This window comes from Molossus molossus, unplaced genomic scaffold (genome assembly GCF_014108415.1).
Source record: "Molossus molossus isolate mMolMol1 unplaced genomic scaffold, mMolMol1.p scaffold_m16_p_22, whole genome shotgun sequence".
Classification (NCBI taxonomy): Eukaryota; Metazoa; Chordata; class Mammalia; order Chiroptera; family Molossidae; genus Molossus; species Molossus molossus.
In genome coordinates, this window is record NW_023425358.1 from 15,684,781 (window position 1) to 15,825,889 (window position 141,109).

General features: G+C 48.5%; 6 protein-coding genes across 10 annotated transcripts; 3 read left to right on the plus strand and 3 right to left on the minus strand.

Moving 5' to 3' along the window:
• The first annotated feature begins 2,119 nt into the window (after positions 1–2,119).
• On the plus strand, positions 2,120–3,372 carry GSC2 (goosecoid homeobox 2). Its single transcript, XM_036277269.1, has 3 exons — positions 2,120–2,360; positions 2,463–2,716; positions 3,268–3,372. The coding sequence occupies exons 1-3, from the start codon at positions 2,120–2,122 to the stop codon at positions 3,370–3,372; spliced, it is 600 nt and encodes a 199-aa protein (XP_036133162.1).
• Positions 3,373–6,756: 3,384 nt separating this feature from the next.
• On the plus strand, positions 6,757–17,657 carry ESS2 (ess-2 splicing factor homolog). Its single transcript, XM_036276562.1, has 10 exons — positions 6,757–6,925; positions 9,418–9,586; positions 9,679–9,780; positions 12,353–12,522; positions 12,633–12,750; positions 13,059–13,192; positions 14,492–14,594; positions 15,810–15,919; positions 16,508–16,623; positions 17,117–17,657. The coding sequence occupies exons 1-10, from the start codon at positions 6,791–6,793 to the stop codon at positions 17,394–17,396; spliced, it is 1,437 nt and encodes a 478-aa protein (XP_036132455.1). The 5' UTR covers positions 6,757–6,790; the 3' UTR covers positions 17,397–17,657.
• Positions 17,658–19,411: 1,754 nt separating this feature from the next.
• Positions 19,412–20,711, minus strand: TSSK2 (testis specific serine kinase 2). Its single transcript, XM_036277027.1, has one exon. The coding sequence runs from the start codon at positions 20,606–20,608 to the stop codon at positions 19,532–19,534; it is 1,077 nt and encodes a 358-aa protein (XP_036132920.1). The 5' UTR covers positions 20,609–20,711; the 3' UTR covers positions 19,412–19,531.
• Positions 20,712–25,666: 4,955 nt separating this feature from the next.
• On the minus strand, positions 25,667–26,785 carry LOC118640205 (testis-specific serine/threonine-protein kinase 1-like). The gene has a single exon (XM_036277089.1). It carries the CDS (start codon positions 26,783–26,785, stop codon positions 25,667–25,669), a length of 1,119 nt encoding a protein of 372 aa, XP_036132982.1.
• Positions 26,786–30,375: 3,590 nt separating this feature from the next.
• DGCR2 (DiGeorge syndrome critical region gene 2) lies at positions 30,376–120,930 on the plus strand. Of its 5 annotated transcripts, none has more exons than XM_036276323.1 (10): positions 30,378–30,647; positions 65,471–65,593; positions 87,270–87,395; positions 90,409–90,619; positions 92,518–92,594; positions 96,079–96,255; positions 106,625–106,828; positions 115,354–115,506; positions 116,428–116,664; positions 118,109–120,929. In XM_036276323.1, the coding sequence occupies exons 1-10, from the start codon at positions 30,569–30,571 to the stop codon at positions 118,363–118,365; spliced, it is 1,644 nt and encodes a 547-aa protein (XP_036132216.1). In that variant the 5' UTR covers positions 30,378–30,568; the 3' UTR covers positions 118,366–120,929. The 5 variants fall into 5 exon arrangements, with proteins under 5 accessions (XP_036132219.1, XP_036132216.1, XP_036132218.1 ...); XM_036276322.1 differs by having other exon boundaries at positions 30,383–30,647; positions 90,400–90,619; positions 118,109–120,927; XM_036276326.1 differs by lacking the exon at positions 96,079–96,255 and having other exon boundaries at positions 30,376–30,647; positions 90,400–90,619; positions 118,109–120,930.
• A 5,388-nt stretch (positions 120,931–126,318) lies between these two features.
• On the minus strand, positions 126,319–127,023 carry LOC118640345 (protein FAM246A-like). The gene has a single exon (XM_036277270.1). It carries the CDS (start codon positions 127,021–127,023, stop codon positions 126,319–126,321), a length of 705 nt encoding a protein of 234 aa, XP_036133163.1.
• Positions 127,024–141,109: the final 14,086 nt, after the last annotated feature.

Consider the following 141,109-nt stretch of genomic DNA (forward strand, 5'->3'; position numbering starts at 1 on the left):
GTCTGGACCTGGGGTGGAGGTGGCGAGCCCTACTCCCCAGTATCCCCAGGGACCCAGCTGGGGAATCTGAGTTGACATCCTCACGTCTTTAGGTTCTAGGTCTTGGAGGGGCTGCTCTCACCAGGAACACAGTAAGAGTGGCACAGAACAGGAACTATGATAGCTGCAGGGTCATTTGGCTCCTCATGACAGCAAGCAAAGGGGTTCCCACACAGCAGGGGTACTGAGCTCAGATCCTGGGAGCAGGATGTTAAATCTTCCTGTCCACTGGCTGACCTCAAGCACCCACCACTCCTGGTAGAGGGGGAGCCTGGTACAGCCTCACGACCAACTCAAGCATCAGAAGCCGAAGCCTGTCCCACCACCCTTCCTCTCTTCCATCTGCCCAGAATCCTGGGGAGCCTGAATGCCCTGAAATTAACTTGAGAAGCAGCAGGGGGCTGAGCACAGGAGGGCTAGGTAAGTGCCCCACCCAGAGCCCCTCCCCACCAAGATGTGAGCTGGTGACTCACAACTGACTGCTTCTCTGAAGTGTCAGCCAGATGGGAGCCACCTTGGTGGGGGAGGCTGTGCACCCCAACCTCACTCAAGGTGACCCAGACACCCCAAGCTATAGTGGAGTCAGCCTCCGTCTAAGCATCTTCCTCTCTCCTCTCCCATCTCCCTTGGGTGCTCCCTCACCCCAAAAAACTCACTTCTAGTCCCCCTCTACCCCAACCAATGATGTGTTCCCTGTTACTTTAAAGTTGCCTTTTCCAAAGTGTCACATAAATGGAATCACAAGGTATGTAGCCTTTTGAGACTGGCTTCTTTCACTCAGCACAAAGTTTCTAGATCTATTGTGTCACTGTGTGTGTCACTGTCACTCTAGGTTCATCCCTGGCGTGGTGGGCCATGGTGTGACTATCCACGCACCATCTAATGGGCTTCTGGATTGTTCCTAAGCTTTGACAATGATGAATAAAGCTGCTCTAAACACTCATGGGCAGCATTTTGTATGAACAGAAGTTTTCACTTCTCTAGGGTGAATCCCCAGGAACAGAACTGCTGGTTCACGCATTGGTGTGTATTTCTCAGCAGGCTGGCTTCTTTATCCTGAACATTTTCCTCTACAGCTCAGTTCTCTCCTCTTCTCCATTCATCACAGGTAGCTAGAAGAAGCCAGGCAGCTCTTTCAACATCCCCTCTGGGTATCTCCTTAGCTAGATCATCTCATTCATTAGGTACACTTCCAATTTTCTCTTTCCTGCTCTACTGCAGGTGACAATGTTGCCAAATTCTTGCTGCTCTATAACAAGGATCTCCTTCCCCCCATGTTCCAATAGCATTTTCCTCACCGTCGTGTATGACCCACTGTCCAGTCCCAAAGCCAATGCCACGTGATTTTAGGGCTTGTATAGGCTCCCCTGACCCAGGAGAGAAGGCAGATAATTGGAATGGGGCCCTGGATTTCCGGTTTGGTGATGAGCAGACGTAGCTCCTGCCCTCGCCCTATTTCCTCCAGGAGGCTGAGACCCGGCTCTGAAGTGGGTGGGAGGTTTGGGGCCCAAGAGTTTGGTGGGATCATGGGGTTACTGATAGTGCCAGGCCCCATTTGAGGTTCAGGCCCAGCTGTTTGGGGGCTAGGGCACGGTGCAGTTTGGGTGAGTTTCTCCAGACTTGTTCATCCGCCTCGCCCCGAAGGGGACGAGGAGCAGCCCCGGCCGCCGTAGCTACAGGAGGAAGGGACTTGGCGTCTGGCTAGGAGGCGCGGCCACGTTCTGGGGGCTGCCAGGGTCAGGGAGTCCTCGGGGCCTCTTCCCTAGCAGCAGAGCGAGGATGACCAGGCCCCGCGGGAGGTGGGTGGCGCGCTCCGGGTCCTCCTTCCGGCGTCTACCTGGCCGGACAGAAGGACGCACCTGGGCTCCAGCGCTTCCTGCGGGCCCCATCCCCAGGCTCGGCCGGCCCCCGCGCGCCGTTTCAGTGCAAGATTTCCCGCCGCGGCGGACGGGGATTAGCGCGCTCCTGGCCACGCGGCGGGATAAGCCGCGTGGACCAGGCGCCCGGCCCGGGGATTACGGCGCGCTCCCCCCGACGTATATATTCCTGCGGCGGCGGCGGCGGCGTCGGCCTGGCCGGCATGGCGGCGGCGGGGGGCGCGACGAGCCGCAGGGGCTCCGGGCGGCCCTGCCCCTTCTCTATCGAGCACATCCTTTCCAGTTTGCCCGAGCGAAGTCCCCCGGCCCGGGCCGCCCGCCCGCCGCAGCCAGCGGGCCGCCAAACCCCTGCGGCGCCCGGGGAGCCTGGGGAGCCCGAGGCCGCGCCCTGCGCCTGCTGCTGCTGCTGTCCCCGCAGGTCCCCGGAGCCGGCCTCTGGGCTGGGTGAGTGGGCGCCCGGCGGGGGCGTGGGAGGCCCGGGGTCGCGGCGAGGTGGGTGAGGAGTGCGACCCTCGCCCCGCGCTTCACCACGCCCTCGTCCCGCAGGCGCGCGGCTGCCGTGGCCGCTGAGGTTGGGGCCCTCGGCGCCCCTGCCCTTGGCCGTGCCGCCCGGAAACTCCGGGGCGTTGCCCGGCACGGGAGGCCCCGGCCCGCAGCGGCGCACGCGGCGCCACCGCACCATCTTCAGCGAGGAGCAGTTGCAGGCGCTGGAGGCGCTCTTCGTGCAGAACCAGTACCCCGACGTGGGCACGCGCGAGCGCCTGGCCGGCCGCATCCGCCTGCGCGAGGAGCGCGTGGAGGTGGGGGCCAGCCCGCTGGACTGCCAGAGCGCCCCAAAGGGTCCGGGCCAGCTGTCTTCCTTCCTCCGTTAGAAAAGATGGCCCTGGCGCAGGGGGCGGGGCGGGGGCGGCAGCGGGAGGAGGTGCGGGAGACCCCGGACGGCGATGGGGCGAGGGCCGCGCGGGGACAGGCACGTGTGGGAAAATACCGCTGGAACTGAAAGGGAGGTAAGGCTAGTTTTCCCTTCCTTTGTTTTAAACTTTATTTTCTCCTGATTGTAAATGAGGCGCGCGTTCCAGTTCCAGAATTTGGGAAGCTCGAAAGAGCGCAGAACAGCAGGAGGGGCGCCCTGGGCGCCGCGGGGCGGAGGTGAGGTTGGGAAGAGGTTGGGAGGGGATGGCTGTTCTGAGTGGGAAAGGGGTTCCCGTCCCGAGATCGAGATCGTGGCGAGCAGCCGCTACCCGGTGCCGGCTCCGTAGCTCTCGTCCACCCACACGCCCGTGGGGACCTCCACCTATGGGGTCCCGGCGGGACGCGGGTCCTGCCTGAGCAGTTCCCTCCTTCTCTTCAGGTCTGGTTCAAGAACCGCCGGGCCAAATGGCGACACCAGAAGCGAGTGTCCGCGGCCGCGAGGCTCCTGCCCGGAGCCAAGAAGCCCTCCAAGGAGAACTGCTGATCCTCTGTGAGCTACTTCTGTGCTTGGCCGCGCCCGGGCCAGCTCGGAGAATCGGCTGTCCTGCCCAAAAAGGAGTTGAGGGGGGACTCCTGCCTCCTCCCGTCTGCACAGCTTCCTGGGTCTTGGAGCTAGTGCTGGACGCATGAGCCCCTCTGCAGGATCATAAGTCTGTCCCTGCGCCACCTGCCCATGAAAGGAGAGAACACCGAGTACCAAGGTGCGCTCTCCTCCCCAAAGGCAAGCGGGACAGAGGACGGAGAGATTCCCTGGGAGGTAGGGGCGTGGGGCACAGAACAGGTCAGCTTCCTCACCCCTCTCCCAGGCACTAACCTGCCCCAGAAGGGGAACCACCCGTTGTCCCTAAGGGACCTAGAATCCTCCTGGGCATGCTGGCCTCCCTCCTGCCTTCAGCCTGGACGTACCCCCCTGACCTGGCCTACAACCCTCCCCAGGCAGGGTGGGTGGTGTCTGTGCATCCCGGAATTTCTGCCAGCTCGAAGGTACTGCGCTGGGTTCTGTGTTCAGACCTTTAGAATAAGAAAGTTGGCTGAGGTCTCTCCAGGACAGTCTCCCTCCCCAATCCTGAGAGCCTGTGGCAATAATGAAAAATAAACAAGCAGCTAAAATCACCACAAAAGCAGTCTGCCCTGGCTCCACTCCCACACCCAGCTGGAACCTGCCTTTCCTCTCCTTCCAAGGGAGTGGGGTTGGGGGTTGGCAGCTTATCTTGGGGAGCACAGCCCAGTGAGTACTCAGTCTCTGCACCAGGGTGCCCCCAGCAGAGCAGACTGCTCCACCAATAGTGGCCTGGCACCCTGGGGGCCTTCACTGGCCTCTAGGTGCTGCTTCATGGGAGGAAGTCCTTGCTTCCTCCCTGGGGGGGCAGGGATTTTCATGATGTGGTGTCTGCATCCCTCACAGTCCATCTCTGCCACCCTGTAGGACAAGAAGAGGCTCAGTTGGGGAGACCTACCCACACACACTGCCTTGGAAAATGTCTGCTCTCCCCTCCATCATCCTGCCCCCAGGATGAAGGATAGTGTGGAAATACAACTTCAGTTTCCCAAGTAGACCCGAACAGTGGGCCCAAGGAACCTAACATCCCCCTCATCTGGCTTGAGGACCTTGTTCTGCCCCCTCACAGGTCCTGGAGGGAGTTTAGGAGGAGTATCTGGTAGGAGACACAGTTTATCCATAAAAGTCGCAGAAGTCAAGGATGCAGTTCTTGGAACTGTCCAAGGCTGGCCAGCTCAGATAACACCCAGCACATGGTGTTCCCAGGCAGGGCTGCCCTAAAACTGCTAGGTGCCTCCAAGACAGCAGCTGTTGCCTCACCTCCCAGGATGCACACTTCTGGCTGTCACCAAACTCTTTTCTCTGAATCCTGGCCTTGGCTACTACGCAATCTGTCTGTGAAGCTCCCCTGCAGGCTGGGACACTCTCATCTTGCTGGGTTCCAGGACCCTTGCCCTCTTTGGCTTAGTGGTTATTTGTCATTGTGGGCAGCCAGGATCAGAGTTCCACCTTCAAGGGACCAGCGCCTATGTTGTTCTCTTGATTTTTCTCCTTTCTTTCTAGCTGCTCTTGGGCAGGCTCACCTCCACAGCTGGTCATTAATATAGGTGTCCTGGAGGCTGTGTCAGGCACTCCCCTCTCATCTTCATTCTCACCCTGGTTTATCTCTTCCATTCTCAGCTGCCACATTTACCTCTCCAGCTCAGACCTCTCCCCTGAACTAGATATTTGGTCCCTTTGACTACTTTACCTAGAAGCCCACAGCTCCTCTAAGTCACCTTGTCCTGGGAAGATGAGATCTTCCCCTGTGCCTACCAGGTGCATGAACCAGAAGGCACGCACTCATCCTGCCCCTCCTCTCCTTCATCCACCAGACACAGGCCAACAGGAAGTTGATCTCACTTCCAAAAACAATCCAAGAATCTACCTTCTCCCCAGCTTCAATTGCACCAACTTGATGAAAACCTCCACCATCTCTCACCTTGACCTGTGAGGCTCCCCTGCCACCTCTATCCACTCTGGTTCCTCTTTAATTCATTCTCCATAAAATCTACAAGTCTGAACCTGCCTACAGCACTCTAAGGGCTTCCCATTGCTCCTACAGAAAAGACAAAACTCTCCATGACCCACAGGTTTTACATCCCTTGCAGCCTGGTCTGCCTTTCTGGCATTATGTCACACCTCACTGCTCCTTGTACTCTCCATATCCAAAGGTCTTCTTCCTTGTGCTGCTCTTTGCCCATGCTTTTTCCTCTCCATCTGATCAATGCCTGTTCATCTTTTGGATCTGCAATCACATCCTGCCCAGGAAAACTTCCCTTGACTGCCCCTAGGCAAGATTCCTCAAGCTGGTGGGAGGACCTAATCGGAGTCTGTCTTCTTCATTGGACTGTCAGCTCTCTGAGGGCAGGAACCATCACCATGGAGTCCCCAGTGAATAAAGGGATGACTGCTTATTGTACTAAATCACGTTGGGGCAAAACTTACTTGTTTGATGTAATTCACAACCTCTTTTTGGAAAGAAATGATCAGTCCTGAAAAATGCTTAGGCAAGTTTTTGGTCCACTTCAATGAGAATTAACCCTCTTCTGGGAAGGCCACTCTGGCATTTGGGACCTGATAATTTTTTTTTTTTTATCCTCACCCGAGGACACTTTTTTTGCATTTATCTTCATATAGAGTGGGAAGGAGAGAAGGAGAAAGTGAGAGAGAAACATCAATGTGAGAGAGACACATTGAGTGGTTGCCACCCACAGGACCCCATCAGGGGCTGGGGACAAACTGCAACTGAGGTACATGCCCTTAGCCGGAACTAAACCCCTGGACTCTCCGGTCCGCGGACCAAAGCTCTAACCGCTAAGTCAAACCGGCCAGGGCGGGACCTGATCATTTTTTAACCAGATATTTCTTTATCGAACCATTGTAGTTTTCTTTCTTTTTTTTCTTCTGTTATATAACTATCAAGAAAGAATTGTCTTAGGGTTCTTTTCTTGCATAAAGTTTGAATAAAAGCTTTGAAGCGCGTATATAACCAAATTTTATGAAGAGTGTGTTTTTGTTAATAATATAGAAGCATACGCATGATTATTGGTGGTAAATAAGAATTCAAAGGCTTTACAGACTCTGCAAGAACTTTTCATGACTAGCTTGAATTACATGATCCTTAATCCCACTACCACAGCGCCGCCTAGTGCCCACAATCTAGATATACATGAACAACGCGGGGAGGGAAGAAGACTACAATTCCCATCAGGTTGAGGGCTTGTGACGTTATTGCGGAGCGCGGGTTGGCCTTCGAAACGCGCAGTTCTCCCATTGGTCAACTGTTGGAAGTGCCTGTGCATCCAACACAATCCCGCCCCTCTGACGCAGTGACGTAGCTCTGAGTAGCCCTGGGATAGCGATGGAGACCCCCGGTGCTTCTCCCCGGGCGCTGTTGCTCTCCACCGTGTCCAGGCCCGGGAGAAAGCGGGCGGCAGGAGAGGCCGGGGCTGCGACGATGAAGCAACGGGTCTTGGACGAAGAAGAGTACATAGAGGTAAGACCTCGGTGCGGAAGTCAGCGGACTTCGGGGTCCTACCCCCGCCTCGCGCTCCTCTGGGCTACCTACTCACAAGTAGTGGCACTCTCGTCCCCTGGAGGAGGTGATGGAGCCCGAGTGCCTGCCCTTGGGGTTTGGACAGTACGAAAGTCAAATAAGCACAATGCAGAAGGGATGTCTTGATGGAGGTAGCAGTGTTGTCAGAGGAGAGGAGAGACAGTTCTGCTTGTATGATGTGGGGATAGGGAAACAAGGCTTTCTTTTTTTTTTTTTTTTTAAGTATTTTTTTCTTTATTAATTTTAGAAGGGTGAGGGAAACAGAAACATCAATGAGAGAGAACATCGACTGGCCACCTCCTGCATGTCCCCCACTGGGGATCAGGTCCACAACCTGGGCATGTGCTCTGACCGGGAATCGAACCGGTGACCTCTTGGTGCATGGGTCCATGCTCAACCACTGAGCCATACCACCAGGCAAGGTTTCCTATTAGATAGTAAGAGTTGGGAAGGCTAGTGTCAAAGGAAACTTTCTAGAGAGTGGTCATAGCAAGTGCAAAGACTGGGGGTCCTGGAAAGAGGCCGCGATTGTGGCAGCATCTTGAAATAGGTCCTATGCTAGCAAACAGGCAGGAGGAGGAGCTGGTATGGAGATTGGAGGAAGTCAGTTTGGTTATCGTTGGGAAGTGTCTAGGCTATACAAACAGGTGGCATTAGTGGACAGCTGACTGCACAGACGTGCAGCTGAGGAGCAAGGTCTGGCTGGAGGTGCAGAGTTGGGGATCTCAACCGGTGCTGGTGGTGGGGGTGACTGAAGTCATCCAGGCAAAGGGTTTATATTGGAAATAAAAGCTCACTGTGGGAATGAAGGTGGCAACTCTCACATTGGTATAACTGGGATGGAAGTGGGGCCAGCAAATGAGAATGAGAATGACCAATTAGTGAGGGGAGGGAGAAGGGCTTCATGAAAATCAAAGGAGCATTTAGTTATATTAGATATTGCAGCAGGGCTGCGTAGGATGTTTGTTTGGTGTTTGTTTGTTTTTTTCATGTTTTTAAACTTTTTAATTAATTTATTAAAAATAAATTTTATTTTTATTTTTATTTTTTGCCCTGGCCGGTTTGGTTCAGCGGTTAGAGTGTCAGCCTGAAGTCCAGAGAGACCGGGTTTGGTTCCCACTAAGGGCACATACTTCGGTTACAGTTTGTCCCCAGCCCTGGTTGGGTCGTGTGGGATGCAGCCACTCAATGTGTCCCTTTCATGTCGATGTTTCTCTCTCTCTCTCTCTTCCTCTCTCTCCCTCCCACTCTATCTGAACAAAAACTGAAAAAATGTCCTCGGATGAGGATTAAAAAAAATTTTTTTTTTCTTTTATATTGATTTTAGAGAGTGAGGAAGGGAGAGGGAGAGAGATAGAAACATTGATGAGAGAGAGCATCGATTAGCTGCCTCCTGCATGCCTTGCACTGGGATTCGGGCCTGGGCATGTGTCCTGACCGGGAATTGAACCAGCGACCTCTTGGTGTGTGGGTTGACGCTCAACCACTGAGCCACACCAACCGGACATAAACGTTTTTATTTATTGATTTGACAGAGAGAAACATCAACTTGTTCCATCCATTTACACATTCATTGGTTGAAGCCTACATTTACCCTGACTGAGGATCAAACCCACAACCCTGGCATATTGGTTTTTTTTTTTTTTTTTTTTTATCCTCACCCGAGGACATTTTTCCATTTTTTGTTCAGGTAGAGTGGGAGGGAGAGAGAGGAACAGAGAGAGAGGGAAACATCGATGCGAAAGGAACACATCGAGTGGCTGCCACCCGCACGACCAACCAGGGCCGGGGACAAACTGCAACCGAGGTACGTGCCCTTAGCGGGAACCGAACCCGGGTCTCTCCAGACCGCAGGCCGACGCTCTAACCGCTGAGCCAAACCGGCCAGGGCTTTATATATTTTTTTTTTTTTTTTTTTTTTCAACCCTGGCATATTGGGATGACACTCCATCCAACTGAGCTAGCAAGCCAGGGCGGGGATGTTATTCTCATTAAAAATTGACTCTAGCCCTGACCAGTTTTGCTCAGCGGTTAGAGCATTGGCCTGAGGTCCAGAAGGACCCAGGTTCAGTACCCGTTAGGGGCGCATACCTCAGTTGCAGTTTGTCCCTGGCCCTGGTTGGTTGTGTGGTTGGCAGCCACTTGATGTGTCCCTTTCACATTGATGTTTCTCTTTCTCTCTCTCTCTCTCTCTCTCTCTCTCTCTCTCTCTCTCTCGTCCTCTTTCTCCTTCCCACTCTATCTGAACAAAAAATGGAAAAATGTCCTCGGGTGAGAATAAAACAAAAAATTGACTCTGAGCTCTGGGGATCATTGGGCTAGACAGAGGTTGGAGGCAGGGGGTTAGCAGTGGCCTTAGCATGTACATCAGTTGACAGAGGCAGGAGAACCCAGATGGAAGCTCTGACTCTTGTTCTGATATCTCTTGACAGGGCCTCCAGACAGTCATCCAGAGGGACTTCTTTCCTGATGTGGAAAAGCTTCAAGCACAGAAGGAATATCTGGAGGCTGAGGAGAATGGAGACCTGGAACGGATGCGCCAGATTGCCATCAAGTTTGGCTCTGCTCTGGGCAAGATGTCCAGAGAGCCCCCGCCGCCCTGTAAGAGGATTCCTGTGGATAGCACAGACGGGAACACCCGCTAAACTGTTGCTTCAGGCTCACTCTAACCCCTGTTTCCTCCCTTCCCCCAGATGTGACTCCAGCCACATTTGAAACCCCTGAGGTACACACAGGCACTGGAGTGGTGGGCCACAAGCCCCGGGGCCGGGGCCGGGGCCTGGAGGATGGCGATGGTGAGTGAGTACCCTCTTTCTGTCACATGGTCAAGATTGCCAGGGAATCTCATCCTGTGAGAATGGTTCAGAGGCAAGTCACATCTTGTACCTGAGATGTCTCCTTGCCTAAATGGCAGCCCATCAGATCAAAGCGCACTGGTCTGGGAGGCAGAATATCTAGGTCCAGCTCCCAAATGTGGGGCAGCCCTCTGAAGCCTCTGGTCCTCCTCTGTGGGATGGGGATCTTGCTTCCTTTCTCACCAGCCTGCTCACTGTGTAGCAGCTCCTGCCTGGTGAGCAGCATGGGCCTTGGAGGGCTCCTGACCTTGCTGTCTCCTTAAGATGCCTCAGGGCCTCGGCACTTATTTCTTCCAAGTTGGCCACTTCCCTTGGATACCTGCACGGCTCACTCCTCTTCCTCCAGGTCTCTGCTCAGATGTTGCCCATTCAAGAACCCTTTCCTGATTTCTCATTGTAAAGTCACGTCACCCCTGATGCTCTGTGCTTTCCTGGCTTTGTTTTCTTTTCTTTTTTTTTAATAAAGACTTGAATGAGCCCTGGCCGGTTTGGCTCAGTGGTTAGAACATCGGCCCACAGACCAATGAGTCACAGGTTTGATTCCAGTCAAGGGCACGTACCTTGGTTGTGATTTGTCCCCAGCCCTGGTCAGGTTATGTGGGAGGCAACCAGTTGATGTGGCTCTATCACATCGATGTTTTTCTCTGTCTCTCTCTCCCTCCCTCCCTCCCTCCCACTCTATTTGATGATAAATAGAAAGAAATCCTTGGGTGAGGAATAAAAGAAAATTTAAATAAATAAATAAAGACTTGAGTGATTTATTTTTTCTTTATTGATTTTAGAGAGAGGAAGGGAGAGGGAGGGAGAGATAGAAACATTGATGAGAGAGAACATCGATCGACTGCCTCCTGCATGCCCCCCACTGGGGATCAGGCCCACAACCTGGGCATGTGCCCTCACCGGGAATCAAAACGGCGACCTTTTGGTGCATGGGTTGATGCTAAACCACTGAGCCACACTAGCTGGGCTGTTTTCTCATTGCAGGAAATGACACTTAAATAGGCATTTATGTTTATTGTCTGTCCCCTCTGTGAAAGCAGGTTCTTGGTCTTAATTATGTCTGTGTACTCTGCACTAGAACAGTGCATGCTGTGTGTGGGCCTTCTACAAATATAGTAGGATAAATGAATACATTTCTTCTTCAACACATTTACTGAGGTGTGTACGATACGTGTCAGCTTTTTGAATGCGTCTTTCTAGGACAGAGCATTCTGAGCACTTGAACGGAAGTGTACCACATGCTGCAGGACTTCCTCAAGGGTTGTTTAGTGTTTTCGTCGGTAGTAGAATGTCAGTGCCTATAGGGACAGACAACGTACTCTTCTCTATTTGGTTCTGGTCTACAGTACGACGTGCTAACATAGATGCCCTGTGTGCTTACACAAACATCATGTTTTCTGCTTTAAAACCCAGCTCCTGCCCGTCTAGTGTGGCTCAGTGGTTGAGCAACGACCCATGCACCAAGAGGTCACCGGTTCAATTCCCAGTCAGGGCACATGCCCAGGTTGTGGGCCAGATCCCCAGTGGTGGGCATGCAGGAGGCGGCCAATCGATATTCTCTCTCAATAAAGAACAAAAAATTTTTAAAAAACCAGCTCTTTCTGCCATTAACACAGTCCATTGTGTTGTGTTCTTGGAGAGTGATTCTCCATTGCAGTATGGCACACGAATTACAGGCAATTTGCAGGTTCTTTTTCTTTAAATACCTCTTACTGGTCAGTAAATACAGGAATCCTTTCAGTAACCTAAGTAGTACCATTATCATTCATAGTCATGGGGAGGACACTGAGACTCAGGACAGTAACTTCTGCAGGTCTCAGAGCTGGATGTGGTGGAATGGGATTTGGGTCCTCATCTTTCTCACCCCACTGTGCTTTGCATAGTCTAGTGGGTAGTAGGTGGTCAAGACTGTCACTAGAGTGGAAGAAAATGTTCTGACGGCCTTGCTGAAGTCTGCACCGCCAAGCACAGTGCAATGGCACCACCTCAGTGGTGGCTGGGGTTGTGGCCCTGTGCCTGTGAGGCCTCATTCAGAGATCAGATGGGGTCCCTGCCATCAGGCTCACTAGAAGGTCAGGACATTTAGGTGATAGTCACTCACCTGTACCATGGGTACCAGGAAGGGAGGAGAGCAGTTGGGATAAGGAATTCCCAGGGATGGAGGGGGAGCCTGGGCTTTGGAGGCAGGCCCTACAGGACTGGCACAGTTATGGTGGGGGAAGACCTGCAGTGATCACCTCTTTTTCTAACCCCTGGATGCTCCCCTTCCAGGCTGAGTCAGATTGCACACTTCACTGGTATCTAGCAGATGAGAACCCGGCGGCTTCCTGGGCAATTGGGGTGGTTGATTCTGCCCCAGGTGGGGAGTTGTCTGGCAGTGTGGGCTCTCACAACCAGACCCAGGTCCAGGTGTGAGGGTATTAGCCCTGCTTGTAGGGCAGTGCGGTTCCCAGGACGGACAGACTGCATAGTGGTATTTATGCCATTTATGGTTCTCTGTACCCCTGAGCAGGAGAGGCTGGAGAAGAGGAGGAGAAGGAACCCCTGCCCAGCCTAGATGTCTTCCTGAGCCAGTACACAAGTGAGGACAATGCCTCCTTCCAGGAGATCATGGAGGTGGCCAAGGAGAAGAGCCGGGCACGCCATGCCTGGCTCTACCAGGCCGAGGAGGAGTTTGAGAAGGTATTCTGGTTGTAGGGGCAGAAGCACCCTCTGTTGGGGTGGGGAAGTCTCAGAGCCCAGGCACAGTGGCTGGGGGCTCTGTGACCCTCACTTTTTCTTCTGTGATGCAGAGGCAGAAAGATAATCTTGCGCTCCCATCAGCAGAGCACCAAGCCATCGAGAGCAGCCAGGCTGGTGTAGAGACCTGGAAATACAAGGCCAAGAACTCCCTCATGTACTACCCAGAGGGTGAGCAGGTGGTGTGGGCGGGGCTGTGTGTTTGGATCTGGCCTTCAGGGCATGTGTCTGTGTTCCCTTGAATTCTGGGCCTTGGAGGGGTCCTGGTCTGTCTTGGGCAGTGGGTCTGTGTGTGAAGTCAGTGAGGGAGTGAAGCCCTCCCTGGCTTTGTTCAGGTTCTGTGATGTGGAGGCTGAAGTAGGCTCCATGCTTCTGTTCAGAGGGGAGTGACTTGGCCTCTCCCAGGCCCTGAACTTGGGGCAGAAGTGGGGCCTGCCCATCCCTCTGACACCTGCTGCCATCTCTCCTTGGTCTGCCAGGTGTCCCTGACGAGGAGCAGCTGTTTAAGAAACCCCGGCAGGTGGTGCATAAGAATACTCGCTTCCTTAGGGACCCCTTCAGCCAGGCCCTGAGCAGGTCTCAGCTACAGCAGGCCGCTGCCCTCAATGCCCAGGTGAGTGGTGGGAGCCAGCGGCGGGCTGATTGTGGACAGAAATGACCTCTTTTATCTTGACCATTCCTCTTTTTAAAAAAAATACATTTTTATTGGTTTTTAGAGGTAGAAACTTTGATGTGAGAGAGAAACATTGATCGGCTGCCTCCTGCATGTTCCCTACTGGGTATCAAGACCCCAGCCCTGGCCGGTTTGGCTCAGCGGTTAGAGCGTCGGCCTGCGGTCCTGAGAGACCCGGGTTTGGTTCCCGCTAAGGGCACGTACCTCGGCTGCAGTTTGTCCCCGGCCCTGGTTGGTTGTGCAGGTGGCAGCCACTCGATGTGTTCCTTTCACATCGATGTTTCTCTCTCTCTCTCTCTGTTCCTCTCTCTCCCTCCCACTCTACCTGACCAAAAAATGGAAAAATGTCCTCGGGTGAGGATAAAAAAAAAAGACCCCAACCCGGGCATTTGCCCTGACCAGGAATCGAACCAGGACCTCTCAGTCCATGGGATGACACTCGATCTACTCGGCTGGGCTTGCCTATCCCTCTTAAATGAGGACTGTTCTTGGGCTGGCGGAGCTCAGTAGTGCAGAAGTATTTGGGGCCCCTGTGTGGCAGGATCCCAAGTCTTCTTGACCCGTGTGGTCTTCCACTGGGGCTCTGTTTTGTCAGACACGTTCTATGGGTCCAGATCTGTGCCAACTCCCTTAGTGGGCAAGGGCATGAGAAAAAGTCAGCTGCTAAGAGCCAGGCCAGTCTAACCAGACCTGCACCCCTGCACCAGGCAGGGCTGAGGAATGGAAGGGGTGAGTAGGGGGTGGGTGGGCGGGGGTGGAGGGCTTGGTGTGGTAGACAGCAGAGATTTCCAAGCTTGGGAGTTCCCATGCGACAGTGGCTCTGGTGGTCATGGGGTTGAAGGATGGGAGACGAGGTGGGGAGATTGCTCTGGAGGCTATTAACGGGGCCTTATGGGAAGAGATCAGAGCATAGGTGCCATAGTTAGTGTAGTCCCTGCAAGGGCTTGAAGTCAGTAGCCTCTGAAAGTACCCCATGTAGGGTGTGGCTGAGCCCCATGTTGCGTGGGGCAGACCAAGGGGAGTTTCTCTCTTTGAATGGCTGCTCTGACAGGTCCTCAAGATCTCTGCAGGGGCCAGGGTCTTCCCTATCTTTCGCCAATGGTGCTACCAACCACGGAGCCCCAGCTCTGTCCTGACGGGGGAGGAAGTGTTTCCACTATGTTCCTGTGCACCTGCCCAACCGCCAGTGGGGGACAGTGGTCTTGGGCCCCCTGACACTAGTTTTTCTGCTTGTTCCAGCACAAACAGGGCAAAGTGGGCCCCGATGGCAAGGAGCTGATCCCCCAGGAATCCCCTCGAGTGGGCGGATTTGGATTTGTTGCCACCCCTTCTCCTGCCCCTGGTGAGAAATGTGTCCATTGGCTAGCTGGCCACCTATGGGATGGTCTGGGGGAGGTGGACTGCTCGGTTGGCCCTGGCCATTCTTGGCACTCCCCTAGGGTCTGTCCCTCACCTTGTGTGATTCAGGGACTCAGTGTCCCATCCACAAGGATAGGGCTGGATTCCCAGGCAGAGCCAAACTGAGATGTATGGGGCCTGGTCTGTTTAGCTGGGTGATCTCTGTTCCTTGCCCTGAGCTGGGCAGGACAGACTGAGTTTGTCAGATCCAGGGGTGTTGAGGCTCTGCTGGACAGACTGGTGTGGTGAGCATGCTGAGGGGTGCAGAGGGAGGGCTGGGGCCTGATTTGCAGTGAGCGCAGTCTGGTCCAGCAGGCTGCCAGACAGCCATCTTCCTATGTAGATGTATGTGGAAGGCAGGCTGTCTGCAGGAGTCTGGGTGTACCTGGGACCTCAAGGGGCCATGCCCGGCCTGTGCGGGGTGGGCAAGATAGGCCTTGGGGGAGCTGCAAGGTCATGTGTCCCTCTCTCAGGCCGTCGATATCCTGCTACTGGTCTGGGTTGGATGTCCCCTCAGTCCTGGTCTAATGTTTCCTAGTTTTGGGTCTCATGTTAGCAGGTGCACCATGCTTACAAACCTACATCCAGAGAGCACTGTAAGGAGGGGTCTCTGGGCCCCAGGCCTGCATCTCCTCACAGAGAAGGTGTATGAGCCGAGGGGGTGGTCTCTCAGCACACACGCTGTCCCTCTGCCCTCCTATGCACTGGCCCTTGTGCTCTGGGAGCTAGATGCCATGACACAGGCTAGGACATGTGGAGGTGCCACAGATTTGCCCAGGGTCCTGGGAGATATGGGAGCTCTGGAAACGCCTGAGGGCCTCTTCCCTGGGGTGGGAAGCTCCCCTGGCCCTGTGCTAGGAAGGGGCCTTGCTGACCCAGTCTAGCTTCTCTAGGGAGCTCCCTCCTCCAGGCTAAGCCCCTTGGCTGTAGGCTCTGGGCCTGCTTGGGCCCATAGTGGCCTTTGTGTTTCACTCTCAGAGGTCAGAGATACCAGGGTTCCAGAGCACTGGGTAAGGAGAGAGGGCCAGCAGCCAGCCTGGTGTTTGTTAGCTGGAATAGGCTTGGGGGTGGGGTGATGGCTGTGGTGGGAGGGAGGGCCCGGGCTGCGCCCCCACCTGGGTTCCCTAGCCTGAGGTGGCTGTGGGCTTTCCATCTGCAGGTGTGAACGAGTCTCCACTGATGACCTGGGGGGAGGTTGAGAACACACCTGTGAGAGTGGAAGGATCGGAAACCCCCTATGTGGACAGGACACCAGGGCCAGCCTTCAAGGTGAGTCATGGTGAGGGGAGCATAGATGGGACCTCAGGTGGACATATGGTTTTCTGAGTACCTGTAGATCAGTGCACAGAGCCATGAGCCAGGCCGTGCACCTGCTCAGGCACTGTACCTCTGCATGGGGCCAGGGCAGTGGGGACAGATGTGGGTGAATGGATGGTGTTGCCAAGAAAGGACTGGCAGGATGGGGCCAAGGCACCAAGGCAGGGATGGCTGCGGCTCCTCTGAGCCTGCAGGCCAGAGCACAGGGCTGCTCAAAGGTAACAGGTGGTTTCAGAGGGAGACCTGTAGCTCCGACTGTGCTGCAGGCCTGAGGGCTAGGAAGGGTCCCAGAACCCCAGTGTTCATGGGGTGTGGTGGATGTCCTCAAAAGGGCTGTGTGCTTGCACAGAGAGGCCTCTTGCAGAGATGGAGGTGGCCCAGGATGGTGTGGGAAAGTGGGCAGGCAGGTAGGTCCTGGGAGAGGTATTGGGAAGATGAGGTGCTCTAGTCTACTTGCAGTTTGTTGGGATTGTGGGGGCCATGGGAAGAGGCAGCCCCTCCAGCAAGCTGGCCCAGGCCACCCACACCCCTATTTTGTAGATCTTGGAGCCGGGCCGCAGGGAGCGGCTGGGGCTGAAGATGGCCAATGAGGCTGCTGCCAAGAACCGGGCCAAGAAGCAAGAGGCCTTGCGGAGAGTGACGGAGAACCTGGCCAGGTAAGGCTTGTCTAACCCTCATGGGGTTTCTCTCTGTTCCCACTTGGCCTCATCCCCCACAGTGTGGACTTTGTTCTGAAGGGCATTCCCAAGGGTCCTTGGTGGGTCCAGGGGCAGCTCCTCTGTTCAGAGCGAGGTCCTATGTGAACCAAGATCGGGGACCCCTCCATCTTTTCTTCCACCTCCTCTTAGGCACATCCCTAAAAGGCACCTTTAGGCCTGTTCTCCTACTGTGAGCTCTTGTCAGCCCTCTGAAGATGGGTGTCATTTCCCTTAGAGAAACTTGGGGTGCACCCCAGCCCCACGGCCAAGGGTAGCACTAGCACTCCACCTCCAGTTTGGCCACACTGCTGTTCGCCAGGCTACTGGTGTCCTCAACCCAGAATGACCACCAGTCTCCCATGTGTCTTCCTGGGGAGCTGTGGCAGGTCCTGTTGCTGACGGTGCCCCATCCAGCCTAATTCTACCTCTCTTGCTCTCCCCTTCACCCCAGCCTCACCCCCAAAGGCCTGAGTCCAGCCATGTCCCCAGCCCTGCAGCGCCTTGTGAGCAGGACAGCCAGCAAGTACACAGACCGGGCCCTACGGGCCAGCTACACACCGTCCCCAGCACGCTCAACCCACCTCAAGACCCCAGCCGGCGGGCCCCAGACCCCGACGAGCACACCAGTTCCTGGCTCTGCCACACGCACCCCCCTCAGCCAGGACCCGGCCTCCATCACGGACAACCTGCTGCAGCTCCCAGCCCGGCGCAAAGCCTCAGACTTCTTCTAGGGCCGGGCCAGGCTGGGCTCATGGGATATTTATGGAGCCTGCAGGGCAGCTGCCACCCAGCAGAGGACTCTGGCCTTCTGGGGACCCAGGCCCGGGCCAAAAGCAGTGGCTGTCCCAGGAGCCACAGAAGATAGGTGCCATGTCAGCCACTCTGGCACAGGACCCATCCTATGGCCCTTGGGTGTATCCAAGGGCTTTGCTGGTACTTTTTTCTATGGAACCCCTGCCCATTTCTATTTAACTGGAATTAAAGAACACCTAGCACGGTCTGCAAGGCCGTCCCTTCGTCCTGCTGTGTGCATTGAGGTCTCAGGACCATGGGAGGAAGGTGCTGTATGGGGTGACCCTCAGAGGGCCAGGGCGTCTCCTCTTTCCTGCCACCACCCGCATTGCTTTCTGTGGCACTACTGGGCTTCAAACCCTCTGAGCTGAGCTCACAACATATTGGTCCCTACACCCTCTCTCCCCTGCCCCAAGTTCTGTTCCTCTGAGGGAAGGATGGAGCCCTTGGGAGTTCAGCCTCTAAGGTTCACCTGAGGCTCTGAGCCCAGGTCTGCAGCCTCCCCAGCCAGGCCTCGTCTGCATGGTTTGCTAGTGACGGCTTCATGGGTCCTACATAGGTGTTAGGCCACAGTCCCGCATGGGGTACCTTCCCAGTGGCCTCACCATGACCTCCAAGCACCTGGTTTCTAGCTCAAGTGGGGCAGGGCTGTCTCCATCTTCCTGCCCTTCTCCCCAGTGCACCTGGCACTGCCAGTTTTCGGCTGCTGAGTCACCAATCTCACCTCGTCACTCACACCAGTAGTGGCCCAGGTAACAGTAACCTGGGCCACAATGTCAAGCAATGGGACCTGGCTCCGTGCAGACCTGACAGCACCATTTGCACCATCAGCCAGCACTTGCTCAGCAGCCTGAGTGTATTAGTGCTCGATCCCCAGGGGACCCAGGGCCAGCTGCTTCACATGGAGGTCGGGGGCCCAAGACCATGGCTGCTTGCCAGATGGGTCTCTTCTGGCCTCAAGTGGGGTCAGATTGTGCCTTTGGAGGCTCACTGCTCGGGGAGGCAACCTGGAATCCCTCAGACTGGAACCCTGCTTCAAGCACACCCAGAGCGCACTAGGCCATCTTCCTGGGTACTCCTGCATCGGTCCTCTTCAGCCCTCCACGAGTGCCAGTATCTTCAGGAGGCTGGTGCACGGCCTGCTGCCTGCCTGGGCACCACTAACTTGTGCTCTTGGATAGTTTCTACAAGCTCCCAGGGGTTGAGTCCTGACTGTACCCTGTGACTTACCAGGGGGGCTAGGGGTAGGCATAGCAGGTGAGCTCGGGCCAAGAGCTGGGACTGGAAAATTGGGTTTTGGTGCTTTTCCCCCATAGGGAAGGGTGGCCTTGGACCTGAGGGTGCCCCCAGGAAGTGGGGAGGCAGATGTCTGAGTGGGCATGAGTGAGATACAGAGAGACGCTGTCCAGTCAAGGCCACCTAAGGCCAGGTGCTGACCACTTCCAGACAAAATAGGGCTGCTGTGTGGGGTGATCAGGATGCAATGGAGAGGGTGTAGGTCAGAGGTCTCGGCTAGGGTTGCCTGCCCAGGGGATGTTCCAGGGGAGAGGGGACTGGAGGGGAGGGAGGGAGAGAAGAACTTTGAGGAATAGCTGTCTGAGGGAGTGGGGTGGGGGTCAGAGCGGGCTGTGTTGCACCTGAGGTGGGAGATATGCACCTGGCCAGGCCTGGAGGCTCTGGGCATAGGCAAATTAGAGAGAGACCAGTGGGAGCCAGGCAGATGGTCCGTGACTGCCATCTTCTTGCCCACAAGGCCTCTCCATGAGTACCTGTACCGAGCACTGGTCCGTGAACCCCTATGCTGGAGATACCCGTGCTTGAGGGAGGGTGGTTGGCTGTGTCCTAGGGAAAAAGACTCCTCAGGGGCCATTCTTGATGCTTGTTTACACTTTGTGTTTATTTGGTGGTTAGTAATTAATGCCTTTGCTACTAAGTGGAAGAAAGCTAATAGAACGTAATCAAAATAGTGGTTTAATTGACAGATTTTACTTGTTCCTTGCACCTGTGCCTTCTTCAGCTCCTACCTGCCTACTTAGTTTACGTGGGCGCCACCATGCACCACGACCTCTGCACCCTAGGTACCTGCCTTCCCCACCTCGGCTCCAGAGACGTGATGGTCCTTTGCCTTGGAGGTCTCGGCCAGCCTGTCCTCCATTTTGTCCTCATTCTCGGGCACCACATGCAGCCGGTGCTGGGTTTTGGCCCCCAGCTTGTGATCCAGCCGGTGCTCAGGGCATGAGCCTGGACGGGTGTCCAGTTTGCACTCGGCCCTATACTTGCCCTCACCCTCCCTCTTGAAGGAGGCAGAAGACATGGCTTTGGGCTTGGGGGCCTGCAGCCATGAGTGGCTGAGGATCTCATCGATGTGCAGCCGCCGGTTGACGTCCGGCTGCAGGATACGGTAGATGAGGTCCTTGCACTCACCCGTCAGGTTCTTGGAGCGCGGGAATTCCACGCGGTGCTCCTTCTGAATGCGCAGCATCTTCTTGATGTCAGAGTCATCGTAGGGCATGGAGCCACAGACCATGATGTAGAGGATCACACCCAGGCTCCAGATGTCATAGACCTTGGGCTGGTAGGGGATGCCCTGCAGGACCTCGGGGGCTGCATACGCTGCCGACCCACAGAAGGTCTTGCTGAGGATGATGCGCCCACTGCAGTCCCGCAGGCAGCGCTTGGAGAAGCCGAAGTCAGACAGCTTGATGTTGAAGTCCTTGTCAAGGAGAAGGTTCTCGCACTTGAGATCTCGGTGGACAACATCCAGGTCATGGCAGTACTTGACGGCTGAGGAAAGCTGGCGGAACATCTTGCGAGCCACATCCTCATGCAGGGCCCCCCGGCACTTGATGAACTCAAGGAGGTCTCCCTGGACCCCAAGCTCCATGACAATGTAGATGCGCCCATCTGAGGTCTCGAAGATCTCGTAGGTCTTGATGATGGAGCGGTGATTGACAGTTGCCAGGATGTCCATCTCCCGAGGAAGGAATCTCTCCACAAAGTCGGTGGGCGTTTTCTTGCGGTCAATGATCTTGACCGCCACGTTGAACTTGAGGCGCTCCGAGTAGGCTGATTTGACTTTTGCGTAGGAGCCCTTGCCGAGATTGATACCTACGATGTAACCCTTTTTCCTTAGGACCGCGGCATCGTCCATGGTGCCAGGAGTGGCCGGTGCCACTGCCCTCTACATCCCCTCCTCACGTGTGCCAGTGAACATTGTCCTCATTTACAGTGTGGGGAGCCGTCTGGCTGGACTGGCCTGGACTTGTGGAATGCTCAGCATTATCTCCATGTGACTTCAGTTTGTGAAGTCATAAAGCCAGGCAGCCGGGAGTGTACTGGGCCTGGGGGAATCAGGGCCCCTGGAACCCTGGAAGCCAGGTTGGCCTAGAAGGAGTGCCCACTGGAAAGAAGGCAGTACCCAGGACTGTGGTAACTCTTCCTGCTCCTCCTCACTGTGGCTTCGCTGTCATGAGTCAGGCCCAAGGTGAGGGCTGCCCAGGTCCATCTGAAGTGCCAGTCCCGGTCTAGTTTTTCTGTCCCTGCTGTGGGGACTGACCCTGCATTGGTTCCTGACTCATTCAGGTTAGTTTCCTGCATCTTCTTTGGGGTGTGAAGAAAACTCCATCTAGGGCTTGTGTACTCAGAAGTGGTGGTGTCTGGGAGGGACTGCTCTGGTCTGGCCAGGCTGGCAGTGGTCCCAAGCTTAGTGGACAAGGGCAGCTTCTCTTTGGGGTTAGATGAGTGGATGAGTGCCGCTGCCGCTGCTGCAGTGAGCAGGGCGTGTGGGTGGAGGGCAGGCAGGGCTCTGGGGTGTTGCAAGGCCCCAGGCTGGCAAATGTGTTCTGAGGACTGGGGCAGGCCTGAGGGATAAGTCAAGATTCAGCCAGTAGAGGAGGTGATGAGGCATCTGGGTAGGGAAGAGCCTGGGAGAGGAGAGGGCTTGTTCTAAGAATAGTTGAATCCCACAGACAGGAGAGAGGTGGGGGAAAAGGTAAGTGGGGCTTTTTCCTGAGGGTTGGGCAGCTATTGCAGGGCACAGGGCAAGAAGAGCTGTGACCCAACTCACATTTTAAGATAGCAGCATAGCCCGGCCAGTGTGGCTCAGTGGATTGAGCATCATCCCATGGACTGCGAGGTCCCAGTCGATTCCAAGTCAGGGCACATGCCCAAGTTGTGGGCTTGATTCCCCAGTAGGGGGCATGCAGGAGGCAGCTGATAGATGTATCTCTCACATTGATGTGTCTATCTCTCGCTTCTTCTCTCTCTTAAAAAAAAAATATCAAAGATGTCAACATAGAGAATGGGCTTTGGGGTGAGTGGAGGACAGTGCCTTTGACCAGTCAGTAGGAGGCGGGCCTCGGGGTTCTGGGCGACAGACGGAGACAACAGAGTATAGTATGCTGATCAGTGATCCAGCAGGGCCCTGGGTGGATCTGGTGCTGGGGGTTCTGGGGGTGCTGAGGGCCTGCAGCACCCAGATCATCAACTGTTAAGAGCAAGCACCTGGGTGCTTATATCAGTTTGGGCATTTGTGAGGAGTGGCATGTTGTAGCTGTTAGAACCCTGGGAGAGCACATAGTTTGTGCTGGAAACAATGTAACTGTATTTTGCACCTGGAAACAATGTGAAAACCCCTTTTCAGGGCACATGTATGGAGTTCTGCTTTGGAAAATATGGCCTCCTGTATACATCTCCTTAGGTACTTCGGAAGCCCTGCTGTTCATTTGTTTTCTGTCACAGGCATGCTGTGCCCACACGTAGCAAATTGTCAGGACAGGTGTGCCATGGACTCCGTGTTTGGGACAGGAAGGAAGGCCACTTCTGTGTGGGTGTGAGGGGCTGACAGAGGAGCTGGCGTGCAGTACATCAGTAGGGCTCCACCAGGTTGACAAGGGCAAGACACGGCAGGCAGATGTAGCATGTTGACTGGAGCATGGCTGTGCTTGGAGCACGTGGGGAGGTCCCTGTGTCTGGAGGTCCATGTGGAAGTTAGCAGTGGCAGGGCAGCCAGAATCCAGGTGCCAGGCAGGAGAGACTGGTCCCAGCAGGGAGTGCCCACAGCCAAGCAACTACCCTCCAGCAGCCAGGCCTCCCTGAGGCCCGCCTTCTCCCCAAGGCCTGCTCTCTCCCCAAGGCCTGCTTTCTGCCCAAGGCCTGCCTTCTTCCTGAGGCCACTTTCTCCTGGGGGCTCTTATTGGCCTAAATGACAAGAACTTCACTCCTTTGTGTCCCAGAAGGGGCTGGCTGTGAGGATTTTCAGGCCAGAACCAAGCTCTGTCCTCATAACTAGGTGAGGATGACTCTACCCCCACTTTCTCTTGCACCCCAAATGTTCTATCTGGGCTGCTCCTGCATGTCTTCCTTCTTGACCGACTCTACTGACCCACTTTGCCCAGGATGTGCATGCAGAAGCAGGAACTCTTGGTGTGTTGGAGGCAGGAATGTTAGATTGGACCAGGGGACCTCCAGCAGAAGTCCTAACTGGCAGTCCTGTGGGTCAGAGACCTGCAGACTCTGGGAAGGCCACTCCTGAGCTTTGGTTTTCTCCATAAATTGGGCACCGATTTGTCCATTCATCCCATAGGCATTTGAGGGTCAGTTCCAGGTGCTGGACTTACACTGATGAACTAGAAAGAACCCATGCCTTCTTGGAGCCCAGAGACCGGGGAGGTTCAGTGTCACACCAATGAGTGTGAATGCCCAATAGTGACAGCGAAAACATGGAGCTGTGAGGACAGAACTGGGGGCTGGACTTGGGAAGGCTGGGAAGGTTGGGAAGGCTGAGGTCTTAGGAGTTAGCCACATGGAGGAGGACGAGGACTGCTCGTGCACATCATGGCCTGAATGATAATGTGTCAACAGTGTGCAGGGGCGGGAGAGAACACTGTGGGCCACAGCGTCGATGTTGAGGGTCTTGATCCTAAAGCCTTTATGGGGTCACTGAAGAAGTCTAAGCCAGGGCCGAACCCGGTGGGCTGAGCTGCTCACAGGAGTGGCCAGGATATGAGGCCACGTGGGAAGGTGTGGCTTCAGTCACCCAGGCTTCCACTCCATGCTGTGTGATTCAGGAAGTCTTCTGTCCTCTCTGAGCTGTCTCCCAGCCTGGAAAGCACACAGTAAATGCTCCTTCCCCCGCCCCCCCCCCCCCCCCCCCCCCCCGCCCAGGCTCTCACCTCCTAGCTGAGCTGCAGTGAGAGTCCCAGGCCCTCTTGTCGCTCACTGCCCACTGCCCTGAGGACTGCCGCAGGCTGCAGACATGACCGAGAGGAGGTGACTCATGAGCCTCTCCTCAGGGTGTCCTCATCTCAATCCCACTCCACCAGCAGACAAGCTGCATGACTGGGCTCCTGGAACCTTCAGTCTTCACTACAAAATTAGGTGGGTGCTCCAGTATTATTCAGGGTCCATTCTGTGCCTGGACCCTGGGTACGCACTGGCCTGCTCTGGCACTCAGTGACCGACTGCTGAGTGCTGTTGGGGCTCCAGAAGGCCTTGTGGAGGCCATGGCCCCTCAGCTGAGCCTGGAGAGATAGGCAAGGTTTGCAGGGATGATTATAACATGTATGGGTGAGGTGTGGGGACGACAGAGGAGGCTGGAAGGCCAGGAAGAGACCAGACCTGGGAAGACCTCCATGGCTGGGCACTGGGATCCTTCCCTCAGCAGAGGGAGCCAGACTGGGTTCTGTGGGAGGCAATGGCAGGGGAGGGACAAAGGCCTCGGTGGTGGCTGGGCCATGACACAGGAACACAGAGGTGTGAGAACACAGTCCATGTGAATGTGGCTGTGGGAATGGAGGAGCCAAGCAGAGCACTGGACTAACTTTGGGGTGGGTTGCAGAGGGCAGGTCTGGGGCACTCACTGAATCTCACTTCTCCCAGAGGGCTGGGGTTGAGATCTTCCCAGATCAGAGATGTAGGAGAAGGGTGAGTCTGAAGGCTCTTACCCTCTTGGTGTGTTAACCCTGCAAGTCCACATGAGGTTGTCAGAGTGAGTGCAGGGCAGGAAGAGAAAGGGCCATCACAGCAGAGGTGAGGGCTGCATAAGGGCGGGCAGGTGGACAGGGCCCTGCGGAACGTGGGGATTAGTGATGCTATGTGCAAGCCTGCTCCCTCTGTGGGACACAGATAGCCGCGGTGGTCAGACATGCGTTGTGAGGATACCTGTCTTGTCTCCTACTCACCAGTATCAGTTTACCTACTCTGGCAGAGTGTCACCCTGGGGACAGACTGGGATTAGAGGGGAACAGGGTGTGGTCAGGGCCACACAGTTGTGGGACATGCAGACTGGAGTGTGGCTGGGCTGTCCAGCAGTGTCCCCTGCTTCCCCTGGGCCAGGGGAAAGACCACAAGGTAGGATGACTCAGGGCACCATTGAGAACTGGGAGCCAACTGTACACGAAGGAACCCCTGGTGGACAGAGCAGGAAAACTAAGTTGCGCATCAGGGTGAGGAGCTCAAGAGAGTCTGAGAAGCTGGCTCACCTACCCTCTGCAGGTCCTTCTCCATCAGCAGCCTGATGGGTCCTCCTCCCACCCCTCCACTTTAGGCAGCCACTTTGCCCTCCTTGGTCCTGTCCTCTCCACGTCCCCTCCCCCACCAGCACCACACTCATAGCCTCTCTCTTGAAGCAGCATCTTTCTCATTCAGCATCTTCCTCACCCAGCTCTCTGTACCGCAGGCCGACGCTCCAACCGCTGAGCCAAACCGGCCAGGGCATTTTTTTTTTTTTTTCCATTTTTTGTTCAGGTAGAGTGGGAGGGAGAGAGAGGAACAGAGAGAGAGAGAGAAACATCGATGTGAAAGGAACACACCAAGTGGCTGCCACCCGCACGACCAACCAGGGCCGGGGACTCACCCAGCTCTCTGATCTGGTCCAGGTACTGAGGTCATGGTCAGGACTGGGCACACTGGGATATATTTTCCAAACTTGGGGGGTAGGGGTATGATGGGATGGATCTTCCCTTGGATGACCGCAGTCAGCTGGGGCAAAGACATTCACCTTAGAGTCTGCACTAATATAGTGATTTATTGCTTCTTTACCATGTGGGTTACCAAGTTCAAAGGGAGGGGGAAAAAACTGACGAAAATAATGGCTCATCCGGGACTGTCTTCCTTCAATGGCTCATCCCTTGGCAGTTTTGGATTTCAGGCTCGAGGCTGTGAGCTCTGCCTCATTCCTTGCCAGCTCCTGGGCCGTGTGAGTGGCTCACTAGGTGTGTATCTCTGGAGGCTTCGGAGAGCCCCCTTCCACTGTCTCCCTGTCCGGCTGCTCCTCTGTGAGGGCAGGACTCGTGGTCATGGTCTCCAACTGATCTGACACCTGCTCTTGTGGAATCTCCTCTTTAGGTTTTGACTCTGGCGTCACCTCAGGCTGGGCTTCCTCCTGAGTCTCCAGCTTGGTGACAGACTTCTTGTCAGAACCAGGCTCAGGGGTGAATGAGGGCTCAGTGCCCCGGGAACTCTCCCCCTCATTGCTGATGACTGCAGAGAACAGGCCCCGGGGCCTGGGCTGCACCCAGCAGTGGCTGAGGATCTCATCGATGTGCAGCCGCCGGTTGACATCTGGCTGTAGCATGCGGTAGATGAGGTCCTTGCACTCACTCGATAGGTTCTTGAAGCGAGGGAAGTTGACACGGTGCTCTTTCTGGATGCGCAGCATCTTCTTGATATTGGAGTCATCGTAGGGCATGGAGCCACAGACCATGATGTAGAGGATCACACCCAGGCTCCAGATGTCATAGATCTTGGGTTGGTAGGGGATGCCCTGCAGGACCTCAGGGGCTGCGTAAGCTGCCGACCCACAGAAGGTCCTGCTCAGTGTCAGTCGGCCACTGTCATCCCGCAGGCAGCGCTTGGAGAAGCCGAAGTCAGACAGTTTGATGTTGAAGTCCTTGTCAAGGAGAAGGTTCTCGCACTTGAGGTCTCGGTGCACAATGTCCAGGTCGTGGCAGTACTTGATGGCCGAGGAGAGCTGGTGGAACTTCTTGCGAGCATCGTCTTCATGCAGGGCTCCCCGGGTTTTGATGAACTCAAGGAGGTCACCCTGGACCCCAAGCTCCATGATAATATAGACCTTGCCGTCTGATGTCTCAAAGATCTCATAGGTCTTGACAATGGAGCGGTGATTTAGCATGGTCAGGACCTCAATTTCCCGGGGAAGGAATTTCTCCAAGAAGTCCACAGGGGCTTTCTTGCGGTCGATGATCTTGACCGCCACGTTGAACTTTAGGCGCTCAGAGTAAGCAGATTTGACTTTTGCGTATGAGCCCTCTCCCAAATTTATCCCCATGATATAGCCTCGTCGCTTGAGGATGGCAGCATCATCCATGGTGCCAGGAGCACCGAGTGCCTCTGAGGCTGCCCTCTACATCCCTGCAAGACATGGGCCAGCAGTGTCCTCATTTACACTGTGGACGGAGAGTCCTCTAGGCTGGCCTGGCCTACTGTCCCTGCCTCCTAGAGGCCCAGCCTCTGGGGTGGAACGTTCAGCATTGTCTCCCAGGTGACTTCAGTGGGTGAAGTCACAAAGGAGTACCCTGGGGGAATGAGGCTCTGGCTTGAGCCACTTGGACTTGGAATTTTGGAAGGCTGGCCAGTGGGCTAGAGCAGACCAAAGGCCCACAGAGAGTGGCCTCGTGCTTAGCTGGGACCCAAGGTAGCAGGGGACAGTGGGGACATGTTGGTCTGCCCATGCCTCCAAACCCAGAGCAAGGACTTGCTTGACGAATGGTGGGGCTGATTACAGCAATCCAGGATATCCAGGGCAGGTGATTGTATTAGTCCTATCAGTCCAGGTCCCAGCAGGAAACAAGACATGCTCCAGTTAGGGCAGTCTGAGGGTTTAATAAGGGCATAATTTACAAAGGTGGGAAAAGAGTGTAGGAAACTCCAACAGTAATCACACACTGCTGGAAGAAGGGAGGGATGATTCCTGGAACCTTGGAAGATTAGTGTAGAGAAGGCGACGTTAAGAGAGGCAGTAACCTTAGGTGGAGGCCACAGTGACTCTACAAGCAAGGAGCTGGGAGAAACGTCCCTGATTTTTTTTCTCCTTCAGTCCTGGAAGCCCTTGCCTGTGTCCACACAGGTGGCCTGGGGGCCATGCAGCAGGATAAAGAATGGAGGTGGATCAGGAAGGGCAGACTCCAGGTCTGGACTCACTGCCTTTAAGAAGCCAGGGCTTTGCTCTCTCTTGCATGGTTTGGTTGGAATTTTCAACTCCCTGTACTTTTCTTTCCTCATCCAAACCTTTGCCAGTCTGCTTCTCTAACAGTGGCTGTGGCAGGGGACAACTGGCAGGGATTTCTGCTCTTGGCTGTGTGTTCCTTCTTGGGGGTCTGCCCAGACCATAGCCTTGGCTGGGCTCCCAGGGCAGATCTGGGGCTGGGGCAGAAGCTGGACCTGGATCCTGCTTTGAGTGTCATCAGCTGCTCCTGGAATGCTCCCTGAGGACCATGCAAGTAGAGAGGTCAGCATTGGGCAGGGACCAGTTTCTGCCAGCAGTGCAGCCCTACTGCTGTGACAGCCCCTTTGTGTAGCACATGCTTGGGGCCAAGACCTGAGGAGCAGGAACAGGCAGGTCTGGCCTAGTCTTGGGTTTAACCTTGGCCATATCCACTCTGAGGGACTGGGTGCCTCTCTCTCAGATGACCCTGAGTGTCCCAGGACTAAGGGACACTTAGAACCATGCCTTGAGGTAACTTGAGAGGACTGCTCCTGGGGAGTGAGTCAGTGGGGCTGGAGGTGGGTCAGTTACCGATGGGTCCTCCCTAGCTTTTGGCCCTTGCCCATTTCTCTGCTCCCATCTTCACCCTTTTTTTAAAAAAAATGTGTTTTTACTGATTTTTTTTTAGAGAGAAAGGAAAAGGGAGAGAGATACATGATGTGAGACAGAAACATCCATCATTTGCCTCCTACACGTATCCCAAATGGGGATTGAACCTACAACTGGGCATGTACCCTGACTGGGAATTGAGCCAGTGACCTTTCAGTGCATGGGATGATGCTCAACCAACTGAGCCACACTGGTCAGGGCTTCATCCTCTTTTCCAGCCCTGACACCCTGTTCAGGCCTTGTGTGCATGGTTGGTGGTCCGTCCTACCTTTGGACAGCTTGCTTCTCTCTCCTGCTGAGAACACCCTGTCAACTATGTCCCCATCCATGATCTCCTTGTTCCCAATAACAGGTTTGAAGTCAGTACTTAGAGCATTGTCCCCAGTGGCTTTCCTCTATGCAAATGTGGCCTGATGTGGCAGCAGCTGTGCTTAGTCAGTATACCTTCCCCTACTCCCCTATTTTATAAGCAGGGCCCTTCCTCCAAAGGCCAGCTTTACTACACAGTCTCTATAGAATCAGGGTTTCCCTGTCAGCTCTCCTTGTATAACATGCCTTTAGGCTACTTCCTCCTTTTCAGTTGTGTGTACCAGTGAAGGCACATCTGTCTGTGCCTGACAGCATCCATCCTCCTTTCTCATCTCCTGGAAAGTCTGGGTCCTTCCAGTTTTTCTCATCCCTTCTTTTTTTTAATCCTCACCTGAGGACATTTTCCCATTTTTGTTCAGATAGAATGGGAGGGAGAGAGAAGAAGAGAGGGAAAGAGAGAAACATCGACGTGAAAGGGACACATCGAGTGGCTGCCTCCGACCCCAACTGGGGCCAGGGACAAACTGCAACCGAGGTACGTGCCCTTAGTGGCAACCGAACCCGGGTCTCTCTGGACCATGGGCTGACGCTCTAACCGCTGAACCAAACCGGCCAGGGCTCATCCCTTCTTTTAAAAAAAAATTTGTAATTTTTATTTTTTTAATCTTCACCCAAGGACATTTTTCCATTTTTTTGTTCAGATAGAGTGGGAGGGAGTGAAAGAGAGAGACATCGACGTGAAAGGGACACATCTGGTGGCTGCCACCTGCACGACCCAACCAGGGCTGGGGGTGGGGGGGTAGGGGGGGGACTGGAACCGAGGTACATGCCCTTAGTGGGAACTGAACCTGGGTCTCTTGGGACAGCTGGCTGACTCTCTTACCACTGAGCCAACGCGGCCAGGGCTATAATTTTTATTTTTTTTATCCTCACCCAAAGATATGTTTATTGATTTTTTGTTCTTTATTGATTTTAGAGAGAGGGAATGAGAGGGGGAGAGAGGCCATGTTTATTGATTTTAGAGAGAGAGGAAGGGAGAGAGAGAAACATCGATGTGAGAAACATCCATTAGTTGCCTCCCATATATGCCCCAATAGGGATGGAACCTGCAACCAAGGTATGTGCCCTGATTGGAATGGAACCCACAACCACAAGCTACTCCCGTGCACCAACCAACTAAGCCACCAGGCCAGGGCGCAGCCCTTCTTAAAAAGACCACTTTAGTGTGCACTCTTAGGCCGCGGACAGGACCTTGGCCTGCAGGTGTGCAAAGTGTGAGACCCTTTGTGTCTCCATCCCCCTAAGCTCCCTCTGCATTCCGCCCCTCTTCTTTCTCACTGGGCATCCTGGGCCAATCGCGACGCCTCCGCTCCACACCTTTGGCCCCCACTGGGCCCCGCCCTTTCCTGTGTCCCTCAACTTGGTCCCTTTGCCCTTCCCACCCCGCCCCCGCCCTGAGCCCTAGAATCCTAAGCCCTTCGTTGGCCCTACTGCTCAGGTTCCATTCCTGAGCCCCACCTCTCTGTTTAGCCAATGGCAAACTTAACTCCCTAAGTCCCTCCCTCCCGTCGGGCCCGCCCCTCACTGTCCCAACCTTAGGCCTCGCCCCTTTCGCTCACTACAGCCCAGGCTCCGCCCCAGCTCGGCCAATGGTCTGCACGCACCGGGAATGCACAGGCCCCGCCCCTCTCTCGGTGCTCATTGGTTGGCGCCGGCGTCGAGGGCGGGAGGCAGGGCGTCGCGGAGCCGAACAGGACGGCCGCCATCTTGCGCGGAGCCGAAGTCGGAACCCGAGGCTTCAGGCGAGAGTGCGCGAGACCGTGGCCCAGTGCAGCTGGGGCCCAGCCGGAGCCCTTTCCCGCCGCCTCTTCTCACCCCGTCCCGGCCCAGCCCCCGCCCCCAGCCAGGCCTGGTTCGGCCTCCCCGCGGAGTCTCGCGGCCGCCCCGGGGACGATGAACGGAGGATAAATGGTGCCCAAGGCAGACAGCGGTGCCTTCCTGCTGCTCTTCCTGCTCGTGCTTACAGTCACCGAGCCGCTCCGACCAGGTGCGCGGCGCTGCGGGCGCAGTGGGTGGGGGGGCGTGGGCGTGGCGGGAGTCCGGGGGCGGAGCGGGCGGGGCCAGGGTCGTCCGGGACCTCCCTCCACCTGGCGGGGCAGCGCCCTGGGAGGACGCCGGTCGTGTAGTCCCCGCGGGCCGCCGCATCCCCCTCCCGGGACCGTGCCCCGCAGGGACCGTGCCGTGAGTTTACTTGGGCTCGAGCGCCTCATACACCATGGAACTTAGTTCTGGAGGGATGTTGCCTTTCGGTCCACGTCCGTGGAGCGCTACATGCTTTGAGGTTGATGGAAGCGAGAGTGATGGAGTTCTTCTGCGAGGAACTGCGCCCTCTTTGCTTGTCCAGAGGCTGAGATTAGGCTGGGGTTAGGTCGAGAAAGCAGCTCATGGAGGCACCTGGTTTCCCTTGCTTCCGCCCAGCAGTGGGTTGATGCCAGCGTCTCTGCCCTGGAAACCCCTCTACTGGAAAGCAGTAGCCGGGTCGCTTATTGTCACCCAGTGAGGTGTTACACTTGAGAAGCACTCAGCCCAGAGACCGGACCTGAGAAGGTGCTAGGAGGCTGCCCAGCATGCGCTGGCCTGTCCTTGGGGCAGAGACTGACGCGCTGTTCCGCAGGTGTGTCGCAGTCGTGGGAGCCTGGATAGTGCCAGGTACTTAGAACTGCTCCTTGTGTGTGATGATTAAATGCCTTCAGGACTTTCCTTGGAACTTGTGTTTCCATAAAAAAGCCTGTGGTGGAGTTTCAGAATCATTCATGGCAGCCAGAAGGTCCCAGGCAATTTTTTAATCTCTTCCTGTTTCTCGTGTACTCTGAACTGCAGCAAGAAAATTAAATCCCCCAATGCAGGATGATTTCTCTAACAAGCACAGGAGATGCAATGCTGGGGGTCCACAATACTTTTAGGGGCCTGTGAAAATGTTTGATTTCTTTTAAAATCATCAGGTTAAAAAAGCAAACTTTTAGGTCAAAGAGAATATAATGTACACATATAGGCATTCATTTTTATAACAATGCAGTTGCAAAATGGGATTCTTTTTTAATTTCAAAATAAAAAAATAATTTATGTATAATTCTCATCCGAGGATATGTTTTTATTGATTTTATTTTTATTTTTTGTTAATCCTCACCTGATGATATTTTTCCATTGATTTTTATTTATTTATTTAAGAAATGAAGGCTTTATTTATTCATTTTTTAAAGTATGTTTTTGTTGCCCTGACTGGTTTGGCTCAGTGGGAGAGCTTGGGCCAGTGGACCAATGACTTGCGGGTTTGATTGGCCAAGGGCACTTACCTCTGTGGCTGTGATTTGGTCCTGGGTCCTGGTCCAGGTCGTGCGGGAGGCAACCAGTTGATGTGTACCTTTCATGTCGATGTTTCTCTTTCTTTCCCTTTCCCTCTCTCTTTCTCCTTCTCACTCTCTCTGAAGATAAATAGAAAAATATTCTCAGGTGAGGAATAAAATATATACACACACACATACGTGTATATATGTTTTTGTTGATTTTTTTTTTTGGAGCGAGGAAGGGAGAAAGAGAAACATCAGTGTGAGAGAGGAACATCCATCTGCTGCCTCCTGCATGCTCCCTACTGGGGATGGAGCCCAAAACCAGGCACGTGCCCTGACCAGGAATCAAACGGGGACCTCTCATTCCATGAGATGACACTCTATCCACTCAGCCACACCAGCCAGGCCCCATTGATTTTTAGAAGGGAGGGAGGGAGGGGGAAAGAGAGCGAGAGCAAAAGAGACAGAGTGAGAGCGAGAGAGAAAGAAAGAGAAAGAAAGAAAAAAAAAAAGAAACCATTAGTTGGTTGCTTCCTGCATGACCCGAGGGGTTCAGGATTGAACCTGCAACCCAGGTACGTGCCCTTGACTGGGAATCGAACCCGAGACTCTTTGATTCGCAGGCCAATGCTCTAACTGCTGAGCCACACCAGCCAGGGTGATTTTTTTAAATTGATTTTAGAGAGAGAGGAAGGGAGGGTAAAGAAAGAGAGACATCGACGTGAAAGAAACATTAATTGGTTGCCCTCTGTACACACCCTGGGGATAGGGATTGTACCTGAAACCTAGGTATTCCACCTGACAGAGAATCAAACCCTCAACCTTTTGGTTTACTGGACGATGCTCCAACCAATTGAGCCACCCAGCCAGGGTGAAAAGTATGATTCTTTATTTTTGTTTTGTTTTTTAATGCAGAAAGGTGTCTTTATTTATTTATTTTTCTTTATTAATTGTAGAGAGAGAGGAAGGGAGAAGGAGAGAGAGAAACATCAATAAGCGAGAACATCGACTGACCACCTCCTATGCCCTCCCACTGGCGATTTGGCCCACAGCCTGGGCATGGCCCTGACTGGGAATTGAGCCAGCAACCTCTTGGTGCATGGGTTGACGCTCAACTGCTGAGCCACACCAGCTGAGGAGGAAGGCGTCTTTAAAGGTGGAAGTGCCCAGGGCCATCTTCTGTGAGCTCTGTCAGACCTCAGTGGGTAAAGGCAGGCTGGGAAGCACAGTGGTGTGTGGCCCTCCACTGTGCCCTAGCCAGGCTCCCACCTTGAGAAACACCAAACCTCTTGACTCCCTAGTGTCTACCTAGTGGCCAAGGCCCTAGACCCACACTCAATCTGGAGTATCTCCAGTAATACTTCTCTGAGCTCCCTGAGTAGAGCTGGTTACCCACTGCTTTTTATGTTCTCCGGGTAGCAGGCTGACTGGTTCTGGGATAACCTTGTTAGGAATGGAAGCCAAGAAAAAGGGCCATCTGTCTAGGAGGGTACAGTATTGGCTCTTGGGGACCAGAGCCAATGGATTGTGGGTTGTTGTGATTAAGTTTTTTAGAAAACATGTCTACACCTGTAGAGAGGTGAGACATCATCCTATTCTGGCTCCAGGGTACCAGTTTTGCACATCAGGCCACTGGACTCTGAGGGTGAAGCCATATACTATGCACTCCTGTCTTCCTTGGCGTGCCTCTGGTTCCAGGTCCAGCGTCTCCTGCCTGGATGATAGAGGTGACCAATGTCCCCAACTCTTTTTCTGTCTGTCCACATCAATTCAAGAAGTGTTTGAGAGCTCGGTGCCTGCCCATCACTAGGGGTGCTCAAATGGAGAGAATAAACCCCTCCCTCTGGGAGTACTCTTTAGGTGTGGAAGGAGAGATGAGGTGTAAATCAATCCACTGAGTGTGGGGGCCCAGGCAGGTGGCAGAAGTGCCCAACCATTTGTAGTTGTGAAGCAGGGGAGGGCTTCACAGAAGACGTCATGCTTAGGTCTGATTTGAGGCAGGGAGGCAGCTCTGGCAGAGGGAGCAAAGTTACTCTTCTCATGCCATGGCTCTCCAGATGAGGACCTTGCAGAGGTCCCAGTGGTATCTTGACTTGCCCTGCAAAATTGGGGGACTCCAACTGGCTCCCTGACTTTGGGCAGCAAGGGCACATCTCACTCTGGGTCAGATATTCTCCTTGTGTGCTATTTGTGTCCTTCCAGGCAGGGGTCTGCTGGCTGGCATTTTTTGAGGTAGGGGGTGCTTCTCTGGTCCTAGTCTGCATTCTTTCTCTTGGAATCCTGACTTAGACCCATACTTGGGTGTGAGGAGGGCACTAGTCAGAACCTTTTTCCCAGGTGGGAGGCAGGTAGGCAGACAGGTGGGTTCGGAGGGTGTCCTTAATTTCTGCTAGGTGGAACCCTTGAGGACAGGGACCAAGCCACTTTTGGCTCCTCTCTGATGCAAGCCAGGAAATGAGGCCTTACACAGAGTGGGGCAAAGGACAATGTGAGAATGCTGAATTTGACCTTTTCTTTTTTTTTTTTTATCCTCACCCGAGGACATTTTTTGTTCAGATAGAGTGGGAGGGGGAGAGAGAGAGAAACATTGACATGAAAGGGACACATCGAGTGGTTGCCACCCATAAGACCCAATCAGGGCCGGGGACAAACTGCAACCGAGGTACGTGCCCTTAGCGGGAACCGAACCCGGGTCTCTCAGGACCGCAGACTGACGCTCTAACCACCGAGCTAAACCGGCCAGGGCTGAATTACCTTTTGACAGAGTTTCTTTTTTTTTTTTTTTCTTATTTTTACTTTTTTATCCTCACCCGAGGACATTTTTTAGTATTTTGTTCAGATAGAGTGGGAGGGGGAGAGAGAGAGAGAGAAACATGGACGTGAAAGGGACACATCGAGTGGTTGTCACCCATACGACCCAACCAGGGCTGGGGACAAACTGCAACCAAGGTACGTGCCCTTAGCGGGAACCGAACCCGGGTTTCTCCGGACCGCAGGCCGATGCTCTAACCGCTGAGCCAAACAGGCCAGGGCCAGAGTTTCTTTTAAATGCATGTCTGATATGGTTTGATTGAGGATGTGTTATGTGCCAGGCACTGTTGTAGTACCAACACATGCTGATTAAGTTAATTCTTAGGTAGTCCCTATGAGGTACTGTTATTAGTCCCATTTACAGATGGGGCAATTGGACTATGCAGAGCTCATCAAGCTAAGTGGCTGAGGTGAGATTAATCCTAGAAATCTGGCCTGACCCCATTTATACATCTTTCCCAGGGGCTTGTGTATGTCCGGCTGTCCTTAACCCCTGCTATAGAGCTGCAGGCTGCTTCTTTTCTCTTATGGACCCAGGGGTTCACTAGGTGGGGATGCCTTATCCCCCCATGTGTCTGTCTTCATGCATAGAAATGTATCCACGCATAATTTTTTTCTGAACCATTTAACAGTAAGTTTCATATGTCATGGCCCTCTCCCCCTTAACACTTTGATCACTTCAGAGAGCAGGAGGAGGCTCCTGGTACTTGGTGCCCCTGAGAGATGGAAGGTGATGCTCCCCACCCCATTACTTTCATTCACCCTGTAACAAGTCCTCGCTACCACTTCCTGTGTGCCAGGCTCTGTGTCACCACAGATGGTGGTGCGGGCACAGGTTGTGCTATGTTTAAAGCTCTAGTTGGCCCAGGTGGCAGCTAGTCAGAGTTAGTATTTCAGTTAGTGGCTCTAGTGTTAGGAATGAAGAATGTGCTGTTGTTGCACACTTTGGCCAATGTGTCTGTACCTTCTTGCTCCTGTTAGGTTGTCATTCCTGTTCCTCTTCCTGTCAAGATCATTCTTGCCTGCAGCTTTCTTGTCCTGCTTCCCAGGCCTAGTTCCTTGGCACTATCTCCCCTCTGCCCTCCCCTAGCAGTTCTGCAGCACTTAATGAATGCATACATTTTGGGAGGTGATCTAGTTGTGGGCCCTCCCTGCACCCATGATATCTTACCTCTGTTCCTCTCCCTCTCCTTGGCATAATAGAAATACCTAGTAGATTCTTGGCTGTAAGTGGAATGTGTTAGTGACAACATTTAGGACCTAGCAGATAGCAAGAGACTGATTAGATGTCTTTTCCTTGGTGTGCTGCTAGATTGTTCCCTTGTCACATGTGCTTTTGTGTTTGGGTTGCTGAAGAGTTGGTGACCAGTTCCTTCTTTTTCCTGTCTGTAGAACCCAATTTTGGGTCAACAGTTTGCCAGAGGGAAGGGTGGGATCACAGTATGTTTTTTATGTAACACCAATATATTCGTTTCTGTGTGATTTACTAATTGACTTGGGATGTGCAGTAAAAGACAGTCCTGCCACTCCAAGATGGGCCACAGTCTGTGCTGGAGGGCAAGTCCAAGGGAGGGTGAATGATATGTGGGCAATGATCAGAGTGTAGCTCGCTGGGGACCTGGGGCTTATGGGCATCAACCTGGGAGGAAGGAAAGGCCAGGTCTGGTGTTACTTTATTTTTATTATTATTATTTATTTTTAATGCTCACCTGAGGATATGTTTATTGATTTTAGAGAGAGGGGAAGAGTGAGAGAGAGAGAGAGAGAGAGAGAGAAACATCAATGTGAGAGAGAAACAATGATTGACTGTCTCCCATATGCATCCCTGCTGAGAATTGAACCCACAACCTAAGTATATGTCCTGACTGGGAATTGAACCTGCAACGTATATGGAACGATGCTTCAATCAACTGAGCCACCTGGCCAGGGCTCTGGTGTTACTTTATTTTATTTATTTTATTCTTACCTGAGGACATTTTTTCATTTTTTGTTCAGACACAGCGGGAGGGAGAGAGAGGAAGAGAGAGAGAGAGAAACATTGATGTGAAAGGGACACATCGAGTGACTGCCACCCACACGACCTAACCAGGGCGGGGGACAAACTGCAACCGAAGTACATGCCCTTAGCGGGAACCGAACCTGGGTCTCTCTGGATTGCAGGCTGACGCTCTAACCACTGAGCCAAACTGGCTAGGGCTCTGGTGTTACTTTAAATGAGCTGTCTGTAGAGGAGGAGCTGCGGTTAGATCAAGGCTAGTCCAGTGTTGTGGTTTAAGAACTGGGACCCTAGAGCCACACTGCTTAGTATCTTCTCGCTCTGCTAACCATTCTGTGACTTTTCTATGCCGCATTTTCCTTATCTGTATCATGGATATAGCAACAGAACTTAATAGAGATGTGAGAATTAAAATGGGTTTGGTTTAAAGTTCTAGGAAGTGCCTGATACAAAGCAAGTGCTTCATAATGGCCAACTGTAAATGTTATCCACGAATGGACATCAGGGAGTGTAGGGACACCCCCTTAAACTGTAAGCAGGACTACACACACACACACACACACACACACACACACACACATGTCATATTTATCAGGAGAGGGTCTGGTTTGTCGTCCCCCCGCCCCCGGCAGTAGAGCACAGAGCACAGTGGCTTTCAGCAGTGTCTGATACACAGTGCTGAGTGAGTCTAGCCATTTTTGATAGTCTGTGGTGTGTGTGGGGGGTATAGCTTGTGTAAAGCCCACCAAACAGCCGTAGCACTTTGGAAAGGACTAGGATTGTTCATATTGACATGTTTTGCTCTTTGTCATGTTCATGCTATGCCTCCTGGGTCTGGCACAGAGTGGGCACTCAGAAATCAGTTATTGAATAAATGCACAAATGGCTATTTATATTTTGACATAAAGAGTAACAGCTCCCTTAGACAACGGGCTTTGCAGCTGTTCCTGGTTGCGGGGGCGGGGGCGGTTGGTGAGGACAAGGACCTTGTGGCCGACTGCGAGAATGCCTATGGAGGACTTGGGGGTTTGCTGCAGAGCCAGCTGGCTTGGGCCTCACGCTGGGGGATGTTTGCTTCTGCAGCTATTGGCAGAGCTGAGTGGTGAGGGCTTCTCACAAACATGGATTCTCACCTGAAGTTCACCAGCCTGGGGTTTGAAGGAGCTGGAGCTCTTGAAGTTTGGAGCCCCAGGGCCTGTCTGCCTCTCTGATGGACTTGCCTGGCACTGAGGCTTTAGAAGCAGACTGCCTCCTGCATGAGGAAGTGACCTGCCCTTCCACAGGTCATTGCACAGAAAGGTGGTGGTGCGGGCACTGCACACACTTGCCTCTTGGCCTTCTTCCTCTCCTCTCTACCTGGTGTAGCTGTTGCTTCAGTGAACCTGGACTGGTCATTGTCCTTAGTGAATGCCCCTGCTCCCTTCTAGTCCCTCTCTGTAGGCTGACATCTGGATCCCTGGCAGCCAACCATCAGTTTGATCAACTTCTTGTCTGTCTGGCCTCAGCTGTTGACTACTCTGTGTTAGGACAGAGCTGAGACCAGAGCCCCTTTGGGTGTTGGACCAAGATGGCCTCCAGGTCCCACCTTGTCTAAGAAGGCTTGTTCCCTGGGGGACTTTTCTTTGGTGTTCATCACTGTGGAGAAAATTGCTTGGGGCGATCCAGAGCATTGGGCAAGGATCAAGCAAAGGGCATCCCAGGGGGCTAGCAAGGAGACGTGAGCTTCTAGGACCCCATACACATAGATTGACATCATATCTCCTGATGCAGGTCCCTGAGTCAATTAGAGCTCCTACAAAGCTTTGTGGTCTTAGAAGGTGGAACAAGAAGACTAGAAGTACCTGAAAGGGATAAGGCTCTCTTGGGGCCCAGGCAGGCTTTTGCTGCAGTCCTTGGTGGTTTGTTGGCCACCCCTGGGAGGAGAGACTGTCTTCAGATTCCCCTCTACCCTACTGGAGTGAAGGATGCGTGTATAGCCACAGTGAAAGCCCAGGACACTTTGGAAACCATTCATACACAGAATATTTTATATAAATGTAATTAATACTTTTTATACAATTTTTTAAAATTTCTTTTTTTATATTGATTTTTATAGAGCGAGAAGCGGGGAGAGAGAGAGAGAAATATCAATGAAAGAGATCATCGACTGCCCGCCTCTTGCGTGCCCCTCACTGGGGATTTGGTTCACAACCCAGGCATGTGCCCTTACTGGGCATTGAACTGGCAACCTTTTTTTTTTTTTAATTCCTCACCCGAGGATACTTTTCTTTTTATCATCAGATAGAGTGGGAGGGAGAGAGAGAGAGAGACAGAGAGAAACATTGATGTGATAGTGTCACATCGACTGATTGCCTCCCAAACAGCCCAGGACGAACTGCAACCTAGGTACGTGCCCTTGACCAGAATCAAACTCCTCACTCATTGGTCTGAGGGCTGACGCTCTACCTGCTTAAGAAAACCGTCCAGGGCTGAACCAGTGACCTCTTGATGCATGGGTCAACACTCAACCACTGAGCCATACCAGCCAGGCTATACAGTTTTTTGATGTTTTCATTTGACAGCGTTTGGGATCTATGTAAGTTGACTCATTCTTTTGCTTTTTTTTAATTAAGACTGAGAACTTTTCTTAGTCTTATTTTGTTTTCTCTCTGGGGTATGACTCTGGGTGAGATCTCTTATGAAAAGTTTTTTTTTAATCCTTACCCGTGGACATTTTTTCCGATATTTTGTTCAGACAGAGTGGGAGGGAGAAAGAGAGAGAGAAAAACATCGACGTGAAAGGGACACATCGAGTGGTTGCCACCCACACGACCCAACCAGGGCCGGTACAAACTGCAACCGAGGTACGTGCCTTTAGTGGGAACCGAACCCGGCCGGGTCTCTCTGGACCGCAGGCCGACGCCCTAACCGCTGAGCCAAACCGGCCAGGGCTCTAATGAAAACTTTTTATCACCCTGGCTAGGTGGCTCAGTTGGTTTGGAGAGTTGTCCCATACACCAAAAGGTTGCAGGTTTGATTCCCAGTCAGGGCACATACTACGTAAGTTGCAAGTTTGATTCCCTGGTTGGAGCGTGTATGGGAGGCAGCTGATCAATGTTTCTCTCTCCCATAAATGTTTCTCTCTCCCTCTTCCTTACTCTCTCTCTGAAAATGTATCCTTGGATGACATTTAAAAAAAACAAAAACTTCAACGTAAAATTTACATTTAGGGGTGGTATGTCCAGTAGGCTGGGAGACCCAACTCATGAAGTACACAAAAGTACTTTCAACTGACTGTTCCCCAACTCATGGATTTGTCTCATTTGAAAACTATATCTGCAATAACTCCAGTTTGGACTCCTGTTTTTTTTAAATCCTCACCTGAGGATATTTTCCCATTTCTGTTCAGATAGAGTGGGAGGGAGGGAGAGAGAGAGAGAGATTGATGCAAGAGAGACACATCAATTGATTGCCTCCCGCATGACCCCAACCAGGGCCAGGGATGGAACCGAAACCGAAGTACGTGTCCTTGACTGGAATGAAACCTGCAACTCTTTGGTCCGATGTTCTAACCACTTAGCAAACAGGCCAGGGCTGGACTCCTAATTTTACATGTCTTTGTGCTATAACTCAAATTTGTGTGCTTATTAATGTAAATGGCATAATTTCACCAAGGATAATTTAGAGTTAGAGTGTGCGTTTAGGGGAACTTTGACATGAACAAAATTATTTTTGCCTTAAGGATAAAAATAAAATCAAATTCTAAAGATCCAATTGTCTGCAGTAGGTATGAGGAGACCTACTATAAAAAAAAGCTTTCTCCCTGGCTGTTGGGGCTCAGTTGGTTGGAGCATTGTCCTGTACACCAAAAAGTTGTGGGTTCGATCCCTGGTTGGGGTGTGTACAGGAGGCAACTGATAAATGTTTCTGTCTCCCTTCCTCTCTCTTAAAAAAAAAAAATCAATAAAAGACATATCCTTGGGTGAGGATTTATAAAAACAAAGGCACACTGGTGTGCCATGAAAAAACACACACACACAAAAACTTTCTTTTGTTTTTTTGTATCAGTGTGGATTCATGGGTTGTTAAAATAAATTATTGATTTAAGAGAAATATCAATTTGTTGTTCGACTCATTCATGCATTCATTGGTTGTTTCTTCTATGTGCCCTGATTGGGGATTGAACCCTCAACCTTGGTATATTAGTACGACATTTTAACCAACTGATTTTTCTTTTTTCTTAAATTTTTTTTTTTTTTTTTGCCCTGGCCGGTTTGGTTCAGTGGTTATAGCGTCGGCCTGCGGTCCAGAGAGACCCGGGTTTGGTTTCCACTGAGGGCACGTACTTCGGTTGCAGTTTGTCCCCGGCCCTGGTTGGTCGTGCGGGTGGCAGCCACTTGATGTGTCCCTTTCACGTCGATGTTTCTCTCTCTCTCTCTCTTTCTTCCTCTTTTTCCCTCCCACTCTATCTGTACAAAAAATGGAAAATGTCCTCGGGTGAGGATAAAAAAAAAAAAAGACCTGGGTTTGGTTCCCGCTAAGGACACGTACTTCGGTTGTGGTTTGTTGCCAGCCCTGGTTGGGTCGTGTGGGTGGCAGCCACTCGATGTGTATCTTTCACATCGATGTTTCTCTCTCTCTTTCTCTCCAACCCCCCACTCTGTCTGAACCAAAAATGGGAAAATGTACTTGGATGAGGATATAAAAAATATTTTTTTCTTGCATTTATCTTCAAGCATTAAGGGAGAGAGGGAGGAAGAGAAAGAGAGAAGCATTGATATGAAAGAGACACATTGAGTGTCCACCACCCACACGACCCCAACCCGGGGCCGGGGACAAACTGCAACTGAAGCCCTACAGGAACCGAACCCAGGACTGTCTGGTCCGCGGGCTGACGCTCTTACTGCTGAGCCAAACTGGCCAGGGCTTCCTTTTTTTTTTTTTTTAATTTTTTTTCCTTTATTGATTTTAGAGAGAGAGGAAGGGAGAGGGCGAGAGAGAGAATCATCGAAGAGAGAGAGCATTGATTGGCCACCTCCGGCATGCCCACCAACTGGGGATCAGGCCCACAACCTGGGCATGTGCCCTGACCAGGAATCGAACTGGTGACCTTTGGTGCATGGGTCAACGCTCAACCATTAAGCCACACCGGCTGGGCAGTTATTGTTATTCATTTTGATGATTACATTATAATTGATTTGGATAATGGAAACTCCTTTATCTTGGCTTCTGTGTCCTTCTCACATGTTCCATTTATCCTGAACATTTCTTATTACCAGGCTTATCTTGTATCTTTCCAATCCCATCTTTCCAGAAGCACTGGTTCCTTTTAGTGGGAGGTGATGTTTAGAAACCAAGATTTTGGCAAGGTGTGTTTATCACTCTTAGGATATTGTTGCTACTAGAGCTTTCAGTACAGCTGAGGTGTGTGCACGCACACCTGTCTCTGTGAACATGTGTGTCTGTGTGTCTCTTTTTGTGTAGCTTCATACTGTTTTAGTTCTAGTTCAGCATTACCGGATCTTGTTTGCTTTTTCCCCGAGGTACTTGCCCTTGACTAGAATTGAACCTGCAACTCTTTGGTCCATGGGCCAACGCTCTAACCGCTGAGCCAAACCTGCCAGGGTGTATCTTCACTTTTTTACAGTGAGAAAACGGGCTTCCAACAACATCAGATTTACTCGTGTACTTACTCCTATAGTGCATACAGAATAGTTTAAGAAGTGTAACACTCATTACCAATTATCAACAGCGAACTGACTGAGTAGAACTTTTCAGCTCTTTCTGTATTTGACTGATGGTATATACTCAAAGTATTGGGTTAAAAAACTGCTTGGATTAATTCTTTCTGTTTGATATACAGTTAGGTTCAAAACCATATTGAGCCCTGGCCAGTTTGGCTCAGTGGTTAGAGCGTCAGCCCACGGGCCATAGATTCCTGGGTTCGGTTTCTGCTAAGGGCACGTACCTTGGTTGGGGTTCGTCCCCGGCCCCAGTTGGGGTTGAATGGGTGGCAGCCAGTCGATGTGTCTCTCTCACATCGATGTTTTTTTCTCTCTCTTCTTCCCTCTCTTCCTCCCACTGAGAAAAAAACAAACAAAAAACCCCATATTGATTTGAAACCATCTTTATTAGATAAATAGTATTTAAAGAGGTATTTACTGTAGACTTATTTTTATAACAAGTTTCTATTTCTTCTCATTGGTAAGGAAACATCTCATTTTGCATAGGTTGAAGTACTTTCTGGGTGAATTAAAAAAACACCCGGCCAGTGTGGCTTAGTGGTTGAGTGTTGACCCACGCACCAAGAGTCGCTGGTTCGATTATTGGTCAGGGCACATGCCCAGGTTATGGGCCCCATCCCTGGTGGGGAACATGCAGGAGGCGGCCAGTCGATGTTCTCTGTCATTGATGTTTCTGTCTCTCTCTCCCTCTTCCTTCCTCTCTCTTTAAAATCAATAAAGGAAAATAAATAAATAAATAAATAAATAAATAAATAAAACATTTTTTGGAGTAGATATTTATAGTTTTTTTTTTTTTTTTTTTTATCCTCACCCGAGGATATTTTTCCATTTTTTGTACAGATAGAGTGGGAGGGAGAGAGAGGAAGGGAGAGAGAGAGAGAAACATCGACGTGAAGGGACACATCGAGTGGCTGCCACCCGCGCGACCAACCAGGGCCGGGGACAAACTGCAACCGAAGTACGTGCCCTTAGCGGGAACCGAACCCGGGTCTCTCCGGACCGCAGGCCGACGCTCTAACCGCTGAGCCAAACTGGCCAGGGCGATATTTATAGTTTTAACATGTCAACTCTCATTGGTGTATATTGCTATGTGCTTAAAATATTTTTTCCAATTTTGCTTTTGAGGTATGAAGAGAATTATATATCAGTAAAAAGAAAGTCCAAGTAAAATTTGTAACAAACAAGTGCATACTTTAGATTTTGGCATTAATAAATGCTGTTAATTGTTTTATTTCGTTAACAGTGTCTTCTGATGGACTGCATTAGAAATTACTTTGTAATACAAATTGCAGTGTGGTGTCCTGGATTTAATCCGGGAACAGGAAAAATACATTAAGGGAATGAGTAGTAGAATTCAAATAGTCTGGAATTCAGTTTATAAAAATGTACCAATATTGGTTTCCTAGTTGTGACAAATGTGCCATATTTTGTGTAAGATATTAACGGGGGAAACGGCTAAGGGGCATATTGGAACTTTTCTGTAAACTTTAACCCAGAATCAAAAGTTTGTTTGTTTGTTTATTTATTTTTTATCCTCACCCGAGGATATTTTTCCATTTTTTGTACAGATAGAGTGGGAGGGAGGGAAGGAGGGAGGGAGGGAGAGAGAGAGAGAGAGAGAGAGAGAGAGAGAGAGAGAAAAACATCGATGTGAAAGGGACACATCGAGTGGCTGCCACCCGCACGACCAACCAGGGCCGGGGACAAACTGCAACCGAAGTACATGCCCTTAGCGGGAACCGAACCTGGGTCTCTCCGGACCACAGGCCGACGCTCTAACCGCTGAGTCAAACCGGCCAGGGCCAAAAGTTTATTTAAAAAGTTATTTTGTGCCCTGGCCGGTTTGGCTCAGCAGTTGGAGCATTGGCCTGCGGACCAGAGAGTCCCGGGTTTGGTTCCTGCTAGGGGCACATACAAAAAAAAAAAAAAAAAAAAGTAAATGATCAGAAAAGATATTTTAAAAGAAATGATTTCATATAACTATATGTAAAAAATTTTTATATTTGCAAAAAATAGGTTACCCTACAAATGAATAGGATAGATGATAAAACCATGTTATAAAATTCTATCTAGATGTTTAAAGCGGGTACTTATATCAACCTTATTTTTATTTATTTGTTTTTTTTATACTCACCTGAGAACATTTTTGCATTTATCTTCAGATAGAGCAGGAGGGAGAGAGGGAGGAAGAGAGAGAGAGAAACATCCATGCAAGAGAGACACATCGACTGGTTGCCACCCACACGACCCCAACTGGGGCTGGGGACAAACTGCAGCCGAGGTACATGCTCTTAGCGGGAACCAAACCCGGGTCTCTCTGGTCCGTGGGCTGATTCTCTAACCGCTGAGCCAAACTGGCCAGGCTCAAGCGTATTTAAAAAAAAGTTTTTTTTTTCTTTATTGATGTTTTAGAGAGAGGAAGGGAGAGGGAGAGACAGAAACATTAATGAAAGAGAACATTGATGGGCCGCCTCCTGCATGCCCCACAATGGGGATTGGGCCCACAACCTGGGCATGTGCCCTGACCGGGAATCGAACCGGTGACCTCTTGGTGCATGGGTTGACGCTCAACCACTGAGCCACACTAGCCAGGCATATCAACCTTATTTTATAGACAAAGAAACAGAGGTTGAAAGAATAAGTGACTTGCCCAAAGTCACACAGCTTGTCAGTGTTTGAAACCTGGGCAACCTAGTGCTTGTGCTCTGATATTGCACAGCTTCAATAGGTACTTTATTATCCTCAGCTCTTTTTCCTTCTGCTGCTTCTTGTCTTCGTCTTTTCAAATTGGAGGTCCTTGGAGCATTTGAGATCTTGCTTCCTGGCATATTTTGTCAGTTTCACATAAATAAATAAAAACAAAAAAACAATAACCGCCGGGCTGGTGTGGCTCAGTGGTTGAGCATCGACCCATGCACCAAGAGGTTGCCAGTTCGTTTCCCCATCAGGGCACATGCCCAGGCTGTGGGCCAAATCCCCAGTGAGGGGCATGCAAGAGGCAGATAGTCGATGTTCTTTCTCCCTCTCCTTTCCTCTCTCTCTAAAATCAATAAAGGAAAAAAAATTGGGGGGAAAAATCCAACCAAATAAACCCCAAATTGAACCTCCTTACACTTGTTTTTCTGTCTTCCTTCTTGGCCACAAATGCTACAGTGCTAACTCCCCATCTCAACTGCCCCCTGCCCTCAGCTGTGTCCTCCGACATGCCCTTCATAGTGACTCACAGTTGGCCTGTCAGGAGATGAAAGCATCCCCTGATGGCCTGGTCCTGTGATCTTGGCCTTTGTTCGTAGTTGCTGCCGTGGTTGTCATCATCATTACCACCACCACCACCACCATCACCACTGCCCCTGCCACCCTACCCCTCCCTTCTGAGCATCACCCACTCTGCTAAGCACTTGTGCAATAGCTTAGTTAACCCTAACTATAATCCTCCTTTTTAGATAGTTTTTGGTGTGTGTTGGATTTATTTTTCATTTTGGTTCTGAATTAAGTGTATGAAATGAAATTTTCAGGCTGTAAATTTTATCTTAGAACATTTTTTAAAGAAGTCCAGTAATGATAAGGTTTGTGCTTCAGTGAGTGTAACTCTTCTGAGGGTTCAAGCAGCTGCTGAGCTAGCCTGAGAGGAGGAGTCAGGGGAAAATCTTACTGCTGATGGCTGGGCCTTAGTGTCAGTCTCCTTTTAGGATGCCTTAGATTTACAGTCCTGCTTTCCTGCAGGAGTTTCTTTATTACTCATGTGACTTTAAAAACCCTCATTTTACACATGGGAAACTAGCCTGGAGAGGGACATGAAGAGACCTCATCTTGTTATCCCAAAATGGAGATAGTAATAAAACTGACCTCAGCCCGACCAGAGTGGTTCAGCTAGTTGAGCGTCATCCTGTGTATCAAATGGTTGCCAGTTCTATTCTCCCAGTCAGGGCACATACCTGGGTTGTCCGTTCAATCCCTGGTCGGGGCACATAGGAAGGTAACCGATCGATGTTTCTCTCTCACATTGATGTTTCTCTCTCTCTCTCCCTCCTTCCCTCTCCCTCCTTTCCTCCTTCTCCCTTCTTTTATCTAAGCATGTGCCTCAGGTGAGGATTAAAAAAAAATACACACAAAAAAACTGACCTCACAAGATTGTGGGCTGAATCCAGGGAAACAAGGTTTAGTGTTGTTTTTTGTTTGTTTTTATTAATTGTGTAAAAAATTATTTTTATTAATTTATTTTTTGTTACAGATGCTTCTCCTTTTCCCCCATTGATACCCTCCTCTCCATACCCCCTGCCCCGTCCCCAGCTTTGTTGTCTGTGTCCATTGGTGATGCATATATGCATATAAGTTCTGTGGTTTATCTCCTCTGCCACCACCACCTCCTCTTCTGAGGTTTGTCAGGCTGTACCCTACTTCTATGTTTCTGGGTCTATTTTGTTCATCAGTTTGTTTAGTTCATTATAACCCCCAAATAAGTGAGATCATGTGACATTTGTCTATCTCTGCTTGGCTTGTTTTGCTTAGCATAATACTCTCCAGGTCCCTCCATGTCGTCTCAAAGGATAAGAGCTCTTTCTTTCTTACGGCTGCATAGTATTCCATCGTGTATATGTACCACAGCCTTCTTATCTACTCATCTACTGATGGACACTTGGGCTGTTTCCAGGTCTTAGCTATTATAAATAGTGCTGCTATGAACATAGGGGTACATATATTCTTTCTGATTGGTGTTTCATGACTTTTAGGGTATATTCCTAGAAGTGGGGTTACTGGGTCAAATGACAGTTCAATTTTTAATTTTTTGAAGTAACACCATATTGTTTTCCATGGTGGCTGTACCAGTCTGCATTCCCACCAACAGTGTACTAGAGTCCCCTTTTCTCCACACCCTCACCAGCACTTGTTGTTTGATGATCTGTTGATGGCAGCCATTCTGACAGGTGTGAGGTGATACCTCATTGTTGTTTTATGTTTTTATTAATTTTTAAAATTATGGTAAAAAACACATAAAATATATACCATATTAATGATTTCTTTCTCATCCTCACCAAGGACATGCTTATTAATTTTTTAGGGAAAGGGGAAGGGGGTGGGAAGAGAGCTACAAAAATCAGTTACCTTCCCATATGGTGCCATGACCAGGAATCGAATCAGCAACCTTTGGGTGTACAGGTCGATGCTCCAACCAACTGAGCCACACTAGTCAGAGTCCATCTTAACCATTTTTATTTATTTAAATTTTTTTTTCTTTATTGATTTTAGAGAGAGAGGCAGGGAGAGGGAGAGAGAAGAAGAAACATCGATAAGAGAGAACATCTATTGACCGCCTCCTGCGTTCCCCCCAATGAGGATCCAACCTACAACCTGGGCATGTGCCCTGACCAGGAATCGAACCGGCGACCTCTTGGTGCATGGGTCGACGCTTAACCACTGAGCCACACTGGCCGGCCTTAACCATTTTTAAATGTACAGTACTGTAGTATTAACTAAATACACTTTGTTGTGCAACAGATCTTTAGAACTTCTTCTCTTATAAAACTGAAACTCAGTACTCATTGGACAACTCCCCTCTCCCCCTTCCCCGCCCCTGAAACACTATTCTATTTTCTATTTCTAAGAGTTTGACTATTTTTTATATATTTATTTATTTTAATCCTTACCTGAGGACACTTTTCCATTGATTTTTAGATAAAGTGGGAGGGATCTAGGGAGGGGGAGGCGGGAGGGAAGACACATCGATTGGTTGCCTCCCGCAGGACCCCAACCGGGGTCAGGGATCGAAACTGCAACCTGCCTGTGTGTGCTCTTGACTGGGAATCAAACCCAGGACCCTTTGGTCTTGAGGGCTGATGCTCTAAACTGCTGAGCCAACCGGCCAGGGCAAGTTTGACTATTTTAGATCCTCATATAAGTGGAATCATATAGTATTTGTCTGTTTGTGATTGGCTTTTTCCCCTTAGCATAACGCCCTTATATTAGGTTGCTGTTCCTTTCTTGAAGTGTCATTCATTTCATAGAATTTTGGTGAACCTGCCTCTTATCTCTAGTCACATCCTTTTCTTTAGGGCCTCTCTCTCTCCTCTTCTGGGATAACTTACTTAAGTGGGGCCTTCTTCCCCAAGCATCTACCTAGGGAGCAATTGGAGGGCAGGTCAGGGCAGACGAGCCAGTATGCAGGTTAGGCAGTGTCTGAGGATAGAAGGTATCAGATGATGGTGGTTTTATCTCTTGGATGTAGAAAATACTTGTTATTTATGAGAAATAAATACTGAAGTTTGGCCTTGTCACAAAGAGTCAGTCTTGTGACTCTTTGGCTGATAGGAGAAAGTGACTAACACTCCTGTGCTCTGAACTTGTCACCTACCTGTTCTTACACACAAGTGGTCAGATGAGCCTCCCCTCCCAGGTGGAGAGCTGACTGAGGATGATTTTTCTTGTATCCCAGGGGCTGTTTGAAAATGGGTTTGGTTGTCACAGTGACTGGGGAGCTACTGTCATTTAGGGAGGCACATCAAAGAATTTGTGGATATATTGCAAAATCACAATAGGAGTGCTTTCGTGTTCTCAGTGTATTTGGTACATCCCTGGCTCTGCAGGTCCCCATTGGCAAAAAGGCACTCCTGGTTCCCTGGGACTTTGTGTGGCTGTCCTCTACAGAGGCACAGCGTTTCATAAGTACCGTCTTCTATCTTAACAAAGAGGAAATCAGAAAATTTGGACCCAGCCCTTTGAAGGAGGATGGGTTGGCCATGCCCCAAATTAGAATGAAGGGCATCCTGGCAGGGGTAGCTTTGATTCCAGTCCAACTCCTGACCTGATTCCTGCTTAGCTGAGCTGGCTTTGGGGACTGGGATCTGAGTGAAAGAACCCAGAGGACATGGAGCAGGCAGGTTGGCCCTTCTGTGAATTAAGCTGGCTGGATGAGAGGGGTATTTCAATAAATATAGCAGTCTCTAGCCTTCCTTTAAATTTTACTCAGTCCTTTAGTTTTCTCTGAGCCACATGCGTCTTACTCTCTCCTGAGCTCTGGGTCTTCGTTCGAGAATCACGGGGCTAGCTGGTCTCTGAGCTCCTTTCAACTTTGAAGTTCAGATGCTGATTGTCCTTCCTACTGTAACCCTGGTGCCTGCCAGAGCTGAGGGATATTCAAGCTTACCCTTAACAGCAGCCTTGACTGGGCTTCACTGCTGAGACCCAGTGGCTGGCCATGCTATGCAAAGCCCCTAGTCCCTGGTTCTTGTTTCTGTCTTCTTTTTCCCACTGTGGGTCCCTTTGAGAGCATTTGCCTTTTCAGAGGCCCTCAAGAATCATTCCAAGGGATGGAATATATGAAACAGTTCAGCAGCCAAGCACTGTTTTAGTGAATTTCTCCTTTGTGCCTTATGACCCTTTCTGCTATCCCCACCCTTGACCCTGAAAATGAGGAGAGCAGGACGAAGATGATCACCCCATATTTCACAAATGAAGGAATGAAGCCCAGTGAGGCTGAGTAGATGTCATGACTGATATGGGGCTTCACTGTGGTCTGGGAGCTGGGACCTCTGTAGTTTTTCTTGGGATAGGTCATTGGGGCCTCTTTCAAATCTGATAACATTGTGCCAAGAAGCTACAAGGCAGGGAGGTTACAGGCAGGTCGGCTGGAGCCGTGAAGTGACAGTCACCAGGAAAGGGCCAGAGGAACTATAGGGGGAGCTTTAGGGACTGCTGAGCCAGAGATTCCAAGAACCTGAGTGAGGGCGTTTTGGAAGAAGTCTGGAGGAAGGGCAAATGGCATTTAGAACACTGTAGAGAAGTTTGTAAGATGATCACAGTTTATTCTAGAATGAGCTCTTATGGACTGTTGTGAATACCTGGTAACACTTTCCCTCACCTAGTTCTTTCCACCCTCCTAAGTTCATTCTCTGTTCTGCTGCTGATTGGTGTTCTGATGAAGCTTTCCTCCACTGCCAGCGGCATCTGCTGAGCCATAGCGCATCAGTGAAGCCATCTGGTCCTGCAGCACCTTTTTTTTTTAAATCATCACCTAAGGATACTTTTACATTTATCTTCAGATTGAGTGGGAGAGGGAGGGAGAGAGAGAGTGAGAGAGAAACATCTATGTGAGAGAGACACATTGACTGGCTGCGTCCTGCATGACCCCCACCAAGACCGGGGACCGAACTATAACCAAGGTATGTGCCTTTGACTGGAATTTAACCCATGACTCCTTGGTCTGCAGGCTGATGCTCTAACTGCTTAGCCAAACCAGCTGGGGCAGTACCTTTTTTTAAAAAAATTTTTTTTTTTAATTTATATTGGGTTGGGGGGGAACATTGATGAGAGAAAACATTGATTGACCACCTCCCGCAAGCCCCTCACTGGGGATCAGGCCTACAACCTGGGCTTGTGCCCTGACTGGGAATTGAACTGGTGACGTCTTGGTGCATTGGTTGATGCTCAACCACTGAGCCATACTGACTGGGCTACAGTACCTTTTTTTTCCCCTTTATTGATTTTAGAGGGAGAGGAAGAGAGAAAAATAGAAACATCGATGAGAGAGAACATTGATTGGCAGCCCCCTACATGCTCCCCACTGGGGATTGGCCCCACAACTGGGACATGTGTTCCAACCAGGAATCGAACTGGTGACCTCTCTGTGCATGGGTCAACGCTCAACCACTGAGCCACACCGGCTGGACTACAGTACCTTTTTTTTTTTTGGTACGTGCCCCTAGTGGGAACTGAACCCGGGACTCTCAGGTCTGCAGGCCAATGCTCCAACCGCTGAGCCAAACCAGCCAGGGCTACAGTACCTTTTTAAAAAAATATGTTTGTATTGATTTTTTAGGGAGAGAGAGATACAAACATCGATGTGAGAAAGAAACATCTGTTGACTGCTTCCTACAGGCCCTCCACTGGGGATCAAGCTCACAACCTGGGCATATGCCCCAACCAGGAATTGAACTAGGACCTCTCAGTCCATGGGACAACGTTCAGTCCACTGAGCCACAATGGCAGGGCCTGCAGTACCTTTTTTTAAAAAATCCTCACCTGAGGATATTTTTCCATTTATCTGCAGATAGAGTAGGAAGGAGGGAGGGAGGGAGAGAGAAAGAAAGAAACACCAATGAGAGAGAGATACATTGATTGGTTGCCTCCCACACAACTTTGCTCAGGTCTAGGGACTAAACTGCAACCAAAGTATGTGCCCTTGGCTGTCAAACCCCCGACTCTTTGGTCCGCAGGCCAGTGCTCTAATTGCTGAGCCAAACCAGTCAGGGCATGTACCTTTTGAGCCAAACCAGTCAGGGCATGTACCTTTTCATCTTAAATCCCACTGGGCTCCAGCTGAGCAAAGTGCTCCTTTTCTGCTCGGTGGCACTTGTCCAGGCTGGGCCCTTGGCCAGTAGGCCTTTCCCATATTTGCTTGTGGTTCAGATGCTGGCCATCCTGAGGCCTAGTTCAAGCCCCTGTTCTCACCTTTGTACCTCAGGACACAGGTAACTCTTCTCTTGAAGACCTGTTTAGCAGGGATGCCCTTTGTTGTGTATTTTTTGCGTTTCTGTTCCTCTTGAAGGTGTCCAGAGAAAAGACAGCTGACCCAAGTTCTGTGGTGCTAGATAGGACCCAACATCCCATGGGAGCTGTTCTCCTGGAGTTGTCATGTCACTTGTACAGCAAGGCCCCAACCATCCTTATTTTCGGATCCTCTCCCTTCTGGTTCTAAGTGTTGTGCTGGATAAATATTTTTGCCCCAGTACTGCCCTGTGTAGGGGACAGAATGAGAACCTGTGGGAACATCCTGCCCTGCTAGGAAGCAGCTCTTAGCTCTTTCCAAGGAAGAATGTTGTAACAATCTGATGGAGGCTAACACTGCCCACTGGGGAGCTAGGACCTCCTGGTAATTGGGTGGGTGCTCCAGTGTGGTGCAGGGGCTGTGTATGAGGATCTCTGTCCACTGGTAGAGGCCATGGAGTGGGCTGTGGGTAGTGGGAAGAGGTGGGGTAGAATTCTCTCCTGTATTTGTTGGCAGGAAATTTTTTTTATTTCCTGAGCAGTGTGACTGGACTTGTGTGCTTCTGCTCTACTTTGTCTTCCTTTATTTCTTTGTGGGCAAATGTTGAGAAATAAATTCCAAACAATTCAGACAGTGTATTAAATTTCACACAGTAATTTGAGACAGCTCAGTTTACATAATTCAAAAGGAGGCCAAGGTTTGCTGACAAAGAATAAATGGAACCTAGAGAAAGACTTTATTGCAGAGACATATAAATTTCTACAGGTCATGAATCCTTTAAGTTCCAGGCAATGCATAGTTTAAAGCAGTTCTTCAAGTGTGGCCAGAAGTCTGGGGGAAGGGGCTCAGCAAGTTCAGAACTATTTTCATAATAATACTGAGGTATCATCTGTCCCTCTCTTGTTCTCTCACAAGTGCACAGTGGTATTTCCAGAAGCTGCTTGACATGTATTGACAGCTAATGGGATATGTGTTGGGGATTCCTTCTCTTTTTTTAAAGAGGATTTTTAAAAATTGTGGTAAAATACACATAACATGAAATTTACCACTTTAACCATGGTTTAGTGCACATTTAAGTGGCATTAAGTACATTGACAGTATTGTGCAACTATCACCTGGTATTTATTTCCAGAACTTTTTCATTTTCCCAAACTGAAACTGTACCTCTAAAAGGGAACACCCCATAACCTTTCCCTCAGCCCCAGGCAATTTATGTTCTAGTTTCTGTCTCTGAATTTGACTACTCTAGGGACCTCATATACGTGGAATCATATAGTATTTGTCCTTCTCTGTGTAACTTATTTCACCCAGCATAATGTCCTTTAGGTGCATCCATTTTGTAGCATGTGTCAGTTTCCTTCTTTTTTACAACCCAGTAATATTTCATAGTATGGCTGTACCACATTTTGTTTATCCATTTATCTGTTAATAAACACTTGGATTGTTTTTACCTCTTGGCTATTATGAGTAATAGCTGTTGTGAACATCAGTGTATGGCTATGTGTTTGAGTCCCTGCTTTCAATTCTTTTGGATATATACCTAGGAGTGGAATTGCTGCCACATATAGAGTAACTCTTTGTTTAACCTTTCGAGCATGTGCTGGGGAATCTTGTGTTTAAAACATTTCTCAGTTTTTATTTCTAACACAGTAAATGTCAATAGGTATAACCCATGTAAACAAAAGATCTTTGGTGTCCTCAGAAATTTTAAGGGTGTGAAGGGGACTTGGGAGCAAAAAAATCTAAGAACATTCAATGTGATAAAAGCTCTTGTTTTGGTATTGTGGCCTTGCACTTACATGGTGGGGGCATGGATTATTTCAAAAAGTGTCAACAATCCATGAGCTAGAAAGATCCTGCTTAGCTCCCCCATTTTACAACTAGGGGACAGTCATTACCACAGAAGGCCTGGGACAGGGCCTTGGCAAAGGCAGTAGTGGGAAGAAGGGGGTGACTATTTTTTAGCAACTTTGAGGCAGAAATTGTGCTGGATGCTTTACCATGGGCCTCAAGAGGATACTAAGGAAGAAAGAAAAAGGTGAAGGGACTAAGAAGTACAAATTCATTGCTAGGCTGACAAACCTCAAAGGGAAAGGGGGTGGCGGGTGGGAAGAAATAAACCAAAGAACTTATATGCATAACCAATGGACACAGACAATAGTGTGGGAAAAGGCAGGAGGAGGGTGGGAGTGGGGAGGAGGGGGTCAATGGGGGAAAAATGAGGAACATCTGTAATACATTCTACATTCAACAATAAAGATTAAAAAAAAAGAAAAAAGAAAAGGAATGTTGATTTACAGCTGGAGTAATGCCAAGTAGAGCTCTCAGAATCACTGGCTGATGCACTAAGCAGCTGATTATGCATCAGTTTTTCCCACACAATGCAAGTCATGGGTTTACCTGCTTTGTTTACTACTCTGGCCCAGTCACCTGGAGAGTTGCCTGGCACAAAGTAGGTGCTCAGTAAGTTTTTTTTAAATCCTCACCCAAGGATATTTTTCCATTGATTTTTAGATTGAGTGGGAGGGGTGGAGGGGGAGAAAGAGAGAGAAACGATGTGAGAGAGACATATAGATTGGTTGCCTTCCACACAACCCCAACTGTGGTCACTAATCAAATCTGCAACCCCAGGTACATGCTCTTGACTGGAAATCAAACCCGAGACTCTTCAGTCTTTGGGCCGATGCTCTAACCGCTGAGCCAAACCAGCCAGGGCTCTCAGTATTTTTTGAATGAATGATTCACATGTGTTAACCATGACTCACATTTCAGAACAGCCTCTGCACTACAGGTGAATCAGGAAGGGAGAAAACCTTCTCCAGGATATCAGAGGATTGTTGACACTTTGTTATAGACTTAAAGAATACAGGAAGATCTTTGAGCAGTTCAGTTCATGAGACATTTAGTGAGTACCTTTCTTTGCTGGATGTTGGGAATGGGGTGGGGAGTAAAGTGTTATCCCTACACTTAAACTCTAGAAGATGGGTTGGCAAACTACAGTCTGCAGCTGACCCCTTGTCTTTGTTCTGTTTGTTTTTGTTCTGTTTTGTTCACTCTATTTTTACATGTTGCTGCATGTATCAGGGGTTCATTACTTTGTATTGTTGAGCAATATTCCATTGTATGACTGTAGTGCAGTTTGTTTTATCTGTTCATTTGTGTTGGACTTTTGTGTTGTTTCCAGCTTTTTGCCATTAGAAAAAAAGTATTCTGAACAAGTCTTTCTATGGATATGTACTTTTATTTCTCTTGGGTAAATAACTAGGAGTGGAGTGACTGGGTCATATGGTAGGTATATGTTCAAGCTTTTAGAAGCTGTCACTTGTCAAAGTAGTTGTACCATTTTACATTCCTGTTAACAATATAGGAGCGTTACAGTTACTTCACATACTTGCCAACATTTGATATTACTATTTTTATTTTTTTTACCACTAATTGGTATGTAATGGTATCTAATTATGGTTTAATTTTCATTTTCTTGTGTGCTTATTTGCTATCTATATATTTCCTTAAGTGGCCATTAAAATCTTCTTCCTTTTTTAAAAACTGGGTTGGCTGTTTCCTTATTGAAATTTAAGAGTTCTTTAAAAAAATCTTTTTTCTTTATTGATTTTATTTTATTTTATTTTTTCAAATCTTTATTGTTGGATGTAAAATGTATTACATATGTTCCACATTTTCCCCCCATTGACCCCCTCCTCCCCACTCCCGCCCCCCTCCCGTCTTTTCCCACACTATTGTCTGTGTCCATTGGTTATGCATATAAGTTCTTTGGTTTATTTCTTCCCACCCCCCCCAGCCCCTTTCCCTTTGAGGTTTGTCAGTCTAGCAATGAATTTGTGCTTCTTAATCCCTTCACCTTTTTCACCCATTCCCCCAACCCCCCTCCCAACTGGCAACCAACAAAATGTTCTCTGTATCTATGAGAATGTTTCTGTTCTACCTGTTCATTTTGTTTGTAGATTCCATTGTTGATAGATATGTATTCATTGCCATTTTGTTTGTTCATACATTTTCTCTTTGTCTTCAAAAAGACCCTTCATCATTTTATATAATAACGGTTTGGTAGTGATGAACTCCTTTAACTTTTTCTTGTCTGGGAAAGTTTTTATATGTCCATCGATTCTAAATGACAGCTTTGCAGGATAGAGTAATCTTGGTTGTAGGTTCTTGGTTTTCATCACTCTGAATATTTCTTGCCACTCCCTTCTGGCCTGCAAAGTTTCTTTTGAGAAATCAGCTGACAGCCTAATGGGAACTCCCTTGTAGGTAACTAGCTGCCTTTCTCTTGCTGCTTTTAAGATTCTCTCTTTGTGTTGAACCTTTTGCATTTTGATGATGACGTGTCTTGGTGTGGGCCTCTTGGGGTTCATCTTGTTTGGGACTCTCTGTGCTTCCTGGACTTGTATGTCTGTTTCCTTCACCAAGATAGGAAAGTTTTCTGCCATTATTGTTTCAAACAGGTTTTCGATTTCTTGTTCTCTCTCTTCTCCTTCCGGCACCCCAAGATGCGAATGTTGGCACGCTTAAAGTTGTCCCAGAGGCTCCTTACACTATCCTTATTTTTTTGGATTCTTTTTTCTTTTTGCTGTTCTGATTGGGCATTTTTTGCTTCCTTATATTCCAAATCAATGATTTGCTCCTTGGATTTACATACTCTATTATTGAAGCTGTGTAAATAATTCTTTATTTCAGTTAATGCCTCCTTCAATTCTAACTGTGCATCCATGATTTCTAACTGGTCCTTTTTTATGCTCTTGAGGCCCTCCCTAAGTTCACTGAGGTTCTCACTAAGTTCATTGAGCATCCTTATAAGCAGTATTTTGAACTCAGTATCTGTTAGGTTGCTTATCTCCCTTTCGCTTAGTTCTTTTATTGGGGTTTTGTTCTGTTCTTTCATTTGGGACCTGTTTCTTTGTCTCCTCATTTTGGCTGCCTCCCTGTGTTTGTTTCAGTGTATTACTTAATGAGAGGTATGGGGCTCGCTGAGACCAGATGCTGCTCATTTGAAAGAATTTAGGAAAAACCTGAAACAGGATCCAAGACTGGCCAATCCTATGGTTAAGCAAGTGGCAACAGCTTGGGTGGGCTTGAAAGTTGTGTGGGGTGGGGCGGGGCCTCAGGGAGTCACTTGGGCGGGGCTACCAGTGTGAACCAGGTTGCTGGAGTCCCAGATATGGAGACTGTCTGCCACCAGCGGGAAGGGCTCACCAAAGGAACAAAGGCCTCTTACAGCACGTTTGTCCCCGAGAAAGCCCCCTCTCCAGCCCTTGGTCCAGTGCCAAACAGCTCAGTTCTTCCCTGTATGTCTCTGGTGCCCCTCGAGCTGCCTCCCCTCCAAGCTTAGAGGGAGAGAGTCTGATAAGTCCGTGCGCGGGCCCTTTAGGGAGCTGCCTGGGGCTCTAGCCGCTTCAGCTTCCTTGAGCCTCAGTTTCCGCTGGTTTTTCCAGCCAGAAGTGATGGGGATTCTCTTCCTGGCACTGGAACCCTGAGCGGGGCACCTGGTGTGGGACGGGGACCCCTCAGTCCTCAGGAAGGACCTTCCCAGCCGCAGGAGCCTCCTGATTTTATCCGCCACACGTGGGTGTGTGACCAGCCCGTCGCGCCACCGCCGCCACCCCCCCCCCCCTCGCGCCGCCGCCCCTCCTACCAGTCTGGATGTGGCTGCTGATTTAATTCCGTAGTTGCAGGACTTCAGGCGGTTTGGAATGATGGTTGTTCTGTAGTTTAGTTGTAACTTTGATGTGGTTGTGGGAGGACACGATACTGCGTTTACCTACGCCGCCATCTTGACCGGAAGTCTCTTTATTGATTTTAAAGAAAAATGAAGGGAGAGGGAGAGAGAGATAGAAGCATCGATGAGAGAGAACATCGATTGGCTGCCTCCTGCATGCCCCCCACTGGGGATCGGGCCCACACCTGGGCATGTGCCGTGGCTGGGAATCGAACCAGCAATCTCTTGGTGGATGAGTCGATGCTCAACCACTGAGCCACACCAGCCAGGCAGAGAGAGAGTTCTTAATATAGTCTAGATACAAGTACTTTATTGGCTATTTGATTTACAGGTTTTTTTTCCCCCAGTATGTGATTTGTCTTTTTTTTAAAATAGGTTTTTATTGATTTTTTTTTTTTCATCCTCACCCGAGAACATTTTTCCATTTTTTGTTCAGATAGAGTGGGAGGGAGAGAGAGGAAGAGATAGAGAGAGAGAAACATCGATGTGAAAGGGACACATCGAATGGCTGCCACCCACATGACCAACCAGGGCCAGGGACAAACTGCAACCGAGGTACGTGCCCTTAGCGGGAACTGAACCAGGTCTCTCTGGACCACAGACTGACGCTCTAACCGCTGAGCCAAACCGGCCAGGGCTTTATTGATTTTTTTAGAGAGGGAGAGAGAGATAGAAACATTGATGTGAGAAAGAAACATTGATCCTCTGCCTCCTGCTTGCCCCCCAGTGGGGATGGAGCCCACAGCCTGGGCATATGCCCTGACCGGAAATTGAACCAGGACCTCCAAGTCCGTGGGGCAATGCTCAATCCACTAAGCCACACCAGCTGGGCTTGTCTTTTTATTCTCTTAACAGTGCTCTTGGAAGAAGAAAAGTTCTCAATTAAGAAAAGTAAAAAGATTTTTTTTTTTATCCTTACCTGAGGACATTTTTGCATTTATCTTTAGATAGAGCGGGAGAGAGAGAAGGAGGTAGAGAGAGAGAAACATTGATGTGAGAGAAACACATAGACTGGCTGCCACCCACAGGACCCCAACCAAGACAGGGGACAAACTGCAACCGAGGTACGTGCCCTTAGCGGAACCGAACCAGGGACTCCCTGATCTGCGGGCCAGTGCTCTAACCACCAAGCCAAACTGGCTAGGGCTGTTATGGTAGTTTTTAAATACTCAATTATTTGGAAGAGTTTGTATGGAATTGGGGTTATTTCTTCTTTAAATATTTAGTAGAACTTTCCAGGGAAGCCATCTGGGTCCGGAGTTTTCTTTGTGTGAAGTTTTTAAACTAAACATTCAATTTCTTTTATAGCTACAAGGCTAGTCAAGTTATTGATTACTTTTTGAGTGAACTTTAGTAGTTTGTGTCCTTCAAGAAACTTTTTAAAAATGTGCTTATTTGACCCATAGGATATTTAGAAGTGTGTGAGTTATTGCCATATAGTTTGGGGCATTTTCCAGGTATCTTTCTGCTGTTGATTTTTAATTTAATTCAGTTGTGGTCAAACAACATACTCTGTATGAAACTTACTGGGATTTGTTTTATGGTCAGTGTTATGTATGCATATGAAACTGTGCATTCTGCTGTTTTTTGGATGGAGAGTTCTATAAGTGTTGGTTCGGTCCAGTTGGTTTTGTTGTTCAGATTGTCTGGAGGAGAGTGAAATCTCTGACTATAATTGTGAATTTGTCTGTTAGTAGTCATAGCAGTTTTTCGTTCATATTTTAAAGCTGTGCAATAGATTCATAAACACATAGGATTATGATGTTCTTTATCATTGTTTAATGACCTTTATTCTTGATAGTATTAATATTGTGTACTTTGGAGTCTACTTTGAGTGGCATTAATATAGCCACTACAGCCTTCTTTTGATCAGTGTTAACATGCTTTATCTTTTTCCATTCTTCTATTTTCACCAATCTCTGTCCTTCTGTAAAGTGGATCTCTTTTAGGCAACACATAGTTGGGTCTTGCTTTTTTACCTGTGTGACAAATTCTGTCTTTTAGTTGGGGTGTTTAGATCATCCCATATGTTTATTGATTAGGCAAAATTGATTAAAATTGGTAATTTTGACATTTGTTTTCTATTTTGTACCATTTGTTGTTTCCTTTTCCCTTTCTGCTTTCTCTTGGATTAACTATTTTTATTCCATTTTGTTGTTTCTCTTGGATTAACTATTTTTATTCCATTTTGTTGTTTCTCTTGGATTAACTATTTTTATTCCATTTTGTTGTTATAGCAAGTTGTACTTGCTATAACTGTTATGGTAGTGGTATTTAAAAAAAATTTTTTTTTTTCCTCACCCGAGGACACTTTTCCATTTTTTGCTCAAATAGAGTGGGAGGGAGAGAGAGGAAGAGAGAGAGAGAGAGAAACATCGACGTGAAAGGGACACATCGAGTGGCTGTCACCTGCACGACCAACCAGAGCCAGGGACAAATTGCAACCAAGGTACGTTAGCGGGAACCGAACCCAGGTCTCTCTGGACCGCAGACTGACGCTCTAACCGCTGACCCAAACCGGCCAGGGCTAAAGAAATTTTTTTAATCCTCTCCCGAGGATATTTTTCTATTTATCTTTGGATAGAGAGAGAGGGAGAGAAAGGGAGAGAGAGAAGCATCAACGTGAGAAGAACACATCGACTGGTTGCCTCCTGCATGACTCGACCAGGGCCGGGGATGAACCACAACCCAGGTACGTGCCCTTGGCCGGAATCGTACCCACGACTCATTGGTCCGAGGGCCGATGCTCTGCCACTGAGCCAAACCAGCCAGGGCAGTGTTATTTATTTATTTATTTATTTATTTATTTATTTATCTATCTATCCTTATCTGAGGACATTTTTGCATTTATCTTCAGATAGAGCGGGAGGGAGAGAGGGAGGAAGAGAAAGAGAGAGAAACATCGATGTGAGAGAGACACATTGACTGGTTGGCACCCACACAACCCCAACCAGGGCCAGGGACAAACTGCAACCAAGGTACATGCCCTTAGTGGAAACCGAACCGGGACTCTGGTCTGCTGAGCCAAACAGGCCAGGGCTCTTTTTTTTTATCCTCACTTGAGGACATTTTTTTGCATTTATCCTCAGATAGAGCAGGAGGGAAAGAGGGAGGGAGAGAGAGAGAGAGAAACATCGATGTGAGAGAGACACATTGACTGGTTGCCACCCACACAACCCCAACCAGGGCCAGAGACAAACTGCAACTGAGGTACATGCCCTTAGCAGGAACCGAACCCGTGTCTTTCTGGTCCAGGGGCCGACGCTCCAACTGCTGAGCCAAACCGGCCAGGGCAGTGATATTTATCTTTAACTTATCAGTTTACCTTCACATGACACACCACTTTAGCTGCAGTATAAAAGAGCATTAAGACAATGCAGCCTGGCCAGTGTGGCTCAGTGGATTAAGTGTTGTTCCATGGACTGAGAGGTCCCGGTTCTGTTCCCAGTCAGGGCACATGCTCAGGTTGTGGGCCCAATCCCCCAGTGCGGGGCATGCAGGAGGTGGCCAGTTGATGTTCTCTCACATCGATGTTTCTCTCTCTCTCCCTTCCTTTCTCTAAAAAAAATCAATAAAAGCTTATTTTGAAAAAAGACAGTATGTAGTATGCATCTGCTTCTCTCTCTCCAGCTGTGTTGCTATTGTTGTCACAGTTTTACTTCTGCTACATGTTATAAATCCCACAGTACATAGTATACATGTTTTTGCTTTAATTTCAGGTTGACAACTATTTCTTTTTTTTTTTTTAATACTTATTTGAGGATACTTTTCTACTTATCTTCAGATAGAGTGGGAGGGAGGGGGAGAGAGAGACAGACAGTGATGTAAGAGAGACACATCGACCAGTTGCTTCCTGCACGACCCCGACCAGGGCTGGGAACCGAATTATAACCGAGTTATGTGCCCTTGACCAGAATTGAACCTGTGACTCTTTGGTCCATGGGCCAACACTCTAACCGCTGAGCCAAACTGGCCAGGGTGACAGCTGTTTCATTTTTCAGGACTTAGAAATATTTCTCCACTGTCTTCCAGCTTGTATTGTTTATAATGAGAAATCTGTTGTCGTCGTCTTTATCTTTGTTTTTCTGTGTGTAATATGTTTTTTTTCCTTTGGCTGCTTTTAATATTTTCTTTCTCACTGGTTTTAAGCAATTTGATTATGATGTGCCTTGGAATAATTTTCTTTATATTTTTTGTGTTTAGGTTTTATTGAGCTCTTGGATCTGTGGATTTATAGTTTCCATCAAATTGGGAAGTTTTTCTGCCTTTGTTTCTTCAGATATTTTGTCGGATTGCCCCTTTCAAGTACATGTATATTAGGCTGCTTGAAGTTGTCCCACAGCTCACAGTTCATTTTTTCCAGCATTTTTATTTTCTGTGTTTTAGTTTAGAGCATCTCTGTTATCTTCAGGTTGCTATCTTTTTCCTCTACAAAACTGAATCTATTAATATACAATGTATTTTCCATCTCAGATACTGTAATTCTCATATCTAAAATGTAGGTTTGTTTCTTTTTTAAATCTTCCTATCTCTACTTAACATGTTTTATTTTCCCTCTAGTTTCTGGAGCATTTGTAATAACAGTTATAACTTTAAAAGTCTTTTTCTATAATCTCATTTATATAATTTCTTAGTTAATTTTGATTGACTTTTTTCTAATTTTGGTAGTAATTTCATGTTTCTTTGAATGTCTGGTAATTTTTTATTGAGTGCCACACTTTATGAATTTTGCCTTTTTGACTGCTGCTTATTTTTGCATTCCTATGAATATTCTTTTTGTTTGTTTGTTTTAGAGAGAGAGGAAGGGGGAGAGAAATAGAAACATCGATGTGAGAAACGTGCATCTGTCGGCTACCTCCTGCACACCCCATACTGGGCTCGAGCCTGCAACCTGAGCATCTGCCCTGACCGGGACGTCTCAGTCCATGGGTCTGTGCTCAAATCCTCACCTGAGGACATGCTTAATGATTTTAGAGAAGGAAAGAGGGAGGGAGGGAAAGGTAGGAGAGAGAGAAACATCGATGTGTGAGAGAGAGATATCAATTGGTTGATTCCCATATGCGCCCTTACCAGGGATCAAACCCACAACTATTCAGTATACAAGACTATGCTTCAACCAATTTACCTACCTAGCCAGGGTCCTATAAATATTCTTGAGCTTTGTTCTAGGATGTGACTTGGAAACAATTTGATTTTGTCAGCTCTTGCTTTGAATCTTTGTTAGGCGGAACTGAGCAGCATTTAGTTTGGGGTTCATTTTTCCCCACTAATGAGTCAAGACTCTTCTGAATACTACTTGATTCAGTGCCTCACGAATTATGAGTTTTTCCAGTCTGGTTCCAGAACAGGGACTGTAAGCCCTGCTGCATTTTGGTTATTCTTTCCTCTTACCCTTTTGGGTGGTTCTTTCCTCAGCCTGGGGTGGTTTCCTCACACCACACACTGATCAACAGCCTGTCTACTGCCCCAGGGGCCCCTCTGTGTGTCTCCTGAGTCTTGTCTGTGCAGTTCTTTCTCCTCCTGTGATCGCCAGAGTGCTGTACTATGAGCGCTACAGGCCTTGGTTTTTCTCAGTTTTTATCTGCATCTACTCATCTCCAAGAGTCTTCCGGTCCCCCCCTGGAGTACTTCTCCCTGCTCTGCAGCCTGGAAATGTTCTTCAGGCAGTAAGGCTCATGTGTGTGTTTCCTGACTCTCTGGGATCACTGGTTTTCATTGCCTGTCCAGTGTCTGGAGAACTGGTGTTTTTCTTTATTTTGTCCTTAGCTTTTGCCGGTGCACGGTTCAATTCATTCCTATAACTCCATCCATTCTTCCTGTATCATCACATTAGTGTGCAGGACTTCATCCCTTACACCTCAGTGTTTTTCCTTGGTTTCAAGGTTTGCCCATTTATCAGCTCTCACCTCAGTTCTGAAGTCTACCAACTTTTTCTTCAAGGACCAGAGTAAATATTTTTGGCTTTGTAGGTCATACAGTCTCTTGTGCAACCACTCGAGTCTCCTGTTGTAGCTTGAAAGCAGCCATAGATAGTATATATTTGTGGCTGTGTTCCAAGAAAACTTTATTTAAAAAAACAATGTTGGGCCCTGGCCGGTTTGGCTCAGCAGTTAGAGTGTCGGCCCACAGACCAATGAGTCTCGGGTTCAGTTCCAGTCAAGGGCACGTACCTTGGTTGTGGTTCATCCCTGGCCCTGGTCAGAGTTGTTTGGGAGGCAACCAGTCAGTGTGTTCCTCTCACTTCGATGTTTCTTTCTCTCTCCCTCTCTCTCCTTCCCTCTCACTCTATCTGAAGATAAATAGAAAAATACCCTCAGATGAGGATTAAAAAAAAACTGGTGGGAAGGTCCTGGCTAGTTTGGTTCAGTGGTTAGAGCTTAGGCCCGTGGAGCAAAGGGTCAAGGGCATGTGCCTGGGTTGCAGGTTTAATCCTCGGTCCAGTTGGGGTCATGCAGGAGGCAGCTGATGCGTCTCTCTCACTTCGATGTCTCTCTCTCTCTCCCCCTCCCTTCCACTCTGTCTAAAAATTAATGGAAAAATATCCCCAGGTGAAGATTAACAGCAACAAAAAATGGTGGGAAGAGTGGAAGTTGGCCCATGGGCAGTAATTTGCTGACCCCTGCCTCAGTTCAAGACCTTACTTGGCTGAGCTATTTAATATTTTTGTCTGGTTTCCTATTTTAATTGCTTCCAGAAACCATTGCCAATGATATCTGCTTAAAACACAGATCTTACTACATTACTTGTTGGCTCCTTACAACATACCAAATAAAGGTCAGAATTATCTTACCATAGCCTGATTCTTCTTTTTGTTAATCCTCACCCGAGGATTTCTTTTCATTGATTTTTAGAGAGTAGGAGGGAGGGAGAGAAACATCCACGTGAAAGAAACACATCGATTGGTTGTCTCCTGCATGATCCCCACTAGGGCCAGGGATAGAACCTGCAACCCAGTTAAGTGCCCTTGACCAGAATCGAACCCGCAACACTTTGGTCCAAGGGCTGAGGGCTGACGCTCTAACTGCCAAGCCAAACTAGCCAGGGCTAGTGTTATCCGTCTTACATTTCCAATCTTATCTCCAGTGATTCCGCATCTTACAGCTCGCACAGTCTAACTGGCATGCTCTCCTGCCTTGTGATATTTCCTTAAGCCTTGCTTTTTCTAGATTGCTCTTGCCTTCCTATAATGTTATATGTACCTCTGAAACCATCAACCTGCCTTGGAAACCCTGTTCATATCTCATCTTCTTTAAGAAGCATTCCAGAGCCCCGCAGGTGGAGGCCATTTCTCCTTCATGTTGCTTTGGCATACTGTTGAGTACTCCTGTGTTGGTAACCTCCATTTGCATTGTCAGAAACCCCAATTGTGTGTTTGTCCATATGTGTGTATTGAGTGTATGTGTGTTTTCTCCATTGATCCAGAATCCCTCAGGAGGTGAGAGGTGTGCCCTCTTGTTTCTGTCTCTGCAGTGCACTACAGAGCCTGACACAGAGCAGAAATGCGGCAGTGTATGTTTGGGGCAGTGCATAAAGGTCAATGTCTTGGTGGGGATGCGATGCTCTGGGGACTTGTGGCGTTTTGGGCACAGCTCTTGTCTCTTCCTTGGGGTATGCGTTCAGTCCCCTGCTGAGGTGGGCTCTAGGCAGGCTGTCTGGTGTCTGGCCCATGCTCATAGGGGCCGGGTGGTGGCAAGACCAGGCGGTGGCAGGCCTGGCCACTCCAGGTCTTCGTTACTACTGCCACTTCCTCAATGGCCTCTTGCCCTTTGGTTTCACAGAGCTGCGGTGCAACCCTGGGCAGTTTGCCTGTCACAGCGGCATCATCCAGTGCATCCCCCTCCCCTGGCAGTGTGACGGCTGGGTGACTTGTGAGGATGAGAGCGATGAAGCCAACTGTCCAGGTGAGTGTGTCGGGCAGGCAGATGCACGTGGCCCATGCTTTCCATCAGGGGGAGATGGTGTCAGCTGGTACCCCATGCTATACCCATGTGCTGGAAGGTTATTTTGAGCTTCTCCTCCCCTTTCTCTTTCTCTTTTAAAAAAATAGGTGTTTAACACAGGTAAATCTCAGAAGTTGTAAGATGGCAGGGTCAGAGCTGTGGTAAGGCAAGAGAGGCGCCCATGATGCCACATTTTGTGAGGTGCAGCGCCCTGAAGTGTGGTGGCTTCTTGCCTCCTCCTTGCCCGGCTTTGGAGATCATGTCTGTGAGACTTGGCTAGAATCCTAACAAAGGTAATTTAGACTGACCTTAGCTCTGCCTATCTGTCCTGCTCGCTCAGTCACTAGTCGTCTTTCACTGGGGTTTTTCTCCTGATGATCTGTGTACTCATAAAGACATAGAATGTCACAGAAAGTCTAAATTGTTAGTTCTCCAAATGGTTTCTGCTCCAGCACCCTCAAAGAATGTAGCACACCCTGTGAGTAATGGTGTTTGTTAAGGTGGACAGTATAGTGTCTCACGTGTACTCCTGCATCTGTGCACATGCTAATGTGTTTAAGACCCAAGTGGTTTTGATAAAGACCCTAAGAGAAAGGAATCTCAGACCTAAACTCTTCGGCCTCACATTCAAATTTCTTTACAATCTGGCTCGTTTGTTTTTTTGCCAATTCAGTTTACCGTTATTTTCCCTTCAGCCAGGCTATTTCCTGTGCCCACCCCATTAAGAATTTCCTAGCCGTATACTTTGTTTATGCCCTTCTCTTTTCCTGGAATCCTCTTGCTTTATTTCTGTGTGGACAGATCCTGCCCATCCTTCAAGGCTTGGCTAAATAATTCTACAACAAGGCATCTCTGGGCCTACTGGCTGTAGGTTGGCTTCTGCTAACACCTGCTCTGTTCTCTGACAGGACACAGAACCACTAGTAATTCTTATCATCATTTGTGCCCATGTTTGGTGTCTCCTTCCAGTCTGAGTTCCCTGAAGGCAGACCTGTCCTCTTCTTCAATGGGACCTGGTCTAGGACAGGGTCCTTTCCAGCATTCAGTAAATGAAAGAAGTGTTATCATTCCTATAGGCCAGGTGCTGAAGAAAACTGATTAACTCCAACCAGGGAATCGGGTGGGACATCAAGTAGAATTTGACATTTGAGCTTGGGACAGTTCATTGAGGGAGGGTTCCAAAATAAGAAATAGAGGTGGTCTGTTTGGACTCTGTTTGCCTATAGAGGTGACCTCTGTTTTTTAATTTTTTTTTTGGTTAATCCTCACCTGAGAATATTTTTCCATTGATTTTTAGATGGGGTGGGGGGAGAGAGAGAGAGATTGGTTGCCTCCTGCACAACCCCAATTTGGGCCAGGGATTGAACCTGAACATGAGGTATGTGCCCTTGACGGGGAATCGAACCTGCGACTGTTCCGCAGGCCAATGCTCTAACTGCTGAGCCAAACCGGCCAGGGAGAGGGACCGCTTAATCATTTCTTTCTTTCTTTCTTTTTTTTTAATCCTCTCCCGAGGACACTTTTCCATTTTTTTGTTCAGATAGAGAGAGAGAGAGAGAGAGAGAGAGAGAGAGAGAGAGAGAAACATCGATGTGAAAGGGACACATCGAGTGGCCGCCACCCGCACGACCAACTAGGGCCGGGGACAAACTGCAACCAAAGTACGTGCCCTTAGCGGGAACTGAACCCGGGTCGCTCTGGACCGCAGGCCTACGCTCTAACCGCTGAGCCAAACCGGCCAGGGCCGCTTAATCATTTCTTATACCTGTTCTTCCTTCAGTGGATGTGCATGTCTGCGGTTGAGGCATCTGCCTTTCCAAATGAGAATTTGAATGGTGGTGGCTGGGTTAGGAACCTCTGGGATACAGTCGTCCCTCGCCACTTCGCACTTCCAACTTTCGCGGCTTCACTCTATCGCAGTTTTTTCAAATACTAGAGTGAAGCCGCGAAGGTCAAATCGCAAAGTGGTGAGGGACGACTCTATATAAATAGAGAATCCTACTTTGCGGAAATTCATTTATCCTGGTAGAGTCTGGAACTGATTAACCGCGATAAACGAGGGCCGACTGTAGCCCTGTATCTGGGAGACCACCTAGTCATTCCGTGGGTCACAGTCCAGACATTGTGAACTTCCCAGTGTTTGGGATGTAGGTTCTATGTGCTAGGTCACCCTGCATGTCTTGGAAGCTTTCCCTGGTCTGACTTATGGGGTGAGATTTCAAATCTAGCCTCCTAGAGAATTTTCTGAACAAAGAACCAAATGGTTCTTGGCTTGCTTTAAAATGGGATCATGGTTTATCTGCTGTTTTCATAGTGCCTTTTGGCTTTGCTTTTAAGGTTGTGTGTAATAACTGCTCTGTTATAGATACTGAAAACAATGCTAGGCACTCTTATGATTCAGCTGGTTCATCTATCAATGTGCTGTGGAGTTATTGAAGATAGGGACAAGATCTGATTTCTCTCTCTCTCTCTTTTTTTTAATCGTTGAAAGTATTTCATGATTTCTCTTTTGGTTCACGTGGTTAGTTGGCACAGAATGTACAAGTCTGCTCAGTTTAAGTGTTAACTTGAAGTTACATAGGTTCCTGTATTTTCTCCCCTGACAGAAAATAAAGTCTGTCCTACAGGAGGCCAGAGTTCTGAGTAGATTGCGTGTTCTAGGCCTCAACCATTGAGGGTGTAATGATGACAGTGTGTGCAAACTCACTGAGGCCTAACAGGGTATACTCAAGGAGGGGTGAGAAGACTGAGGCCCGGTCGGACCTCCTAGCTCGCTCCTGCTTTCCCCTTGACTCCTAGTACTGTGCCTGTCTTGTGGGGTAGTGGCACACCCTGATCTAAGTGGAATTGCAGACTGATTTCTGATTGTTTTTGAGTTGGGATCCAGAGAAATTTAGGTTATCAAAATATACAAAGAATAATGTATTTGTTTCTTCCCTGAAATTTTGTCATATTTTTTGTAGTTTATTTTAAAAAATTAATTTTTAAACAGCATGAATGTAGGTTAAGGTACTCATTAACCTATATGAAGGGGGTGCAGACAGGAAGTTAGCTAATAATCACCTTTGCTGTGACCTTCCTATCTGTAGGGAGAGTTTAAACCATGCTTGGTCAGTTTGCTTTTGAACATGGACTTCAGGACTCTGAGTGACCATGTGAGATTATTTCATTGCCCTGCTAAAAAGCCTGTTAAAATTACAATAAGCTATAAAAGCACAGGGTTATAGAAAATGGGAAAAGATGTAACAGTAGATCAGTAATTTCAGTGTGGTTTTGGAAGATAGAAAATGGGTGGTATGCTAGATATAGTCTGGGCATTCAATACAGTCCCTGCCTTTTGGGGCTGGAAGGCTGGAGCTGTAACACTCAGACTCCCACCCCCCTGCCAGTAGGCTTCTGGGTATCATTTAGCCCATGAGATCTTTCCCATGAAATTTGGAATCCTTCTTCCTCTGGCTCTGGTGGGTGTGTGGGCTTAGACTGAGGTGAGTGAGTGCAGTGGCTTCCACATCTCCCACTGGCCAGCTGTCTCAGGGCTGCAGGGCCACTGTGGTCTGGCAGCAGTTTTCTGCAGTTTCCTCATCTGTGGTTGGCAACAGCAGCTTCCTGACTCCCTGGACTGCAGCTGTAGTGGTGAAATAGTTAGAGGTGGCCCACTTTGTGCAAACTCTAGCCTTTTCAATTGTTTCAGAAGCACTGCTTCCTTGTTATTAAACCCCTTTGTGTTTGAAATAGCATGATTTCTGTTCTCCTAATTGAACCATCTTTGATGTAAATGGGAACTAACAGAAGATGTGTGAAGTTTTAAATAGAGAAAAATGTACAACTTTATTAAGAGTCATTATAGAAGACTTGAATAAATACATGATGTTCTTGGCTAGGAAGACTCAATGTGGTAAAGCTGCCTGTTCTTCTTATACTGATCTGTGGACTCTGCATCTCCAGAGAGTTTTTTGGGAAATGTGACAAGTCAGTTCTAAAATGTTGGGAAAAAGAATGTAATATTGTTAAGGCACTTTGAAGAAAAGTAAGGAGTGAGCACTTGCCTTACCAGCGTCAAGGCTTACTTAACAGTTGGCTCAGGGTAGCATGAATTGGCCAGCAGGATGTAAGAGCTGCCAGAAGCAGACCTGAGAAACTTGATATATGGCAGAGGTGGAATTACATATCACTGGGTAAAGGTTAGACTCTTCAGTATGTATTGCTGTGACAGTCGGAAAAGAAGGAAATTGGATCCTTAATGTACAACATATATGCAAATCGGTTTCAGGTTAAAGAAAAACTTCTAGAAGATAATATAGAAGAATACCTAAGATCTTCCCTTTATCAATATGTAGCAATAAAGAAGGTAAACAGAGCCTTGGGGATTTACAGGATCACCCAACAACAGAAGAAGACACATTTTTTCCCCTCAAGTGCACATGGAACATTCTCCAGGATAGACCAGTTAGGCTACAAAACAAAAATTTTTTTTTTAATCCTCACCTGAGGACATTTTTCCATTTTTTGTTCAGATAGAGTGGGAGGGAGAGAGAGGAAGAGAGAGAAACATTGACGTGAAAGGAACACATCAACTGGCTGTCACCCGCACAACCCAATCGGGGCCGGGGACAAACTGCAACCAAGGTACGTGCCCTTAGTGGGAACTGAACCCAGCTCTCTCTGGACCACAGGCCAACGCTCTAACTGCTGAGCCAAACTGGCCAGGGCCAGATTTTTTTTTTTTTTTTTTTTTTAAACTTAATAGAGAGAGGAAGTGAGCGGGAGAGAGATAGAAACATCAATGAGAGTGAAACATCCACCAGCTGCCTCCTGCACACCCCATACTCGGGTTTGAATCCACAACCCAGGCATGTACCCTGACTGGGAATTGAACCAGTGACCTCTTGGTGCATGGAACAACACCCAACCAAGTCACATAGCCTGGGCTTCTTTTTGTTGTTTTGATAACAGCTTTATTGAAACATAATTCATATGATAAGTCAATTTAACATGGTTTTCACTGGTTTTTAGAATATTTGCAGAGTTGTACAACCATCACCACAGTCAATTTTAGAACCTGTTTGTCACCCCAAAATGAAACCCATCAGTAAGCACTCTTCATTTCTCAAGCCTCAGCCCTCGGCAACCACTAACCTATGTCTCTAGATTTGCCTCTGTACATTTCAAAGAAATGGAGTCATAAACCATGTGGTCTTTAGTTCTTTAGTGTATGGCTTCTTTCACTTAGCATAAGGTTCATCTATGTCATTTCCTTTTTGTTTTACTTTTATTAACCTGTATATGTACTTTTAGAAAAACCTTTATGTGTCCTGTTAGTTATTAAATTTCTTAACAGGTTTATTGATATAATTTATGTACCATAAGATTCACTGATTTTAAACATGTACAAGTCAGCCCAGCTAGTGTGGCGCAATGGATTGAGTGTCTTCCCATGGACTGAGAGGTCTGGGGTTTGATTTCCAGTCAGTGCACATGCCCGGGTTGCAGGCTTGATTTCCAGTAGAGGGCGTGCAGGAGGCAGCCAATTGATGTTTCTATCTCTCCATAAATAAATAAATAAATAAATAAATAAATAAATAAATAAATAAATAAATAAATAAAAACATATTTTAAAAGTGTACAAGTCAGTGATTTTTGGTAAATTAACAGAATTCTGCAGTCATCCATCACTGTAATTTTAGAATATTTCTATCACCCCAAGAGATCCCTGTGTCCATTTATAGTTACTCTCTGTTTCCTTCTCCATTCCCAGGGACTTACTAATCTCTTTTCTGTCTCTTTTCTGGACACTTCATATAAAATGGGTAATACCGTTTGTGCTCTTTTGTGTCTGGCTTCTTTCACTTAGCATAATGTTTTCGATGTTCATCTGTGTGTCAGTAGTTTGTTGCTTTTCCTCACCAAAGATTCTCTTGTATGGTTAACACCACATTTTAACATACATTATTTGATGGATATTTGAGTTGCTTCCACTTTGTGAATAAAGTGGCTTTGAACATTAGTATACTTATTTTTTTGTTTTTTATTGATTTTAGGAAGAGAGAAAGAGAAACATCAATTTGTTGTTCCACTTATTTATGCATTCATGGATTGATCTTGTATGTGCCTTGACCAGGATTGAACCCACAGCCTTGGTGTATTCAGACCACGCTCTAACCAACTAAACCAACTGGCAAGGGCTAGTGTACATGTTTTTGATGAGATATATGCTTTCATTTCTCTCGGGCAAATATGGAGGAATGGAATTTATGGATCATATTGTAAATTTATGTTTAACTTTTTAAGAAATTGCCAAAAATTTTCTAAAGTGGCTATAAATGTACTTTTTTTTTAAATGTTTTTAGCCAAGACCTCTTTCCTGATACCTCTTTAGCTGTAAATCTGTCACATTCTGCCATAGTTATTTTGGAATCTTCTCTCCTAGAGACCCCTGACTGGCACCAGTCACGTTTGGTGCTGACAGGGCCTGCTGCCCACTTTCTGAGCTCTCCTCTTGGGTGTCTCCCTTCACCATCAGCATGGGAGAATCAGATTTCTCCCTGTGTGTGTCTCTCTCTTTTCTGATTTCCTGTTTTGGTTTATTCCCTCATTTAAGTGGTATTCTGCCTCCTTCAATCACTTCTGCAGAAAAGGAACACAGGAGACAAAAGTTTTATCACATGAGGATATATTTTTTCACTGATTTTTTTTTTTTGTATCAATTAATTTTTGTTACAGATGTTTCTCCTCCCCCCCCAAACACCCCTCCCCCCAGCATCATTGTCTACATCCATTGGTTACGCATACGTGCATATAAGTAATTTGGTTTATCTCATCCCTCCCCGGTCCCCCTCCTCTGAGGTTTGTCAGTCTGAACCATACTCCTTTCTATGTTTTTGGGTCTATTTTGTTTGTCAGCTTATTTTGTTCATTATATTCCACAAATAAGTGAGATCATGTGGTATTTGTTTTTCTCTGGTTGGCTTATTTTGCTTAGGACAATACTCTCCAGGTCCCTCCCTATTGGCTCAAAGGATAAGAGATCCCTCTTTCTTACAGCTGCATAGTGTTCCATTGTGTATATGTACCACAGCTTTTTTATCCATTCCTTTATTTTTGGACACTTGGGCTGTTTCCAGATCTCAGCAATTGTAAATAGTGCTGCTGTGAACATAGGGGTGCATATATTCTTTCAGATTGGTGTTTCAGGCTTCTTAGAATATATTCCTAGAAGAGGGATCCACTGGGTCAAATGGCAGTTCCATTTTTAATTTTTTGAGGAAACCCATATTGTTTTCCATAGTGGCTGCACCAGTCTGCATTCCCACCAGCAGTGTACTAGAGTCCCCTTTCTCCACACCCTCGCCAGCACTTACTGTTTGATGATTTGTTGATGGCAATCATCTGGCAGGTGTGAGGTGATACCACTTAGCTGTTTTAATTTGTATATCTCTGATGATTTGTGACATCGAGCATTTTTTCTTATGTTTCTTGCCCATTTGTATGTCCTTTTTGGAGAGGTATCGATTTAGGTCGTCTGCTTTTTTTTTTTTTTTTCACTGTTAAAAAAAATCCTCAACTGAGGATATTTTTCTATTTATCTTCAATAGAGTGGGAGGAAGAGAGAGGGAGAGAAAGAGAAAAAGAGAGAAACATCAAAAAAATAATAATAAAAATAAAATAAAAAAGAGAAACATCAGCGTGAGAGGGATACATCGACTGGTTGCCTCCTGCATGGCCCTACCCCGACCAGGGCCAGGGGAAGAACCACAACCGAGGTACGTGCCCTTGACTGGAATCAAACCCCTGACTCATTGGTCTGAGGGCCGATGCTCTACTGCTGAGCCAAATTGGCCAGGGCCCTCTGCTCATTTTTTAATTGGGTTCTTTGTCTTCCTTTTGTTGAGTTGTATGAGTACTCTATATATTTTGGAAATTAACCTTTTATCTGATGTATCGTTGGCAATTATACTGTCCCATATAGTGGGTTCCTTTTCCATTTTGATGCTTGTTTCTTTGGCTGTGCCGAAGCTTTTTTTTTAATCCTCATCCGAGGACATTTTTCCATTTTTTGTACAGACAGAGTGGGAGGGAGAGAGAGGAAGAGAGAGAGAGGGAAACATCGATGTGAAAGGGACACATCGAGTGGCTGCCACCCGCACGACCAACCAGGGCCGGGGACAAACTGCAACCGAAGTACATGCCCTTAGCGGGAACCGAACCCGGGCCTCTCCGGACCGCAGGTGGACGCTCTAACCGCTGAGCCAAACCGGCCAGGGTGAAGCTTTTTAGTTTGATGTAGTCCCATATATTAATTTTTTCCTTTGTTTCTCTTGCCTTAGGCATTGTATCATTGAAAATTCTGCTGCGTGCGATGTTTGAAATTTTGTTGCCTATATATTCTTCTAAGATTTTATGGATTCACGAGTCACATTTAAGTCTTTTATCCATTTTGAGTTTATTCTTGTGTATGATGTAAGTTGGTGGTCTAGTTTTATTTTTTTGCATGTAGCTGTCCAATTTTCCCAACATTATTTATTAAAGAGGCTGTCTACTCCACTGTATGCTCTTGCCACCTTTGTCAAATATTAATTGAGCATAATGTCTTGGGGCAATTTCTGGGTTCTCTATTCTGTTTCATTGATCTGTATGCCTTTACTTGTGCCATTACCAGGCTGTTTTGATTACAGAGGCTTTGTTGTATAACCTGATATCGGTATTGTGATCCCTCCTACTTTGTTGTTCTTTTTCAAGATTGCTTTGGCTGTTTGGGGTCTTCTTTAATTCCATATAAACTTTTGAATTATTTGTTCTAGTTCTGTGAAATATGTCATCGGTATTTTGATGGGGATTGCATTGAATCTATAGATTGCTTTGGGTAGTATGGACATTTTATTTTATTTTATTTTATTTTTTTTATCCTCACCCGAGGACATTTCTTCCATTTTTTGTTCAGACAGAGTGTGGGAGGGAGAGAGAGAGAGAGAAACATCGACGTGAAAGGGATATGTCAAGTGGTTGCCACCCACACGACCAACCAGGGCCAGGGACAAACTGCAACCGAGGTACATGCCCTTAGCGGGAACCGAACCCGGGTCTTTCAGGACCGCAGGCCGACGCTCTAACCGCTGAGCCAAACCGGCCAGGGCAATATGGACATTTTAATGATGTTAATTCTTCCAGTCCATGAGCAAGGTATATGCTTCACCTTTTTATTATTATTATTATTGATTTTAGAGAGAGAGGAAGGGAGAGGGCGAGAGAGAGATAGAAACACTGACTGGCCGCCTCCTGCATGCCCCCTACTGGGAATGTGGTCCACAACCTGGCCATGTGCTGTGACTGGGAATCGAACTGGCAACCTCCTGGTGCATGGGTCGACACTCAACCACTGAGCCATATGGGCCAGGCGCTTCCATTTCTTTGTACCTTCCTCTATTTCTTTTTTCAATGTCCTGTAGTTTTCTGCAAATAGAACCTTTACTTCTTTGGTTAGGTTTATTCCTAGGTATATTAATTTTTTTGCCGCAGTGGTAAATGGGATTTTTTTGTTTGTTTCTCTTTCTGTGAGTTCATTATTGCTGTATAAGAATGCCGTCGATTTCTTGATGTTAATTTTGTATCCTGCTACCTTGCCAAATTCGTTTATTAGATCTAGTAGATTTTTTTAAAAATTTAGTTGTGGAAGATTTTAATGCAATTCCATAATATATAAGCAAGCAGAGAAGAAAATTGAAACCCAATTAACAGTTTTTAACTAAAGACTACATGAGAAACAACATCCGGGCCGGTGTGGCTTATGGGTTGAGCACTGACCTATGCACCAGAAGGTTCCCTGGTTCCCTTCCCCATTCAGGGCACATGCCCAGGTTATGGGCTTGATCCCCAGTAGGGGCCGTGTAGGAGGCAGCCAACAGATATTTCCCTCATCATCAGTGTTTCTATCTGTCTCTTCCTCTCTCTAAATATACCAATCCAAATCCTCCAGCACCAATCATCTTGCCCAGCACCCATTGCTTTCCTTCCATATCATCCAGAACCTTGCCTTCTGGAAGAGGAACAGGAAGTTTGTAATTCTCATTTCTTCTTGATGGCATCACTTCTTGGACGCAGGGTCCCCTCCCAGGGCAGTGTCTGTTCTGCTCTGAAGGCTGCTCCTCCTGGGGCACAGCGTGGGCGGGGCCAGCATATAGCCAGTCCTGCTGGAGCCCTGGACTGGCCCTGGACTGGCCCTGGACTCAGAGCTAGAGCAGGATGACTGGCCCTTGGCATCCATGCCAGGCACACCACTTCCTGCTGGCCTCCCTAAATCTAGTAGATTTTTTATAGCATCTTTAGAGTTTTCTATGTACAATATCATGTCATCTGCAAATAATGACAGTTTCACTTCCTCTTTTCACATTTGGATCCCTTTTATTTTTTCTTCATGTCTAATTGCTGTGGCTAAGACTTCCAGTACTATGTAAATAAGAGTGGCAAAAGTGGTCATCCCTATCTTGTTCTTGTTCTTAAGGGAAATGCTTTTAGTTTTCGCCCATTGAATATGATGTTGGCTGTAGGTTTTTCCTATATGACCTTTATTATGTTGAGATACGATCCCTCTATTGCCGAGGGTTTTTATCAGAAATGGGTGCTGGATTTTGTTGAATGCTTTTTCAGTATCTATTGATATATGGTTTTTATCTTTCATTTTGTTTATGTGGTATATCACGTTTATTGATTTGCGAATATTGTACCAGACTTGCATCCCTGGATGAATCCCACTTGGTCATGGTTAATAATTTTTAATGTATCGTTGGATACGATTTACTAATATTTTGTTAAGGATTTTGGCATCTATGTTCATCAGGGATATTGGCCTGTAGTTTTCTTTTTTTGTAGTGTCTTTATCTGGTTTTGGAATTAGACTTATGCTGGCCTCATAAAATGAGTTTGGAAATCTTCCTTCTTCTTGAATTTTTTGGAATAGTTTGAGGAGAATGGGTGTTAGTTCTTCTTTGAATGTTTGGTAAAACTCCCTGTAAAACCGTCCTGGCCCGGGATTTTGTTTGCTGGGAGATTCTTGATTACATCTTCAATTTCCTTAGTTGTTATTGGCCTATTGAAGTTTTCTATCTCTTCCCAATTCAGTTTTGGGAGACTATGTGTTTCTAGAAATTTGTCCATTTTGCTTAGGTTGATCCCAAAGCCCAGGCATGTATCCTGACCGGGAATCCAACCTTTCAGTGCATGTGATGTTACCCAACCAGCTGAGCCACACCAGCCAGGACCCGGGTGATACTTTTTAAGCAGGTCAAAAAGGGTCACATCAGGGACACATGAGGGTCAGTTGGTTGCATTATTGATGATATTAAGTTTACTCACTTGCTTAAGCTAATGTATGCCTTCACTACTGTAAATGTTGTTTTCCTCTTTTGTAATGAAGAGTAACCTTTGAATAAGTAATGAATAAATCTGGTGTTCTAGGTGTTCTCAAACAACCTTACACTCAAGTGTTTTATTGTTGATTCTTTTTTTTTCTTTTTCTTTTTTTTTTTTAACGCTTCTTTATTCATCAGTTGCTATAGTGTGAGGGCTGGATTTCTTTTTTTTAATTTTTTATTTACTTTTTTATCCTCACCTGAGGACATTTTTCCATTTTTTTGTTCAGATAAAGCGGGAGGGAGAGAGAGAGAGAAACATCGATGTGAAAGGACACATCCAGTGGCTGCCACCCGCACGACCAACCAGGGCCGGGAACAAACTGCAACCAAGGTACATGCCCTTAGCGGGAACCGAACCCGGGTCTCTCTGTACCACAGGCCGACACTCCCACCGCTGAGCCAAACCGGCCAGGGCTATTGTTGATTCTTAATAAATGATATTATTCATAAAGAGCTTTCCTATTTTATGGCACTATAAGATGTTCCCAGGCTCATCTTGTATCGTTCCTGCTCCAGACCTGCTCCATTTCTCTAAGGAACATGTTCCTTTTAGTGAGTAATGGTATTTTCAAACCAAGATCTGAGTGTTAGCTGTGCTCATCATTATTTGGGTATCACTGCTTCTAGGTACTTTCATTGGATATAACCAGAAAATCTTTTTTAAAAATAGTAAGTTTATATTTATTGATACTTCCAATTCTAATCTTCGCTAGAGTTCCTTACCTTCTCCTGTCATCTCATATTTATAACTCTCTTCCTATAGTGAGAACCCTGGTTCCCAGTATCATCTTTTCTTTTTTTTTTATCCTCACCTGAGGACATTTTTCCATTTTTTGTTCAGATAGAGCAGGAGGGAGAGAGGGAGAGAGAGAGAGAGAAACATCGATGTGAAGGGACACATCGAGTGGCTGCCACCCGCACGACCCAACCAGGGCCAGGGACAAACTGCAACCGAGGTACATGCCCTTAGCGGGAACCGAACCCGGGTCTCTCTGTACCGCAGGCCGACGCTCCTACCGCTGAGCCAAACCGGCCAGGGCTCCAGTATCATCTTTTTTAAAAATTTGATTTTCTTTACTGATGTTAGAGAGAGAGAGAGGAAGAGAGATAGAAACATCGATGAGAGAGAACATTGATTGGCCTCCTCCTGCCACTGGGGATCAGGCCCACAACCTGGGCGTGTGCCCTAACCTCTTGATGCGTGGGTTGACACTCAGCCACTGAGCCACACCAGCCCGGCCCCAATATCCTCTTTATATGTACTCATTTGGCCAATCCTAAAATACACATAAAAGAGTTTTGGAATTGCTACTCTTATATTATTGCCAAGAACAAATCTAGGTCAAGTCCAGGACTTTTTTATGTTGTCAGGCTATTTCCCACTGAGGTTGTACAATCTGTTCTAGTCAAAAGTCATTGAGAGTCATCCTCTTTTTTTCTGTTTATGTTAATATCTGATTCTGTTTGTACCAATTTTGGGACTGCCTCCTCATCCAATTGATTTAATTCATTTTTAACTTTTTTATTGAGATATGAATTCATGTACCATAAAATTCACCTATTTACAGTATACACAATGTCATGGTTCTTAGTATATAAGATTGTGTAACATACATTTTTAGAATATGTAAAACAAACTGTTAAAAGATCATAACTATATCAATGTACTTAGAAGTTCTGTTTCCTTTCCTATCCCTTTGCCCTGTTCCCAGTCACTTCCTGTAGGTACTTTGATTAGTTTCTGGCTTATCTTTCCTGAGTTTTTGTTTTTGCTTTTAAAGTAATTATCACAAAAATAAGAAAATACGTATATTTTACTTCTTTCTTTTTTTTGTTCCTTTCTTATATAAAAAGGTATTTTACAGTGTATACTCTCTGCACAGATAGAGTGGGAGGGAGAGAGAGGAAGAGAGAGAGAGAGGGAAACATCGATGTGAAAGGGACACATCGAGTGGCTGCCACCCGCACGACCAACCAGGGCCGGGGACAAACTGCAACCGAGGTACATGCCCTTAGCGGGAACCGAACCCGGGTCTCTCGGGACCGCAAGCGGATGATCTAACCGCTGAGCCAAACCGGCCAGGGCGTGTATACTCTCTGCACTGTGGTTTTTAAAAATGTAACAATATTCTTGAAATCATTCTTAATTCATAGGCTTTTTATAGCAATATTGCACTCCATCTCAAGGAGGTACTTTACTTTATTTAACCAGTCTTCTGTATATGGTTGTTCTTATTGGTTTGCTATTAACTATAATGCCACAATAAAAAACCTTGTGCATATGTATTTTCTCTCCTTAATTGTTTGAGATGTATCTTCAGTGTAACTTTAAAAAAAATATTTTTATTGATTTTATAGAGAAAGGAAAGGAGACGGAGAAAGAAAGAGAAACATTGATGTAAGAAACAGTTATCAGTTGCCTTGGGTATGTGCCCCGACCAGGAACCGAACTGGTGACCCTTCAGTGCACCAGACAGTGCTCAACCAACTGAGCCACACCAGCCAGGGCTTCAGTGTAAATTCTTATGTTATATTGTTGTGTCAAAGACCCAGTGCATTGTAGTTTTGCTCAATATTGCCAAATTCCTTACTTTTTCACTTTCAAAACTGTTGACCTAGGATTCAGGTTTCTGAGCTCAAATAAGTTTAGAGTGATATACTTCTAAAATAAAACAATTTTGAGACTGACAAATGCTAAAAACTTTAGGATAGGATGCTGGGACAACAGCATAAAGAGGCATTGTCCCAGACAAATTACAAGGTGTGGTCATCTGAGTTAATTATTACTTTGTCCTCTGTTTTCCAATGTTTAGAATTTTGTCATCCTCTTCCGTGTTCTGTTTGTCTTTGTGTCTATGTGCCTTAAAAATCCTATTACTGTTGTTTTAATGAATTTCAGGAGAGACTAGATATTAATAAGTATGTTTGTTCAACCTGATATCTTTAACTGGAAGCTTCAGTTTTTAGAAATTTTCAGATCTGGACAGACTCATAAAATTTCCCTGCCCTTAGGAAGATAGGATCTTTTAAAGGGAGAGAGGAAAGCAAGAAAGAAGATGGCCTGGGATCCAGGAAACAGGCTCCCGGTACAGGAGAGCAGCAAGTGGACCCCAGGATCCCAGCCATCCTCCAGCCCAGAGGGCAGTTCTGTCACACTAGTGCTGGAAGATGGGACTTTCCAGGAACTGAGCAGGAGACTCTGACCCAGTATTTTTTGTGTTTAAAATTTTTATTGCTAGTTTTTGTTATCTTCTGTAGCTGCTAAAACAATTAGTGGTAGCTATGCAGAAAGTAAATTTTAAAATCGATGCAAATATTAACTTCAGGAGAAAAAGAAAGTTGTTAGAGAATTGAAATAACCTTAGTTATTTCAGGTCACAGGTGAAGATACTTACATTATTATATTATTCTACCGGCTTTAATTATGAAATTGATTCTACTCTGTTGGCAAGGTAAGAGTGTGTGTGAGTTAAACCTTCACCCACTCTAACCTAAGTCAGTGGGTATATCAGAAGAAATAAAGTAAAACTGTTGTCTCTGAGAAATGAGTTACATATAGGAACAGGGACTGGGAGAAGGGGAAGCAGGGGTTTCTATTTCATCTTGTGATGTCCATACATATGTAGAAATTAAGACCTTGGGTGAGGTACCCAGGTCAGTCTGCTTCTGCCATATCTCTGCTGGAAGTTGAGACCCAAGGCTACAGTTTGAGTGTCATGGGACTATCTGGTGGCTTCAGCTCCTGTCAGGGACAGTAGCAGAAGGTAAAACATTCCCTCTATGAACTTGTGCCTGAGACATTCACGGGTCCAGAGTAGGAGGCAGGTTTTGGAGCTTATAGGACCATCTTTTTGCAGTTATTCTCTGTGTTGTGTTACATATGTCCACATGGGTGTAAAATGGGGAAACAAAATGCTCACAGTGGTATTTCAGAAGCATAGATCTTGAAACCTTGATAGAACAGAAACAAAGGTGATGGTCGCTAGGCTAGCAAACCCTTAGCCTCAGTGAGATTCTCATTAGCAAGGCCACCCTAGCCCTAGCTGGGAGGGAAAAGAATCAATTTAAAGAACATGTATACACCCTGACTGGTTTAGTTCATTGGTTAGAGCGTTGGCCAGCGAACCGAGAGTCTCGAGTTTAATTCTGGTCAAGGACATGTACCTTCGTTGCGGTTCAGTTCCTGGCCCTGGTCAGGGTCCTGCAGGAAGCAACCAATTGATGTGTCTCTCTCACACAGATGTTTCTCTCTCTCCCTCTCACTCTGTCTGAAAAATAAAAATGGAAAAATATCCTCGGGCGAGGATTAAAAATAAAAAGAACATGTATGGTATAATGGAGATGCTATTAGGAATTCATATTTTTAGGCTCTCTTATGTTAGAAATTCTGTTTTGGTAAGCAAGTGTTATTTGACTTACCGAGTAAAATCTGATTTTTACTATGATTCAAAACCTATTTTAGTATAAAGTAGAAAGGAACTTGGAGTGCTGAGGAGGCTCTAGGAGGCTTCAGTCTATCTTGCCTTCTCCTTTGTTCAGAGAAGTTATAAGCCCATCTGGACCCTAATATATTTGGACAAGTTCTAGATACACAAATTAGAATCATTCATTCACATTTTGTCTTTTATTTACAAATAATCCTCATTTTTAGCCAAATGCTATTGGGAAGCAAGCATGCCACTACCTGCCCTGACCCAGTTTCCCTGGAGGACTTCAGGCTCTCGAGCCGCCCCCGCCTCCAGCTTTCCCTTGAGGATGTGCTGGGGAAACAGAAAGCCTGGTGCCAGTGGAGCTGAAAGCCAGGAAAGGAGGTGCTTGCCCAGGGGGTCAAGTGGAGACAGGCTGTGAGGCAGGGTGACTCAGGTGCTGTGGACTTGGAGAAGGGGGGCCCCACTCCCCTTTGTTCCACTTCTGCTCTGAAGCAAGTCTCATAACACTTCTGAGCTTGCTTTCCCGTCTGTAAAACATTTCCCTTTTCCTATTTTTTCCAGTAGCAAGTCAACCACGTTGGCCTTCTGGGGGCTCCCATTCAGTCTTTGGTGGGCGGAGCTGCTCTGGGGTCCTGGTGAGGACAACTGAAGAGAGAAGAGCACAAAAGGCAGCCTGTGGTGCAGGCAGCACTCTTTCCAGGACTTCAGGGCTGGGTTGGGCCCCGTCCCTGTCCCAGTCATGGCCAGTTGCTGGATGGAAGAGGAGGGCTGAGGTGGGCGTGTGTTATCACTAAGTGGGAACAGGATCATCTGCTGTTTTGTTCACTGCCCACTGCAGTATTCCCCATGCCTAGGACAGTGCCAAGCACACTGAAATGGAGAGGGGATGGAGGGAGAGGGAAAGTTGCTTTGGGGTGTCTGCATAGCTGCATATGAATCAGCTCAGCTGTGAGAGCTGCACACCCTACAGCTGGCCCTAATGGGGAAACACTATCTGGTCTCAGAAGCAAATTCTTTCTTGTCAGAGGGGTCCTGAGAGGTCTGTAAGGATGCTGATCCTGTGGTCTGCCTTCTCGCCCATCTCCTACTTTTCCAGCATGCTCAGGAACCCCTTGTCTGTCATCGGCACCATCTCCTTAACCAAAGCCTTTCCCCCTTTTTTTAATTTTTTTATCCTCACCGGAGGACATTTTTGCATTTATCTTCAGATAGAACGGGAGGGAGAGAGGGAGGAAGAGAGAGAAACATCGATGTGAGAGAGACACTTCGACTAGTTGCCACCCACATTGGAGTCGATGACAAACTGCAACCAAGGTACATGCCCTTAGCGGAAACTGAACCCAGGTCTCTCTGGTCTGCAGGCCGATGCTCTAACCATTGATCCAAACCAGCCAGGGTGCCTTTCCCCTTCTTTTATTTTTATTTACTTTTTAAATATTTTTTTTATTTTTATGTATTTAAAAAAATTTTTTTTAAATTCTTACCCAGGGTTATTTTTCCATTTTTTATTTTTTCAGATAGAATGAGGAGGTGGGGGGGAGAAATAGCGATGTGAGAGAGAGACATCAATTGGTTGCCTCCCGCATGACGGTGACCAGGGCCGGGGGACCAAACCGCAACCGAGGTACGTGCCCTTGACCAGAATTGAACCCACGACTGTTTAGTCTGTGGGTCGACACTCTATAACTGCTGAGCCAAAACAATTTTTAAAATTTTTCATAAGGGTTTATTAGTGGACAAGCATGGATTCGATTAAAAAGGAAATAAACATCTGTATAATACCTTCATTTTCTTAAAAGGGAACATTTTATACAAGTTGGAAAATAGCAAGGAGGGAAAAGATCATGTCAGCACAATGTTACTGGTCATATACAACGCAATTCTATGTTTCATAGAGATTTCAACACAGGAAATGGGTATATTAGGAACTGCCTAATTCATAGGTTTTCCTGATCCACCTACAGTGGTTTCTTTGAATGCCTCTGAAGTAAAAGCGTAAGCAGTGCTCTATACCAGCCTCAATAATGCATATTTCAAAGCCCAAACTAGTCAGCCATGTAACTATTTGCACAGTCAACATTCAGTGAGAAAATACTTGTCAACAGGTTCCCCTTCCCCAGCCTGAAACAGCACATGATATTTCATTACAATCTTCATGAGTGTACAGTTAGGAAGGGATATTTTATTTTTGTTTTTTTCTATTCAATAAATCCAGGATTCTTAGTTTACTGCCATCTAAATAACAACTTCACCCACCCCATCCCACCCTGCCACTTAGCCACTTAAAAGAGTTATGTAATCATACTACACTAGAAACACTGTAGGAAGGACCATGTCTTTTTCATCTTTGTTAAGACAATAGCAAAGTGGTTTGCATAGAGCAGAAAATTAATAAAATGGAATGTCGTTTCCCACAACATAAAAATTCATAACTTAAAGTATCTTTTCTTACTATTCTGATTGCTATAATGTCTTGCCAGTGACCATTAATCTTTAGATCCCTAATAAAATCTATAAATATCTGATTGTCTCAGGGAACCCATTAAACCATCTTTTCTATAGGGAGACTCAAAAGTATTCAGTGCTCCCCTTCAAAATTATCAACAAAACTACTAAATATTTTCTAAAACTTCTATTTTATTCACAACTATAGCTCCACCAATGTTATAATTTTCTTTTACTGCAGAAATCATATTATTTATTAAATACTTGTCATGTATCATGTAGTATGCCAAGTGTTTCATCTGCATTTTCTGTTAAATACTCAATATTATGATGAGACTACACTTAATCTTTACATTACAAAGCAGGACAATATGGCTTACAAAACTTGTATAGTCCTGTTTGGCCATAGTGGCTCAGTGGTTGAGTGTCGACCCATGCACCAAGAGGTCGCTGGTTCGATTCCCGGTCAGGGCACATGCCCAGGTTGTGAGCCCGATCCCCTTTGGGGGGCATGCAGGAGGCAGCCAATCGATGTTCTCTCTCATCGATGTTTCCATCTCTCTTTTCCTCTCCCTTACTCTCTCTTTTTTCGTTGCGATTGTCTTCTTCTCTCACTGCCAGAGCCTTCAGAAAATTATCTTGCAGGTCTTTACCAGCACTTGTTAATGTCCTTGGGCTCCGGCAGAGGGAGGGCGGACTGGATTGGAACTATGTGGGAACACTTGGTATTTGGAGGGCGCTCAGAGCTTTTGCTGAGTTGTGGCCACGCAGGACGGTGGCCATCTCACTCCTTCCCAGGGCTCTGGGGAGCTTAAATACTTTTTTCTTTATTGATTTGAGAGAGAGAGGAAGGGAGAGAGAGAGAAATATCGATAAGAGAGAACATCGATTGGCTGCCTCCTGCATGCTCCCCACTGGGGATTTGACCCACAACCTGGGCATATGCCCTTACTGGGAATCGAATTGGCGACCTCCTGGTGCATGGGTCGATACTCAACCACTGAGCCACACTGGCTGCATCTTAAATATTTTTAATTGATTTTTAGAGAGAGGAGAAGGGAGAGGGAGAGAGAAAGAGAAACATCAGTGTGAAAGAAACATTGATCATCTGTCTCCTGCACATTCCCTATTGGGGATTGAGCCCACCTCCCAGCATGTGTCCTGACCAGGAATCGAACCAGCAACCTCTTGGTGCATGGGTCAGCAATCAGCCACAGAGCCACATCAGCCAGGCACTGGTAGCACATTTTATATTTTAGAATGATCTATGATGAAATGGCACCTGATTTCCATCACATGCCTGAGAAGGAGCTGGAAATACTGTCCTCAATTCTTAGTGAGGGAGAGAGCCAAATCTGCTGGGGCTCATAACTGCCCAGGGTCTCAGAAGGAAATGATGAGACATAAACATTTCTGTAGAAGTCATTCAGTGCAAGCCTTAGAGAAATGGAAGAATGCAAATAACCTAAACTTTGTACTGTAGGAGATGGTGGTCAGTTAAAGAAATCTATTCAGCCCCAACCAGTTTGGCTCAGCGGTTAGAGCGTCGGCCTGTGGTCCAGAGAGACCCGGGTTCAGTTCCGCTAAGGGCGTGTACCTTGGTTGCAGTTTGTCCCCGGCCCTGGTTGGGTCGTGCGGGTGGCAACCATTTGATGTGTCCCTTTCATGTCGATGTTTCTCTCTCTCTCTCTCCCCCTCCCTCCCGCCCTCCCTCCCACTCTATCTGAACAAAAAAAATAAAAAAAGGAAAAATGTCCTCGGGTGAGGATAAAAAAAAAGAAAAAGAAAGAAATCTTTTCACAGAATACTGTGCAGTCATTTAAAGTGATCTTTTTTTTCTTTTATCCTCACCCGAGGACATTTTTCCATTTTTTGTTAAGATAGAGTGGGAGGGGGAGAGAGAGAGAGAAATATCAACGTGAATGGGACACATCGAGTGGTTGCCACACACATGACCCAACCATGGCCAGGGACAAACTACAACCGAGGTACATGCCCTTAGTGGGAACCAAACCCGGGTCTCTGTGGACCGCAGGCCGACGCTCTAACCTCTGAGCCAAATCGGCCAGGGCTAAAGTGATCTTCTTAAGTTTATTTAAGAATATGGAAAGCTGTTTCTAGTCTTAAGCTTAGAGCTAATCCTAAAGAGTATTAAGAATTTTTGTAGAATAAGAGAGTGAATGGTGAATATGATTTGTCTTTTCAAACTTTCATATTTTTCAAATATTTCATATTTGTTATTTTATAATGAGAAAATAGATTATTTATTAAATAAAAACAATATCAGAGTCTGGAGAAGCTTTAGTCATCTTTAGTCAGTGAGGCTAATCACCAACCACAGAGTCACGGGAGGTGGATATGTGGGACACCACCCCGCCCTGCAACCCCTTGCCCTTTATCTACTATGTTTCTCCACCTCCCCCATGCCATGCCAGGACCCTTGCCAAGCCATACCATGCCCACTATATCATTTGCTTTAGTACACCCATGCATACCAAGGGTTTGAGTGTCTGTGGTCTGTGTGCAGAAGTGCAGACCAAGTGTGTCACTATCTGTCCTGACAGCTGTCCCTTGCTGTGCACCCTGGTGCCCCCAAGCAAGCAGAGTGGGAAGGATGGTGGCTCAGGAGGGACATAGCCTCTGAGCCTTTGGTAAATCTCCTTCCTTCTCTGAGAGGGAGGAGAATGGTTCTCCTCTCACAGAGGATTGGAGAATCCCAAAAAGAGACTAGAAGGACCGACCTGCAAATTACTATTAGGTCATGATACGTAAAACTAGAATTCTTCCTTGTCTTCAGCTTCCCGTTTACACTTCCAACCAGGCATTGAGGCCTGCTGCACACCAGGACCAGTGCCAAGCACCATGGAGCCAGGAAGGAATGTACCCTTGAGGCTGAGAGAGGGACCAGCAGGGAGGTGGACAGAAGTTGACTCAGGCCCGTTGCTGAGAGGGTCACACACACAGTGGTTCCCCCAGTCATGCTAACAGGAGGCTCCTGGGCAGTCTGGGGGCAGGAGGGCTGCCTAGGCTGTGAAAGAAATTCCCGTGGGGCCAGAGCTATTGAGGGATTTTCAACAGGAATAGCTGACCCTGTGTGCGCTAGCAGTATCCTATTAGAAAATGCAATGAAGGGGAGACCTCATTTCATGATAATGGTAAAAAGAATGACTAAGGAATAATTTTAATAAGATGTGCATGTGACCCATTTGATACAAACATCAACATTTTTGAGTTCTTAACAAAACCTGAATAAATGGAATATTTGTTGTACCCACATCTGGTCCTCCCAGCCTCAAGTAGTCTGACCATGCTGCTGAGAGAGCCATGCTTACAGCCCATTTCTCTTTTTGCTTTCAGAAGTGACTGGGGATTCACGTCCTTACCATGGGAAGGAGGCTGTGGATCCGAGGCAGGGGCGGGCCCGAGGTGGCGACCCCACCCATTTCCACGCAGTGAATGTGGCGCAGCCTGTTCGTTTCAGCAGTAAGTTGCAGACCTGCCCTGTTTGTGACTAAAGCTTCATAACCCACGTGTTCCCTGGCTCTCCTGGTGCCACATGGCTATATGATGGGTACAGTGTGTCTTTTAAAACAGCCCTTCAGGGGGGTCGGGCATCATCCTTTGGTCAGAGGCTGTACAGTGACCCATCCAGACTGAGAGTGGTGAATCCTTGACGCAACCTGGGCTCTGGAACCAGGCTGCTTATTTTCACAAGATGGCTGCCTTTCAGAGCTGGGCTGCAGAAGCCCTTCAGTAGATGGAAAGAGGCTCCAAGAAACTAGGTTCTACCAATGGGTTGTTGTTTTGTTTGTTTTTTTTTTTCATCATCACCCAAGGACATCTTTCCATTTTTTGTTCAGATAGAGTAGGAGGGAGGGAGGGAGGGAAGGAGGGAGGGAGGGAGAGAGAGAGAGAGAGAGAGAGAGAGAGAGAGAGAGAAACATCAACGTGAAAGGGACACATCAAGTGGCTGCCACCTGCACGACCAACTAGGGCCAGGGACAAACCGCAACCAAGGTACGTGCCTTTAGCAGGAACCAAACCCGGGTCTCTCTGGACTGCAGGCCAACGCTCCAACCGCTGAGCCAAACCGGCCAGGGCTCTACCATTGTTTTTAAACATTTTTTAAGTGACTAGAGAATTCCCCGTGACATTAAGATTTTAAAGGAGCATAACAAAATTAATGAAACTTGGCAGGCACAAAAACCAAAGCCAAACAGACATGCTTAGGCATGATGCCATGCGTAGTAGGTATGATGAGTAGCCACGCACCAGGACAGGAGGAACTGACATGACATGTGATGCTGGGCCTAGATGCTTGGTGGTCATGTTAATTCTTACCACTCAGGTCCCCTTGGCTTTGACACACATAGCTGTGAACTCGAGGGATTCTTGCAGGGAAGTAGTACAAGCTTAGCGAGTGAGGAAACTGAGCCTTTGAGAGGTCACACAGCCAGTGGGGCAGCCTGTGGAATATTGACTCTCAGCTCCATGCACTTTCTTTTCATCACTTATCTACTTTGTCTGAATAGGTAATACTTTTACCTAGGGAATAATTCCACAAAATTCAACAGGTAGAAAAGATGTTCCCTCTCTCTGTTTCCTCTATCACTGGCTTCTGTCCCCAGAGGGCTTCCTCTAGACCCATCCCAAGATGTGTGGGTGAAGAGCCAAAATGGAAGCCTGAGCTGACACTCACCAACTGAGATACTCAGCCTCTGGAGACAGGATGGAATCCCCTGGGGCGGAGGCTTTAGCAGATTAAACACATCATGGTAGTAGAGAGCTCAGAAAACACTCAATAAAAGGCCACCTGGTGATCCCCGTGTTGTCATACTCATTCCACACACTCCACACACCTTCCCCTTCCCTGGTTGGTGATTCCTGAGGCTCCTGTCTGCAGTGAAGGCCTTCCTGTGAGCTCCGTGGGCAGGTGGCATTGTCCCGCTGCGTTGCAGCAGTGCTGGAGTATGCCTTGTAGGCTTGGGGCCAGAGGTACCTTTTCTCATGTAATCTAGGTCCCATTGTTCATTAGTTACACACCTGTGCTCTAAATAATAAAAACACAAGCATCGGTTTTTAAGAAGTTTTACTAGTTCCGTAGGATGTAGATGCATTTAAAAATTGCATTTTGTTAACTGGCTTTGTAAAAAATTGTTACTCTTCATCAGTGTACTCCTAGTTAGGAGGTAGGTACCCCAGTATTTGATAGTTATAGATCCTGTAGAACAGGTTGTTGCCCTTACCCAAGGCCAGCCATGCCAATCTTCGGGGCAGGTCCACCTGTCAAGGAGATGTCTGGCCCAGCTCATCTATCAAAGAATCTGACTTCAACTGGCTACTCAGCCTTTGCCCACTGTGGAAACACCTGGGCCTCATTTTCTCATCTCTGGGAGACAGGAGTTGGTCCCACAATCTCAGTGGCCCTTCTAGCTATGTTCTCTGGAGCTCCTGTTTTAGGGGAGCACTGGCCAGCACCCATGTGAACAGTGAACAGGGCAGAGGAGTTGGCTCAGGAAGCTGTGGGCTTGCTAGTAGCATGGCTAGAGAGCCAGCATTTGGGTGGATAGGGAGCCTCCTTGCTCACTCCCACCAGGCTTTGTAGTGAGCCAGCATGGGCAGTTCTGCCATCTTGTCAACCAGACTTAATTAGAGAATGAAATCCACTGTATCGAAAGAATTCAGCAGTCCGTCGTCTTCTTTTTGTTAATTCTCACTTGAGGATATTTTTCCATTGATTTTTTTTTTTTTTATTCTCACCCAAGAACATTTTTGTATTTATCTTCAGATAGATTGGGAAGGAGAGAGGGAGGAAGAGAGAGAGAGAAACATCGATGTGAGAGAAGCACATTGAGTGGTTGCCACCCACACAACCCCCACTGGGGCCAGGGACAAACTACAACCGAGGTACTTGCCCTTAGTGGGAACCAAACCTGGGACTCTGGTCCACAGGCCGACACTCTAACTGATGAGTCAAACCGGCCAGAACTTTCCATTGATTTTTAGTGAAAATGAAAGAGGGAGGGAAAGAGAAAGAGAGAGAGAGTGATTGATTGGTTGCCTCCCACACAACCCCAACTGGGGATCAAACCTGCAATCCAGGAATGTGCCCTTGACTGGGAATCAGACCCGTGACCCTTTGGTCCTCAGGCCGAGGCCTGAGCCAAACCAGCCAGGGCCAGCAGCCTGTCTTTACTGCCAGGTAAATGAAAGACCTTATAGACATGGGAGGAAAAATCGCTTCTTGGCCTTTTAACTGAGATCAAGTGTAGAAATGGGAGGAATCGCTGAATATACTCGTACTTTAGGTTGCATCTGTATCTTAGAGAAACTTGAGTATTCCACAAAATACGTGGTCCCAGAGGCAGAGCTTTCCCTCTTGGACTTGTGTCTCCATTTCTCTAGGGCGATTTCTGAGCAGCATATATAATTTTGTTTTGGAGTGAGGATCCTAATTTGGGGGGACAACTCCCCTTCTGTCCTTCATGTTTCCTAGGGAAGTGCCCAACAGGATGGCACCACTATGAAGGCACGGCCAGCTGCTACAGGGTCTACCTGAACGGGGAAAACTACTGGGATGCTGCACAAACCTGCCAGCGCGTCAATGGCTCCCTTGCCACCTTCTCCACTGACCAGGAGCTGCGCTTCGTCCTGGCCCAGGAATGGGACCAGCCAGAGCGGAGTTTTGCTTGGCAGGACCAGCACAAGTGAGTTGTGGGTGGGGACAGGGCCCTGGGGTTGGGCCAGTGCCCAACAGGCACATGGCCTCTTGCCCACTGTGACAGTCCTAAGGCATAGCCAGCAGCCAGCATTTTGGGGATGAGTAGCTCCACTCACTGGAAATAAATAGAGATCCAGGGGTTTAGAGTGGGTATTGAGATGGGGTAGAGGCTCTTGGAGGGGCAGAAATAGGCTGCCACATTGTACCACCTTGGGCCAGTCCCTTTCATTGGTCCTCTTCTCTAGGTTCAGCTGCAACTGCTAACCTGGCCTGCGTCAGGAGGGGCTGCTCATTATGGGCCTTTGTGGGCCTGGCATAAGGGGTGCATAGGTGGGTGGTAGTCTCTTCTGAGAACGTGGGCTTTGCCAGGCCCTCTGCTCAGTGCTTTTCATGGGCTCGATTGTTCAGTCCTCAAAGAAACCACAGGGGGCTGGTAGGCAAGAAGACTGTGGCCCCGGTGGGCAAGCACATGACCATGTGCACACACTAGCTAGAGTGTGCCTGGGTTCCAACCCAGGCAGTCTGGCTCCAGAGCCTGGCTCTTGACCCCCACACTCTGTAGCATTGAGAAGAAAGTGTGGAAACTAGCCAACTGCCAGCATCTCCCAACCCCCGGGTTATGGGGCAGGCATGTGCTGTGGCCTGTGGTGTATGGCCTTATGCTGCCCCATACACATTACTGGGGGCAGGAGTGTGAATTGCAGAGGTCGCCAGCCAGCCAGTATGCCCTCCCAGCAATGGCTCAGGCTGCTATAGGAATAGATCATGTCAGGTGGATAGAGAGCCTTCATTTTAAGACTAGAGCTGAGTTTGAGCTCTACCATCATACCCAATGACATTTGGAAAATCATGAAACTACTGTTTTTTTCTTCTGCAGCTATGAAGTGAGAAAAATAACTCCTAGCTCACAGGGTGGTTGTAAGTTCATGGAAAAGTGAGAGGGCTCAGCCCAGGAAATGGGGAAGCATCCTGTCTTCTCAAAGTGGTCATGTGCATGGCAATAGGCTGAAGGGGCAGAGTGGCACCATGCCAGGGTTCCCTCTGTGGCGGTGGACCTGCTGAAGGCATCTCCAGGGCTGGGCTAGAATGCTTGGGTGAAGGGCGCACACTCAGCAGGTGGGTGTGGCAATGGACCACGTCTGTGTGCACTGCCCTCTCAATGCTTTGACTTATGCACTCAGGAGCAGCTGCAGACCTGAGCAAACTGGCTCTGAGCAGGGGACCCAGCTGGAGGCTATGAGCTTGCTTTTAGCCACCACTGCAGTGTATACTTACAGGGATTTGGTTTTTATTGAGATTAATTCACATGCCATCAGATTCACTTCTTTACAGAGTACTACTCTGTGCCTTTAGTGTATTCACAGAGTTTTATTCACAGGGCTCTGTGTCCACCCCGAATGCTTAGAATGTAAAAGCTTTATTGGATCAACTAATAACAGTTTTGGCAGGAGTCACTCAATATTAAACTTTTTCTGCCCTGGCCGGTTTTACTCAGCGGTTAGAGCATCAACCTGCAGTTCTGAGAGACCCGGGTTTGATTCCCACTAAGGGCGCATACCTTGGTTGCAGTTTGTCCCCGGCCCTGGTTGGGTCGGGCAGGTGGCAGCCACTCAATGTGTCCCTTTCACGTCAATGTTTCTTTCTTTCTCTCCCTCTCTCTCTCTCCCACTCTAGCTGAACAAAAAATGGAAAAATGTCCTCGGGTGAGGATTAAAAAAAATAATAATAAGAAAAATAAAATTATCAAAACCTTTAAAAAATCATTAGTACATTAGAAGTTCAATACTTTAATGGTCAGTGTATTATTAAAATACACTCATATACAATCAGTGGCTGCTTCCCTGCTGCCATGCTGAAGTCACTTACATTTCTGCCCTCTTGCAGGTTGTGGGTTGGCTACCAGTATATTGTCACCAGCCGGAACCGCTCCTTAGGAGGCCACTGGGAGGTAGCATTCAAAGGTAAGCCTTTCTGGTCTCTGGTCAGGTAGTTCAGTCGGTTAGAGCATCATCCCGATACGCCAAGGTTTCAGGTTTGATCCCTGGTCAGAGCACATACAAGAATCAATCAATGGCCCTGGCCGGTTTGGCTCAGCGGTTAGAGCGTCGGCCTGCGGTCCTGAGAGACCCGGGTTCGGTTCCCACTAAGGGCACGTACCTCGGTTGCAGTTTGTCCCCGGCCCTGGTCGGTCGTGCGGGTGGCAGCCACTCGATGTGTCCCTTTCACGTCGATGTTTCTCTCTCTCTCTCCCTCCCACTCTACCTGAACAAAAAAATGGAAAAATGTCCTCGGGTGAGGAAAAAACAAAAAAACAAAAAAGAATCAATCAATGAATGCCTTGATAAGTGAAACAAATTGTTTCTCTCTCTCTCTCTCTCTCTCTCTCTCTAAAAATCAATAAATTAAAAAAAAAAAAAAAGGTAAGCCTTTATGATTTTTCAGAAGAGTTGTTGACAGTTTAAAGTTGAGATATACCATTCTGAAGAGGAGTATATTGCTAAGAGTCTCCTCCCTTTCCCCAATCTCCTCTCATCGGTGGTGCCTGGTCTGTAGGAGAACCTGATGCAAGGGACATGGAGAGGAATGGGCCCCACATCGTGGAGAGAGCTGTGATGACGGGCAGGTGCCCCACGCGCAGGCCCCTTTTCCAGGCTGGGGCCTCTTCTAGAACCCAGGGTTGCTTCTTATTTGGCCAGATTTCTAGACCAACCTTCCCTCCTTTTATAGTTAAGGACTTTAATTAGGGCATAAAAATGATCACACAAAGTGTGTACCTGGTATGAGCCAGGGAGGGAAGGACAAGCTTTCTAGGACAGAGAAGTTCAGAAATCCAAAACTTAAAGGAAAGCTATCAAGCAGATAGAATTAAAATAGAGCAATCTGCCCTGGCTCATGTGGCTCATTTGGTTGGAGCATTGTCTCTCTGTATACCAGAAGGTGGTGGGTTCCGTTCCTGGTCAGGCCACATACCCAGGTTGTGGATTTGATTCTCTGTTGGAGTGCATATGGGAGGCAACCGATCAACTTTCTCTCTCTCCCCATCCCTCCCCCACCCTCTAAAAATCAATTTTAAAAATATAATAATAAAATAAAATAGAGGATTCTGCTAGAGCCAGAGAGGTAGGGATCTTCCCTGACTCCTCTCATATGTCACCTTCTTCCATACACGTCCAGAATCTCATCACTGGTTGCCAGATTGCGGCCACCAGGTCTGCTGTCAGTCACCTAAATTACTGCAGCCACTGCTGCCAGCCTGGTCTCTTTGCTTCCACTCCCACCCATCCCAATCTCCTCACATAGCTGCCCGATTGTCCTCTACTCCTCTGCTCCCGGCTGTTCATGACTCTCCTCCCAAAAAGGCGCTGTCCTCACCAAGGCCTACAGTACCCTTTCCTCGGCTAACCCCTGCCACCACTTTCCTGGCCCTCCTCTTCAGCTACGGGGATGCCTGCTCGTCTCACCTGCTCTTCCCATAGGTCACGTTTGTTCCCACTGAAGCCCTCCCTGGGCCACTGCTTCCCAGCTCTGGGCTCATTCCAGTGCAGTGCAGGAGAAGACAGTGTAGCCAGGCTGGCCCTGGCTAGCATCCGGGACTGACCTGGAGATTAAGTGGAGCCTGCTGTGCCAGGCTGCCTGGACTGCACAAACAGGGATTTGTGATGAACACCTGATTCCCTTGTCAAGTCTGGAATTGTGGTGGGCCAGAGGTCAGCACCCCGGCTTTTCTGAGCAGAAATGTTTTGCAGTGCTGCTGGCAGTGGCCCGATCCATGGCACCTTCTTGCCTGGAGGATGAGTGCTGGGGAAGCCTGGCCTGGATTTTTCCAGACTTCACCTGAGCTGTCCCTCCCCTTGCTACTGGTGTATCCTGCCACATCACTAATAAATCTTAGCCATGACTATACCTAGATGCAGGGTTCCTCGAGTCCTAGCAAAGTTGTGAGCTTGTGGATGGCATGGGACCCCCCAACCCAAGCAGTGTCAGAAATGTCAGCACACCCATTCCTCCATTCTCTGTTCTGAGGGTTGCCTTCACTTCTGTTCCAGCTTTCTTTTTGCTGAAGCAGCCATGACCTTCCAACATGTATACTTCATTTACTCTATTGTTTAGCATCTGTCTCTACTGACACCCCTCACTCAAATGTCAGTTCCACAGGGCAAGTCGTTGTTGCCCATTGTACCCCAACTGCTGTTTACAGGATTAGGGCTTGCCAATTAGTATTAAATCTCGAGGGAGAAAGGTCAGGAGACTGTTAGGATTCTTAGGACTTATAAAAGAGGCTTAGCAGTTCATGGCCCTCTCCCTCAACATCCCTCCATCCCTGTCCTGGGCTGCAAGGTTGGTGTGGTTTCTGATCGCCTGATACCCAGCTTAGAAGGCAGTAGCTGAGTGGATGACAGAGCATCTCCCTGGAGCTAGGAGTGGGTCCCAGACAGCCAGTGCTTTCCACTGGGCCAGCTGATGCTCTGGGTGGGTGTGGGAGCCACATTTCTGCCTAAATTATGCATTTGTGGCAGGTGCAGTGGGCTTCTTCTCGAGTCCTCTATTTATCAGTCAGTACTCTATTGTAAGGGAGAGCTTTCCTCTCCCCTTCCCTATTTGTTTATTTGTTCATGTTATTCCTACGAACTCATACATTTTTATTACTGTGTTATAACCCATTGTTTCACTCTTCATATTTTTACTCTACCTTTTTAAAAAATCCTCACCAGAGGATGTTTTTCCATTTATCTTCAGATAGAGTAGGAAGGAGAGAGAGAAACATCAATGTGAGAGAGACATATTGACTGGTCGCCATCCTCATGACCCTGACCAGGGCCAGGGATGAACCGCAACTGAGGTACGTGCCCTTGATCAGAATCAGACTCGTGACTCTTTGGTCCACAGGCAGACGCTCTAATCGCTGAGCCAAACCATTGCTCTACCCTTTAAAATTTTTTTTCATTTATCTTCAGATAGAGCAGAAGAGAGAGAAAGAAACATCAGTGTGAGAGAGACACATCGACTGGTTGCCACCTACACAACCCCACCGGGGCCAAAGGTACTTGCCCTTAGTGGGAACTGAACCTGGGACTCTCTGGTCCACAGGCCGACGCTCTAACCACTGAGCAAAATCGGCCAGGGTTGTTGCTCTACCTTTAAACATCCACTACTAAGTGCAGTCTTCCTCTGACTCTCAGACCAGTATGGTTTATTCATGTGCTTGCCTCCCTGGCTCCACAGAGGCGTGGTCCCTGTTGGCCTGGCGCTGAAACCTGAACTCAATGGAACTAAGGGAGATTGTGAATGAATGTCGTAACTGCAGTACGGCTCCGCTTGGTGGTTTGCGAGCTCTTTGATTATAGGTTCAGTTTAGGGGGGCCTCAGTCCCTGTGAAGACTGCACATTGTTGGGATGCTGACATTATGTTGTAATGGCTAGCCCTTCTGTTTGTCTTCCTTACAGGTTCCTCAGAGGTGTTCCTGCCCCCAGACCCCATCTTTCCCTTGGCCATGTCTGAAAGTGACAACGTGTTCTGTGCCCAGCTCCAGTGCTTCCACTTCCCCACCCTCCGCCACCACGGCCTGCACTGCTGGCATGCTGAGAACTGCTATGAGAAGTCTTCATTTCTCTGTAAAAGAAGTAAGCCATCTTGAACATAGCTGTAAGGAATGGCACTTCTTGTGAGAATGTGGCTAATTTCTGGACCTTGATATTGACTTTGAGTGGACTTACACGTTTTATAGTAAGCAGCCAGGTGCACTGTGCCTGGCTCACACCTTACTCTGGATGCGTACAGATGAGGGCTAGAACCTGGGCTGGGACCCAAGGCTTGTATGAGTCTGGCTGGCTTGCTACTTAGTTCTGTGACCTGGTCAGTGATTGCCATTTCTGGTCCTCGTTTCTCTTTTCTCAGGAAAGAGGTGATAATTTTTGCCCTCCCCACCTGGGTGATGGTAGGAGATTAAATGAGAATGGTGACGGGACTTTCCAGATATTTTGGTGTCTGGGAGCCTCTGACTTCTTTTTATTTTTTTTAACTTATCTTTATTGTTGAATGTATTACAGACGTCCCCTCTTTTCCCCCCATTGACACCCTCCTCCCCAGTCCTGCCCCCCTACTGCCTTCCGCACACTATTGTTTGTGTCCATTGCTTATGCATATATGCATAGAAATTCTTTGGTTTATCTCTTTCCACCCTCCCTCCCCACTTCCCTTTGAGGTTCATCAGTCTAACAACCAATTTGTACTTCTTAATTCCTTTATCTTTTTCACCCATCCCCCCTGCCCACTCCCATTTGGCAAGCAACAAAAAGTTCTCTGTATCTGAGTCTGTTTCTGTTCTGCTTGCCCGTTTTGTTTGTAGATTCAATTGTTGATAGATAGGTATTTATTGCCATTTTATTGTTCATATTTTTTTTGTTCTCCTTCAAGAAGACCCGTCAACATTGCATATAATACTGGTTTAGTGGTGATGAACTCCTTTAGCTTTTTCTTATCTGCGAAACTCTATATGGCCATCGGTTCTAAATGATAGCTTTGCAGGTCTTGGTTGTAGGTCCTTGCTTTTCATCACTTTGAATATTTCTTGCCACTCCTTTCTGGCCTGCAAAGTTTCTTTTGAGAAATCGGCTGACAGTCTTATGGGAGCTCCTTTGTAGGTAACTGTTTTTCTCTTGCTGCATTTAAAATTCTTTCTTTGTGTTTAACCTTTGGCATTTTGATGATGATGTGTCTTGGTGTGGACCTCTTTGGGTTCATCTTGTTTGGGACTCTGTGCTTCCTGGACTTGTATGTCTGTTTCCTTCACCAAGTGAGGGAAGTTTTCTGTCATTATTTATTCAAATAGGTTTTCAATTTCTTGTTCTCTCTCTTCTCCTTTTGGCACTCTCATGATGCAAACATTGGCATGCTTGAAGTTCCAATGGCTCCTTACACTGTCCTCATTTTTTTGGATTTTTTTTTTTTTTTTCTGTTCTGATTGGGTATTTCTTCCTTATATTCCAAATCGATGGTTGGCTTTTTGGCTTCACCTACTCTACTATTGATTCCCTGTAAATTATTTTTTATTTCAGTTAGTGCATCCCTCATTTCTGACTGGTCCTTTTTTATGTTGTTGATGTTCTCACTGAGTTCCTTGGAGTACTCCTTAAGTTCCTTGAAGGTCTCACTAAGTTCCTTGAGCATCCTTATAACCAGTGTGTTTTTCATAATCCTCACCCGAGGACATTTTTCCATTTCTTTGTTAAGATAGAGTGGGAGGGAGAGAGAGAAACATCGACGTGAAAGGGACACATCGAGTGGTTGCCACCCACACGACCCAACCAGGACCGGGGACAAACTGCAACCAAGGTACGTGCCATTAGTGGGAACCGAACCTGGGTCTCTCTGGACCGCAGGCCGACGCTCTAACCGCTGAGCCAAACTGGCCAGTGTATAACCAGTGTTTTTTTGTTTTTGTTTTTATCCTCACCCGAGGACATTTTTGCATGTATCTTCAGATAGAGTGGGAGGGAGAGAGGGAGGAAGAGAGAGAGAGAGAAACATTGATGTGAGAAAGTAACATCGAGTGGTTGCCACCCACACAACCCCAACCGTGGCTGGGGACATTGCAACCGAGGTACGTGCCCTTAGCAGGAACCGAACCTGGGACTCCAGTCCACGGGCCCACACTCTAACTGCTGAGCCAAACCGGCCAGTGTTTTGAACTCTGTGTCTGATTGATTGCTTACCTCCATTTTGTTTAGTTCTTTTCCTGGAATTTTGTTCTGTTCTTTCATTTGGGACATGTTTCTTTGTCTCTTCATTTTGGCTGCTTCCTGGTGTTTGTTTCTTTGTATTAGGTAGAGTTGCTATGTCTCCCAGGCTTTGTAGGGTGGCCTATGGTTGTAGGTGTCCTGTAGGGTCCAGTGGCACAGCTTCCTTGATCACCCCAGCTGGGCCCTCAGGGTGCACCCCTAATGTGGCTGTACATTCTTCTGTTGTAATTGAGTCCTGATTGCTTTTGGCATGTCATTGGGAAGGATTTACTCAGGCTGATCAGCTGCAAGGACTGGCTGTGCCACTGACCACTAACCTCTGACTCCCCTGGAGGATCAGCGGTGTAGAGGCCCAGCACACAGAGCAAGACTTACTTCAGCAGGGCTCTAGTACCCTCTGAGTTCATTCCTTGAGTGTGTCACTTATGGAGGTGGTTGGTTGGTGGTGCTTCGATGTGGTCTGAAGCTGTCCACTGGGTGTGCTGGCTCTGGGGCAAGGTCAGCCTCTGCCTGTGTTCTACCCAGGGCCACCTGGCATAAGCTACAAAGTGATCTGCAGACAGCTGCTGCTTGTGCTGGCCTTGAGGTGCCCGGGAAAAGCCAAGTTGTGAACCAAGGCTGGCTGCTTCTAGTGCCAGCCTGGGGCTACTTAACAAGAGGTATGAGACTCGCTGAGACCAGATGCTGCTTGTTTGAGAGATTTTTAGGAAAATCTGACGCAGGATCCAAGACAGGCCAATCTTATGGTAAAGCCATTAGAAACAGCTTGGGTGGGCCTGAAGGTTGGGTGGGGCAGGGCTGCATGGAGTCACCAGGGCGGGGCAAACAGTGTGAACCAGGTTGCTGGAGTACAGGGCTGCCATCTGCTGCCCCAGGGAAGGGCTCACCAAGTAACAGTGGCCTCCACCAGCAGGTCTGTCCAGGAAAAAGCTGTCCCTCTGGCTCTCACCCCAATGCCAAGCAACTCAGTTCTTTCTTGTATGTCTCTGGTGCCTTGCAAGCTGCCTCCACCATGTTAGAGCTCCAAAGGAGCGGGTCCAAGTAAGTCTGTGCACGGGCCCTTCAAGAGGAACTGTCTGAGACTCCAACAGCCTCAGCCTCCCTCAGCCTCAGTTGCCTCTGGTTTTACAGCCAGAAGTGATAAGGACTTTTCTTCCTGGTACTGGAACCCTGAGCTGGGAGCATGGTGTGGGACAGGGACCCCTTGATCCTCAGGGAGGACCTTCTCAGCCAAGGTATCCTCCTGATTTTTATTCACCACACATGGGTGTGGGACTAGTCAGTCCTCACCTCTGCCCCTCCTTACCGGTCTTGATGTGGCTTCTTTAATTTTGTAGTTGTAGGACTTCCATTCAGCTCGCTGTCGTTTGGTTCTGAATGATGATTGTTCTGTAGTTTAGTTGTAATTTTGATGTGATTGTGGGAAGAGGCGAGTACTGCTGTTACCTATTCCACCATCTTGACTGGAAGTCTTGCCTCTGACTTCTTTAGTCACCTCCCCGTCCTCTCTGTGATCTTTTTTTTTTTATCCTCTCCCAAGGAAATTTTTTTCCCATTTTTTTTGTTCAGATAGAGTGGGAGGGAAAGAGAGGGAGAAACATCAATGTGAAAGGGACACATCGAGTGGTTGCCACCCACACAACCCAACCAGGGCCGGGGACAAACTGCAACCGAGGTACGTGCCCTTAGCGGGAACTGAACCGGGTCTCTCTGGACCATAGGCCGACGCTCTAACCGCTGAGCCAAACTGGCCAGGGCCTCTCTGTGATCTTTATAAGACCCCTCACTCTGCTTCTCTGTCTCTCTGGGCCTTTCCTCTCTTCAGTCATGGATCTCTCTGCCAGCTGTCGCCCACATTCCACATCAAGGTCTTTTCCAGCTTTGAGGGCTCGCAGTGTGGTTGTGATCACCTAAGAGAGGGCTTCCTTGCCTCACCCAGTCCCCTGTGGCATGGGTGGAATTGTGTCCAGACACAGCCTGTGTGGCAAGGGCAGGTTGTCATCAATTTCCATCTGCTTAGAGATTTTCCTGTTACCTGTTATTGATTTCTAGTTTAATTCTGTCATGGTCAGAGAGTAACTTCTGTTTGATGTTATTTTAAATTTGTTGAGATGTTTTATGCCTTCAGGTTACTGTGTTGGTGAATGTTCCATGGATGCTTCAGAAAAATGTGGCTTCTGCTGTTGGGCGGGGAGAGAAAAAGTAAGAGGGTGTGTGTGTGTGAATTAGATACTATTGATTGATTGTGGTGTTCAGATATTCTGTATCCTTGCCAGTGTTCTGTCTAGGAGTTCTATCGATTGTTGAGAGGAAGGTGTTGAAGTCCACAAATATAATTGTGAAATTGTCTCCTTTGAGTTCTATTGGTTTTTATTTCACAAGCTATCCTTCACTCTGAGCTTTTACAGGTTGATCTTGTACTCTCTGGAATTAGCCTTTTCTCCAAGAGAGGCCCTGCACACTAGTTATGCTCATTGTTTATACAACATCTCAGTGGACAGAGCTAAGATGTGTGTGTGCATGCATGCGCATGTGTGTATATACATATATCTTGGGTATAGGTTTTTAATATTGATTTAGTTCCTTTAATGATTAAAGTTTTCTTTAATCATTTAAACATATTCAAGTTTTCTAGTTATTTTTTAGTCAGTTTTAATAAATCATATTTTTCAAGGGCATTGCCCATGCAATCCTCAATTTTCTAATTCATTGTTAAAAAATTCTCTTATCAGCCCTGGCCGGTTTGGCTCAGCGGTTAGAGCGTTGGCCCGCAGACCAGGGAGTCCTAGGTTCAGTTCCTGCTAAGAGTCTGTACCTTGGTTGCAGTTCGTCCCTGCTCTGGTTGGGGTTGTGCGGGTGGCAGCCAGTTGATGTGTCTCTCTCACGTCGATGTTTCTCTCTCTCTCTCTCTCTCTTCCTCCCTCTTTCCCTTCCACTCTATCTGAAGATAAATGCAAAAATATCTTCAGGTGAGGATAAAAAAAAATTTCTCTTATTCTCTTAGGATTTTTTGAAGCATTTGTATGCCTGTTATTCTGACCCCCTTTTGACTTCTAATATTATTTATACTTTTTTCCTTCCTTCTTGCTCAGTCTTGCTTGTTTCTTTGATTCATCTTTACAAAGAACCAGGTTTGGGTGGTCATTGATTCTCAGTGCTCTGCATCTGTTTTCTGTGCCATTAATTTCTGCTGCCAATTTCCAATTCTTTTACTGTCATTAAATTTATTCTTTTCTTTTTCTGACTTTTAGGGTTAGATTCTTAATTTTTAGTTCCACTAATAAGAGGCATTTAAGGTTCAGTTTTTCTATACATACAGGCATACAAGCAATAAATTACATAAATATTAAGTGCAAGTTTTATTAATTTGTACACATATGGAACCACTTCCCAGATCAGGATGTGGAGTGTTTCCAGCACTCCAGAAGAAGCTCCCTGCCCCTACCTAGTCAGTATGTTGACCCCCTTCCAGGAGCCATTCTGTCATAGGTTAATCATAGATTATATACGGTGTTTACTATTGGTCTCTAATGTTGTAGCTTAAGCATGCTGTAGTCAGATAACATATTTGTGGGTTTTTTTCTTTGTTACAGTTTGTTTTGTGGCTTTGAATTGGGTTTGTTTTTACTGTTTCATGTGTGTTTGAATTCTTGGCTGTAGGAGTCTATTGACTCAGGCTTATTTATAGTATTGCTCAAATCATTTTTGGCTGCGTGATATATTAAATGTTGAAAGAAGTGTGTGACAGTCTCTCACTGTGGATGTTGATTCATCCATTCTTTCATGATATTCTCTAACGTTGGCTTTTATTTGTCTTAAGATAATGTTATTGGGGACATAAGCCTTTATCATTGTTTTGTCTTCTGGTGATTGAACCATTTTATTATTATGTAATGATCCTTTTATCTGTAGTACTTTCTGTTTGTTTTTACATAAAGTCAGCTTCCAGTGGCAGCTGTAAAATCGTGTTAGAACATGCTTTCTCGATAGCCAGTGTTAATCCAGGTTTGGCCTTGAACAAGTTTCTGTCTTTTGGGTTTCATATTGGAGAAAAGGGTAACAGAGCAGGCGCCTCATCAACATGGTTGGGAGAAATTAGTGTGTGCAGTACAAAGAACATTTCTTAGCATATAGAAAATTCTCACTATATAGTGACTTTATATTATTATTACATGATATTTTTTGTGCTAGCTTCCTTTTAATATGTCTTTTTACACTCTTAATTAAATTGTTAAGTTAATTTTTAGCATCTTATTTTATGCTGTTTACCCAGGACTCTTTTTGCTTTTTTTTTGTTGTTGTTTTCCTGACTTCTTCAGGATTTAGTCAACTTCTCTCTTTTTTTCTAACTCTAGTTCAGAAATTATATATGTCTATCCTTATAGTGGTTACTCTTTCTTTTTTTAAAGGGCATAATTGATATTTTTTTTCCTAAATCTAAAGATAGTGTCAACTTCCTTCTAGATAATACAAGGACCTTAAAGGGCTTTAACTCCAGTAGTTCTTCAGATTCTGACTTACGTGATTATTTCAGTTTTATTTTGTTTTTACAATTCTCAGTGGGTTACTTGTTTTATGAAGTCAACATTTATTTATACTTCCCCCCATGTTTATCATCTTTTTGCTTATTATTGTTCTTGTATCTCACTTTTTCTTTCTGGGTTCAGTTTTATGTCTCAGATGCATTCTTTGGGAGCTCTTTGAGATGAATTAGTGCTACTCTCGTTTAGTCTCTGATTGAAAATCTGTACAGTTGACCCTTGAACAGCATGAGTTTAGACTTCATGGTTCTACTTTACACATGGATTATAGATTTGATCCACAGTTGGGAATCCATATATGTGGAGGTCCAACTTAAGTTATACATGAATTTTCTACTGTGCAGTAAGTCAGTGCCCCTAAGCCCCTTGAAGTTTAATAATCAACTGTATTTTGTCTCTAATACTGAATGCTAGTTTAGCTAAGTATAGGTTTATCATTTGACAGTTACTTTTCCTCAAGATTTTGAAGATATTTTATTGTTTCTGCCCATTCCTTGCATTGAACTATCCTATGTCTTTCCTTGGTTTGTAGGTGTATTATAAATGTTAAAAGTTTAGTCTGGCTGGTGTGGCTCAGCAGTTGAGCATCGACCCATGTACTGGGAGTTTGCCGGTTTAATTCTCAGTCATGGCACATGCCCAGGTTGTGGGCCAAATCACCAGTGGGGGGCATGCAGGAGGCGGCCAATCAATGTTCTCTCATCGCTGTTTCTCTCTCTCTCCCTCTTCCTTCCTCTCTCTCTCAAAAAAATAAATAAAGGGGAAAAAAAGTTTATCATCTTCCTGCCCCACAAACGGGCTATGTGCACTCCACCCAGTGGCCATATGCATCAGTGTGATAAGGTTGGCCTTTGCCTTAAATTCCCCTTCTTGCCTTCCCTTGACTGTGACCTAGTGACATTCAGATGCACCATTGAAATCCCCTTGTGCTGCTGTTGTGTACTCCACCCTGATTCCAGATAAAGGCACTTGTTGCAGGTTCTTACACATGCATGTGCACCTCACTCTCCAGTGCGCTCTCTCTTGCTCTCTCTCTCTCTCACAGCTCCTACCCACTTGGTTGAGCCATGCCCTTGGTGCTCCTCCAGTGTGACCCCCTGGGTTCTCTCTAGGACCTATAATAAACTATGAATATAATAAACTTTGTTTTCCTGAGTCTCCCATGTGCCCACTCTTGTGGCCACAATTAACTGACCTTTGCCTAAAAGAACACAGGATAGCAGATAATCTTTATCTTGTTGCTTTTGAGAGTTTCTGTTTGTTGATACACAGCCATTATCTCTTTTAAAAATAGCTTTATTGAGATATAATTCACAAACCTTACAGTTCACCCATTTAAATGTACTATTCAGTGTTCTTTAGTATATTCACAAATATGTGCAACCATTACTACTGTTTAATCCTGTGTACATATACATTTTGCCATACACATTTTAATCAGCTTCAGATTTATACTGGCTTAATTAGTGATATGTGGACATGTTACTTCTATATACCTTTAACCCCTTTCCCTCTTTTGTGATATTGTTGGACACAGTAGGTCTCTTAGTGTTACAAATCCAACTATACATTGTTGTAATTACTTTTATCATTTTCAGTCATTTCCTCAGCCCAGTGCATCTTTGCTTCCACATACCTTCTTTGTGCTGTTATTGGCAAATATGTTATACACATACATATATGTTACAGGCTGAATTATATGCATATTATTTGATACAATTGATTTTCAAGTAAGGTAAGAGAGTAAAGGAGAAAAAATACTCATTTATATTGTCTTTTTAAATTACATAATTACCTTTCTGTTGCTTTTTGTTTTTGTGTATGGATTCATAATACTCTCTGAGGGTCACTTCCTTTGGTGTTTCTTATAAGGTTAGTCTGAAAGCAACAAGTTCTCTCAGTTTTTATTTATTTGGTAAAGTCTTTATTTTATCTTCTTTTTTTTTTTTTGTTTTTTTTTAAAGATAGCCTTGCTAGATACAGGATTCTTGGTTGAGTGTTTTTTCTTTGAGCACTTTTTTTTTATCCTCACCCAAGGACATTTCTCCATTTTTTTTTCAGAGAGAGAGAGAGAGGGAGGGAGGGAGGGAGGGAGGAGAGAGAGAAACATCGATGCAAAAGGGACACATCGAGTGGCCACCTCCTACACAACCCAACCAGGGATGGGTACAAACTGCAACCGCGGTACATGCCCTTAGTGGGAACTGAACCCAGGTCTCTCTGGACCACAGGCCGACGCTCTAACCACTAGGCAAAACTGGCCAAGGCTCTTTGAGCATTTTTAATATATTATCTTATTCCTCTGGCCTCTAATTTTTTCTGCTGAGAAGTCAACTGTTAATCTTATTGGGGTTTCCTTATAAGTAACAAGTCATTTTTTGCTTAGTATTTTTAAGATTTTCCCATTGTCTTTGACTTTTAGCATTTTTACTGTGGTGTGTCTGTCTGCTGTGATAGTTCTTTGCAGTGATCCTATTGCACTTTCCAGATGGTTTTAGATTTTCAATGAATTTGAGAAATCTTCAGTTGTTGTCTCTTCAGATATTTTTTTTCTGCTTCTTCCCGTCCCTTCTTCTGTTGATCTTCCCATTTTGTGTTGTCGTTGCATTTGATGTGTCCCATTTTGCTCCCAGTGCTCTCATTTCTCCTCATTCTTTTCTTCTCTTTTTTAGCAGAGAACAATTTTATGTGAGTTTCTTGCCCTGGAAGTTCTTCTCCACATGAGTTTATAGATTTGACTCCAATTTTAAGTGAAACAAAGACCAATGGTTGTTGAATTTCTAGAGAGTTTTTGTAGACATTCCTGCCCTATTTAGAGACAGGAGCTGACTTATTTTTCATACTCCTTTGTCTTTCAGTGAGCATGCATCCCTTTGGAGACCACCTCCGCCTCATCTCTAGTCCCTTTCCCAGGCATCTGTCATGTCTGCCAGCTTAAGGCTCTGAGTTCTCAGCTCCCTTCTGACTCTAGCCATGGTTATTCCTCTTCTTCTAATCCCAGGTCATCTCTGCACAGTTGACTGCGTGTGTCTCTGTAGTGGACTGAATGGACCATCTTTCAAGCAGTACAAGCAGCTGCTTGGGAGACTCATTCAAAACACATTCTGATTTTTATTTAAATGGTTAATATGTGCGGCATCTGCATCTTAGAATTGAGCAATTCTTTTTTTTTTATTCTCACTCGAGGACTTTTTTTTCTTTTTGCATTTATCTTCAGATAGAGCAGGAGGGAGAGAGAGAGAAAGATCGATGTGAGAGACACATCGAGTGGTTGCCACCTACACAACCCCAACCAGAGCCGGGGACAAACTGCAACTGAGGTATGTGCCCTTAGTAGGAACCGAACCGGGGTCTCTCTGGTCGGCAAGCCGATGCTCTAACTGCTGAGCCAAACTGGCCAGGGCAGAATTGAGGAACTCTTAAAAGTAAATTGCTTAGGCACCTTAAAAGCAGATACTTTTATAGGCTTTCCCCTGGCACCTGGCACTCTTCTCTGTTCTAGCTGTCCAGGCTTGTGGCTAAGTGTGCTCTGGCCAGGTGTGCTTTGTCCTAACAGAGTGCTATAGTGACCTCTCTTGAACAGCCACTAACAGGAGGGCTCTCAGGTTGATCTTGCCAACTCCTCTGTTGTTATGTTTGTGGGGAGAGTCAGGGCTGGTTCTGCTGGTAACATATATGTTTATGTTTGTGTTTGTATGTGCCTATTGCAGGTCAAACGTGTGTTGACATCAAGGACAATGTGGTGGATGAAGGGTTCTACTTCACCCCCAAAGGAGATGACCCGTGCCTGAGCTGCACCTGCCATGGAGGGGAGCCAGAGATGTGCGTGGCTGCCCTCTGTGAACGGCCCCAGGGCTGCCAGCAGTACCGCAAGGACCCCAAGGAGTGCTGCAAGTTCATGTGTCTGGACCCAGGTGAGATTGATGGTGGGTCACAAATCAGTCCCCCTGTTGAGGGCTGGAGGCCACATGGTTCATTGCATCCTTAGTGGTGGGGACTTGTGAGAGCTCACAATACATGGCATAGTAGCAATGGCAGCATTTGCCTAGAAAGCTGTCTTCTAGGCTTTGATGGGTAATACTCTAATGAGCATGTGTCTCGCACACAACCTGGCCTCCTCTAACTGCTACCTTGCAGGTTGGTTCATTTTAGCTCTCGAGTAACAAGTGTCATTCACTGATGAATTTGAGCTTGAGTGTGGCTATATGTTTATAAATCAGCTGTAACTGATGTCTTCAGACCTTTTTCCTCGCCTTTTAAGACTAAGAGCAAGACTTCCAACTTACATCTCTGTTTGAGCTCTTCCTGTTTTCTGAATATGGTGATGTGGTTGGTAATAACTATTTTCATTACTTACAGTTATCATTTTTTATTGTTAGAATCTTTAAGAAAAAAGATTAAATATTACCCTCAGTTTTATGATAACACTCCCCATTAGGTGGCACTTTGCAGGTGGCATTATGCAGCCATGTGGTCTCTGGGTGACATTTCTTCCTCTTCCAAAAAGACCAGCAGGTGGGGTTCCTGCTCTGTAGGACCATCAGGACCTATCAAACTTCATATAGCATGCTGGATGGCTCTCCACACCAGTGCAGTTAGCATCTCTGTATGAATTCATGATCTCAGGAAAAATGTAAATTAAAAGCATGAATTTGTTTTGTTTTCTTTCTTGGCTGCCAGAGTACAAAAGTGATGTGGACAGAGACTTGTGAAAGGCCCTGGATTCATAGGCCCTGCAGAAAAGCAGCTTGGGTGGGGCATGGTGGCTGTCTCCATCCCCTGGGACCCTCATGGAAGAGAGACTGGTTTGCTTTGTGCTAATGGGAACTGGAGCTGGCACATGAAGGCCACAACAAGAACTGTTCCAGAGTAGGAAGTTGTCAGTATTCTTGTACACCAGGAAAGCTGCTGGCAAGAGGGCAGAAGCTACCTAAGGCTCAGCAGAAGGGGGGTGCTCTGGCCCAATGTCCCATCAAAGGTGCATAGTTGGTTGTGGAGAGAGCAAAGGCCTTGTATAACCAGGCTTATACAAAGATGGCCAGTCTGTGGGCATGTGTGGCGTGTGGGGCTCACCCAGCCTTGAGGAATTCTCAGGAGACCAAGGCCCTCAGGGTATCTGGGTGGTCCCAGAGCAGCTTAGTTAGGGCCTTTCCCTTCCCCTTGCTTCTTTAGGCTCCTGACAGTCCCCCGGGTTGAGTGCTTTCTCCTGGAAAGTTCCCACACTGCCCCAAGGATAGAAATACTGCCACCAGAACTGGAGACACTCAGAAAGTGTCCCTTTTAACAAAGCAAGAGTGTCTGCTCTCACTACTCTGTTCAGGGTTGTACTGGATATCAAGCACAGTACCAGAAAATTAAAAGGCATCCAGATTAGAAAGGAATAAATGAAATTATCTCTCTTTGTAGACAACATGATTGCATAGAAAATCCCAGAGAATGTACAGGAAACTAGTAAGTGTGTTTAGCAGGGTCTCCAGATACAAGGTCAATATAAAAAAAAAAATCCATTGTATTTATATATACAGGGTGGGGCAAAAGTAGGTGTTCAGTTAGTATAAATCTTAACAAAGTATATGTACTATCTGTATGCTATAAGTGATAAAACACTGATGAACAAAATAAAAAATGTAAATAAAATTTACACCAATTAAAGATACACCATAGTCATGGATCTGAAGGTTCAATATTATTAGGTAAATTCTCCCCAAATTATCTGTAGATTCAGAGCAGCCCCAACCAAAATGCCAGCATATTTTTTATAGACATTGACAAGCAGATTCCAAAATTTATGTGGAAAGGCAAAGGGTAAATTCCTCCCATTAATGTGCCAACAGCAGTGAAGGCTCAACTACAACAGGAAAGTGCACACAGCCCACATGGGGCTGGGATTGGGGGCACACCTGGATTGCCCTGCTTGAGTGACCAGAGAGGCTGTGCTACTGGGCCCTATAGCACACTTACTACATAAGACCACTCTACTAAGGCCGGAAGACCTAACGGTTCTACCTAATACACAGAAACAAACACAGAGAAGTAGCCAAAATGAGGAGACAAAGACACATCCCAAATGAAAGAGCAGAATAAAACTCCCGAAAAAGAACCAAATAAAATGGAGACAAGCAATCTACTAGATGCAGAGTTTAAAACACCGGTTATAAGGATGGTCAGTGAACTTAGGGGAAGAGTAAATGCACTTAGTGAGAACTTCAACAAAGAGATAGGAAGCATAAAAATAGAGATAGAAAACAAAAAGCCAGTCAGGAAAGCATAGTACAGTAACTGAAACGAAGTATATATTACAGGGAACCAAAAGTAGAGTAGATGAAGCACTGGATCAAGTCAGTGATTTGAAGATACAAAGAAGCAGAAGACACCCATTCAAAAAAACAAAAAAAATCCAGCCGGTATGGCTCAGTGGACTGAGCATCGTCCCATGGACTGAGAGGTCCCGGTTCAATTCCCAGTCACGGCACATGACTGGGTTGCCGGCTCAATCCCCAGTGAGGAGTGTGCAGGAGGCAGCTGATCAATGTTTTTCTCTTACATCGATGTTTCTATCTATCTCTCCCTTCCTCTCACTCTCCCAAAAACATGAGGATAATTTAAGGAGCCTCTGGGACAACTTCAAGAATACCAACATTTGCATCATGGGGGTGCCAGAAGAAGAAGAGAGAGAGAGCAAGGAATTAAAAACCTATTTGAGCCCTGGGTGGTTTGGCTCAGCAGTTAGAGCGTCAGCCTGTGGACCAAGGAGTGGCGGGTTCAATTCCATTTTGGGTCACATACCTCAGTTGCCGTTCACTGCCTTGCCGTGGTTGGGTATGCGGGAGGCAACCAGTCGATATGTCTCGCACATCGATGTTTTTCTCTCTTCTCCTCCCCTCCTCCACTCTATATGAAGATAAATGGAAAAATACACTCAGGTGAGGATTTTTTAAAAAAAACCTATTTGAAAAAATAATGAAGGAAAACTTTCCTAACATGGTGAAGGAAATAGACATAGAAGTCCAGGAAGTACCAGTCCCAAACAAGATGAACCCAAAGAGGCCCACACCAAGACACATCATAATTAAAATGCCCAAGTTCACCCTGGCTGGTTTGGCTCAGCTGTTAGAGCGTCGACCTGTGGTCTAGAGAGACCCGGGTTTGGTTCCCGTGTACCTCAGTTGCAGTTTGTCTTCGGCCCTAGTTGGGTCGTGTGGGTGACAACCACTCGATGTGTAAACTTTTACATCCATGTTTCTCTCTCTCCCTCCCACTCTATCTGAATAAAAAATGGGAAAATGTACTCGGGTGAGGATAAAAAAAAAAAAAAGGCCAAAGTTTGCCCGGCCAATGTGGCTCAGTGGATTGGGCATCATCCCAGGCACCAGGAGGTCTCCAGTTTAATTCCCGGTTAGGGCACATGCCCGGATTGTGGGCTTGATCCACAGTAGGGAGTGTGCAGGAGGCCACCTATTGATGTTTCTCTCTCTCTCCCTATCTCCCTTCATCTCTAAAAATCAGTGAAATATATATATTTTTTAAATGCCAAAGGTTGCCCTGGCCAGTTGCTCAGTGGTTAGACCGTCAACCCACAGACTGATGAATCTCGGGTTCGATTTTGGTTAAGGACACATACCTTGGTTGGAGTTGGTTCCTGGCTCTAGTTGGGCGGTGCTGGAGGCAACCAGTTGATGTCTTTCTCACATCATGTTTCTGTCTCTCTCTCTCTCTCTTCCTCCCTCCCACTTTATCTGATGATAAATAGAAAAATATCCTCGGGTGAGAACTTAAAAAAAATGCCCAAAGTTTCCCTGGCTGGTTTGGCTCAGCAGTCAGAGCATCAGCCCTCGGACCAATGAGTTGCGGGTTCGATTCCGGTCAGGGGCACGTTACCTCAGTTGCTGTTCAGTCCCTGGTCCTGGTTGGGATTGTGCAACAGGCAGCCAGTCGATGGTGGCCCTCTCATACTGATGTTTCTCTCTCCCCCTCCCTCCCACTCTGTCTGAAGAGAAATAGAAAAATATCCTCGGGTGAGGATTAAATAAATAGATAAATACAAAGGTTCGCCCTGGCCAGTTTGCTAAGTGGTTAGAGCATCAGCTCGCAGACCAGATTGTCGCAGGTTCGATTCCAGTCAAGGGCAAGTACCTTGGTTGCAGTTTGGTTCCCGGCCCTGGTTGGGTCATGTGGGAGGCAGTCAGTCAATGTCTCTTTCACAACGTTGTTTCTCTTTCTCTCTCCCTCTCTCTCTGTCTTGAAAATAAATGGAAAAATATCCTTGGCAGGGAGGAAATGGGCAAAATAGTTCAAATGACATCTCACCAATGAAAATACAAGTTAGCAGCCAAGCACTTAAAAGGATGTTTGACAGTGGTCATTAGGGAAGCAGATTGAATCCACATGGGGTACCTCTCCTAAAGGACAGGCTAATTTGACTGCATCTCTCCCAGTGCTTTCCCCTCCCATTGCTCAGGTGCCCTGGGACAGCCTGGGGCCAGAAGGCTTCAACAGGTAAGGTGCCTGGCTTTGCAGCATCCTATAGCAGAGCACACATTAGGGTCCAGGAAACCAGCCTCTGATTCCTATTGAGCTTCTGCCCCACATATCTCTGAGGGTGGAGATTTGGAGCTGTTTCCATGTAACCAAGTTCATTGACACCATGGAGCTCTTCACGTCCAGGCTGGGGAGTGCTGGGGGTGACTCAGGCATCAGACCAAAGGTCAGGCCAGGTGGACTTCAGCACAACTTTAGTTCCAACAGCATCTACCTCAGCAGGATGTGTCATTTGTCTAAGGCCCAGGTACAGTCCAGAGCTCCGTGGAGGGACCAGCCAAGTTAAGTGCCACCCCAGACCCTTGGGCCGGCCTCTGGCTCCTGGGATAGTGCTCTCTTCTTTGTGTCTGAACCAAGGTGGCTTGGTTCTAGGACATGCTTCTTCCTGGTGACCACTGTGGAGGGATGATCAGGGACCTTGACTATGTCCTTGGGTTTATTTTAGAATGAATTAAGAGTTAGTTATTGCAAAGGGGCTACTACTACTTTAGGTGCATCCCTGGATCACTGAGCTAGCCACCAATTGACATACATTTCAGCAGCCCCCTAAGCTGATGGATATCTTCCCACAGGCAGGGACAAAAATGTTCCCTTGAAATTGGAAGAGACCCCGCCAGTGTGGCTCATTTGAGCGTCATTCCATGCACCAGAGTTTGCCGATTTGATTCCTGTTGAGGGCACATGCCTGGGTTGTGGGCTCCATTCCCAGAAGGGGGCATGCAGGAAGCAACCAGTTGATATTTCTTTCTCATCGATGTTTCTCTCCCTCTCCCTTCCTCTCTCTGAAAAATCAATAAAAGCATATTCTAATCATTTTTTAAAAATTGGAAGAGAATTAGAGGCATCACGAAAAACAGATCATTGGTGAGAGGATGTGTCCTTTCCACATATTTGCTTCTGAAGAATTGTCACCAATAAATGTAGCTTTCTGGCCCTGTGAGCGGAGGGCAAGAGTGAGAGTTCTGGCCATCTGCATTGGCATAGAGCATGCTTAGCCAGCAAGAATGGCAGGAGGGCTCTAGAAGTCTGGCCCCTTACTCATGGAACCTGTGTTGGCTGTGAAGTGTCTCCAGGGCTAGTAGTTGGGGACCTGCCTAACTTCTGTGACTTGGTGCTAGTCACATCTCATCTAGGTGAAGGGACCTAGAAATGGCTATCACATCATAGGCACTTGGCCTATACAAGTTCTCTTCCTTCACACCTAGTTCCTTGATCAGCATCTCAGCAGCTTCCTAGCAAGCACCTGAGAAACTCCAGTGAGCGACAGGGCAAGGCAAATGTTTCCACCCCAGCTCTGTGGACATTTTGGGCTGGACTGCTATGGGGCTGTCTTGTGCACGGCAAGATGTTGAGCAACATCCTTGGCCTCTACCCACCAGGTGCAAGTAGAACTTCCACATAACACCACCACCACCACCTCACAGTGGTTGGTGATGACCAAAAGTGTCTCCATTGTTTAATGTCCATGGTGGGGGGGGGGGGTGTAGGAACCCCTGGTCCAGGGTCCAGGGGCTTAGTCACAGTGACTGACTCTGTACAGTGTGGTCTGGGGCACAGGGGCCCATGACAGAGCACCCTCAAACGACAGCCCCAGTGAACTTAGGTAGAAGGGTTGCATTGCTTGGGACTTAAGAATGCTAGGCTGGAGGGTGAGGCCGGCAACCACCATAGAGTTGCTGCCTGGGCCCTGGGCTCCGGGCTCCCACTACCTCTGCCCTGAAAGTTTAGGTGTAGTCCAGACTCCAGGAAGCTGCTGTGGAACACCAGGTCCTCCACCACAGAGCTGACCAACAGCAGGGACACGACCTCGGCCTTTCTCAGCCTCGCTTGAGCCAGGACTGGGGCCCAGGGTAGAGACCAGCGGGGTGAGCAGATTAGCCACATCTCAGGATTATCCTAGTGTGAGGACTTGCTCCTGATGTGTGTCTCCTCCCGGTCTCCCTAGATCGTGAGTGTGAAAATCGAGCCTTTGGCAGTGATGGACACATTTCTGTATACCAAAGGCTTCCCCACCAACAGAGAAGGTTGGCAAAGTGGGCTGTGAGGAGGTCAAGAATTAGATCAGCCACTTATGGGCAAGAGGAGGACAGGGGCTGTAAACAGGGACTCGGGGGGCCCAGTAGAGGCCACATCCTCATCCTCTGCCCTGATCAGCTGCAGGGCTCCAAGTGATTTCGGCCTCCATGTTCGAGCACTGCTGGGTGTTAGCGAGGGGCAGAGGACTCTGGGAGAACCTTGATGGAACTGGAGCCCAGATCTGAACTGGGGCCAATCACATTGCCCCACTAAGCCTCAGTTCCCTCTGAACAGGAACATTTCTTCTCCTTTGTAGGGTTGTGAGAAATCTGGGAAGTGCTAGATGCTGCAGCCAGCTGTATAGTCCTATTCTGTTTGGTACCTTCTATCAAGCCCCTGTTGCGGCTTCCAGAGGCTCACACCCCAGCAATGGATGAGTGGGAAGATGGGGCAGGGACAGGGGCCTCTGGTGAAGACGGAGACGGGAGCCCCCTAGACAGGCAGAGCAGTCATCTCCATGGCCTCGTCTTCCCACACTCACTAACAGGTGTGGCTGGGCTGGGCTGTGGCATTGGTGGGGTGCCTCTGAGTCCGTTGCTATATGCTGTGCGTGAAGGTCAGCATGTGTCCCCTGAATGCTTGCCTTCACATGTGCCTGGGGCTGGTGTAGGGTGGGGACAGGTGTTTGCTCTGATTTAAGGATTGAGATGATGGCTTCCTTCACAGCTGTGATGGGGTCTCATTTGTGAGAGGGCCCTGGGCCGACCGTCCTTCCCCAGCAGTCACTGTAGACTGCATCCACGCTCGGCATTAGTGAAGCATATACATCTAAATCCAGAATGGATCCCGTGCTGTCACTTCTCCCTTTGTCACCACCCTAGTCAGGCCACTGTTACTTCCTCCCCTGGATGCTGCATGCACCTCCTCACTGGCTTCTCTGACACTCCCACGCTCCTTTCTCTGCAGCCTTCCTCCATGCAGTTCTGCTGAGCCAGAGCCCCTCAGGAGGCAACACTCCCCACTCCAAGTCCCCCAGTGGCTTCTTATCACATGAGAATATGAAATAGACCCAGGCCTGGCCGGGCCACGCACTGGTTCCTGCCCTCAGGCCCTCCCCATGTCCTCCTTGGGAGGCCTTCCGTGCTACTGGCTCACAGGATACACATCCGCTTTGCCTTTGATCCCTTTACCCTGCTCCACAGTGTTCAGGGCACTTTGTGTAATTTAGAATTATATATGGCGTTATGGTCTCTCTCACATGTATGGATGCTTGGTGAAGACAGTGCATTGATAGATTTTCCTCAGTTTGTCTCCCTGACCCTTAGATGCACCTTGTTGAGCAAGAGGGCATGTACTCAGCACCTGGAGAAAGGCACGTGGCCTCTGCAGGTGTTGCTCCTTCTCCCTGGGCACACAGAGCATGGGTCTCCTCTCGTTTGCTCATTTAATGCTGATCCTAGAAGAAGATGGCTTCCTTGCTCACCAGGCATCCTTGGTATTTGCACACAGCAGGTATTCAAGGCCTGCAGCACTTGAAGGAAGGTGCCTGGTCACCTAACACAGGTGCATTAGGGGAGGCCAAGCCCCTGGTCTGACCAGGGAGATTGAGCTCCCATGATACCTGAAGCAGGCAGAAGTGCTCATCACCTGTATCATGTTAAAAATTTTCCTGGCCCGTGATCTGCTTCTCTCCTGTGATGTTACTACAGTATTATTGATTTTCAGCTTGCTTGTTTCTGCCATCATAAGATTGTGTTGGGAAGTAAGTCGTCTTGTCCACATAGTTGTGTGATGGAGGGCCATGGCCTTTTCATAGTGCTGAGTACTCGGGGGTCTGGACCTGCTTTTCTGAGAGCAGTGGGTTTCTTCCCTTCTTCTCTAACAGATGGGAATAGCCTGTTCGACTCCATGGCCAGTGGGATGCGTCTCATTGTTAGCTGCATCTCCTCCTTTCTCATCCTGTCCCTGCTGCTTTTTATGGTCCACCGGCTACGCCAGAGACGCCGGGAACGCATTGAGTCCCTGATTGGAGCAAACCGTGAGTGCCCCAGCCCCTGCCTATGACAACCACAGTGTAGGCCTGCCCCTGGCTGTGTCCCAGGAGGAATTGAGACACAGGAGGCAGGGAGGGGCAGAGAGGAAATGTAGCACGTGATGGAGGGTGCTGAAAGGCATCCCTGTCCCACCCACTTGCTCTGGGCTGAGTGGACACCCGAGGCACTAGAGGAGCTCTTTGCAGGACCCAAAATCAGAGACCATGGGCACATGGAGGGAGGGTGTACCTCCAGCGCCCACTGACCCCAGGCTCCCCTGCCCTTGCCTCGGCCCTCTGAAGCAGGATGGCCTAGGCCATGAGTGTGGGCCTCCTGCTAGGAGAAGCAGCAGCTTATGCTCGTGGCCGAAAATCCACGGTAGTGCAGCTGACCCTTAGTCCCATTTGCCTGCAGCGGCCCGGCCTCCCCAGTCCTGTGTGGGGTAGGGCAGGGCAGGTACAAGTAGGCAGGAAAGGATTCAGAATCAAGGTGGCAAGAATGCTGAGGGACCCGCCAGCTTCTGTTAGGGGTCTTGATGTCTCCTAGGGAGCCCAGATCGGGTCTGATGTCCCCACATCATTGTGAGCCAACAAGATTTTTCCCAAGGCCTTCCTCAGTTCTCTCTGAGGTGTAGGGTGGGCAGAACTCAAAGGCAGTCGTGAGCTAGACACCCAGAAATACGTTAGAGCTAGAGGGGTGTGGTGAGGGCTGGAGCACAGTAGGCAGACCTGTTGCACGGGGGTGATGGGTGGGGATGTACTGATGGGGCCGCTGGGTGAGTTTCAGGACTCGTGGGCAGCGAGGCACAGAAGTGTGACAGTCGGAATGTCTGGCACCCTGGGCTAGGGGAGGTGGGCCTCAGGAGCTGACCAGTGCGTTTTCCAGTGTCATGATCCTGTTGCTTGTTTCTCACTTCCATTGCCCAGTGCACCACTTCAACCTTGGCCGAAGGATCCCCGGCTTTGATTATGGCCCGGACGGGTTCGGCACAGGCCTCACACCGCTACACCTTTCTGATGATGGAGAAGGCGGGACTTTCCACTTCCATGACCCTCCGCCCCCCTACACTGCGTACAAGTACCCAGACATTGACCAGCCTGATGACCCACCGCCACCCTATGAGGCCTCCATCAACCCTGACAGCGTGTTCTACGACCCTGCAGGTGCTTCCCCAACAGGGAAAGGGAGCAGCCTGTCACCAGTCACTTGGCTTGCAGGGCCCAGGGGTCCTCCCCAGTGCACAGGGCTGTGAACTCTGCTGCTTCCCAGCATTCTGTTGCTATCTCTGGTTTCCCCTATAAAGTAGAACTGCCACCTGTCAGTGGACAGGCTCTTCCCAGGGTCGTATGTACAGATGACTGCTGACAACGATCACGCTGTCCCTTGCCTCCCATCCAGGAACATCTGTTAGCAAACAGCCCTTGGACACCCAATCCTAGCTCTGTGGAGAGCTGGGAACCGGGCATTGGCAGTCATGGGGACAGGGCTGGTCCAGAACCAAGTGTTGGGCTATGAACTGAGGAGAGACCACCGTGACATTCCCTTGTGTCCTGGGGCAGCTTTGTGACATAGGAAGAATACACTGGCTCTGTGGTGGTGGGCCAGTTACTTGAATATGTTCCTCCCAGGGCTGTGCAGCGAAGAAGAAATTGCAGGTGCCTTGCCCATTTCCTGGCTTGTCCCTGTCCCTGGTGTGTAGTGCAGATGTCCCACCCTTTTTCATTGTGTTACCCTGTAATACATACATACACCCTGTTGTATATTGCAGGCAGTGCCCCACCCCAGGGCGGCTCACTCTTTGCTTGCTCACACAGCACAGCAAGGTGGGCATTGTGAGGCCGGCACTGCTGTGTTCTTTGTCCTGTTGGTTCATTTGGTCAGCTAGTACCGCTCCTGGTCTGTTTGGGCAGTAGAAATTTGGATTTGACACTGGTCCTCAGGACAGATTGTCGCCATCTGCTGTCAAGGGGACCAGGGTAGAACAGTTTTGCTGCCAGGGATGCTTCTAGGGGCCCAGCGCCTCTATGGATCAGGCTTCTGGGAAGCAAATGGTCACAGGGCATGGCAGCAGGACTGCGGGGCCGTGGGGAGTCGGCTGAGAGCGAGCCTGTGGTGATAAGGAATAAGCACACCAAAGTGGGTGGGCTGCCACAGAGTGGCTGTCAGACCAGAGCTTTCTGCAGACTCCTGCACAGTTTGCGAGGCTGCCTGTTCGTGCTCTCTTGCTCATGTCCCTGTATTCCAGCTGCAATTCCTGGTTCAGGGGCTGCAAACACTGTTCCACCTGTCCACCTGCAGCCAAGTAACACCCTGTCACGTGAGCCATAGTTCAACCCCCCACTGAGTCTGAGAGGGTTTCATCCTCTACTGTGTTCTCCTGACTGACAAAGCATGTCCCCCAACCACACACAGGCTAGCTCATGACTGTCCCCTGCACCTTGTACCACAACAGAGGCAACCATAGCAAGGGTGAGGTGTGAGCACAGCAGAGCCCTAGCTTCAGCAGGAGCATTCAGGCAAAAGAAGCACCCCCAGTTCTGTCTTCCTACCATCTTCCCTCATGCCAGGCCTACCACCCTGCTGACACCCGTCTGTCTCCTCCTGCAGATGACGATGCTTTTGAGCCAGCAGAGGCCAGCCCACCGACCCCAGGGCATGGTGACAGTGACGGTGCATTGACCCGGCGTCTGGAGCAGCCTCTGCCCACTGCACGGGTCTCCCTGGCAGACCTGGAAGACTCAGCCAACAGTAGCAGTGCCCTGCTTGTGCCCCCTGACCCCACCCAGAGTGGGATCCCCCCTGCCACAGAGGCACTGCCAGGGGGTGGCTGCCAGAGCCGCAGTTCCCTCAATACCGTGGTGTAGAGGATCCCAGCCCATGGCCTCAAGGGGCATGGAGCACCTGTTTGCTTTCAAGAAAACTGATTCCCATGGAGACTTGAAGGGCCTGAGTGAGCCCGGACTTGGCTGCACTGCTACACCCCCCCGAAGGCGTGCCTGTGCATCTAGAGATGGCACCAGCCTCCCAAGGGAGCACCTGCATCGAGTCTCCTTGAGGGCTTCAAAGACAGACATAGCTTTGGGTCACTGTCTTTTTCTTTTTAAATGACAGAAGAATGATAAAGTTTGTTCATACCACACGTTTCAGAAATAGGGAACAAAGAAGGCACTGTGGGCCTGGGTGGAGGCCAAACCATATCCGGCTTTGGTGGGCTTGCTCGTGGCAGTTTGTCGTCCAGGGGAGCCTGCCGCCCACCCACCAAGCCCCAGAGCTGCTGCGGAGCACCTTGCTGGCCACTGCTCAGAAAGGCACTTCCGGGCACCAGTGTTTGTGGACTGTCAGGATAGTCTAGTCAGTGGGTTGCTACAGTGGCTGCTGTGGGGGTGGCCCCCCACAGGTCCAGCCTGAACATCAAGGATGACCCTACCTAGGCTGGAGACTAGCCAGGAGCTCTGGTGCCCAAGACCCTAAGAATGGGAGCATGGAAGGAGGTTGAACTCTCCACTCTGTCTTTCCAGCTAGGCTCTGCGAAGCCCAGTTCTATGCCAGAAAGCCCTATCCCTAGTTCCTCAGATTTCTCCCTGACATTGCTGTGCATGGCCTCCCCACCAGGAGGCAGCTCTGGAGCTGGGCTGAGGCCCTTAGCCATGCATGAGTATCCTGGCCCTAGATCCTCTGCTGGGGCTTCGGGGCTAAGCTGGCTCCTCTCTGGAGCCCCCTTCCTATTGAATTTGCCCCTGGGCCTGGCCTGCCCCACCCCACCTTTTTTGTGCCATAAAGGGTTGTTTCTTTGTGGGGAGAGGTGGCTGAAATTAACATCCTGGGCTGTGTCCACCTCCTGAAAGTCCACTTGCACACCACCACCACCACTAGAGCTGAGTGCCTGGTGGCTGCATGCCACCTTCCTGTCCTTAGCAGCACAGAGTGCTGGGTGCCCTGCCCAGGGGCCTTTGACCGAGGGACCCTGTTGCCTACTGGGCAGTGGTTTCGTCTCCTAACACCAGGCTTTTAGCATTTCTGAGGTTTGGAGATTAAGCGGGTTCTGTGCGATTTTTTAGCACATCCATATCTTTTCTACGTTGAATGTCTAGATCTTTTTGTGTGCGGGTGTGTCTCTGTGTGTGTGTGTATGTGTGTGTGTATATATATATGTCCAAGTGTTTGCAGGTGGTGATGGTACATGAGAACTCAGTCTTTGATTTTCTGGGCCAGCATGGCCTTTTGGGTGGCACTGAGTCATGGTTGAATCTGTGCCTGTTCTGAGAACAGACCCCAACTCCTGGTTCCTCTTTCAGCCTTTCCATACCAGCATGCGGCAAGGGAGAGCTGACTTAAAGTGGGTGCTTCTGTGGTGGTCTGGTGACAGACCTCGGAAGTACAGCCCAGTTCTAGGCACATTCTCACACTTCAGTTGGAAACTTGTTTTCTTCCAATGTGGAATGAGATTCTTGAATTGCCCCACAAGGCTGACCAGAGGTGTGTTTTGTCACAACTGTCTGTCCTTGGGCTTGTCCCACAGGAAGTGGTGTGTGCTCCCCTTGCCAAAGGGCTGCTACTTTGAGAATGGCATCCTGGGCACGTGTGCCCCACCCTGGCTGCTGAAAACAAAGCAGGAAATGTGTGGTGCCTCCAATGTGTGCTGGGCGCAGGGCAGCCGAATTTTAGAACAGCAGTGACAGGCCTTGTTGGTGTAGGGTTAGGGTCCTGAGTGGGCCTACTTTGAAATGACCACCCCAAAGGTGCCCTGTAGGATCTAGCCTCCACAGCACAGGGTCACCCCCATCCCATTGTCTATGGCTCAGGCCTCAACTATGTACAGGGCAGTTGCTGGCACTAGATGTGTGGGACTGGGGAACTTTTGTGGACCGAAGGACTGCTGGGGACAGGCATACTGGAGGTACTAAGGATAGGGTGGGTCTGCTTCTGGACAGGCCAGGGTTTTGTTAAAGGGTATTCAGCCCACCGGACATCTATGGGTTGGACAGAAGGTTGCCTGCTGCCCACTGTGTCTCCGGGAGCTGGAGGATGGTTGTGAGGACATCAGAGGAACAGGTGTAGTCTGCCTGGCTGACTGTGGCCTGTCCAGTCACCACCCTTTGTAAGGTCTGATTGTGCTCCATGGTCCAACCCTGGCTGAGACTCTTGTGTTCCTGTGAGAGGAGGGTTCCCCACCCTATGCACACTGGGCCTCCAGGGGAACAGGCAAGGTCTTGGGAGGGCCTCCTCCCCCAGGACCTGACCTACCTGGTGGAGGTGAGAGTCGAATCTGTACATTGTCTCAATGCCAGTTTTTTATGTTTTCCTTTCACTAAGGGTTTTTAGTTTGGGTTTACTTTTGGTTGGGTTGGCACTAATCCTTAAAATGCTGTGAGAACCATTTCATCCAAATGCCAAATAAATTTGTGTTCTGGAAGAGGTGTAGTCCTTGCTGTGACCCATATTGGAGATGGAAGGCTCTGACCAATTTTGGGCCAAAGCACAGGTGTGGAGATGAGTGGAATGGGGAGTTGGGCCATCTGTGGAAACCAGGGGTAGGCTTGGGGCTCTGAGACTCCTCTGTCCCTTCTTAAACAATGGTCCTTTCAATAATTTCTTAATAAGTGATGTGGGGACAAGAGGGCACTCAGGGGATTCAACCTTTGGCAGGTCTTTGTGCTAACCTTCCTAACTCAACCTCCTGGCCAGAGTGCTCCAGGCAGGGCTGGGGGAGGAATCCGGATTAGGAAAGGAACTATTGGGTCCCTTGGAAGGGATAGGAGCTTCAAGGAGATGGCATCTCATTCCTGGACACATCTGTGAGATGGCAGGCTGTCCTGGGTACCCTGGGTGCTGTCAGCACCGCGGACAGCTCCATGCCACTGGGTTTGCCCTCCTTCATCCCCCAAAGTGGGAAGAGCCCAGCCCTCTGGAGATTGGAAAGAGGGACCTGGTGCAGACACATCCCCCACTTCCCGAACACTCAACCCCACCCTGGCCACCATGCTCACACTGGTGGGCACGTTGGCACAGGTGTGGAGCCCTTTCCAGACAAGTGTCACCTCTCCAGACCATGTTGAGAGGAGAAATCAGAGCCTAACTTCCCAGGAGCGCAAACAGACTCAAGCCCCAACCTGGGGTCTGCTCCACAGTGCTGAGGAAGCTCAGTCCCCACCTGTGCTGGACAAACGGCAGGCTGTGGCTTCCAGGAGACCTGTTGGTGGCATGGCCCTCTGAATGGGGCGTAATAAAACAAAACTCCATGGCACACTGGGTCAGCAGGGGAAGCCAGTAGGAGGGTGGCTAGTCTTGGGGTGTCCCAGGCTTGCAGTGAAGAAGAGAAATCCTCCTACGTCCTCCCCAATCCAGCCCCTCAAGTCAAGGACACTAAAATCCAGACTGCCTTCCCCCTTGAATTTCCATGCTTTTTGGTGATCTTGCTATGTCACTCCTGGTCCTCAGTCTCTGTTTCTTTGTCTGTAAATGGGCATCTTTATTGTTCCCACTCCTGGGAGGGTTAATGGAGGACCGGGGAGTTCATGAAAAGCTTCTAGCTCCAGGAAATGCTAGTGATTGTTGCTGCCACGTGGCCTTGGTATCAGAGCCTGGTGAGCCCAGAGCGCCCTCTGCTGTTGTCCCTGCCTGGACACCGCCCCTCTGACCCACTCTATAAGCCCACAGAATGTAGCCACACCCCTAGCCCACCTGGCTCATAATACAGCTAGCTGCCTGGTGCAGTTTATATTCCTGCCTTGTTGCTGCAGCAGCTGAACCCTGTGGTCCCCTGGCTTTGCACTCACCTTCCTCACCATGCTGCTGGTGGTGCATGTGAACTTGGAGAGTGAGCACAGGCACTGCATTGCCACTCTACATGCCTCCTCCTGTGCCTGTTTCCTCTTTGGGCCCCAGGGGAGTTTCTGTCAGGAGATGCTGGTGTTGGGGCCACAGGAGAGGGGGTCTGCACTGGCCTCCCCTGGCATAAATCCTGTTCTCCCATTCTTGGACCCTGGCTGGGACGGAGCTTGGAGGGGGCCCACATGGTGGTCTCAGCTCAGTTCTCTGCCCACTGTCTGCAGGCACTTGGTGTTACAACTCCCAGGACCCAAAGTGCAGTGAGGACAGTGTTGTGTGAAGTTGTGTGGGATCAGGCTATGTCCTGTGGCCTCTAGACAGTCTGGTGCAGGCATGGCCAAAAGGCAGTCTGCATGCTGCGTTTCTGTGGTTTCTGAGTTTGTGTGTAGTCCTGGGCTACAGTGACTGGCTGGCACCCGGCAGCATGTTTGTGACTGTCCCTCTGCAGGTGTTCTTGTCCATGGCTACTGTGATCTCCAGTCCTGCTGTGTGCGCCAAGCTGCTTGTATCAGGTGAGACCTATAAGCATGTCAGAGTAGCCAGCGAGGTCCCCAGTGTGGGTATGTGACCATGTGCCAGGACACCCTGTAGGGCAGTCTGCCTGCAGGTGGCTATGTATCAGAGTGTGGCCTAGTTCGTGGAGCCTGCCCCTGTGAGTGAAACTGTCGCAAACATTGTGACCAGGCCAGGGTGGGGGAGTGTGTGTGGCAGTTGTGACTTGTCCCTGGGGGAAGCTGGGCAATTCTCTGGTTATGTGTGGAGGGAGTGAGGGGCCACCTTCCTCTGTGCATCCCCAAGTTGACTCCCTGACCCCCTACAGATCCCAGATATTTCCCTCAGGTCCAACCCACTGGAATGAGATGGCCCCTGCCTGTGGGGGCCCAGCCCAGTCCCCCATCAACATTGACCCCTGGTCCAGCAGGATCCCACCCTTGGACCTTTTATCTTACAAGACTATTGCTCAGCACCTCCAGACCCCTAAACCCTGGAGTATGATGGCCATATAGGTTAGCACCCTTGAGTCAGGTCCCAGATCCCCCCAAAGCCAGGGATGAACTCACTCGGATCAAGAACCCCTCCACTGGAGATAAGACACCATAAGGGGTCAAGGACAACCATCTACACACAGGGGTCAGGAACCTCCACAAACAAGTTAACCTCTACACAGAGGTAGAACCCCACCTTCCTACACACACACGAATCAAAATCTCCACAAATGACACAGGCACCTCCACACTGGTCAAAACACTCCCTGAGATGGGTTGGCAGTTGGACCCTCTACCAATAGCAATCAGTCATGGCCCCCAAGGACCAGGAGTCAGGCACCAGGATGCACCCAAAAGTAGTCAGGCGAGTCCCCCACAATCACACACAGCTGTGGTGGGTCAGGACTCCATGCAGGTTGAGAATTCCCACGACAGTCTGTGGAAAACAACCCCGCTGACCAGCTTAGGGATCTGGACACTGAGTGGGTCCCCTTTCCATGGAGGCCAAGCCAGGGAGTTGACTGGCTTGATGGGGACCCTAATGGCACAGGGTGGGTAGGTGACAGGAAAAAGAGAGGGTGTCACATGCTCTCTCACACTCAGTACTTTCTGAATGGACACTGGCCTGAAGAGCCCTCAGAGCTGTGGGGCACAGGTTGCCACTGCCTGCCTACTGCACACTGCCACTGCGCCTCCCCGGGGGCCTGGGTGAGCAGACTCTGGGCACAGCCTAGACAGGCAGCGCCTATCCTTGGAGGTGGGCTCCGACGTGAGGTGGAGTGCCTCACGGTGGCCAGGGGAACACCGTGGAGGTAGCTAGGTACCTCCCTTAGTTTGTGCCTCCCCAGATGCACATGGTCCACATGAACACATGGTACCAGAACATGGGGAGGTGTGAGGTCACTCTGATGGCTTGGCTGTGCTGGCCCTGTTGTTGGGGGTGAGGGTATGGCCGTGTGACTCCTGGCAGAGTGGGAAGGGCTATGTGACTCCCTGGGCTTTCCAGAGAGGAGGCCAACGGGGGGGGGGGGGGGCTGCGGAGGGGGCAGGGTAGGCCTCTTGAGTCTTGGGGTGGAAGGGGTCTTTAGGAGTTATAGGATTTAAAGGATTCTGTGGGGGAATAAGGCCAGTGAGAGGTGGTGGATCAGGGTCAGTGCTCTGGATGGTATTAAAGGACACGGTACCCACTGGGTGTGCACAGCCATGCCCTCCTCCACCAGACAGAGCTCCACTCCTCTCTTCCCCACTCCCTCTCCTGCAGCTGGGCCCATCAGCATCTTAACCCCATCTCTGCTACACCATGACCCAGGCTGCGCCCGGGACTCAAGCCTGGCACTGCTCACAGAGAATTTCCCCCCACAGCAGTCTTGTAGGGGGCAGTGCAGGGTCTGGGCTCACACTCAGGCCTCTGCTGGGCCTGGGACTCAGCCTGTGACTCTGGCAGAGCCCCTAGAATCCAGACATGACCTTGTTTCTGTGATACACAGAGTGGCCTTGGCCTCATGCGGCTTGGGACAGGAGTGTGGTGGGGGTGGCTGGGATACACTGCCTCTCCCAAGGAAATGGGATTCCTGCCTTAAACCCACTGAGGCCTTAGTGTGACTTCAAACAAGGGAGATACCCCCAAGCAATCCTCCACTACCCCACCACAGCCAGTCTCAGAGCCCCATCCAGAACCCCCAGATTTCTCTCAGAGGGAAAAGTCACCCCACTCCCAACCTACACATTATGTCTGAATCTCTGGTCAGATGGAAGGAGAAAAGCCCGCAGGTTCTGAAAACACCACCTGCCCTGGCCAGGTGACTCAGCTGGTTGGAGCATCGTCCTGTGCACCAAAAGGCTGCGGGTTCAATTTCCCATCAGGGCACATATCTAAGTTGTGGGTTTGATGCCTAGTAGGGGCACATACAGGAGGCAACTGGTCAGTGTTTCTCTCACTGACATTTCTGTCTCTCTCCCTTCCTCTCTAAAAATCAGTAAAAACATATCCTCAGGTGAAGATTTAAAAAATAATAAATAAAATACATTAAAACACCACCACCTGCTAAAAGCCTAAGATTACACATTTTATTTTGAAAACGATCTGGCACTGACCCCGGCTCACTGTGAGTGGTTAAATGAAGACTCCAGATAATGTTTCCTAGAGGCCAGGAGGTGAGAAGCACTGGTTCCAGGTTCCCCTGCAGGCTGTCCTGGGTGTGTGGGTCCTGGAGACAGGGACAGCTGGTGAAACTGCCCGGATGACACTCTGGGAGGTTAGGCTGTGGAGTCTGAGTGTACATGACACTTCCTGAAGAGACACTGGCATCCAGGCGACTGCCTATGGTGAGGCTAAGTGAAAGGTAAGTGTCCTAGGTGTCATGTCCAAAGTGAAGTTAGGAGTGCAGGTGTGGCTGCTGACCAGATGCGGCTGTGTACAGGCCACGCTGTTCTATGGGAGGCTGGGTCTGGCAGTCAGTAGAGTGAAGCTGGCCAGAGTCCGGCTGCTATGCAGTTGGTGCCCTGTGGAATGTGGCTGTAAGGGTGACACTGATCTGAGTGACACTGTGTCCAGGTGACAATGTCCCAGAAGCCCACGTGTCCTTGGTGTGTGGGTCACACTCTTTATCCCGGTGCATGCAAGCCCTGCCTCCTTCCCAACACCCTTAAAGAGAAAAAAACTTGCAACCCCCTTCTAGCCAAGGACTCCCGTCTGCAGCAAGCCCTTGGCTCTCCCCGAATGCCGACATACCCCAGGACCACATCTTCCCCAGCTCTAAGGCTAAAAGGGGCTCCACATCTCCTCCAGCCCGGACTCAGTCTCCAGAAGTGATCGTTGGCTGCGCTGAGCCATCCTCACTCCCCAGACGCCATCCGAGCCGCCACACGCCAATAACAGATCGGAGCAGGCGGCAGAGTTCTCTTCTCCCAGCCAGGTTCACGAGGGGGCAGATCTGCCCGTTCGCCCCTCCCGCCAGTGGCGCCTCCAGCACTGCGCCTGGTCCACCCTCGGCGCGGCTGTCCTCAATCCCCACCGCCCGGCGGGGCCCCAGGGGGTACCGGCGTCTTCTTGGGGTTCTTTCGGGCAGGGGCCCGGTTCGCGCCGACGTTCGCGGGGCCGACCGGGGCGTCGTCGGTGGGCCTGGTGACCGCGGCCAGGGCGTTCACGGTGCCGAGTGCCCGCAGCAGGGCGGGGCCGCGGGGAGCGACGCGGGGCTCCCGGCGGATTGGGGGCGGCGGCGGGGCCGGTAGCAGCGCGCGCAGGGCGTCCAGTTCGGCCCGCAGCTCTGTACGCAGCGCCTCGAGCCCTGCTCCCAGCTCCGCACGCACCGCCGCCAGGCCCTCCTGCAGCCGCCGCTCGCTCACCTCAAGGACGCCCGCTGGGTAGGTGGCCCCGACGCGCGGCTCCCCGCACACCGAGCACACAGAGCCTCGGCTGTGCGAGTCCGCCTGCGCCTCGGACCCCTCCGCTCTGGCCCCTGCCCCCGCCGCTGCCCCCACACGCTCCACCAGCCGCCGCAGCTGGGGAGCGTCGGCCCGCGCCTCCGCCTCAGCCCGGAGCTGGCCCCGCAGGCGAGCCAAGCGCCCCGGAGCGCGGGCTTCTTCAGGGCCTGGCCCATTGGGCTGGAGCCCAGGGTCCCGCCGGCGGCCCACGCCGCGCCGCAGCGCCTCGCTGGCGCCGTACGCGCTGCGCGCCTGGGCCCACGAGCGTCCGGACTCCGCCGCCATGCGCACTGCTGCCTCCACCGCCTACACCACCAGCTGCCGGCTTGACTGGAGCCCCAGTACGCAGCCTAGCGACTGCTGGGGCCAGGGCAACACGCGCTGGAGAGGGCCCCCGGGACGCTGTGAGGACATCCGAGGCCTCGAGAGATTCTACCTGGGGCCGGGAGAACCCCGGCAAGGCCGAGACCCACGTGGCAGGGCCCCAGGGGGCCCTCTGGAGGTGACGGCGCAGGCTTCAGTGTTTTGGAATTGCCCTTGGGGACGCGCTGTCAGTGGGTGCCAACAAAGGGCTTGGACCAGCTTCTGGTCAGAGGTGACGTGGTGTGGAGCAACAGTTGCAGAAGCCGAGGCACTGAGACCAGAGTCAGGTACTGAGCTCACATCCTCTACACCCCAGTCAGGCGAAAGCAGGTGTGGTCATGGATCCAGCAGCCCTCCTCACCGGCTAGAGCCACCTCCTTCCATATCATAATCTAGGCCACTATTATCTCTCTATTCCGTCCCCCCACAGTCCACGCGCAGCTGCAAGAATCCATCCTTGACATAGACACTGCCTTTCAAACTCTTCAGGGGTCTCCATTGCACTAACTGTGCCCTGCTTTCGGGGGCGCTGGAGGTCCCAGCCCATCTCCCACTGTCTGTGTTTGGCCACATCTTTTTTAACCTCCTTTAACTCAACAACCTTCTCCACCCCCTCTGGACCTTTGCTTAGGCAGGTTCTCCTGCCTGGCATGTTCTTTCCACCCCCACTAACCTGGCCAATCTCATGTATTCCACTTGTGCATGGCAGCCTTCTTTGACCACCCCACACCAACCAGGTAACTCAGGCCCCTTCCCAACAGCACCCCTCACAGTCGGTTTAAATGGCTTTCTGTTCTCTCCACCTGGATCCATAGAAGAATCCCTGAGCACAGGGCTAGATCAAGTAGTAATCAGAGATACTAATTGTGCTCAACGTTGGATGAAGGAGTAGATGGGTGAACTAGTCTAGGGCTAAGGATCCTCTGTGAAGCAGGCCTCCTCCTCCCACCCCCACACAACCAGGGCAGCCCATGTACTCCCCCCCCCCCCTAGTATTTGAGGCCCTATGGCCATCCCTGCTGCCTTTTCTGTCCATACCACCTTCTATAAGAGCCCCTCACCACTGCACCCTGTCTTTTCTTACCCCTGTTCCTGGTGCCTTCACACATTCAATGCTGTTCATCACAGGGCCATGGACAGTGTACTGCAAGCCCCTCTGGAGGACAGTATCCCCACCCAGCATGTTGTTCTCATTGCACCCTAGGGGCTAATTAGGAATCTGGGTGTCATGGGACCTCCCCAGCAAATTGTGGAGAGGGAGGGCCTGGCGAGGATCCAGACTAGACTGGGATCCCAGGACCCACAGGGGCCTAGCCTCTATGCGGCTTCATGTGGAGGAAGGGTGATGTGGACCCTGTTTGCTAGCAGACCCTGGCCCCAGCCTCTGTAAAGAGGCTGGGTCCCCTCTATTTGTTAGTTAATTCATTCACTCATTTGTTCATTGCAGCCTGTCTCTATGGAAGGTGTAGGGGAGGTGAGAACTTGGCCCTCTGTCAACCCCTCAGATGGCCCCATTCCTGCTGAGTCACCTGGCCTGCTGGGACCTGGAGCATCATTAACCATCCCCTGCCCCCTCCCCCAGTAATTAAAATACTGATGACTAAAGAGCCCTGGATTTCCTCCCCAGCCTTCGGGATCCAGGCTATGTGACCTGTGGGCTCTGCCCTCTCTGAGCTAAAATTGAGTTCTCTTCTATGAGATGAAGGAGACCCCTAAAAAGGTCTACAAGGAGGCCAGGAGAGGGCTCAGGAGAGATCCCAGATTCGCTGACCAGCAGACCAGCAGATGTGGCTGTGGGAGCCGAGGGGTGAGGGTTTGCTGCCAGGGTCCCTGGAAACCTGGGCAAACAGAGGCTTTGTAGTCTCTGGCTGTGAGGCTGATGGGGGCGGGGGTAATAAGAACAAAGCCTTTGCAGTGAGGAGTTCGAGTTCTTGCTTCAGCCTTGTGGTAGGGGGGTCCCAAAGCCATGAACTTGTAGATTGCACAGGAGCAAGTACAGAGTTAAAGGCAGGCCCTGGGAACCCCAGTGGATCGCGAGGAAGGCTGCAGAGGTACTGGTGAGGGGGGAACAGGCAAGTGTGGTCAACATGACTCTATGCCCATGAGGTCAAGTGCAGTGAGGGTTGAGAAGTAAGTTGTGACCTGGCCTGAGTTTCATGGGTGGAGGGGCTAGGGCAGAAGCTGAGAACTGGAGGTGAAGAGATGGGCTGGAGAGCCCTTGCTGAGGCTGGCTGATTAGAGCCAAAGTAGGTATAGTCCCTCTGGGACAGCGCTTCTGGGGGTGGAGGAGGGCTGCTTTCAGGTTCCTCCTGGAAGCTCCTCACAGCCCAGCCTGCCCAGTGACTCTGAAAGGAGGAGCTGACTGGGGCCCAGTCAAGGCCCAGCTCCTTCCCAGTTTTAAACCCCTCTCTCTGTGCCCAGGGTCAGAGGCCAGACCTAATGCGGGGTAGGGGGGTCATCTGTGTCTGTGAGAAGTCATTAGCCGGCACCCCAGCCCCCATGACTATCCGCAGCCTGGCCCTATGCCTGGAGAAGAGGGGCAGTCACTCCATGTGACTTAACTGCCGTCACTGTTGCACTCTGTGGCCATGAAACCCTGGCAGCCACCTAGAGAGGAGGTTTTACTTCCCAGAACTGGAGGGCAGTTGGGAGCAGGAGTGAGTTCAGCAAGTAGGGCCAGGCAGGCTTTGCATGTTGAAGGGGCTCTGGTGGCCTCAGAAGGGACAGGAACAACTGGTGTCACTGTAGGCTCAGTCATCAGGGGAACATCTGAAAACACAGATCCTCAGGTCCCCTGGACGGCACAAGGTAGAAGGGATGTGGGTACTTGAGGGCACCTGGTTTTTCTCTTCTCCAGTTATCTGCATACCAAGTTCAGTCCGTCTGGTTCTCTGTGAAGTGGGGGATGTGGAGATGTGGGTTGAAGTCCCTGAAGCTGGCCGGGCAACACAACACCCTGGCAGGCTCTGAGGATCTGTATGAGGAGGGGCACATTAGGCTCAAGGGGTGAGCTGGATGGGACCTGCCTCAGGACTATGGTCTGCCCTGATCGATCAGCCACGGGGTAGGGTGGGGTTGGGGGTGGGGGAGGTTAGTCTTGGATCTGGTCCTGGAGCGGGCAGTGTGGGCTGAGGGTCTGGGATGGGGACTGCCCCTCTCCCTTCTGGTCTGGGGCCCTGGTTCTCAGCACTCCCAGTATGCGTGCCTGCCCATCCTCCACTGCAACTGTTATCAGCGTAATTAGCTAGTTAAGAAAGAAAGCAAAGGGAAGTCAGACACTGTGTGCACGGCTACTTGGGAAGCTTCAGCAGGAAGCTACAGCTTCACACTGCATTACTCCTCTAAGGGGATTAACACCCTCCATTCCTGACCTGGTACTGGATTGTTGGGGACAGAAGAGGGAAATAGGCACATTTGCAGAAGTCCGGGTGGTGCAGGGGAGGTGCTTGCCTGTCAGTCTAGCCTGGGGAACAGTGGATTGGCTAGGGGGTGGACCCCTCAGAAGCTGGGAAATCTTGGAAAGTTAATTGGTTAGTTTGAAGAAGTTCCTGGTTAAAATCCCCCGACAAAGGAGCTTTCGCTCTCTTGCTCTGGGACTCGCACTCGTCCTGAGTTTGTACATTCTCTCTCATAGCAATGTGGCCTTAGTAGCCATGGCCATATGGACTTCACATGCAGGATGCTGAACTGGACTGGACTTTAATATGGAGCAGAGTCTTGGCCACTTGGCTCAGCAGTCAGAGCCCTCAGACTGAAAGGTTTCAGGTTCGATTCACAGTCAAGGGCACTTAGGTACCTGGGTTGCAGGCTGGATCCCTGGCCCTGGTCAGGGTCGTGCAGGAGGCAACCTGCAATTGATGTGTCTCTCTCACATCAATGTTTCTCTCTCTCTCTCTCTCTCTCCCCCTCCCTCCCTCCCCCCCCGTATTAAAAGTTAATGAAAAAATATCCTCAGAATAGGATTGACAACAAAAAAATCAGATAGATAGATAGATAGATAGATAGATAGATAGATAGATAGAAGAAACTATGGGCAGCGGCCTTAATTCTGGCCCTGCTGAAGACAAGATTGGACTTTCTCCATGCTGGGATGGACAGAGATGGAACCTTGGAGAGGAACTCCTTTAAGTTTACATAGTCAATAAAGCATTCCATGAAACCCCATCCTTCCATGGGGGCCTCAGGAAATTCATTTCCTCCTGGAATCCCAAGAACTCCACTTCCACTGTTAACACAACTGTGGTGCTCACTCCCGGAGCTGGACTGGCTGGACCTTTGGAAGGTGAGCAAATGAGGCCAGCTTGGCTTGGGCCTGGACCCTTAGGAAGGGAAGGCTATTGTGCCTTTTGTGTCCCCAAAGTGCTGGCCATAGAGCAGGGCCTCAGCTAACTAAGCCAGAAGGTCTGGCTTGAGCCATTGCTCAGAACTCAGTTTTGGGTTAGTTCTCCCTGTCTCACCTCTGGCAACCCCTGTTGCCTTACCTCAGTTTTCCCACCTGTCAGATCCCAGGATGAGACTGCTGACCAGGAGATGCTATGGACAGCCGAGGTGACAGAGACTGAGAGGACATGCAGTGGCAGGAGTAGGTCTGTGACCTAAAGGACGACTCTGGGAGGCTCTGCTGTCTGGACCCCTGAGCTGAAGATGGCCAGTCTTTTAAAATTTTATTTATTTATTTGTTTGTTTGTTGTTGTTTATCCTCACCTAAGGATACCTTTCTACTGATTTTTAGAAAGAGTGGAAGGGAAGGAGGGAGGGGGAGAGAGAGAGGGAGACAGAGAAACACATCAATGTGAGAGAGACACATCGATTTGTTGCCTCCCACACGACCCGGACTAGGGCCAGGGATTGAACCTGCAACCAGGCACATGCCCTTGACAGGGAATTGAACTCGTGACCCTTCGGTCTGAGGGCTGACACTCTAACTGCTGAGCCAAACCAGCCGGAGCAATTTTTATTTATTGATTTGAGAAAGAGAGAAACATCAATTTGTTTTCCACTTATTTATGTATTCATTGGTTTCTTATTGTATGTGCCCTGATCAGGGATTGAACCAACCTTGGCCTATCGGGATGACACTCTAACCAACTGAGCTATCTGGCCAGGGCTGAGATAGCCTATCTTTTAAAGAAGGGTCCAGAGAGGGAAATGACTTACTCTAGGTCTTATTGCAGGGCCCAGGACTTCCTGGGAGGCTGAACTCAGGTGACCTGGGCCCCGAGGCTAAGGCGACTAGATTCCATTCTTATATAGGCCTCTTGGCTAAGGCAACTAAATAACTCCATTTTTATCATCAATGGACTTTCCTTGATATTTTCTCAATAATAGGTTAATTACCCCTAGAAGTAAAGGAATTTTGCCTAAGATTATAGTTGTCCCACGTGTTGGGAGGCATTTGCAGTTTCCGAGTACCGAGTACCGCAGGTATTTGCAGGTACTCATGAGCCCAGTGAATAATGCTAATTTTGACTGCTGTAATCGCTGTCACATCCACTATTGTACCAGTCCTGGGGGGTGGGGACAAAGAAGGATGGGGCTTCTGTCTTTAAAATTGGATGAGCAATGCCCTGGCCAGTTTGGCTCAGCGGTTAGAGCGTCGGCCTGCGGTCCGGAGAGACCCGGGTTCGGTTCCCGCTAAGGGCACGTACTTCGGTTGCAGTTTGTCCCCGGCCCTGGTTGGTCGTGCGGGTGGCAGCCACTCGATGTGTCCCTTCACATCGATGTTTCTCTCTCTCTCTCCCTTCCTCTCTCTCCCTCCCACTCTATCTGTACAAAAAATGGAGAAATATCCTCGGGTGAGGATAAAAAAAAAAAAAAATTGGATGAGCAAGAAGATTTGGGGCTGCTGATCTGAGGGGAGACTATGCCCCCCTGCAGCCTGCTGGCGAGAATAAAGCGCTCCTTTACAATTTTCCTATGTGTCTCTGGTTATCTCGCTGACACATTATAACACAGGCACACCTTTCCCTGAACACCCCTGCCCACCAGGCCCTGGAGTTGTGTGCTGGCCTCTTGGAGACTCTGGCTACCCAGGCATTCCCTGAGAACTGTCCTGGGGCAAGTGACTGTGGGGTGCAGCTCATTACCTTCAACGGTCTTGCCTAACGTCAGTAATGAGCTCATTATCTGGTAATGACCTTGTTTGCCTGATCCTGGCATCAGTAGCCCTAGAATGTCTGTCCTCAGGTGGCTCTGGCCAGTGTAGGCCAGGCTCCACAACCTGCCCCAGATGGTGCATTAAGCCTGCCAGCATCTGTGTGTGTGCCCTGAGGGCCCGGTTTCAGCTTCAATGAGGCCATCTTAGTTTCTGACTATCTCCCTGCAGCTGCACAACTTTGAGTGATTAGCCCTTTAACCATCTGTGCCTCACTCTCAGAAAGGGCAAAGAGGGTCTGTGTGGGTCAGAGCGGGGAGGGCTGCCTTAGAGGGACATGCCCAGCCCATGCACCCATCTGCAGGGCTCCCCTTCTCCAGCCAGCTGGGCTGGGATCTCATGTCAGGTACATTGGCCCCTGGGGTGCACCACATCCTGTCATTACAGGGTCGGGAGGAGTCCTTGGGCTGAGTCAGCCTGCCGGGTCAGGATCCCCTCTACCTCCCTGTGACCAAAGATCACTCCTCTGTCCTCATCTTGATCTCTTAGCAGCACCCTCCCGGTGACCCGAGACCCTGGTGCTTCTGCCACCTTTCTGGACTGACCCACCGTATCTTCACATGCCTCATTTCTCCAGGCCTGGGTTTCCCCCTTGCCCTCTCAGAGCAAGCCTGTTGATCCTGTCTGATTCGGAACCCCCTCTGCCAGACCTCCTCCCAGGACTCCTTCCTCGCCTAGCAGAGCCTGTGGCCCTTCCGCAGATGGGGTTTGGACCCGCCCCTCAGAGACACGCTCCCTCTTCCCCACTAGCTCCGGGCTTATCCCGGTCAAGACGTCAGAGCAGCTCCGGTACCGGGCCCGCTGGGAAATGGAGGGGGCCGAGAGCCAGTGCCAAGGCTCCGGGAGCAGCAGTTCGCGTCCGGTCGGTGCAGGCGCACTTCCCGCCGTGCTGCTCCTTCGTGGCTGTCGCTTGTTTCGTGGGAAGCCGGTCGGATCGCACAGGCCTGGCCCCGCGCGCGGCCCCGGGAGGAGTGTGTGACCCGCTGCGTGTCGCGCTGAGGTGTGAGCGCAGCCTGGGGTGCGGGGCTCCTGCCGAGCCTGCGAGGGGCGCGGGGAGGCAACCTCGGCGGGCGCTGGGCCAGTGTGACCTTGCAGCCGGGGGTGCGTGCGCGACCCCAAAGCGCTCCCGGACAGGCCGCCGTCCCTGAGCTGCCCACGCCCAGGGGGACGCTAACGAGGGGCTCCTTGGGGACACTCCTGCCCCGAAGCCCCAGGAGACAGGGACAGCTTCGCTCTGTCTGTAGATTTGTATTTGAAGAGACTGAGGGTGAATTTTCCTGCTATAAAATTTTATACGGAAAACCCAGAAATGAAAGCTGCAGGTTAACATTGATAAATGTAACCTACACTGTTAAGCAAAAGTGATACACACATCCACACACATACATACAGAATAAGTTCATTAATATAACGTTCAAAAGATGGCAAAAAATAAAATAATCTTTAAAAAGCTGGCAAAAAATATTGTTTAGGGGTACAAACACGTGATAAACTGTAAAGATTAGCAAGGATATTTATTACCCTAAAAATCAGAAGAGTTTTTAGCTGGAGAGTGCCGGAAGGTGAAGCAGAGAGTTTGTAAGAGAAAAAAAGTTTACAGGACCGGGCAGGGTAGCTTCTAGGACAACAGTAATATTAAGTTCTCGACCTGTGTCAGGAATTCCATGAATGAGTTCCTTTTACAACTATTTCTTTACAACTATGCACTGTCCTGTGTGTATATTTCATAATCAAAATTATTAAAAGATCACCTCACAACCATTAAGATGGCAACTATCAAAGAAACAGAAAATAACTTGTTACAAGGGATGTAGAGAAATTGGAACCTTTGTGCACTGAGTGTGGGAATGTAAAATGGTGCAGCTGTCATGGAAAACATAAGGCAGTTGCTCAAAAAATTAAGAATAGTGCCCCGGCTGGTTGCTCAGTGGTTAGAGCATCGGCCTGTGGACCAATGAGTCACGAATTCTATTCCAGTCGAGGGCACGTGCCTCAGTTGCAGTTTCTTCCCAGCCCTGGTCGGGTTTTGGGGGAGGCAACCAGTCAGTGTGGCCCTCTCACCTCGATGTTTCCCTCTCTCTCCCTCCCTCCCACTCTATCTGAAGATAAATAGAAAAAAAATGTCCTCAGGTTAGGATTGAAAAAAGAATAGAATTACCATATGATCTCTGGGTATATTTCCAAGAGTTGAAAATAGGATCTCAAAAATATTTTTACACCCATGTTTATAGCAGCACTATTCATAATAGTCAACAGATAGAAGCAACTCATGTCAATTAATGAATGGATAAGCATAATGTGGTATAGCTATACAATGGAATATTGTATTCAGCCTTTAAAAATAAAGGAAATTCTGACATGCTGCAAAATGGATGAAACTTGAGATATTATGCTAAGTGAAATAAGCCAGTCTCAAAGTGACAAGTACTGTATGTAGAATAGTGGTTACCAGTAGCTGAGAGCAGGGGGATTTGGGGAGTTGTTTAATCGGGACTTTCAGTTTTGCAAGATGAAAAAGTTCTGGCGATTGATTGCACAACAATATGAATATACTTCACACTACTGAACTGTACACTTAGAAGTGGTGAAGACTGGCCTGGCTGCAGCGGCTCAGTTGGTTAAGTGTTGGCCTGTGCACCAGTGGTTGCTGGTTTGATTCCTGGTTAAAGGAGGGCACATACCTGGGTTTCGGGTTCAATTCCCAGTCAGGGCACTTACAGAAGGCAAACAATCTATGTGTCTCTCTCTCTCCTCTCCCTCTCTCTCTCTTGTCTGTCTCTGTCTCTCCCTTCCTGTCTCTAAGCATGTCCCTGGGTGAGGATTAAAAAAAAGAAGAAGAAATGGTGAAAATGGTATTTTTTTTTTTTACCACAATGTTTTGACAAAATCCAGTACCCAACTTTTTTATTGTTGTTGTTAATTCTCACCCAAGAATATTTTTCCATTGATTTTTAGATAATGTGGGAGGGAGGGAGGGAGGGAGAGAGAAAGAAACATCGATGTGAGAGAGACACATCGATAGATTGGTTGCCTCCCATACCACCCTGACCAGGTCAGGGATCAAACTTGCAACCCAGGTGCATGCCCTTGACTGGGAATCGAACCTGTGACCCTTCGGTCCACAGATCAATGCTCTAACTGCTGAATCAAACTGGCCATAGCATCCAGAACCCATTTTTATAAAACTCTCAGCAAAGTGGGAATAGAATAGAGAGATCATACCTCAACTTAGGTCGTATATGACAACAAACCTATAGCCAACATCATACTCAGAACAGGAACAAGACAAGGATGTCTGCTTTCACCACTCTTATTCAACATAGTACTGGAAGTACTAGCCACAGCAATCAGACAAGAAGAAAAGATAAAAGGCATCCAAATTGGAAAGGAGAAAATAAAATTATCATTATTTGAAGATGACATGATATTGTACATAGAAAACCCTAAAGACTCCACCAAGAAACTACTACATTTAATAAATAAATTCAGCAAAGTAGCAGGATACAAAATCAACATCCAGAAATTATGGCATTTTTATACACCAATAATGAACTCTCAGAAAGAGAAACTAAAAAAAACAATCCCATTAACCATTTCAACAACAACAAAAAATAAGATAATTAAGAATAAACTTAACCAAGGAGGTAAAAGACCTATACTCAGAAAACTATAGGACACTGAAAAATTAAATATACAAACAAGTGGAAGCATATTCTGTGTTCATGGATTGGAACAATTAACATCATTAAAATGTTCATAGTATCCCAACCAGTCTATAGATTCAATGCTATCCCTATTAAAATACTGATGGCATACATCACAGAACTAGAACAAATACTCCAAAAATATATGAAACTAAAACAGACCCTGAGTAGCTGCAGTAATCTTGAGAAAGAACTAAGTTGGAGGGATCACAATACTGGCTACCACACGATACTTTAAAGCTATTATAATCAAAACAGCCTGGTACTGACACAAGAACAGGCATATAGACGAATGGAACAGAACAGAGACTGCAGAAATTGACCCACACCATTATGGTCAGTTAATATTCGACAAAGGAGACAAGAACATACAGTGGAAATACAGTCTCTTCAACAAATGGTGTTGGGAAAACTGGACAGGCACATGCAAATAGATGAAACTAGACCACCAACTTACACCACACACAAGAATAAACTCAAAATAGATAAAATAGCTAAATGTAAGTCAAGAAGCCAGAAAAATCCTAGAAGAAAATATAAGCAGTAAAATCTCACCTAGCAGCATTTTCACCAGTACATCTCCTACGGTAAGATAAACAAAGGAAAAAATAAGCAAATGGGACTACATCAAACTTAAAAAGCTGTACAGCAAAAGAAACCACCATCAAAATGAAAAGGGAACCCACTGTATGGGAGAACATATTTCCCAATGATACATCTGATAGGGGGTTAATTTCCAAACTATATAAAGAACTCCTTGCCCTGGCCGGTTTGGCTCAGCGGTTAGAGCGTCGGCCTGCGGTCCTGAGAGACCCGGGTTCGGTTCCCGCTAAGGGCACGTACCTCGGTTGCAGTTTGTCCCCGGCCCTGGTCGGTTGTGCGGGTGGCAGCCACTCGATGTGTTCCTTTCACATCGATGTTTCTCTCTCTCTCTCTGTTCCTCTCTCTCCCTCCCACTGTACCTGAACAAAAAATGGAAAAATGTCCTCCGGTGAGGATAAAAAAAAAAAAAAGATAAAGAACTCCTACAACTCAACAAAATGAAGACAAACAATCCAAGTTAAAAATAGGCAAGGGACCCTGGCTGGTTTGGCTCAGCGATTAGAGTGTCAGCCCTCGGACCAAAGGGTCTCAGGTTTGTCAAGAGCACATTCCTGGTTGCAGGTTTGATTCCCCAGCCCCAGCTGGGGTTGTGTGGGAGACAACCAATTTATGTGTCTCCATCACATAAATTATGTGTTTCTCTCTCTCCCTGCCTCTCTTCCACTCTCTAAAAATCAGTAGGGAGCCCTGGCTGGTCTGGCTTAGCGGTTAGAGCATCGGCCCATGGACCAAAGAGTCCCAGGTTTGGTTCCCGGTAAGGGCACGTACCTCAGTTGCAGTTTGTCCCCAGCCACGGTTGGGGTCGTGTGGGGGCAAGCACTTGATGTGTTTCTCTCACATTGATGTTTCCACTCTTTCTTCCTCCCTCTCTATCTGAAGATAAATGCAAAAAGGTTCTTGGGTGAGGAAAAAAAAATTTTTTTTAAAGATATTTTTATTGATTATTTAGAGAGAGAGGAAGGGAGAGGGGGAGAGGGAGAGAAAAACATTGACGTGAGAGTGAAACATTGATCGGCTGCCTCCTGCATGCACCCTATCGGGAAGTAAGCCCACAACCAGGGCATGTGCCCTGACTGGGAACCAAACCAGCAACCAAACCAGAAACTTTTCAACCTCTCAGTGCACAGAACAACACCCAACCAACTTAGTCACACTGGTCAAGGCAACAACATATTTTTCATAACATTATCCAATTACTGAAAATTTTTGTTATTTCATTCCTTCTCCTGAAGAAAAAACCAATACACAAATGTATAATGTCAGTCAGCCTCCCTCTAAGATCTTTCCCAAAGACTTTACTTTTTTCTTCAAGAACATGATTAAGAGGTACCCTCTGTCTTTAATATATCTAGAATACACTAACAGCCTTGAATTCTTTTATTTATTTATTTATTTATTTATTTTTAATCCTCCCCAGAGGACATTTTTCAACATTTTGTTGAGATAGAGTGGGAGGAAGAGAGAGAGAGGGAAACATCGATGTGAAAGGGACACATCGAGTGGCTGCCACCCACACGACCCAACCAGGGCCGGGGACAAACTGCAACCGAGGTACATGCCCTTAGTGGGAACCGAACCCGGGTCTCTCCAGATCACAGGCCAATGATCTAACCGCTGAGCCAAACCGGCCAGGGCTAACAGCCTTGAATTCTGCATAGGTTATTAGCTGTACCTTTAAAAATGACTTCATATTTTATTTTTTAATAAACTTATCTTTATTGTTGAATGTATTACTGATGTCCTTCTTTTTCCCCCCTTTGACCCTCTTTTCCCCAATTCTGCCCCCCTCCTGCTTTACCCGCACTATTGTCTGCGTCTATTGGTTATGCATATATTCATATAAGTTCTTTGGTTTCTCTCTTCCCACCTCACCTTCCCCCTTCCCTTTGAGGTTCATCAGTCTAACAACCAATGTGTACTTCCTAATACCTTCATCTTTTTCACCGAATTCCCCTCGCATCTGGCAACCCACAAAAAGTTCTCTGTATTTATGAGTCTGTTACTGTTCTGCTTGCTCATTTTGTTTGTAGACTGCCTGGGATGATCAACTATGCAAGGGCCACCACACAGAGCAAGACTTACTTCAGCAGTGCTCTGGTACCCCCTGAGTCCATTCCTTGAGTGTGTCACTTGCGGTGGTGTTTGGGTGGTGGTGCCTTGATGTGGTCTGAAGCTGTCCACTGGGTGTGCTGGCTCTGGGGCAAGGTCAGCCACTGCCTGTGTTCTACCTGGGGCCACCAGGTATAAGCTACAAAGTCATTTGCTGATGGCTGCTTCTTGTGCTGCGCTTGGAGGTGCCTGAAGCCAAGCTGTGAACCAATGCTGGCTGCTTCTAGTGCCGGGCCTGGGGCCACTTAATGAGAGGTATGGGGCTCGCTGTGGCCAGATACTGCTTGTTTGAGAGAATTTAGGAAAATCTGAAGCAGGACCCAAAACAGGCCAATTCTATGGTAAAGCCACTGGAAACAGCTTGGATGGGCCTGAAAGTTGGGTGGGGCAGGGCCTCAGGGAATCACCCCATCTCCTGCTACTATCAGAGGCAACCCACTTGGGGGTTGGGGTCACTGAGTTAGCAAGAGATGGGCATAAAGGGTGCATACAGAATCTGGTGAGGGGGCACATGGAGACAGAAAACAGGAGCTGAGTGAACTGGAAAGTGATTATGGGGGTCATCCTCAGGGACGTGGTGAATTGGTGTTTCAGGGAAGTTAACTGTGGCAGCTTACAAGATGAACAAACAGGGAAAAGAAGTTGTGGGCTGAGAGATTGGTGGTGACATTTCACAGTGACCCAGGCACATGGTTACTCTAGTTTATATATACCCTGACCTGCCTTTCCTCCACTGCTTTTTATTCTAATAATTCACCTTCTCTCCACTTGCCTTGACCATTCTCAGGGTTGTGGTTTTACCCTTGTCATTCCAGATGGGACTCCTCATTCTTATTTGCTTTACTTCTCAGCACCCCTATTATCATGTTTGTGTCCCTGTTCATTTCTTCGTTGCTCCTGTGCACAGTGGCTCTTAGCTTACATGACATTTTAAATCAATCAAAGCCCCATACCTCTGTTTAGGTAATCAAAGAATGAAAGTAATAGTAACATATCATATGTGGCTTTGAGTACTTTATGTTATCTGTCTCTCAAAATGGTCATATATCCTCTATTTTTATCTCTTCCAGACCAAGAGACTGGATCTGGAATTGAAGAGTCAAATCTGAAGCAAGTAATTTCTAAAGAATTTTCCCAGGGCATGATAATCAACAAAGGTAAGAGAAATGGAATGTGTTACTCCACCAGGGAAGTTCCAGAATCTCTTGTCTCTTTAGAGAGCTATCTAAGGCAGATGGCACTTACCCATAAAAAAAAAAAAAAAAAAAAAAACAAGCTAGAATGTTCTAGAGAACATTCATGGAAATAATGAATTTGAGGAAGAGTTTAGACAGCAACCAAACTTTATTACTCAAATCAAAAGTCTTTTGGGGAAAATAGTGAATGAAGATGACAGTAGCTTTTCATATAACCTAGATCTAAGTAACAATCAGGGAAT

Bases quoted from the DNA above. Each gene is read 5' to 3' on its own strand.
- DGCR2 (XM_036276322.1), top strand. From the start codon at position 30,569: ATGGTGCCCAAGGCAGACAGCGGTGCCTTCCTGCTGCTCTTCCTGCTC. The intron at 30,648-65,470 runs GTGCGCGGCGCT...TTGGTTTCACAG, and splicing joins CACCGAGCCGCTCCGACCAG to AGCTGCGGTGCAACCCTGGG. The intron at 65,594-87,269 runs GTGAGTGTGTCG...TTTTGCTTTCAG, and splicing joins CGATGAAGCCAACTGTCCAG to AAGTGACTGGGGATTCACGT.
- GSC2 (XM_036277269.1), top strand. From the start codon at position 2,120: ATGGCGGCGGCGGGGGGCGCGACGAGCCGCAGGGGCTCCGGGCGGCCC. The intron at 2,361-2,462 runs GTGAGTGGGCGC...CTCGTCCCGCAG, and splicing joins GGAGCCGGCCTCTGGGCTGG to GCGCGCGGCTGCCGTGGCCG. The intron at 2,717-3,267 runs GTGGGGGCCAGC...CCTTCTCTTCAG, and splicing joins TGCGCGAGGAGCGCGTGGAG to GTCTGGTTCAAGAACCGCCG.
- ESS2 (XM_036276562.1), top strand. From the start codon at position 6,791: ATGGAGACCCCCGGTGCTTCTCCCCGGGCGCTGTTGCTCTCCACCGTG. The intron at 9,587-9,678 runs GTAAGAGGATTC...CCCTTCCCCCAG, and splicing joins CAGAGAGCCCCCGCCGCCCT to ATGTGACTCCAGCCACATTT. The intron at 12,751-13,058 runs GTGAGCAGGTGG...TTGGTCTGCCAG, and splicing joins CCTCATGTACTACCCAGAGG to GTGTCCCTGACGAGGAGCAG.
- LOC118640345 (XM_036277270.1), bottom strand. From the start codon at position 127,023: ATGGCGGCGGAGTCCGGACGCTCGTGGGCCCAGGCGCGCAGCGCGTAC.
- TSSK2 (XM_036277027.1), bottom strand. From the start codon at position 20,608: ATGGACGATGCCGCGGTCCTAAGGAAAAAGGGTTACATCGTAGGTATC.
- LOC118640205 (XM_036277089.1), bottom strand. From the start codon at position 26,785: ATGGATGATGCTGCCATCCTCAAGCGACGAGGCTATATCATGGGGATA.